Source organism: Ovis aries, chromosome 15, assembly GCF_016772045.2.
Source record: "Ovis aries strain OAR_USU_Benz2616 breed Rambouillet chromosome 15, ARS-UI_Ramb_v3.0, whole genome shotgun sequence".
NCBI classification, from domain to species: Eukaryota; Metazoa; Chordata; class Mammalia; order Artiodactyla; family Bovidae; genus Ovis; species Ovis aries.
The window spans coordinates 1,033,649-1,160,939 of NC_056068.1; the positions used below are offsets into that span (position 1 = coordinate 1,033,649).

At 39.2% G+C, this 127,291-nt stretch overlaps 2 protein-coding genes across 17 annotated transcripts; one reads left to right on the top strand and one right to left on the bottom strand.

The window, feature by feature from the left end:
• Window positions 1-13,494: 13,494 nt before the first annotated feature.
• Window positions 13,495-91,755, bottom strand: MRE11 (MRE11 homolog, double strand break repair nuclease). Of its 5 annotated transcripts, none has more exons than XM_012095282.4 (20): window positions 91,651-91,755; window positions 90,759-90,840; window positions 89,003-89,135; window positions 82,276-82,436; window positions 74,615-74,702; window positions 72,812-72,953; window positions 68,845-68,959; window positions 63,751-63,936; window positions 62,894-63,065; window positions 60,183-60,263; window positions 56,285-56,411; window positions 53,284-53,384; window positions 51,754-51,927; window positions 45,398-45,460; window positions 36,077-36,296; window positions 34,835-34,915; window positions 27,056-27,114; window positions 24,879-24,946; window positions 19,362-19,440; window positions 13,495-17,263 (listed from the first exon to the last, which is right to left on the bottom strand). In XM_012095282.4, the coding sequence occupies exons 2-20, from the start codon at window positions 90,776-90,778 to the stop codon at window positions 17,210-17,212; spliced, it is 2,124 nt and encodes a 707-aa protein (XP_011950672.3). In that variant the 5' UTR covers window positions 90,779-90,840; window positions 91,651-91,755; the 3' UTR covers window positions 13,495-17,209. The 5 variants fall into 5 exon arrangements, 4 of the variants coding, with proteins under 4 accessions (XP_011950672.3, XP_011950671.3, XP_011950673.3 ...); XM_012095281.3 differs by having other exon boundaries at window positions 90,759-90,876; XR_009596573.1 differs by lacking the exon at window positions 13,495-17,263 and adding an exon at window positions 20,050-20,245 and having other exon boundaries at window positions 19,361-19,440; window positions 90,759-90,876.
• Window positions 91,756-91,913: 158 nt separating this feature from the next.
• Window positions 91,914-109,900, top strand: ANKRD49 (ankyrin repeat domain 49). Of its 12 annotated transcripts, XM_060399619.1 has the most exons (7): window positions 91,914-91,945; window positions 92,777-92,937; window positions 93,133-93,366; window positions 98,555-98,679; window positions 104,237-104,491; window positions 107,349-107,699; window positions 108,398-109,900. In XM_060399619.1, the coding sequence occupies exons 6-7, from the start codon at window positions 107,445-107,447 to the stop codon at window positions 108,857-108,859; spliced, it is 717 nt and encodes a 238-aa protein (XP_060255602.1). In that variant the 5' UTR covers window positions 91,914-91,945; window positions 92,777-92,937; window positions 93,133-93,366; window positions 98,555-98,679; window positions 104,237-104,491; window positions 107,349-107,444; the 3' UTR covers window positions 108,860-109,900. The 12 variants fall into 12 exon arrangements, with proteins under 12 accessions (XP_060255602.1, XP_060255600.1, XP_060255603.1 ...); XM_060399617.1 differs by lacking the exon at window positions 104,237-104,491; XM_060399620.1 differs by lacking the exons at window positions 98,555-98,679; window positions 104,237-104,491.
• Window positions 109,901-127,291: the final 17,391 nt, after the last annotated feature.

Sequence of the window (127,291 nt, forward strand, 5' to 3'; positions counted from 1 at the left end):
ATTGATCAGTCAGCAGCCACCAACATCAAGGCAAGACCCTCCACCAAAAAAAGAGATTAATAACTTGTTAAAGGCTCAGATGACAGTTAGCATTTTTTAGCAATAAAGTATTTTTAAATTAAGGAATGTACTTTTTAAAGACATAATTCAGTTGCATACTTAATAGACTACAGTATAGTATAAACATAACTTTTACATGCACTGGGAAACCAAAAAATTCATGTGAGTCACTTTATTATGATATGCATTTTATTTCAGTGGTCTGAAACTGAATCCACAATATTTCTGAGGTATGTCTGTTGATTCCCAGGTGGTACTATGGTAAAGAACCCACTTGCCAATACAGGAGTCAAGAGACAGGGGTTTGACCCCTGGGTTACAAAGATCCCCTGGAGGAGGATATGGCAACCCACTACAGGATCCTTGCCTGGAGAATCCTCATGGACAGAAGAGCCTGGCAGGCTTCAGTCCATGAGGTTGCAAAGAGTCAGACACTACTGAAGTGGCTTAGCACACATGCTCACATGTCTGCACATAAATCTTTGATCACATTTCTGATTCTGTCCATGGGATAGAATGTTAAAAAATGGAATTCTGGGTAAAGATGAAAGCTCTTGATGGCTTATGATATCTTGCCAGATTGCTTTGCTGAAAACATTCATCCATTTTCACTCCCATGAGTAACAGGAGAGCCCCATTTTCCTTCACCCTAACCAACAACCAGTCATTGAACTGATAGTTTGAAATGCATTCTGAAAGAATCCTCTTCACCCAGAAGCTAATGGTGAGGTCTTTGGAGTCAGTCAAGGCTGAGATTCAATCCTTAGCCTATGTAGCCCCACGATATGTGAGTCAGTCTCTGAACATCTGCTTCCTCATTCAGTAGATAAAAATATATAACACATAGAGTTTTGTGATGATTAGATGTTATAATATCTATAAAGTGCTTAGCATGGTCCTGGCAAACAGTTCAAAAAATGCCTGTTTTAGACTAAAAGTCCCATGAGGGCATGTCTATTGTGGGTGGTTTCTTGTATTGCTCTTGTTTTGCCTTCACTTAGTGTCCAGTGAGGAGCTAGCACTCAATAACCAATGCCTGAGGGCTCAGATGAGGAAGGGTGAGGAGTACAGCCCTGATGGGTCTCCAGTCAGTCTCTCTGACAGCAGGAGGGAGGTGACCCTTGTCTTGCGGAGCCTCAGGCCCTCCAGCTCACTCTGGCCCTGACTAAGCCTGCAGCTGCTTGTCACTGATTCTGGAGGCTCTTCATCTGCAGATTCAGAGCAGCAAGGTCCTCACTGTATGAATGAGAGAAGCTCTGTAGAGAAAGGGATATTGCCAGAAGTTTTACCAAGAACACAAAGGGCGTTTTCTCTGTCAATGGCTGGGGGAGTTTATGGCCAGTGAGCCTATATCCTCGCCCTCAAGGATACCACTCAGCTCGGGGGGACAGTGCGGGGACCCACCAGAATGTTTCAAGCATGCTGCCTGGCCCCAGATTCACTTCATGGGAGTTTTGACCTCACCAACATCTGCAATACAACCCCTGACTTGGATGCTGTGGCTTCAGCTAGTAGGGAGAGTGTAGCTTCTTTGCTGATGCTGGTGAACAGGCTGGTGTGAGGAAGAGAAGCCCCAGTTGCTCCATGCCCCTGTGTACTGCATCCCAGAGGGAGGCATCCTCTATATAGCTGGAACAGGCACAGGGCCAGCTGGATGCAGGCCGGTCAGTCTGTGAGGACCAGAGGTGTGGCTTGGCCTTTTTCACAGACCTCTGGTCCAGAGCATTCTCCTAGGACCAGGGAGGCCTGGGGCTCCTGTGGCATCTCTGCTGAACATCACCACCTATGTGAAGGCCTAGCTCCTGCCTACCATCCATTCTAGAATCTAACTCTCTCTCTACCTCATCTTTGGAATGCTCATTGGTGGTTCAGAGAAATGATGGCTCCTCTTTTTTCTGAGAACTACTTATCTTTTTTCAAGGAGGAGCTTATCTAATTGACTTGCCTGAAAAATGCAGTGACTCTGTATTAGCAATACTTGGTCTGTTTTCTTAGTGAAAAGTCAATATCTCCTTCCTAACATCATACATAAAAATAAACTCAAAATGGATTAAAGACTTAAAGGTCAGAAACTATAAATCTCTTAGAGGAAAACATAGGCAGTACATTCTTTGACATACATCACAGCAAGATCCTCTGTGACCCACCTCCTAGAGTAATGGAAATAAAAACAAACAAATGGGATATAATTAAACTTCAAAGCTTTTGCACAGCAGAGGAAACTATAAGATTAAAACACAATGCTCAGAAGAGAGATAATAACTGCAAATAAAACAACAGACAAAGGATTAATCTCCAGAATATATAAGCAGTTCATACAGCTCAGTATTAGGAAAAAAACCAGCCTAATCAAAAAATGGGCAGAAGACTCTAAATAGACATTTCTCCAAAGAAGATATACAGATGGCCAATAAATGCATGAAGTGTTCAACATCACTCATTATTAGAGACATGCAAATCAAAACTAGAATGAGGTATCATCTCACACCAGTCAGAATGGTCATCATCAAAAAATATACAAACAATAAATGCTGGAGAGGATGTGGAAAAAAGGGAGCCCTCCTACATTGCTGGTAGGAATGTAAATTGATATAGCCATAATGGAAAACAGTATGGAGAATCCTTTAAAAATAGGCATAAATCTACCATTATGACCCAGCAACCCCACTACTGGCATATATCCCGAGGAAGCCATGACAGAAAAAGACACATGTACCCTCAGTATTCATAGCAGCATGGTTTACAATAGCCAGGACATGGAAGCAGCCTAGATGTCCATCAACAGATGTATGGATGAAGAAGATGCGGTATATATATACAAAGGAATATTACTCAACCATAAAAAAGAACGAATTTGAGTCAGTTCTGGTGAGGTAGGTGAATCTAGAGCCTGTTATATAGAGAAGAAAGGCAGAAAGAGAAAAACAAATACAGTATATTAACACATATATATGAAATCTAGAAAAGTGATACTGATGAACCTATTTACAGGGAAGGAATGGAGATGAAGATGAAGAGAATGGACTTGTGGATATAGTCGGGGAGGGAGAGAGTGAGACGAATGGAGAAAGCAGCACTTACATGTATACACTATTAGGTGGAAGACGGACCGCTGGTGAGAAGTTGCTGTGTAGCACAGGGAGCCAGCCTGGTGCTCTGTGATGACCTGGAGCAATGAGATTTGGCGAGGGGAGAGAGGCTAAGGAGGGAGGGGATGTATTACATAATTATGGCTGATATGTGCTGTTGTATGGCAGGAACCAACAGAACATTGTAAAAATTCAAAAATATATTTGAAAAAAAGTCTGTGTTCCACTGAATCCTCAAGGCTAGGGCAGTAGCCTCAGTGCTATCTATCTGTAACTGGAGTAATTAAACATGTCCTGAAGCCAAATATAAATATAAATATAAAAATATACACACACACACACACATATGTGTGTGTGTATTAAATGAATAAAAAAATTCATGTCCCTTAAGGTTAATTTAATGACTAGTAATGTCCTGGGCTTATTAACTATTTGCATTTCCTATCTATCACTTTAAAATTCATGTCCTCTGGCCATTGAACAAGGGAATTTGTTAGCTTTTACCAAGTCTTTAAAATGTAACTACACTTTATATTCAAAAAGTTCACCTCTAAGAATTTATCTTAAGGAAACAAAGCAACTATATTCACAAATACATATATATTTATTATATTAATTATATACTTCCAATTTTTTTATAATCAGAAAAAATAATGTTATTTGGGGAGAAAACCAAAAAATAGAAAAATTTCCATAGGAAATTATTAAATAATTTTAGTTGCTGGACACATTAAACCTAGCTGAATTAATCCTGAGAATCCCAGTGATCAACCGTTCTATTATCTATTATCTAGTCTATTATCTATTATAGATTTTATCTGGACCAACTGGACACCATTTACTTTTCAATTGTCACAAGAACTTGGTCAATGAGTCACCCATATTTACTGCTTATTGTTTAATATGAATCCTTGTAACCATTTGAAAAGTCTCCAAGGGAAAGCTCTCCTCTGGGTGTTTACTCTGTCTGGGCCAGTCATCAACATGAGGTCCAGCTCACAGTTTCCTTTGCACTTTGTCCTTTTTTATATAATCTCTGTTCAAAGATGCACCAGGATTCGAGACTACTGTTTTAGGTTGTTAAGTCAGGACATGCCTCAGTTTCATGAGAGGCAGTGTGGTCATGCAGAAAGAACAAGATATGGATTCAGATTTAAATCTCAGCTCTACATTTATTAGCTGTGTGATCTTGTTGTTCAGTTGCTACATCACGCCTGACTCCATGTGTGACACCCATGGATTGCAGCACTCCAGTCTTCCCTGTCCATCACCATCTTCCAGAGTTTGCTCAAACTCATGTGCATTGACTCGATGATGCCTTCCTGTTGTCCTTTCCTCCTGCTACCTTTTCCCAGCATCAGGATCTTTTCCAATGAGTCAGATCTTCACATCAGGTGGCCAAAGTATTGGAGGTTCAGCTTCAGCATCAGTCCTTTCAAGGAATATTCAGGACTGATTTCCTTTAGGATTGACAGGTTTGATCTCCTTGCTGTCCAAGGGACTCTCAAGAGTCTTCTCCAACACTACAGTTCAAAAACATCAATTCTTCGTTGCTCAGTTTTCCTTATACTCTAACTCTCACATCTATACATGACTACTGGAAAAATCATAGCTTTGACTATTCAGACCTCTGAAAGTGATGCCTCTGCTTTTTAATATGCTGTTTAGGTTTTTCATAGCTTTTCTTCCAAGGAGTAAGTGTCTTTTAATTTCATGGCTGCAGTCAATGTCTGCAGTGATTTTGGAGCTCAAGAAAATAAAATCACTGTCACTGTTTCCATTGTTATTTGCCATTGAAATGACGGGACTGGGTGTCATTATCTTAGTTTTTGAATGCTGAATTTTGTCAGCTTTTTCACTCTCCTCTTTCAACTTTATCAGAACTCTTTAGTTCCTCTTGGCTTTTTGCCATTATGGTGGTATCATCTGCATATCTGAGATTGCTTATATTTCTCCTGGCAATCTTGATTCTAGCTTGTTTGATTCATCCATCCCAGCATTTCACATGATATACTCTGCATATACATTAAATAAGCAGGGTGACAATATACAGCCTTGATGTACTCCTTTCCTGATTTTGAGCCAGTCTGTTGTTCCATGTCCAGTTCTAACTGTTGCTTCTTGACCTGGATCTAGGTAAGGTGGTCTGGTATTTTCAACTCTTTAAGGATTTTCCAGTTTGTTATGATCTTATGTGCCGGGGTCCAGCCCCGGTGGATCCAGGGAATTCAAAGGGTGGACGGCGTTGGCGTGGAAAGACTTGTTTATTTATTAATATAAGATTAGATTAAGAAACTATACTGTAGTAAGAAGATTAAGTGGAGGAAGAGGGCTGAATAGCTTGGTTTACACAGAAGGCCAATAAAATTCCAGACAAGGAATTTGCACCATCTACATTGGGCCACCGGCGCCCGCTTGAATATCTAAGGGTGCCTCGCCTTAAGCTCCCTTTCGCGCGGGTCTTAACAGCCAGGGCAAGTAAGTAGACCTGGCGAGCCTTCGCGCCCCAGGTGGAGATCCAGCCTGAAGTTAAAGTAAAGAGCAGAGAGAGGGAAAGGGAGAGAAGAAGAAAGAGAGAGAAAGACACGGGGGAGCCAGAGTCCCAAGAAACCAGGCCGAGAGACTAGTTCGCGAAACTGGTCCTGTCCTTTATTGCTCAGAAGGCCTTTTATACTTTTGATAAAACATGGAGATCAATGGGTAACACAAAATTATGTAGCGTTCACAACCCAGACTCTTTCTGTATATCATTTTGTATACAAAAGGTCTCAGGTGATTTACATTATCTTCTGGCCAAGAGGCTTGTTAACACTTTTTGGCTCTCTTCCTTAATGAATGTTAATTTTGTTTCCCCTGTTTTTCTTTAATCTGCATCTCCTTAAAGCATTAAAGTTACATCTCTATAGAACAAAGGTGCAGTGGGTTATAACAAAGAAGGTACTTAACTCAAAGATCTAATGTTGCTAATACCAGGTCTACTACTTGTTTTTCTGTATACCAACTATATCTACAAATAAAGGATATGAAAATTTGGCAGCAAGTATTGACTCAACAAATGAAACTTTTAATCAGTCCTATTCTAAAGATTTTGACTCCTCGGAAGCTCCTACATTCCTAGGATGTTTTAAGCTTCCTGTGCCTCCTGCGGTCAGGAGGCCTCAAACAATCACATGCGCAGCTGTACCAGTCCTGCAGGCAGGCTAGAAAGCCATCAGAGGAGTATTTGGATTGAAACACTCTTTCAAATGCAGAAGACTAAAGGCCTGAATTGACTTTTTCCAGAAAATGTCAGAAGAGTGGAAAAGCAGAGCACAAAAACTGGCAGATTTTTGTTGGGGTACATGCTTAGGAATTTCCAGAGGGGCCCCTGAAGTCTGAGCACGCCTTGCGTATGTCAGCTTCCTTCCTCATGACCTTGTCACGGGTGGGATTCCTCACACTGGCTCCTGGCACTTATGCTTTTTAAAAAGGTTAATAATGCCTACTTTTTAGTGTTATGAGAATAATGAGAGCGCATATACACACCTGGAAGCCTGGTGGCTCAGACGATACAGTTTGCCTGTAGTTCAGGAGACTGGGGTTTGATCCCTGGGTTGGGAAGATCCCCTGGAGAAAGGAATGGCTACCTACTCAAGTATTCTTGCCTGGAGAATTCCATGGACAGAGAAGCCTGGGAGGTTACAATCCATGGGGTTAAAGAGTTGGACACAACTGAGCAACTAACACTTTCATACACAGTTGGGCCTGGAAGGGAAGCACAACTCAGTGAACATCACTCTCCTTCATCGTCCACCTCTCCTCATTCCCTGGTGCGAGCACTGGGGAGAAGGGACTCCTGCAGAATACAAGGGGATGTCATGTAGGGAGTGGACATGAAGACGGAAGGAAACCAGTGGCTGGAGAGACAGAGGGGGTTTGATAGTGAGGGTCAGAACTGCCAGAAAGCCTGGACTGGCTGTTTTGTAAATGTACGAAGGGTCTCAGGAGAGGAGGGTAATCCACCTGGCTTACACAGATTGGCAGAAAGGAAGGTGGGTGAGGTAGGGGCATGGGAATCATTACTACTCTCTCCTGACAGGCTAGGCCACCAATGGGCAAAGGAACATTAGGCCAGGTAAACAAGGTTGGTAACATTTCAGGTAAGAAACAGAAACATAACAGCAAGAATAGGATATTTTCTTAATATCACAAACATTAGCTAGCTCTTAGCAGCCCTGGGATTTCTTTGGAGGTAATGATGCTGAAGCTGAAACTCCAGTACTTTGGCCACCTCATGAGAAGGGTTGACTCATTGGAAAAGACTCTGATGCTGGAAGGGATTGGGGGCAGGAGGAAAAGGGGACTACAGAGGATGAGATGGCTGGATGGCATCACTGACTCGATGGCTGTGAGTCTGAGTGAACTCCGGGAGTTGGTGATGGACAGGGAGGCCTTGCGTGCTGTGATTCATGGGGTTGCAAAGAGTCGGACACGACTGAGTGACTGAACTGAAATGAACTGAACTGAACAACCCAAATTGGTTTCTTTGACTATCAAAGGAAATGTCAAGTCTGGGAATAAGATTAAGGTTTGAATTAAATCAACTACAGGGACTTCCCTGGTGGCCCAGTGGCTTAGACTCTGCACTCCCAATGCAGGGGGCCCGGGTTCAATCCCGGGTCAGGAAACTAGATCCCACATGCTGCAACTAAGACCCAGAGCAGCCAAATAAATAAATAAACATAAATATATAAATATAAAAAAAGAAAAAATAATAAATCAACTACAATTAATAACAGTTAAGAATTATAACCAACCATATAATACAGGGAACTATATTCAATGTCCTAAGATAAACCATAATGCAAAAGAATGAAGAATGTATATGTGTATATATATATACACACACACATATATATACACACACACACATATATACACACACATATATATATTCAAATATATATACATATATATAAAATATATATTAAAATATACACATATATATTAGAATATAATTCTTATATATATAAGAATGTGTGTACATATATATAACTGAATCACTTTACTGTACAGGAGAAGTTAACATTGTAAATCAACTATATTTCAATTTTTGCCAAAAACTTATATTAACTCACAAGCAGTATATATGACTATAAAATTTACTTGAAAATTTATGGAGCCAAGAATTACCAAGATACTTTTGGGGAGATAACAAAGATGGAAGGCATGTTCTAGTAGATGAAAAGCTCATTATAAAAGTATAGTAATGAATTTGAAACAGAGTAATGGAACCGAATAAAAAGGTCAGAAATAAATCCACATATGTATATGTGGTCTGTTAATTAATGACTAAGAGAGCTCTGCACTGCAGGGGAAAATGACAAGTGATTTCAACAAATGTTGTTGGGGCAAGGGCATCTCCATGTGGAGCAGAATGAAATGATTCCTATCTCAGACCACACATAAAAATAAATGCCCAGCTGGACTGTAGAGTTACATGTAAAAGACAAATTAGATAAGCTTTTGGTAGATAACACAGAAGAACCTCCAGATCCTAAGATCTTAGGATAGAGAAACAGGACATGAAACATTAATCACCGATAAACTGAACTTTGTTGAAATGAAGAACTTCTGTTCAACAAAACATCATTTACAGAATGAAAGGGTAACCCATTGGAGAGAATTTTCAATACATATACACAATAAAGAAATTATTTAAAACATACATCTCAGAAATCAGTTTTTAAAAAACCAGACTACTCACTCAAAAATGGGCAAAATATCTGAATACACATATTACAAAAGACATCAAAATTGTGAAAAGCAATATGCATGTTTTTTAACATCATTAGTTATCAGACAAATGAAAATAAACACAGAAGACAGTACTACATATCCATCAGAATGACTAAAATGAGAAAGGGTGAAAATACCAAATATTTTATAAGGACATGGACCATGCTATGTGGCTGGTGGGAGCTGGAACTGCTATAAGCAATGAAAAAGTAGGGACATGCTGCAACATGGTTGCAGTTCAGATATCACATTGTGAAAGAAAAGTTATACACAAAAAAAGGTACACACTGTATGAGTCCATTTGAATGAAGTTATCATTTGCTAAATTTATAAAATTTGGAGAAAAAGCTAAAATTTTATGTTCCTTGTCTGCACTTTGCCAGGTTTTTGATATATTTACACTGGAGGCCAGTGCACTTAGATAAGACAAAAAACATTAAAGGCATAAGAATTAAAACAAGATGTAAAAATATCTTCATTGATAGATCACATAAAATTACACCTGGAAAAGCCAAATGTATCAAAGATAAAACAAATTTAAGTGATAGGATTCATCAAGTTAGCAGGATACAAAATTATTATACAAAAACAAAGATTTCATATATAAAAATAATACCCAGTTATAAGATATAATGGAGGAGAAAAACGATAATCACAATAGCAGCATGACAAGATGAAATAATACTGATGATTAAATTTTTAGTGTTCAAAACCTCTATGAAGAACATTTTAAACATTTTTAAGATGCATAAAATAAACTTGAATAAATGTGAAATATTCTTTGTTCTTAGATAGGATATCCTTAAAAGATCCGTTCTTCCTAATTTATAAATTAGGAAGGTCAGTTCTTCCTAATTTATAAATTTAATGAAATCCTAAAAAAAACCCCACCAAAACAGTTTTTGTTGCTGTTGAAGCTAAAACAGTGATACTTAAGTTAATTTGGAAAAACATACACAAAAGAATACCTAGGAAAACATTGAAAGTGAAAAGCTATGAGGGGTAATGAGCCCTATTGCATTCAGCTCAGTTCAGTTTGGTCACTCAGTTGTGTCTGACTCTCTGCAATCCCATGGACTGCAGCACGCCAGGCCTCCCTGTCCATCAGCAACTCCGGGAGCCTGCTCAAACTTGTGTCCATTGAGTCAGTGATGCCATCCAACCATTTCATCCTCTGTCATCCCCTTCTCCTCCTGCCCTCAATCTTTCCCAGCATCAGGGTCTTTTCCAATGAGTCAGCTCTTCGCATGAGATGGCCAAAGAATTGGAGTTTCAGCTTCAACATCAGTCTTTCCAATGAACACCAAGGACTGGTCTCCTTTAGGATGGACTGGTTGGATCTCCTTGCAGTCCAAGGGACTTTCAAGAGTCTTCTCCAACACCACAGTTCAAAAACATCAATTCGTCGGCACTCAGCTTTCTTCACAGTCCAACTCTCACATCCATACACGACTATTGGAAAAACCACAGCTTTGACTATATGGACCTTTGTGGGAAAAGCAATGTCTCTATTTTTTAATATGCTGTCTGGGTAGGTCATAGTTTTTCTTCCAAGAAGCAAGCATCTTTTAATTTCATGGCCGCGGTCATTTTGGAGCCCAAGAAAACAAGTCTGTCACTGTTTCCATTGTTTCCCAATCTATTGCCATGAAGTGATGGGACTGGATGTCATGATCTTAGTTTTTTGAATACTGAGTTTTAAGCCAGGTTTTCACTCTCCTCTTTCACGTTAATCAAGAGACTCTTTAGTTTCTCTTCACTTTCTGCCATAAGGTTAGTGTCATCTGCATATTTGAGGTTATTGATATTTCTCCCAGCAATCTTGATTCCAGCTTATTCTTCATCCAGTCCAGCATTTCATGTGATGTACTCTGCATATAAGTTAAATAGGCAGAGTGACAAAATACAATTTTGATATACTCCCTTCCCAATTTGGAACTAGTCTGTTGTTCCATGTTTGGTTCTAACTCTTGCTTCTTGACCTGCATACAGATTTCTCAGTAGGCAGGTAAGGTGGTGGTCTCGTATTCCCATCTCTTGAAGAATTTTCCACGCTTTGTTGTGATCTACACAGTCAAAGGCTTTGGCATAATAAGGCAAAAGTAAATGTTTTCCTGGAATTCTCTTGCTTTTTCAATGATCCACAGATGTTGGCAATTTGATCTCTGATTCCTCTGCCTTTTCTAAATCCAGCTTGAATATCAGGAAGTTCGCAGTTCACATACTGTTAAAGCCTGGCTTGGAGAATTTTGAACATTACTTTGCTAGCATGTGAGATGAATGCAATTGTGCAGTAGTTTGAATAGTCTGGCCTTGCCTTTCTTTGGGATTGGAATGAAAACTGACCTTTTCCAGTCCTGTGGCCACTGCTGTTTTCCAAATTTGCTGGCATACTGAGTGTAGCACCTTAACAGCATCATCTTTTAGGATTTGAAATAGCTCAGCTAGAATTTCATCACCTCCACTAGCTTTGTTTATAGTGATGCTTCCTAAGGCCCACTTAACTCCTCACTCCAGGATGTCTGGCTCTAGGTGAGTGATCGATCACACCATCATGGTTATCTTGGTCATCTTTCTTGTATAGTTCTATTCTTGCCACCTCTTCTTAACATTTTCTGCTTCTATTAGTCCATATGATTTCTGTCCAATTTACTGTGCCCATCTTTGCATGAAATGTTTGGTATCTCTAGTTTTCTTGAAGAGATCTCTAGTCTTTAATACTACACATTAAAACATACTATACAGCCTTCATTTTTAAACTTTGTGCTATTGGTGCATGAAGAGCACCAATGGAATGGAACAAAGTTGAGAAATAGACAACACAACATATGGAAACCTAGCACATCACTAGGGCAAAGAGGCGGCTTTAATAAATGATGGACAGACAACTGGATAGTCATTTGTAAAAGAGAAAATTAAATCTATTCTTCACAACTTTACACAAGAGTAAACTCTAAGTGGATCAGAGATCTAAATGTGGACAAATGAAACTATAAGAGCACAAAAAGAAAGTAATGCATTATAGACAAAGGGCGAATATCCTTAACATAAAAGTATTTTTATTAATTGGTGGGGGTGGAAGAACTAAAGATCTTAGGAAAAGGGGTTAAATACATGAACAAGCAATATACCAAAAATGGCCCTGAAATATATATTTACAGGTTCAATTTCATTCATAACAGAAATACAAACTAAAACTACATGGAGATGCTCATCCACTAGATTGCCAAAAAATCAAAAGCTTGACAATAGATTCTAATGGTGAGGCTATGGAGAAATAGGCTGTCTCACATATCTTCGGCAGAAATACAAAACAGAGTAACCTCTATGGAGGGAATTTGGCGGTATTTAGCAAAACTACACAAACATTTACTGTTTTACCCAGCAATTCCACCTTCCAGGAATTTACTCTGAAAATACACATCCATAAATATGAAAATGTTAACACTGCAGAAATGTTTATATAATTGTAAATATTGGAGCTACTTAAATATCCAAATACAGGAAAATGATAGAATAAACCATTGTATTTAAACTCAAGGGAGTACTATGCAGCTATAAAAACAGAAAAATCTATATAAATTGTTTGGTGTAATTTTCAGGAGACATTGTTTGGTGGGGGGTAGGGAGACAGTATATATAGCATACAACTTTTTGCATAAGAAAAATGGAGAAATTAAAATACACAAATTCATTTCTGGCAAAAAGAAATACAGAAAAGATAAACAAGAATGAAACTGTTTACTTACAATAGAGCAGAGGGAGGGATATGGGAGGGAAGAGAATAAGATTTAAAGGCACAAGAATATACACTGAAGTATTACGGGGTAAAGAAGCATTTCCCCTTGCAACCTACTCTCCAAAGGCTGAAAAAAAATTACACATAAGTATACATGTTCATGTTTGTATATGAATATATATATGGATGGGCTTCCCTGGTGGCTCAAAGGTTAAAACCTCTGCCTGCAATGCGGGAGACCTGGGTTTGATCCCTGAGTTGGGAAGATCCCCTGGAGAAGGAAATGGCATGGAACATACACACAGAGATCAGTTTTTTTAATGATGAAAAGTTAAAAATTGGTGAATCTGAGTAAAAGGTAAAAAGTTCTCTATTATCCCTGCACATTTTCCAAATTTGATATTATTTCAAAATTAAAAGTTTAAAAAATGTAATCTGGTTTCAAAGCACTACTGAAAAGCTCAAAAATCAAGACTGGGATGATCAGCTGCTGTGTGCTTTCATGTATGTCTATGACAGATGGTTAGATGTCATTTCACAAGTCCTATTTCTAGACTATCAAGACCTACAGACAAAACAAAAGACCATCAGATATGCAACTGCGCCTCTCATTCAACAAGGCAATGCCTTTTCACCTCTAGCAACACTTTCTCCAAGTCCAGAGACATCCCACAATCAGTTCAAATGCAATCATAGGTAGACTGAAGTTAGTTTTATAAGCTTACAGCTGAGAAAAAACTGACTTTAAACATAACAAATCAACTATTATGCACAATCACTGGTCAAGAGCCCTTTGAATCTTGCTTTACCACTTACAACATCAAGGCACACAGATTAAATATTCTTTTATTTGACCCAAATTATTAGAGTGATAACATTTAAATTACACATTGGAAAGCACTGCAATTATCTCTCAAAAAAACAGACAATGGTGGCTTAATTAAAAGAGCTTGATAAACAAGATACGGAAAACTCAAGATGTCAAAATAAGTAAAAGGTGAACATATACCTCGACACACAGACTGAAATATTTGACTACACACTTTGATTGAACCATTTTTGTTAGTAATCATCTCAAAAGCAATTAGAGAAATACGTACCTAAACTGTTGAGAGGTTGTCTGGGGAGAAGATTATGGGGAAATACATGTTTTGATAAAGATTTCAATGTCTGAATTTTGAAGAATATGCACTGCATTTATGATTTAAATAGCTAAAATCAGATTTAGCTACCAGTCACAGAACAGATATACAAACGTGCTTGGCAAAGGAAAGCTATATGAACTGACTTTAGAGACCGATCTATACTGCTAGTATTTTGAGACCTAGTTATTAAACATTAAGTTCAGAAATATTAAAAGGGAATAAGATAAGCAAATGATGAAATGTAGACATTTTTCATTCAAGAATATGGAAGCTCTTTGGATTCAAAAAAAAACAAATCTTTATTCTATAATGAGCTTAAAAAAAAATTAGCTTTAAAAAGCCATAAAACACTGTGAGAAATGTATAAGGAATACAAAAAAGGACAACAGATTACACTGGGCAAAAGTTATTTTTAAATATAGTATATTTCAAGAGAAAAATTTTACAATGGGAAATTTTTAAATTCCATTTTTCTAATAAAGATTTTTCTCTTTATTAAAACATAAAACATTTTCTTCTTGAACCTTTATATGTAAAATTTATCGAACTGACAATTTCCTTAGTAACACAGGTGAAATATACCAAGCAATTTACATATAAAATTAGAAAGCTAATTTTGGTTTTAACTGCATAGGTTAAGTATTATTATTGCATAGGTTCCAAAATTACTGCAAAACTACACTGAGTAAATTTTCAATTTGGAAGCACCACCTTGTGGACAAAGAATGAACTTCTCAATGGCAGGAGTCAAGGTGGGGTTTCCCAGAGAGGAAACCAGTGCTCCTGAGGCACTGGTGAAATTCTATTTTCTGACCTGTACAGAGTGCCATGAGGCTCACTTTATCATTATTTTTTAAACTACATGACTTCTGTTACTGTATTTCATAATTTTAAACATTTATGGAAACCATATCCAATATGTACCCAAATTGAAAGTCTGAATGCCTGAATTTCCTAAGTACCACTTTTATTTCCTAGAATTATAAATGTACTATTATATTTTTGATACAGAACGCCAGAAAAAGATATTCTTTGGTAAATGATGAAAGTTTTCCCCTCAGAATGTTTTCACTGAGGCTTTCTCTCAGCCTCTGAAGAAACTGCAGGGGTTCTGCAGTCATCACCTCCACACATCTATCTCAACTCGAAAAATCATTCAAAAAGCCCTAGATTTTACTGCATCAATGTACAATATAAAGGATATGTGGCATATTTAACTATGCAGCAATATTCATCAAAAATGTCTTTCTTTCCTACTTTAATTACTATAGCTGCTGCAGCTGCAGCTAAGTCGCTTCAGTCGTGTCCAACTCTGTGTGACCCCATGGACAGCAGCCTACCAGGCTCTTCTGTCCACAGGGTTCTTCAAGCAATACTGGAGTGGGGTGCCACTTCCTTCTCCATACTTACTATAGGGTTGGCCCCAAATTTCATTTGGGTTTTCTGTAACATTTCATGGAAAAACCCCAACAAACTTTTGGGCCAACCAATATATTTCCAGGAAGTGACATGCTATTCACAAAATGACCTGAATTAGCTGGGGAGAAGTCACCTTCTCTCACTGCCAGAGTTACTTTTCACAGGAGCTAAATGCATCCCATTTAGTACCTCTTTCATACCATAGAGCAGTTTGCAGAAAGGAAGTCCTTACTCTTTTTCTCAGGAATCTGTCAGGTTGCATTAGTGACCATGTCCCTTACTATGGCTCCCATCTGAACACATCCGACTGGCAGGTGAGAAGAGTCATTGGCTGAGTTCCTAGAGACTGCCTCCCAAACCAGCTTCCATCCCACCGTGGAAAGCATCTCATCTTTGCTTCATTCAAATACTGTGAATATTAAAGATAGGAGTAGATGTGCTGGAGAATATTTCACAGGACAAGGCCTTCTGCTGAGGCCTTGATGCTACCTACTAAAATAATCCTATACTCAAATGAAGTACAGAAAATATTTTTAAGGAAACCAGGGCTACATTGCAATTCTTGACTAGGGCCCTTTCAAAGGGCTATGATATAGAGGCCAGCCACTAAGCTAATGCTGTCTTTTGGAGTTTGACACATTCTAGGTTTGAATATACCAAAGATCAGGACTATTGCTCCATCTAGTGTTTGTTTCTACCTATGAAGAAATGTCAGGCTGTTGTACCACCAAGATCTGTAACTTCCTTCAGGAGTTCTGAATAAATAGCTGCATTGTAAGATGAAAAGAACACTCTCACGGGGTCTTTTAACAGTCTTAAAAAGGAAAATGGGATTACTGAACTTAAATCTGAAGAGGTCAAATTCTTCGGTGCCCCTAAGAAGGAGCAAGAGCCATTTTCTCCTTTCTTACCTACAAGTAAGAAAAAAGTAACAGAAGCTGCTTCTCTTAAGATTTTGGAATTGCCCATGCCCAATGTTACGATAAAATATTAATAGTGAAGAATCTTGGCACTGATATTCCACAGAAGTGATACTGCATTGTTAATCTAATATAACCATAAGGGTCAATTGGCCAGTCTATCTTTAAAAAAAAAAAAAAAAAGATTCAATATTTCTAAGAAAATATGGTTAAACTATTTTAACCCTTTTCTCTTAGATAAGGAAGAGAGAGAAACTTTAATAATGGAAAATAATGCAGGAAATTACTACCATTCAATGGAAGCACAATATTTTAGAATCTTTGCTACAACTAGAATAAGAAATGATAATTCTGGCAGACTTTATTTTTTTACATCAACTTTTATCGAGTTGTTCAAAGTACAGGCTATATGTAATCATTCAAAGTCTCTGGCTGATACCTTCAGAAGCATTAGAAAAAGAACATATATTGAAAAAGAACACATATTGAGTAACAAACAGTGAGCTTAGGCACTGTTTCATATAAACTGTTTTACGTGCAGGAAATCCAGGATGTCTAGAAATTACTAAAATTATAAAAAGGGGTAAAGCTCTTTTCCTCAACTCTTGCTAAATGTCATCACCTTAAAATACTGACACAGTGTTTGATTATAAAGCAGAAATGTACAATGGTAGATTTATTTTAGTCCTTACTCAAGAATGATATTTACACAAAGCTCTCACTCAGTATAAACAAACTATTGTATGTCAGATAACCTTCTAAGTTTTATAGAGCATTTATAATACAGGTAACATTAACACCAGATTAAAAAATAAGGAGAACCAATGCTACTCTATATGCCCTTGATATGGGAAGTTTCTCAGACAGTGGGGTCATGGTCAGGAAATGATATTAAAAAACATAAATTTTTATACATTAGTTTCTCCATCTCTGTGTAAGCAGAGATTCAAATTCTTTAGTTAACAGCAATACTCAAAAAATCTTCAACTGATAAACTCTTAGTCTGCAATGTTTCCATTTTTCCCGAATCTTAAAAACTTCCAACAGCCATTAAATATATTATCTTCTGTTTCTTCTTAAACAACTAAGGTTCATAAAAGGATCGTCATCATCCTAAAACGACATCCAAATGTAAAATTAGTGACTGTTCCATGCTTCACTGAGATAAAACAGAAATGCTTACGGGCAAACAATGCCAGTAAAAGCTATCTTCTCCTTTCACATTGGGTAGGCTTTCGTGTTTCTATTTCCTTCATAAATACAAATTGTCAGGTTTTTTTCTCTTTCTCTCTTCCTTAGTAGCCTTTTCACTGTTAAAACAAATAAGCTCAACTGAATTTTTAGCAAGAATTAAAAATAAAATTTATCCTGTTCTATATGAGTGTGTATATATATACCCATAATATATCTCAATATATTTTCTCAGTTATTCATCCTACAAAAAGCAAATAAGGTACAGGAAAGCCAAAAAATAAATATTATTCAAGTCATTTCTATTAGGTTTTTAAACAGGTGTTTTTTTTTTCAATTTACATTTTATAACTGGTATATCTGATGTTCCAGAAACTGAAAGCCAAAAAATTAATGAAGCCACATGATCCAATTTAGAAATAACTGTAATTTTTATTCCCACTACCCATATAATGCCAGAAATAGATCCACTACTCTCAGAATGATGCAAGAAACAATCTAGCAAGCAATCTTTCAAATATTTTTTGGAAAAAGTAGACGGGCTATTTCAGTTTCAATGAGTTCCTATGCTCCTAGGTTGTTTATTACATGTACAGTATAAATAGGCAAGAATATCAGATGTTTGCTAAGAATTTAGAGAGAATGAAAAGTAGCAAACCTAAAATAAGCCCCAAACACAGGATCTAATGCAGATAACATAAATCAATGATTATATATTTTATAACTATATATTCAAAAGAGAAAGCCAAACTGTACAGTTTTGGTTTATGTTTCTTTTAAGATATTACTAAAAAGGAATAACTCTTTGGTGTTAGGCTCTGTTGGCAATGTTAACACATTCAAATGTTCACCAAGTTAGCTATCTCTAGTGATATACGGATGTCTTGAGAAATACAAATTTGCTCTCACTTGTTGCTTCATTTTCTGCTACCATAAAAGGCAGAACTGATTTGTAAATGAGAGTTAAATCCAAATTACAGTAGAGAATTTGCTAATAGTTCTCCTTTGCAGTTAACTTGAAGTATACAAAGTTTTTAAAGTAACATATAACCATATGTATATCTAGATGCTCTGGAATTAACAAATACATCAACAATTGCTCACTTTTCTCCTGGAGGCAACATGTTAGTATTTAATAGACAGACTGTATGAGTTCATGTTGCCATTTTTCTCTGTAGCCCGAGTTCTGGGGAGTCTCTCCAAGCTGTTTCAAAACTACATATGGGACACAGGGAACATGACAGCAGCAGGTGAAGCTCAAAATCATAGGCATTATTCACATGCTACAATGGGGATAAACCTGGAGAACACTGTGCTCAGTGAAATAAACCAGGCGGAAAAAGACGAATACTGTATAATCCCACTGATCTGAAGTGTCAGAGCAGTCAAAATCATAAGGACACTAGAGTGGTTGCCAGGGGCTGAGGAGAGGGGCAATGGAAAGACATGGTTCAATGGGTATAGATTTTTGGTTCTGGAAGATGCACAGGTTCTGGAGGCTGTTGCACAACAATGTGAATACACTTAACACTAGTGAACTACTGATAATTGTACACTTAAAACTGGTTGAGATGGTAAGTTTTATGTTCATGTTTCTACCACAGTTGAAAACTACCACCATGCACCCTTATATAGGAAATGTGTAGAGCATATAATGAGGATTTAATAAACATTCTATTAAAAAGTAACATTAAAAACTTCTATGATATTATCACCGCTATTTCTCCAAACATAAACAACAAAAGTTAAAAAAACTATTCTGATCCTACTGTTAACTGGGCAGGTTAAATAAGAGCTGAGTGAATATTAGATGTTAAATTTCAGGCCTTTCACGTCTGAGACATTTCCACTGACAGGCCCTCAACAGAGGCCGCTCACTGATTCCACATTAACTATGGTTCCAAGGAAGGTGATCAATGAAACTATATTAAGAAATAATTTTCAGCAACTAGCTTAGCAGTTCCTATTCAGATTTTATAAACACTTAAATTATTTAAGATTTAACATAGTATTTTATTACCTCATCTGATTCAAAGTCGACCCCTTTGGCGATCTGGCTCTGGGACATGGGTTTGCTTGATGATGAAGTCCTCGAGCCTCTGAGGCAAAATAGGAGAAAAACAGAGAAGATGAACCAAAAATTCATCACAGGAGCCTTTCTTGCCAAACTTTTCATTTTAGTAGCAGCCATAAATAAAAACAGCTAGTACATTCTCTTCGAGCTACATTAGAGGCAGTAAAAGCTCAGAGATGTGTGAGGAAAAGCACTCTGAGGTCAAGGTCTGAATTCCAGTTCTGCCCTTTATGAGTTACACGGTTTCCAGCAAGGTACTCAGCCTCTGTGCCGCAATCTCCTCAGATATGAAATGAGGATAATAATACTTTTTTTAGGGATTAAATGTGTTAGCCATAAAAAGGAATGAAACTGGGTCATTTGTAGAGATGTGGATGGACCTAGAGAACTGTCATACAGGGTGAAGTAAGTCAGAGAAAGAAAAACAATTATCTTGCATTAATGCACACATGTGGCATATAGAAAAATGGGAGAGATGAATCTATTTGCAAAGCAAGAATGGAGACAGACGCAGAGAACAAACATACAAACACCAAGGGGGGAGGGGGAGGAGTGGGAGGAACTGAGAGACTGCGTTGATGTATATGTACTCTTTATGTTGTTGTTGCTGATTAGTCACCAAGTCGTGTCTCACCCTCTGTGACCCCATGGAATGAAGCCCGCCAGGCTCCTCTGTCCATAGGATTTTCCAGGCAAGAATACTGGAGTGCGTTGCCGTTTCTTTCTCCAGGGGATCTTCCCAACCCAGAGATCAAACTTGCATCTCCTGCATTGGCAGGTGGATTCCTTCCTGTTGAGCCACCAGGGAACCCATATACTATTGACACTATCTGTAAAACAGATAACTAGTGAGACCATACTATGTAGCACAGGGAACTCCACTTACTGCAGTGACCTGAATGGGAAGAAAATCCCAAAGTGAGGGAATCTATGTATAGGTATGGCTGATTCATTCTGCTCTACAGTAGAACCTAGCACAGCAATGTAATTATACTCCAATAAAAATCACAAAAATAAAAATAAAAAGCAATAGCCACTTAAAAAAAGATTAACTGTGTTAATATACCTAAACACTTTGATCAGTGCCTGACACGTATGAAGCGTTTCACAGATGTTTGCTTGTATTATCATAGTTCTTAGCATATATTAACACGTATCTACTACTATCCTCTACTCCTCAAAATTATGGGAACATTGAAATATTTTAATTCAACTATCAGCTATATTTCCATAAAAGGGTAAAAGGATCTTGGAAAAGCCTCACTGCTTTCTGGGGTTGCCTCAGTTAATATCATTCATGTTCTGTCCAAATTGAATAGCAAACATTTATTTAGTACTTGATCCCTGCCAAGTACCAAATGATAGGCCCTGGGAAGTATCGGTAACCAAGATAATCAGGAATCTGCTTTTTTGAAGCTTAACTTGTAGTAATGGAATTCATATTCCTGTCTTTCTACTAACAAAAATTTTAAGTAATCTTTGAACAGGGGCCAGCAATCTTGGTTAGCAAGCCAAATCCAGCCTACCTGTTGCCCACAGATCTGAGCTAAGAATGGTCTTCAGCTTTTGAAATGGGTACATTTAAACGGTTGTTTAAGTACCTACATAGTATCCCTAATATTGTCTCCTGGCCCACAAACCCTAAAATATTTACTGCTGCTGCTAAGTCGCTTCAGTCATGTCTGACTCTCTGCAACCCCATAGACGGCAGCCACCAGGCTCCCCCGTCCCTGGGATTCTCCAGGCAAGAACACTGGAGTGGGTTGCCATTTCCTTCTCCAATGCATGAAAGTGAAAAGTGAAAGTGAAGTCGCTCAGTCTTGTCCAACTCTGTGCGACCCCATGGACTGCAGCCCACCAGGCTCCTCCATCAATGGGATTTCCCAGGCAAGAGTACTGAAGTGGGGTACTATTGCCTTCTCCCAAAATATTTACTACCTAATCCTTTACGAAAAAGGTGGCCGGCTCCTGTCACAAATGAAAGCAGCGTTTGTGAATTCCTAGCCAACGATTTATTACCACGCTTTGGAATGTTACTACAGCAAAAGAACTGAAGGTCTTGTCTGGACAAACTATTTGAAACAAGAGGTCTTATGTCAGAAGGAAACAGAAAAACGCACAGGTTCTCAGGCACAAAGGTAAAGGAGGATATGACGAGCAAACTCGAAGGCAACACAGCTTCAGAGACAGCAGATCAAGGAATTTATCAACTGATCCAACTGGGACACCCCTACCTCTCTGTATCTGACCTAAGCTGGAACTGGTCATTGTTGACTGGTTTCCATCTGTGACACAAAAACAGAGCATCAAGAGCATAAAGCCGAAGCCCACCATGGCAGGCAAGGCATTGTGGATGCGGGGGCTGGGCAAAGTGGAAAGTTAAGAAAGAAGCACCCACTGAGACCTGACTCTGCCTGCTGCTGTCTCCCCAGACAAATAACCAGTGGTGCCCAGACATCTACACCAGACGCTGGCTCATGTGATCATAGCAGGGGTCCTTAAATCTACATCAGAGGACCCCACAGACCGACAGATCTAGTCTATAAAAGGTATCCTATCCTTAGAAATCAGTGCTGGAAGGAAAGAATGGCTATATTGCTTTGACTGCTAGGCCAAATAAATAAATGGCTTTTGTCCTAAATGACCAAAAAAAAAAAAAAGTTTAATTTGATGAGCTTTAAGGCAGAGAGGGTGTATTAAATTGTGTGCAGGAGCTCTAAGTCGTCTTCATTTTTGCACAGATATATTTTGGAGCCACAGGTCAGAATTCCTGTCTAGAGATGTTCGGCCAATTATGTCAGTTGTAGCACTGTCACAAGCATAAGATAACATGTTAAATTGGCCTTGGCACATAAAAGGTGCCCCTGAAATGTCAGTTCCCCTCACTGCGAGGTTTAACAGGATCCCCTCCATCTCTCCTCTTCCCCCTGGCCTGATGGGACCAGGTCTTCTCTTGCTCGTGGCTTTAAGATGAGGGTGGGTACCACCAGCTCTATCAAATCTGGAAGGGTCCTCTTATTCCCAGCGTTAGTCATTCAGTTGTGTCTGATTCTTTGCGACCCCATGGACTGTAGCCTCCCAAGCTCCTTTGTCCTTGGACTTCTCTGGACAAGAATACTGGAGTGGGTTGCCATTCCCTTCTCCAAGTGATCTTCCAGACACAGGAATCAAACCCAGGTCCCCCACATTGCAGGCAGATTCTTTACTGCCTGAACCACCATGGAAGCCGGCAACAAAGTAGAGTTTGCTGCAATTTATCCAAGGAAAAGTGGATAGACCACCATTGCCTATTCAGCAGAAGGGAGTTTTACAGCTGAAAGCTCTTTCCTTTTTCAAGTTAACCACCAGAATATCAGTGCTTTCACTGCCTACCATTCTTCCTATCACTCTCATTCTATTTCCCTGTTCTTCCTTATAGAGGTGTTACTTTGTGCCAGGTACTGAGAAAGTTAACTTAAGCAAGTTGACAGGAAGTCCAAGGCCCCTTTAAGGAAGTGAACAGTCTATCTTTTTCACATTCTTTTGCCTTAGCCACGTAGGCCTTATAAGCCTCAAGGACATGTATTTTTTAAGCTCAAGATGTATGCTGTGGGAAAAGAGGTCTGACAAAACTTTAACAGCCTTGAGGCATTCTTTTTATCTATTCTCAACAGCCAGTTGAAAAGTATATAATGCTTTTATATAAATATTTTAGTGCTTAAATATATTTAATGCTCTGCTTAAACTAGCAAGGCAGATACTCTTCTACCCCCTTCCTGTGCCTTTTGCTAGAATACTTTTCTATCACTTTCACTTTAATAAAATCTCAGCTACACAAAGCTCTGAGTGACTGAGACTGCATCTTTGGTCCCAGAGTTAAATTTTCTCCTTTAGAGACCACAAATCCTGCACCATTCACCATAAGCTATCAGTACTGTACTTAGCACTTCACTAACATTAACTCACTTCTAAGCCTCATAATAACCCTTGGAAATGAATATTCTTGTCTTCATTAAGACACTGAGGCACAGGAGAAACTTGTACAAGGCCCATACTCAATAAGTGGTAGAGCTTAATACTTCCAATTATGACTGAAACAAATATATCAACCATGTTATTACTAAATAATTTCCACCAAACAATCTAAATCGTGTCACCCAGTCACTGTCATTTGGAAAACAAATCTGCCAAGGCTGACTTCAGATTTCTTGCCAAAATGTTAGTTTATAAATTGTCTCTTGTCATTTAAATGACTCATTACATGCACAGAGGTCTGAGAGTTTAATCTATTATGTTAAGAGGCAACAGCAGAGGATGAACCTAGAGATTACTATAATAAGCAAAGCAAGTCTGAACGAGGAAGACAAACACCATATGATATCACTTATACGTGGAATCTAAAATACAACTCAAATGAACTTATCTACAAAACAAAAACAGAGTTAGAGACACAGAGAACAGACTTGTGCTAGTCAAGCGGGAGAAGGGTGTGAATGGGATAGACTGGGAATCTGGAATTAACACATGCAAACTATTATATATAGAATGGACAAACAACATGGTCTTTCTGTATAGCACAGGCAACAGTATTCTATATCCTGGGATAAACCATAATGGCAAAGAATGTGAACAAGAATGTATATATATGTATAACTACTCTACTGTACAGCAGAAAATAACATAACACTGTAAACCAACTAATACTTCAATAAAATTAAATAAAAGCAGCAGCAATGGCAGAGGTGAGTCCTGGAGCAGAATGCCTGGTCCGTGACTGGCTGGTGACCTCAGGTAAGTTATTTAAACGACCACGCTTCACTTTCTCCAAAGGGAAAAGGGAGGAAAACAGAGTTATAAATACATTTACCTCCTGGAGTGACTGTAAGCAGCAAACAAGCTAATTCATATGCAAAGACTTAGAATGGTTGTCTCACATACAGGAAGTGCTAAAAGCTGAAACTGAATATTAACAAAATACAAAGCTATTTTCTGTTAATTGGAGAGAACACAGTACTCTAAGAAGAAAATCACTGGGTAATAAAGGCAAAAGGAAATGAACGACAAGTTGTTCAAACTGTCATTGAAAATACTTGTAATAATGATGCATCGACTATGAACTAGCCCCTGGTCTATTTTTCACTTCTGTATATACATGACTGCTTCCCAGGTGGCTCAGTGGTGAAGAATCTGCCTGCAATGCAGGAGATGATGGTTTGATCCCTGGGTCGGGAAGATCCCCTGGAGGAGGGCATGGCAACCCCACTCCAGTATTCTTGTCTGGAGAGTTCCATGGACAGAGGACCTTAGTCCATGGGGTCACAAAGAGTCAGACATGACTTAGTGACTAAATAGCAACAACAAATACATGACTTGTTGAAAATGAATCTGTTAGACTTCCATGACTTAGAAAAATGTATAAGGAGAATTCTGGATAATTTTTAATTTTTTCAGATGTTTCTTTTTGCAGGAAGTGATTATACCTACCTTTGATCAGTTTTGAAAGTAGTCAGGAAAATGTTTTCTTCGGTATCTGACTCATCCACCTCAATCACCTAAGAGGGAGAAACAGCAAATAGTCTTTGTGGGGATGGAAAATTTGAATAAAAATGCATTAAATAGTCTAAAAATACATTTTTAATAAAAATTTACAAAATAGGAGTCAGAAACCATGTGAGCAGCACCCATAAAACCTAAAGCTCTGCCTGACCTCCTCCCTAAGACCTCTTCATTTTATGTATGGTTTTCTGTATAATATGTGTGAGCTCACTTCTATCCTATACTATGGCAGCCTGTGTACCTACAGGAACATGTACCTAGACTGGTGAAAGACTCACATAGGGTCACATGCAGACAGTGCCCTGTGATTCTCTTGGGTTTGAAATGAAAGACCATTGTTGTTTCATCTCTAATTAAAAATGAGTATATAAGACTGTGTGGGAAGTACGGGATATCTGTTTTTCTGTTCCATTTATTCCTGTTAAATACCACTTGTTGCCTTTAAGCCTCACTAAAGATATATATGATTGTTGATTCTATAATCCAAAATACTACCTATTCTATATTTCTGTTAAAGTGAAAGTGAAGTTGCTTAGTCGTGTCCGACTCTTTGCGACCCCGTGGACTGTAGCCCACTACGCTCCTCTGTCCATGGGATTCTCCAGGCAAGAATACTGGAGTGGGTTGCCATTTCCTTCTCCAGGGGATCTTCCCAACCCAGGGATCGAACCCAGGTCTCCTGCATTGCAGGCAGACGCTTTAACCTCTGAGCCACCAGGGAAGCCCTTTCTGTTATCTTGACACTTAATACACACATTTGCTATGTCTTCATCTAACTGATAAAGCCAAAGACAAAACAGTGAAAAAAATAGCACTTGCGATCCATTTCTTCAACAGGTTAACACTGAACTATTAGTCAAAAACCATTAAATGAAGCTGTCTAATCAGCTATGAATCCAGACAATATTTTTGTCCATGAAACTATAAGAAGATTGTCTTATGTACCCTGAAGGAATCTAACGCCTTCAGCATTCCCCTAAACCACCACTATGTATCCCCAATTTAAATAAAAAAAAATGAAAGAAAAAGTTTGCCATGACTTAACTCTTTTTGAACTCATATTCTTCCATTATAAAAGAAAAATCTAGAAGGGAAGCTTCCTTGTCAACATGATGAAAATTTTGTTTGTTTTCACATTTGAAGCAATAGAGGGCAACAGCTGACAGAATAATGAAATGGAGGTCAGGATAAAAGGACCAGTACACTCAGAGACAGTTGTATAATAGGAAGAGGTAAAAAAAAAAAAAGATGAAATTAAGAGAAATAAAAGAACAATAGTAGGAGCAGGACAGAGAAGCTTTCTGGAAGAAGAGAAGGTCAGCCACATCATGAGCTCAAAGAGACCAGGAAGGGATGAATTTAACGTTGCTAGGGCAGTGTGATACAGGGCAGTGACTCTCAGCTAGGTGTGATTTTTAACCCCTATTCCCATTCCAGAAACGTCTGGCATGTCTGGAGGCATTTTTGATTATTATATCTGGCAGCGGGCGGCGGTGGTGGTGGTGGTGTGCGGGTATGGACCACAGCTGCCACTCGGAGGCAGAAGCCAGGAATGGTGCTTGAAAAGTGAGACACAGGGGTTTTGAAAATTAGGGAAGAGGAGACTCAAGCCAATTTTGGACTCTCTTTGGAATCCAAAGGAACAGCAGAAGTTTCATGTTAAATCTAGAGTCACACAGAAGTCCATAAACTCAGAGCTTATAATCTGTCTGGAGTCTAGCTTCAGCCATTAAGACACAGCCAGAGTATGAAAGTAACGAAAAGACGCCAACAAGAAACAAGACCTCTCTGTGCACTGAATGCCCATCTTCTGTAATGGTTTTCCACACACGGACTCTTCTGGTTCAACATTATTATTCTTAAAACTATTACAGGGGACACATATTTATGGATGTACAATCAAGGTGATTCACTCTTTTGTTGCTTTTTTTAAAAGAGAGAAAACAAAATAAAAACTCCTAGAAGCCCTCAGCCTATAATCAGTAAAGTTCAGTTTTAAAATTTTACATTTTTTTCTTCTTTTATTTACTCTGTAGAGCAAAGAATTGACAATCACAATGTACAAAATATAAAGTAGCCCACAACTATGAACCTTTTTTCCTTACCTCGGTATAATTTTTAGTAGCAACATTTCGGGAGGGCTGCTGTCTTGTAGATTTAAAGGCTACAATGAAAAAGATGATACATCCATTATGTTTTTCTTAAAATAGTTTAGAAAAATCTGCATGCTTCTTTAGCTGAATATTTCCTAAGTTTTATCTGTAAAAGCTCATGATGACTAATTATAAAATCATTTACATTTCTTAAAATCTGAAGGTAGATGGAATTATATGTCTAATTGTCAGTCTCAAATGATTTTTCTGATTTACTCAAATAAAGTAATAAGCAATGTTCATAAAGACACCTATAGTAAAAAAGTATTTTATAACAAAATACCTGAAGGATAAAATCTGATCACCAAACATACTGAAATCCAAATAAGTGAAAAGTAACCTCCTCAGGTCTTCTCTTACAGTTGGCAATCTCTTTCCTCGTGGCTCTACTGTGTTAGGAGCCATTTGTTTCAGTAAGAGCTTCCTTCCTCTCCTCTATGGTGTTAAAAATATTCAGTTATCTAATTAATTGTCCAGAGGGAATTCTAGAAAACAGTGTATCCATTGTTTCACAATAACTTAACCTATAAATCCTTACATTTTCACCTTTGTAAACCTGGTTAGAATCATGAAGTTTATTCTTCCCAAGACTATGATATTATGATTTTACAATAAGAAATATAATTTGGTCTTCACCCACATTTCTGGCAGAGAGCCGCTAGCGAGTCAGTTAGTGTTAGTCACTCAGTTGTGTCTGACTCTTTGCAACCTCACGGACTGTAGCCTGCCAGGTTCCTCCGTCCATGGAATTCTCCAGGCAAGAATACCGGAATGGGTTGCCACTCCCTTCTCCAGGGGATCTTCCCAACCCAGGAATCGAACCTGGGTCTCCTGCATTGTAGGCGGATTCTTTACTATCTGAGCCACCAGGGAACCCCTAAAACGCTGATTTCCTGAAATGGTGAGAGCCATCAAGGTGTTCTTTACTATGTTAACAAGGCAACTTTGGGACCACAACTGAGGGAGGCTGGGTACCAGGGAACCAACTAGGAAGAGACGGTTGGAACTTTCAGTCCCCAACCTGATTTCTGGGGAGGGTAGAGAAGCTGGAGGTTGAATCAATCACCAATAGCCAATAACGTCATTAATAATGCCTATGTAACGGGGCCTAGATAAAAACCCCAAAGGAGGGGGTTCAGAGAGCTTCCAGGGAATGAATCAGGATGTTTCCACATGCCACCATGCCTAGACCGCAAACTTGATACAGACACTTGATCCTCCTTTGTTCTGGACCTTGCCCTAAGTATCTCTTCAACTAGCTATTGATTCATATCTTTAATATCTTTGGTAATAAGCCAGTAATCCAGAAAGTAAACTAGTTTCCTGTGTTCTGTGAGTCACTCTAGCAACTAAATTGAATCAATGAAGGAGTCATGGGAACCTCTGATTTATGGCCAATTGGTCAGAAGTATGAGAACAACCATATTCCAGCATGCGACTGGCATCTGAAGAGAAGCAAGCAGTCTTGTGGAGCTGGGTCTCTCCCCTGTGGAATTTTATGCTCTCTCTGGGTAGTCAGTGTCAGAATTGAGTTGACTTGTAGGACATCCAGCAGGTATCTGAGAACTGCATGGTGATATGGGGAATCACCCCCCAATATACTGGAATTAAGAGCAGAATATTAAAAACCTAGAATAAAATGTAAACAGCCCATCAGAGGTTTAAGTTTCTCCTAAGCCTTACCAGTTTCCTAACATAAAAAAAAAGGTCTCCCCCAAGATAACCCCAAAGCCAAACAACACGGCAAGAGGAGATAAAAAGACAGAGGATTTAAAGAAGTCAAATGCTCAAACAACCCCACAAAGTCCAAAATTCTCCTAGTAAGAAAACTCAGGAATCTTTCCACCTAGCCCTAAGCTACCATTTACTCCTTTTTTCCACCCCCAGTCTTGGCATGTCTAGCTAAGAGGGGAGAGGAAAGACAAAAGCAGAGTTCTTACCCACCTACTCTATTACTGGCCTCACATCCTACTCTACTCAAAGGCTGGACAGGGCAACTGAATGAAAGAGCTAGTGACTGCAACTCTTCCAAAAAAATATTTCTGCTCAACTACTATTCACTAATGGACTTGTCAAACTCTCAGCTCCTTGAAGAAGAAACAAGAGCCTTCCTTTCTTTCTATCCCCAATAAATGTTTGCGTGATAAATGAACATTATCAGAAGATTAAGCACTGGGTTCTATTAGGAAGGCAATGCATACTGTACTAGGGGCTAAAAGCTCTGGTTTTGGAGTTAGACCTAGGTGGACTCTCTAGCTGGGTGACTGTGGCCAAGTTCTTGGCTTCTTCAAGTCTCAGTTTCCCCACCTATAAAACAGTGTTAATAATACTTCATGCTGAAAATTGTCGAAAGGATAAATAGAGGTAGTTAATGTAATTGTTTTGGCAAGTGACTACAGGAGTAGGTATTCAAATGATGTTGCTAGTAACAGTAGATGGAGTAGCACCAATGGTAGCCATGGTAAATTAAATGCAAAGACAGAGGCTCTTTTATTTACTTAGTCACTACCCTTTGCAGACAAACTTCTGTGGAAAAAATGTGGGCTATCAACTCTTATTCACAACTGCTGCTGGCTATAAATGTAATATCTAATAATACATGTCCCAATAAAACTCCAATGCAGTAACAAACCTCTACATTCCATGTACTTTGTTATAATAGAATTGAACCTTTATTTCTTCATTCCTCCATTCAGAATACAAACACAGAAGCTATAGTTTTAAAGTTGCTTTTGTCCCAAAGTTACAGCAACTATAGTACTCCATGGCTATTATGTCACAGACTGTATTAAAAAGTCAGTTTTATTTTTCAAAAAAAGGCCCAATGTTGGATGTAACCAGTTAAATGTAAAACCACTGAGCCAAATCAACTGTATAAAAGACAAATTTAGACTAATTTATGGAAGATCCATTTTCATAAGTTTATTGTAAACACTGCCACAAATACTATTAATAACAAGAGCAATCACTGACTGGATTCTTATCAAGTGCTATGCTCAGTAATGGATATGCATAGTTCAGTTAACCCTTTTAATTACTCTGGGAAGTTAGTACTACTCTTCAGTGGGAGGACAGAGTGAATAGGTTATATTTACTTAACTGAAATCTTAGAAGAATAAGAACAGAATAGAGGTAGTATCTGAAGGGACAACGGCAAAGGATTACTAGAATTGATAAAACACACCAATTCACAGTTTCATGAAGCTGAATAAATTCTAAGCAGGATAAAAAAAGAATTGAACATCTAAATTCATCATAGTGAAAGTGGGGACCACCAAAGACAGCTAGCTGGAGGAAAAATGTACTACTTTAAAAGAAAAGCAACAAGATACACTAACAGCTGATTTCTTAACAAGACCAGTAGAAACATGAAGACTCAGTTTGAGTGATTAATTCTGTCCACTGGTGTCAGGGAAATCTTCACATAAAACAATAAAGCCTGGACTTTTTGGATGGTCCAGTAGTTAAGAATTTGCCTGCCAATGCAGGGGATGCGGGTTTCATCCCTGATCCAGGAAGATCCCACATGCCATGAAGCAACTAAACCCATGCACCACAATTACTGAGCCTACAGGCCCTAGAGCCTGTCCTCTGCAACAAGAAAAGCCACCTCAAGAAGTCTGCTCACTGCAACTGAAAAAGCTGGTGCATGGCAATGAAGCCCCAGTGCAGCCAAAAGTAAAAAATTAATTTAAAAAACAAGCAAACAAACAAAAAACTGAACAAAGTCATGATAAAAAAACTCAGTTTGGGCTCAGATAAAGGCAGGTAATTTACAATGTCCATGCCTCTGTGTTGCACATTAACCAAATTTTGGTGGCTTAACAAGGAAGTGGTCATATTTTATTCTTGTTCCTTTCCTGACTCCCTCTTTTTTTCAATAGCTCTCTCTTTTTTAACATTAACATTTCACAAAAGCCTACTATGTGCCAGCCTTTGGGGAGTTGGGGGGACACCCTATCATCTGGCTTGCAGGATCGTACTTCCCCAACCATGGACTGAACCTGGGCCAGTGGACCGCCAGCAAATTCCCAGGTTTTTTGCTTTTAATCTTCAGAATAATCCAATTTGGCAAGATTAGTCCCAATTTACCTGTGAACAGACTAGGAGAGTGACTTATCTAAAGTTACAGAACTTTTCATATGTTGAACTCAGCCCAGATTCTTTATAGTGCTTTTTTTTTTTTCACTTCCTTTCCCCTTCTCTGCTTTTTAGACCTGCTAAGAATGTCTCAATATCTTTCTAGATGCCATTTTCTAAATGGCAACAGAGACAATATACTTATGAAGTCAAATGGATTTCAGCTGGCTCTATGAAAATATTGAATAATTCTTGAATAAAAATATAGCAGCAGAACTTCTGATAAGAAGGTTCTTTAAGAATCATTTAATAGATCTGATGTCATTATCTTTTCTCCAAAGTCATCCGTCATCCAAAAAATACTGAAAAACTTCCTCTGATGGACTCACAGGTCATTTCCTTCTGAGGTGGCTTACTCCATGTTTGGGTTGATTAACAGGCTATTTTGTATAATGCAAAGACTACCGAGAACCAATTAGCTAAATCAACCAATTAGCTCAAGCTCTAATTTTATCTCACTCTGGAAACTAGTATACTGCTTAACTACTTATCCTGAAGGCCAGAGAATGTGGGGGATCAATTCAAGCTCCAGAATTTACCAGCTGTGAGACCTTAGATAAACTGCCTATCTTTTCAAAGCCTTGGTTATCTTTTCTATAAAACAGAGAAAATGTAAGTACCAACCCTACTGAGCAGATGCTAAAGAGTCTGCCTGCAAAGCAGGAGACCCGGGTTTGATCACTAAGCCCGGAAGATCCCCTGGAGAAATGGCTACCCACTCCAGTATCCTTGCCTGGGAAATCTCATGGACAGAAGAATCTGGTGAGCTATATAAATAGGCCATGGGGTAGCAAACAGTCAGACATGACTGAGCAACTAAAACTTCCACTTTCCACTGAGCTGTTGACAGGCATCCAGTAATTGTCTCATAAATATCAGTAATTATAGTTGCAAACAATTAGCAATTGTCTCATAAATTAGTACTATCAGTGGTTTTATCAACCTAAAGCAAAATATTTAGTTCAATTCCCTCGTCTATAAAAGAGGGAGTACGTGAAACTGTTTTTAAGTCTTCCAGTCTCAAGCAGAGACATTACTTTGCCGACTAAGGTCCGTCTAGTCAAGGCTATGGTTTTTCCTGTGGTCATGTATAGAGGTGAGAGTTGGACTGTGAAGAAGGCTGAGAGGTGAAGAATTGATGCTTTTGAGGTGTGATGTTACAGAAGACTCTTGAGAGTCCCTTGGACTGCAAGGAGATCCAACCAGTCCATTCTGAAGGAGATCAGCCCGGGGATTTCTTTGGAAGGAATGACGCTAAAGCTGAAACTCCAGTACTTTGGCCACCTCATGTGAAGAGTTGACTCACTGGAAAAGACTCTGATGCTGGGAGGGATTGGGGGCAGGAGGAGAAGGGGACGACAGAGGATGAGATGGCTGGATGGCATCATTGACTCGATGGGAGTTGGTGATGGACAGGGAGGCCTGGCATGCTGCGATTCATGGGGTCGCAAAGAGTCGGACACGACTGAGCGACTGAACTGAACTGAAACTTAAATCTGTGTGTGATTAGCTTTTCCCATCTGTCATCACTGGGGAGCAGTCCTTAACCTAGAGCCCATGGATGGGCTTCTAGGGGATCCTTGAACCCTATGAAATGGAATATAATTGTATGAGTACTTATTTAAAGACAGGATATGTAGCTTGCAGAATCTATAACTTAAAACAGATTTAAAACCACTGTCTTTAGGACTGTGCAAATCACATCTATTCGATCTTTGACATGATAGAACTTCATTAATGTGAAGATTTCAATTTTTCCCAGGTTAGCTATCCTAAGTTCCTTCTAAGAGATTTTTTTATATTATATGGTTTCTCTTCTGAATGATCATATAAAGCTGATATCCTTCTTGAAATATGGTTCCAAAGATGAGCACAGTATTCTTGACATGATACATCCAATCAGCTCAGAGAGAGAACATCCTTGCTGTAGAGAGGCACTGCTTTTATAAACACTGCTTTAGGCACTGAGAGGGTAACAGACGGGAAGGCTAGGGGTCTCCAAATGGAGGAAATAGGCTGCAAGTGTCAGACGATTTTCTCTCTCTTAAGCGGCAGGAGGAAACAAACTACAAGTATCAGATTTTTTTCCTTCTCTATACAAAATTAAAAGGTTTCTTTTAAAATTCTGTGTTTCCATGATGACACTTGGTTCCACCCGAACTTAACTTTTCTCAAACCTTGAGCTAACCAATGTGTTTTCCTTATGGAAATACTTTTCTTAAGCTATGTTAATGAACTATGTCTTTCTTCAAGTCAGTTCCTTAAGAGACTCAGAACTGATAATGGCCCAACGAACCAGTATGTTTTACTCATACAATTGTTCTCCTAATCTATGTTAATGAAACTATGTATTTGCTTGGAAACCTGCCTTTCTTCAAGATTCATGTCAATGGCTTTATGGCCCAGGATGACTCACCTTGTGCCAATGTTATGTCAAAATGCATGCTGTGAGTTTTGAGATATTTCCTTTCTCCAACTAGCAGCTTGCTAGTAGCTATACAACATCCAGCTAAAGGCTAGCAGGGAGGCACTCTTTCCTCCCACTTCTGATGGCTATGTCCATAAGCCTTCTCTATCTCTTTTATACTTTAATAAAACTTTATCACACAAAATCTCTGAGTGACTGAGCCTTGTCACTGGCCCCAGATTGAATTTCTCTCCTCTGAAGAGCAAGAATCCTGGTGGTCTTTCATGGCTCAGCAACAGCATTTCAGGCACCATCAGACTGAAACAGTTAGATTAACCTTTGCACAACCGTAGTGACCTAAGTCTTTCTTACTTGGTTTCCTGCTAATATCACATACTTCTCAGAACTCTCTCTGTGTAGCCATCCTCTTGGACATATACACAGCATGTATTTACCCTTTATAAATTTCATCTTGTAGATTTAATCCAACTCTCCAATCTGTCAAAAATTAATCTCTAATAATAAGATAATATAAATACAATACATATACTCTCAATTGAAAGGAGAAAAAAAATCACCTATTTTAACATATATTTTCACAAATCTGACTTATAATTTCTGCTGATCTCATAAACTATAATATTAAAAATAGGTTATTAAATTTTTATACATTATTATCTAAACAGTTCATAAAAAATTGGTTCCGTTAGTTTGAGGCTAGCTTTCAGACACAACACATACACAAAATCAATGCATAGAATTCTGACTGTAGTTTCCCTTGAATGCAGCTCACATGACTATATTAACAGTAGAGATGGACAAAAGCAGCATGAGAAAAGCAAGTTAACAGTATGTTAAGAAGCAGTTCCTTGTCTCAATCACTGTTGATACACTGACCAACTGCCTTTTCTATGTCTCAGTGATCCCTCTATTAAAGGGAAATCATCAGATCTAATATCAGATATTATAAAAAATTACATGTTAGAGCTCACCTTCTTCAACAGCTCCCCTGAATGGCAAAGGTCTTTTAAATTAATATAATTTATCCTGTGATTCCAATAACTCTTTTGACTCCCCAGTGACGACAACACAAACCAGTAAGACTTATTCATGGGGTTTCCTGGGTCTTCTTGCATTGGAATTTGTAAATAACTGCAAGATGATCACTTGTAGTCTATACTCACCATCTATAATAGACATATTTCTAGACGTTGATGTAGTGGCCTTTGAACCTCTGCCTTGAGTAGAAATCTCCAGACTAGTGCCTGCAGTTAGAATATTGAGCAGTTAATATACAGTCTATCAGTAGCTAAAAAAATAAAATCAAAATGAAATCTTAAAAAAGTTATCTCAAAACAGTTTATGTGTAAAATGCCAAATATATACATATATATATATATAAGAAGAAACATCTAGAGTCTGATCAGTCAATTTTCTAAGACCATACTTAGGCCACATCTAGTTCATATTATTCCATTTAAAATATAAGGAAAATATTTATAAATGCAAGGGTAATAAAATAATCATCAATAGAATATGGAGACTTTTCTCCTTGGAGATTTTTAACTAAAGTACTACCCATTTTAACCAGTTTAAAATTCCTATAGGTAAATATTTAATAAAAATAATTTTTAAATATTCCTAGGGATTTTTATACTTCATCAGGAAGTCACTGGGTGAAAGCTTTTATTATTTGGACTATTCAATGACAAAAGTGTCACATTAAACACAATGATGGTAATTAATGTTAACTAACATTAAGAAATCAAACTGTTTGAGGGCAGTTTTTCTTTGTAAACAAATTTTATAAAGCCATTTCATGATAATGTGGGCATTTGTATCTTATGACACTAACAAAAATAATTTTTATCATCTGGAGTTTTATTCCTACTGTCAGTGGGCCTTAGCTAATCATTTTCCTTAAGTGTTTCATTCACTATTACTCTGTATATGTGACAGTAAATGTATTGATTAAATACACCCAATGTGTAAGAAAAACTGTGAAACTTTTTTCTTTTCTTTTTTTTTGGCTCTCACTACACAGTGAGACTTGAGGGATCTTAATTCCCTGACTAGGGATTCAACCCACACCCTCAGCAGTGAAAGCTCAAGTCCTAACCACGGGATCTTCAGGAAAATCCCCAAACACAGTGAAATTCTTTTAAAAAATAGGAGAGTAGGTATTAAACTCTTTTATTATGTAAAAAAAAATATATATATATATATTAAAAACTTTATGTCATGTGGCTATTCAATATTTAAGTGAAATGTGTATGTCAGAACTACATTAAAGCCTGTCTCAGCACATTATAAAGATAAATTTTTGAAGGACTGTGTAACTCAATTCTGCCAATGGGAACACAATCCTGAATTTTCTGAACAACTGCCAAGTGTGAATGTGTAGGGAAGACAGTACTCTTCCTAACCTCTTCCTCTCTGTGACCCCCTTCTCGACACTGAACTCTGCCCTCTTCCTCCTCTTTGGCCTCTTCCTCGGCCTCTTCCTTTGTTGGCTGCCGCTATGTTGCTATCGTCAGAGTCATCAGCCATCTGTTCTGCCAAATCTATACTCATAAGGTCTTCAGCAGTCAAGGCGGAAGCAGCATCCTCTGACTGAGATCTGAGGGCTCTGGCCCTACTCATGGCCTGACAGGGATGATAAGAGGAAAGCACATGTTACTGGACAATGCAGCATCCTCCCAACTCATTAATCTGGTCACTCTGGTGAACATCTCATATTGCCAAACTGTCTAAACTATTATTTTTCACTAATTATGCTGTTATTGTTGTTGTTCAATCACTCAGTTGTGTCCAACTCTGCAACCCCATGGGCTGCAACGTGCCAGGCTTCTCTGTCCTTCACTATCTCCCGGAGTTCACTCAAACTCAGGTTGATTGAATCAGTGATGCCATCCAACCATCTCATCCTCTGCCGCCCCCTTTTCCTCAGTCACACTAAAAAATGCAATACAAGAGAAGCCTTCTCCACCAGCAATCAAATTCAATGCCTGTGATTTGCCAGATCGATTTGCAATACTACCTATTAAAGGAGACCTTTTAAAAGGTATACTAAGGAGAACAAAATTTCACAAAATCAGAAGTTTCAGAACTGGGAGGAATGGCAATTCTGGCAGGAGTTAGCAATCAACCCTAATTCAATAGGCTTCCCAGGTGGTGCCAGTGGTAAAGAACCTGCCTGCCAATGCAGGAGACAGAAGAGACGAGTTCAATCCCTGGGTTGGGATGATCCCCTGGAGGAGGGCCTGACAACCTCCTCTTGTCAGGAAAACAAGAGGAGAAAATCCCAAGGACAGAGGTACCTGGTGGGTTACAGTCCATAGAGTTGCAAAGAGTTGGACACGATGGAACCGACTTAGTACATGTGCATGCATACCTAATTCAACACCACCATTTGTAAGAGACTGTCATCATTTGAACTTCTCTATACAATGGGCTATTGATAAATAATAACAAGAAAAAACCTCACAAAAAATAGCTTCTATTTCTGAGTGATGACATTTTAGGGTGCTTTTCTTTTCTTCATTATTACTGAATATTACAAATTTGCTACAATATACATTTTTTAACATATGACTTTTATAATCAGAAAGACAAAAGCAATAATTCCTTACAAATATATATAAAAAGAGTTAAGTAGAACAAAACAACTGAAAGCCTGGAAAAGGATAAAAACCTTTAGGATCAAGATTTTAATTTCATAAATTTTAACTTAGAAAGAAACTGTCTAAAAAAAACCAGTTTGAGACTTAATCAACTATCCTGAATAACTCTGAAGTGACTATAGATTTCCTGATTAAAAACAAAAAGAGAAATGCTGCTCTGATCTCTTCCTTTAATCTATCAAAATGTAACAAGAAGAACAAAAATTTTTTTAAATGTTTTCAATGAAATTAGAAAAATGTTCTACCCACAAAACACAAAGCCTAGGAGGAAGAGTTAATGGGTAGGAGAGTGAATATCTGGCCTGGCTAAGGGAGAAGGTTGAAGAGTTTCAGACAGTGTAGAGAGCTCCAAAATTGATCTATCCCTCCCAAGAGACCATGACAACAGTCTCTCTTGCTTAGAATGACAAGTTCTGGGTCTAAAAACAGGCAGCTATGGACAGACAGGGCTAACTGAGGAGATGAGAACAAAGCAGGCAGGGCAGAAGCAGGAGTGAAGTGGTGGTGGGAGGGAACCAAGCTTTACGATGAGGCACTTGCTGGAGTGGAACAGCTAACTCACTACCAGCACTCAACATGGCATGACAACTCAAAAAGAAAAAACTTCAGGGAATACAACAAAAAACATAAAGAAAAAAACTGTAAAGATTTCAATTCATCTTTCTTGTCCCAGATAAAGTATGGCCAATCCTCATAATTTTCACATCCCATATATGCAAATTCACCTACTTGCCAAAATGTTTTTATAAGCCCCAAACAATACTCCTGATGTTTTTGTGGTCATTGATGGGCATGTGCAGAGTGGTGAAAATTTTTAATTGCCCGAAGCACACATTCCCAGATGATGTCAAACAATGTGACACTCAGCCTTCTGGTTTCAGCTCTCATACTTGTAAATGAGTGTCCTTTTTGGAACACATGTAATGCCATGTTGTTCACAATTTTGTGCTTTTGGATGGTGATTTTACTTTTAAAATGCTCCCCCCCCCCCGCCCCCGTTGTACTGCTGAAGTATTGTTTACTGTCCCTAAGTGCAGGAAGCTAAGACATGCCTTGTGTAGGAAATACACTTGTCAGATAAGCGTCATTCAGGCATGAGTTATAGGGCTATTGGCCACAAGTTCAATGTTAACGAATCAATGACATATACTGAATAAGGTGTCCTCAAACAGAAACACACACGGAAAAGGTACTGCATTAATCAATTAGCAAAGATTTTGTAACCAGTGGCTGGCAAGAGCCTATTCTTGTATATCTTCTTGAAGCAGTAAGTTAAATACTCACTCAGTGTTTGTACCGATTTTATAGAATAAAACTACCATAAATAACAGTACATTAAAAAATGTACTAAAGACCTAAATTACATACTAAGGTAGATGTAACTGATACATGTTGAACACTGTACTCTGAAAATAAATAATATACTTCTTTTCAAGACCCCATGAAATGGTTCAACTAATATACAATGGGATGCTAAAAAAAAGATCAATTCTAAATAGAAAAAAAGAATATCATACTTTCTCATCACAGTGCAATAAAATTAAAAAATAAAATACCCTGACTTCATATTGCAAAATAAAACAAAAAGTACAGAATATCTAGAAAATTATAATAAAAATACTGAATATCAGAACAGATGAAACTACTTTAAAAATGAATTGTTAAATTAAAGCAAAGAAATGAGAATGGAGGGGGAAAAAAGATCTAAGGAAAATTAAAAGAATTATGACAAAGCACTCTGCTCAATTCTAAGTAATTTGGAAAATAAATGACCTCAACTAAACCAAGACAGTCTCAACAGACTAATTAACAAACAACATTTTGAGAAAATTATTAAAAGATCTACACTCCAGAAAATGACCACAACCAGAGAGTTTCACAGGTAAATTCTACCAAAACTTCAAAGAACAGATGATTCCATGGCTATTTCAATAGCATTAAGAAAGAAAGCTGGCCAATTTCTTTTTATACAGCCAGCATAACATGGTACCGAAAACTGACAAAAGACTGCATGCACAGGAGAAAAATTACAGTATCTTACTCATGAATATCAAAGCAAACAAAAGGAATCCAGGGGCACACTGAAAGACCAGTACACCCATTACCAGGGGGTTCCTAAACTGATTCTAAGGACGTTTCAATAATAGAATAGAAAATAATATAATTCACCATATTAACAGAACACAGGAGGAAGAACCCCACAAGCGAATCTTCACAGATGCCAAAAAAGCTTTTGATTCATTACCTATTCCAGACTTAAACAAACAAAAAACCCTCAGGAACAAAAGGAGACCTCTCTTACATGGCAAAAACGCCTAACTCTGCTACACAAACACTCGCTTTCACCTGAGTGCTCTTATAAATCAATTAGAGAAAGGCCAATGACCTAGGCAAAAAAAAAAAAAATACTCTATGTAAAGAACAAGACAAAGTGTTTCGTATAATGTAACTTATAAAAACTGTTCAGACTTACTAGTAATAAAAAAAAGTATGAATTAAAAACAACAGTAAGAAATAATTTTTCACCACTTAGATTTGTAAAGCTCATACAGCAATTCCATGTTTAACCTTCTGAGGAATCATCATACTGTACTCCAGTACTCTTGCCTGGAAAATCCCATGGATGGAGGAGTCTGGTGGGCTGCAGTCCATGGGGTTGCTAAGAGTCGGACATGACTGAGCGACTTCTTTCACTTTTCACTTTCATGCATTGGAGAAGGAAATAGCAACCTACTCCAGTGTTCTTGCCTGGAGAATCCCAGGGACAGGGGAGCCTGGTGGGCTGCCATCTATGGGGTCACACAGAGTCGGACACGACTGAAGTGACTTAGCAGCAGCAGCAGCAGCAATGCACAGGGGTTCCCATTTCTCCATTTTCTTGCCATTATTTGTTACCTTCTAATTTCTTGGAGAACAGCCATTCAAAGGGATACAAAGTGTATCTAATGGTTTTGATCACAATTCCCTAGTGTTTACTGATATTGAGCATATTTTCTGTGCTTAGTGGTTAAATGTATCTCTTCTTTAAAGAAATATCTAGGCAAGCCCTCTGTCCATTTTTAAAACAGGTTGTTTTGTTTAATTTTAGAGCTCTATATATTCTGGTTATTAATCCTTTATCAGATATATGATTTGCAAATATTTTTTCTCATCCTACTGGCTGCCTCTTCACTCCATTAATAGCACTTGGTATTACAGCTTAAAAAAAGATATCAACCCTGAATCAAATTCAGATAGAACATAAGAAAGATATCAGAGGCCAGTCCAACTATGAACTTTGGATAAGACTAAGAACAGTTTCAACATTTTTAAAGGGCTGTTAAAAAAAAAAAAGTGACATATACCACAGATGGCCAGCAAAGCCTAAAATATTTACTACTGATATTTGGCTTTTTATTTAAATAGGAACCTAAATTAAAGAAAATACTTGAGAGTTTTTCTATGTGAACAAGACATTAAAGCATGTTTTTTAATCTCTAAAGGAAAAACTAATGCTTCTGTTTGTCTGTTTAAGTAATTTAAGTATGATACTGGGATTCATGTTCTGAGCTAAATAATTCTACAAAGCTGTGAATTACACCTTGGGAAAGCCTCGAACTTCATTAGTCAAGTTCTAGATAGTATCAGTTCAGTTCAGTTTGGTATCATTCAGTCGTGTCCAACTCTTTGTGACCCCATGGATTACAGCACACCAGACTTTACTGTCCATCACCAACTCCCAGAGTTTACTCAAATTCATGTCGACTGAGTCAGTGATGCCATCCAACCATCTCATCCTCTGTCGTCCCCTTCTCCTTCCACCTTCAATTTTTCCCAGCATCAGGGTCTTTTCAAATGAACCAGTTCTTCACATCAGGTGGCCAAATATTGGAGTTTCACCTTTTGCATCAGTCCTTCCAATCAATATTCAGGACTGATTTCCTTTGAAATAGACTGGTTGAATCTTCTTGCAGTCCATGGGACTCTCTCTCAAGAGTCTTCTCCAACACCACAGTTCAAAAGCATCAATTCTTTGGTGCTCAGTTTTCTTTATATTCCAACTCTCATGTCCATACACGACTACTGGAAAAACTATTGCTTTGATGAGACAGATCTTTCTTGGCAAAGTAATGTCTGCTTTTTAATATGCTGTCTAGGTTGGTCATAGCTTTTAATGACCAAGCATCTTTTTAATTCCATGGCTGCAGTCACCATCTGCAGTGATTCTGGAGCACCCCCAAAATAAAGTCTGTCACTGTTTCTATTGCTTCTCCATCTATTTGCGATGAAGTGATGGAACCAGATGCCATGATCTTAGTTTTCTGGATATTGAGTTTTAAGCCAACTTTTTTACTCTCCTCTTTCACTTTCATCAAGAGGCTCTTTAGTTCTTCTTCGCTTTCTGCCATAAGGGTGGTGTCATCTGCATATCTGAGGTTATTGATATTTCTCCCGGCAATCTTGATTCCAGCTTGTGTTTTATCCAGTCTAGCATTTCTCATGATGTACTCTGCATAGAAGTTAAATAAGCAGGTGACAGTATACAGCCTTGATGTACTCCTTTCCCGATTTAGAACTAGTCTGTTGTTTCATGTCCAGTTCTGTTGGTCCTTGACCTGCATACAGATTTCTCAGGAGTCAGGTAAGGTGGTCTGGTATTCCCATCTCTTTAAGAATTTTCCACAGTTTGTTGTGATCCACACAGTCAAAGGTATTGGCGTTGTGAATAAAGCAAAAGTAGATGTTTTGCTGGAACTCTCTTGCTTTTTCGATGATCCAACGGATGTTGGCAATTTGATCTTTGGTTCCTCTGCCTTTCCTAAATCCAGCTTGCATATCTCAAAGTTCACAGTTCACATACTGTTGAAGTCCAGCTTGGAGAACTTTGAGCACTACTTTGAAGCGTGTCAGATGAGTGCAATTGTGCAGCAGTTATAACATTCTTTGGCATTTCCTTTCTCTGGGAATGGAATGAACTGACCTTTTCGAGTCCTGTGGCCACCGCTAGTTTTCCAAATTTGCTGGCATATTGAGTGCAGCACTTTCACAGCATCAACTTTTAGGATTTAAATTAGCTCAGCTGGAATTCCATCACCTCCACTAGCTTTGTTCATAGTGATGCTTCCTAAGGCCCAGTTGACTTCACATTCCAGGATGTCCGGCTCTTGGTGAGTGATCACACCATCGTGGTTGTCTTGGTCATGAAGATATTTTTTATACAGTGCTTCTGTGTATTCTTGCCACCTTTTCTTAATATCTTCTGCTTCTGTTAGGTCCATACCATTTCCGTCCTTAATTGTGCCCATCTTTGCACAACATGTTCCCTTGGTATCTCTATTTTCCTGAAGTGATCTCTAGTCTTTCCCATTCTATTGTTTTCCTATATTTCTTTGCAGTGATCACTGAGGAAGGCTTTCTTATCTCTTCTTGCTATTCTTTGGAACTCTGCACTCAAATGGGTATATCTTTCCTTTTTTCCTTGGCTTTTGGCCTCTCTTCTTTTCTCAGCTATTTGTAAGACCTCCTCAGACAGCCATTTTGCCTTTTTGCATTTCTTTTTCTTGGGGATGGTCTTGATTACTGCCTCCTGTACAATGTCACAAACCATCCACAGTTCTTCAGCCACTCTGTCTATGAGATCTAATCCTTTGAATCTTTGTCACTTCCACTGTATAATCCTAAGGGATTTAATTTAGGTCATACCTCAATGGTCTAGTACTTTCTTCAATTTAAGTCTGAATTTGGCAATAAGGAGTTCATAATCTGAGCCACAATCAGATCCTGGTCTTGTTTTTGCTGACTGTATAGAGCTTCTACATCTTTGGCTGCAAAGAATATACTCAATCTGATTTTGGTATTGACCATCTGGTGAAGTTCATGTGTAGAGACATCTCCTATGTTGTTGGAAGTGGGTGTTTGCTATGACAAGTGAGTTCTTGTGGCCAAACTCTGTTAGCCTTTGACCTGCTTCATTCTGTACTCCAAGGCTAAACTTGCCTGTTTCTCCAGGTATCTCTTGACTTCCTACTTTTGCATTCCAGTCCCTTAAAATGAAAAGGACATCTTTTTTGGGTGTTAGATATTACAGGTCTTGTATATTTTCATAGAACCAGTCAACTTCAGCTTCTTCAGTATTACTGATCAGGGCACAGACTTGGATTACTGTGTTATTGAATGGCTTAGCTTGGAAACAAACAGATATCATTCTGTCATTTTTGAGACTGCACCCAAGTACTTCATTTCAGACTCTTATGGACTATAAGGGATACTCCATTTCTTCTAACAGATTCTTGCCCACAGTAGTAGATATAACGGTCACCTGAATTAAATTCACCCATTCCAGTCCATTTTAGTGCACCGATTCCTAAAATGCTGATGTTCACTCTTGTCATCTCGTTTGACCACTTCTAGTTTACCTTGATTCATGAACCTAACATTCCAGGTTCCCATGCAATATTCTTCTTTACAGCATCAGAGTTTATTTCCATCACCAGTCACATCCACAACTGGGTGCTGTTTTTGCTTTGGCTCCGTCTCTTCATTCTTTTTGGAGTTACTTCTCCACTCTTTTCCAATAACATATTGGGCACCTGCGGACCTGGGGAGTACATCTTTCAGTGTCAGATCTTTGTTCCTTTCGTACTTTTCATAGGATTCTCAAGGGAAGAATGCTGAAGTGGTTTGCCATGCCATTCTCCAGTGGACCACGTTTTGTCAGAACTCTCCACCATAACCCATCTATCTTGAGTGGCCCTATACAGAGTGGCTTATAGTTTCATTGAGTTAGACAAGGCTGTGGTCCTTGTGAGCAATTCCAGCTCTTTCCAATTCACCACCTGTCAGCTGCTGCTGCTTCTGCTAAGTCACTTCAGTTGTGTCCGACTCTGTGTGACCCCATAGATGGCAGCCCACCAGGCTCCCCTGTCCCTGGGATTCTACAGGCAAGAGTACACCTGTCAGCTACAGTTCTGAAATATTTAGGGAACGAAAATGGACTAATGGGACAGTTGTATGAATTCACTGAGGATGAAACTTCTGGTCATAAGGATTAAATTTTTCTTTCTGCATATCTCCGTCTCATGTACTAAACTGAGACTCTGTGGGGGACCCAGGCCATCTTTTTCATGTTTATATCCCTAATAAAAAACACAATGGCTACCCATAACAGGTACTATAGAAAATGCTGAAGGAAAGCAATTAAAAGTCCAAAATAAATAATTGATAAAATAACTTTTAAGTACTAGACAGCAATCATCCAACACTTACAGCAATTAAAAAATAGGAAAATATATTTTAATTTGAATTTCAATCATGAATTCACCAAGTACCAGACAGAGGCCCAAAGTTTAAGTTAACAGTTGCTAACCTCAAATTCCTAATCTACAAAGAGATGGAAAAGACAGTGATGAGGGCAATCAAGCAAATTTCAACAGTTTAGAAAGACCAGTGGACACTGTGTATTTACCTTTAATGATACTGCTAACCAAAACACTAAATTTCTTCTTTTTTTGCTGCAAACAATATCAGCTGGGGTAAAGTTTTACCTTATATTGATAAGAAGCTCTAATAGCAGTTGGGAATTATTTTGACTAATAAGAACTCTTCAAACTATTATTTCTGCCCCCTGCTCTCCCACTTCATACACGTATCAACAATTAGTTAAGTTTTCAACAATAGCAGAAGGTTAAAAAGAGAGTATCAGCAACCAGAATATTTGTAGGTTGAACTGGAATAAGTCAAAGGCAGCTGTCATCAGCAACCCCTACTCAGTCCCACCCACCAAACCAAGATCCTGTAGACTGACTAAGTAAAGTAAAGTCGCTCAGTCATGTCCGACTCTTTGCAACCCCATGGACACCAGGCTCCTCCGTCCATGGGATTTTCTAGGCAAGAGTACTGGAGTGGGTTGCCTTTTCCTTCTCCAGGGAACTTCCCGACCCAGGGATCGAACCTAGGTCTACCCGCATCGTAGACAGACGCTTTACCGTCTGAGCCACCAGGGATGTCTGCCTGACTAAGTAAACCTACTAGTTATTCTGATTTAACACGCTGACACATATGCAAAGGAATTAACAGCAAAATTACCTCTCGAACTTCATCATCTTCTTCATTCGTATTCTTTTGTCGGCTTTCTCTGAAACGACGTACCTGGATTGTAACAGAAAAATTCACAAATATGTCACAAACATGTCTGTTATGTAAATACAAAACTGCTTAACAGATGCTTTTCATTTCAACATAAAACTTGGAAATTCAAGTATAGTTTTGTTTCACAAAAGATTAAAGAAGTCATATTTTCCCAGTGCTGCTGCTAAGTCGCTTCAGTCGTGTCCGACTCTATGTGACCCCATAGACGGCAGCCCACCAGGCTCCAGGTATGCCTGGGATTCTCCAAGCAAGAACACTGGAGTGGGTTGCCATTTCCTTCTCCAATGCATTAAAGTGAAAAGTGAAAGCGAAGTCACTCAGTCGTGTCCGACTCCATGGGCTGCAGCCTACCAGGCTCCTCCATCCATGGGATTTTCCAGGCAAGAGAACTGGAGTGGGCTGCCATTGCCTCCTCCAGTGACTTACATTAAAAATTCAGAAATGTACTCTAAGAAAAATTGGCCATAAACAAAATTACATTACCTGTTGCCAAAATGGCCCGTCATTGAAAAACAGCCAGTCAGACTACAGAGGAAGAACCTGCAATGTCCTATGGGTGTTATACTTCAGTAAAATAGCTAAGAACAAAAACCTCTCTTTTAACAGGTTTGAGTTATTACACTACACAAATTATCCTTAGGCTCCTGGCTACAATCATCCAGGAGGCTCTCTAAATAGTGTCCCAAATGGGTGGGCCCTTGAAGATCTATTTTGTTAACAGTCAACCACTGAAAGTTTAATGATTGCAAATCCTGGTCCTGGTGCCACAAAGGATACAGAGCTTCCTTTGTTACCAGTCGCTGCTCACAAGGCTCTTACAATTTAGTTATGCAGCTGGAGACATGCTCCATTTATTTAATAATTTACTCGGCACATATTTACAAGCCACTAAGTACCAGGTACTACTGTAGGAGTGGAGAATACAACAATGAACAAGAGTCAGAAAGTCTGCCCTTAAGGAGATTATAATCACCGTGTGCGTGTGTCTGTGTTAGAAAATCAGAAACAAAATAAGCTATATTGTATTTTAGAAAGTGTATGGGATGGTGTAGTTGGAATCAGCTATGGCACCCCACTCCAGTACTCTTGCCTGGAAAATCCCATGGATGGAGGAGCTTGGTAGGCTGCAGTCCATGGGGTCGCGAAGAGTTGGACATGACTGAGTGACTTCACTTTCATGCACTGGAGAAGGAAATGGCAACCCACTACAGTGTTCTTGCCTGGAGAATCCCAGGGATGGGGGAGCCTGGTGGGCTGCTGTCTATGGGGTCACAGAGAGTCAGACACGACTGAAGTGACTTAGCAGCAGACTGGGAAAACTCTGTCCTTACCTCTGAGGAGCCTTTGGCATTCCCAGTGTCAATTTACTGATGGTTTCCTACCTGGATAAGCAGTTAGCATGGCTTATGTGACCAGAGGGGCATAAAAAAAACCCTGTCAACTTCTGCACATATCTTGCTATGCATCCAGTCCTGGGTGCACGGTGTGCATGTAAGGAGAGGAGGAGTGGATGCCTGGCATTTTCCAGACCCCTAATGCCTGCCTATACTCCTCCCTCTTGCCAAACTATACCAGCTGCCTTTAAATAAAAACCTTGAGTATGCTCAGTGGAGTCTTAGGAGTCCTTTCAAGTATGTGAACCTGTGAAATTTTTGCAAAAGGTGTTTATGTGCTCCCAGAGAAATAATGCAGGAAGAGGGACAGGGAGTGCCAAGGAGAGGCTACAGGTGATCATCGAAGGCCTCACTGAGAAGGTAATAAAGTGATAAAGTGGCAAGGATTTTAAAAAGTAGGGAATGAACTTCGCAAGTACCTGGGGGAAATCATTCCAATCAAAAGAATACATGGAAAGGTACCGGGGCAGAAACACTGTATGTTTAAAACAGCAAGGAGGATGCTGGGCTTGAGCAGACAAGTGGCTGAAGAAGTTACAGAAACCAGATCCAGTAAGGCCTTGGGAACAACTGTAAGGGGTTTCTCTTCTCCGGCCGGAGTGACTTCATCTGAATTACTTTAGGACCACCAACAGCGGAACTGAAGATAGAACGGTAGAGGACAAGAAACACTGGCAGAACAGAGAGACCAGTTTGGAGGCAACAGGAGCAAATAAGGTGAGAAACGGTCAAGCTTTAGACCACTGATAGTGACGGAGGTGGTGAGAAACATTCACATTCTGTCACAAACAGTACACATTCTGAAGGTAGAGTTAAAGGATTTCCAGGCAGGATACAGGTGACATGAAGAGAGGAATCAAGGAAGACTTCAAGGTTGATCGCCTGAGCAAACGAAAGAACGGTGCTTCCACTAGAACCTTACAGGTAGACTAGGGGCTAAGGATCAGTGTCTCAGATTGGGAATGCTGGAAGCTGAGAAGGTCTCCTGAACACCTGAGTGGGAACATTCAGCAGGCTCTTGACTACAGAAGACTTGAGCTGACAGAAGAGTTCTGGGCTAGTCTTTTGCAAAGTAATCACCAAACTGATGTTGGTATTTAAAGCCAGGAAGTTGGATGAGAATACAAAAGGAATGTGTAGAAGGGGTCAAAGGACTGAATTCTGGAGACTCCAACGTAAGCGGGTTAGAGAGGCGAGAGGAATCAATAGAGACTGAGACTGAGAAGACACAGATAATGAGGTGGGAAGACAACCAGAAGAGTGTGAAGCCCTAAAAGCCAATGGAAAAAAGGCATTAAGAAGTGGTCAAGTGAGATTTAAGATGGAGAATGGACAGTGAATTTAGCACTGGAGGTCACTGGTACTTTGACCAGAGTAAATTCACTAGAAAGATGGGGTCAAAACCCCAGAATGAATAGGTTTAAGAGAAAAATGAAGGAAAAGATTCTGAGCAGCAAATATAGAAAAAAATTCTGCTGTGAAAAATGAACAAAGAAGCAGAGTAAGAGCTAAAGGGAAATAAGATCTAGGCACCAGAGTTTTGTTAAATAGCAGCATGTATGTTATGATTCAGTAAAAGGGGGAAAATATAGGAAAAATAATTGTTTTTTAAAAGATGCCATAGCATGTAATAGTATTCCAGGTAGCATATGATATACCAAAAGCAATGAGTCATTCACAGATGAGAAATGAGAATCAAGGAAAAAATACAGAGCAGGCATTATGTGCCAGTATACTGAGGACTTACATGTATTCTTTTAATCCTCACAACTTTGATGGTAGTTCTATTATCCCTATTTCATAGATGAGGCAGAGATATTAAAATAGCCCACTGACAGTTCCATAGCAAGTAAGGTCATCCAGTGTGAAGTCCATACGCTTAGCCCCCATGCTATACACACACAGACACACACACACACACTCTCTCTCTCTCTCTGTCAAAAGTCATGATGTCACTCCAGGTGTAGATGGTCCTTTCAGAGGGTAGAGTATGAGGAGGGGGACTTGTTTCATTTATTTATTTTTTTTAGAGTAGCTTGGGTTCACAACAAAATTAAAAGGAAGTTACCTAGATTTCCCATACACCCTATCCCACACATGCACAGCCTCCTCTATTAATATCAACATCCCCCACCAGAACTGTTCAGCTGACACTCCACACTCCATACTCTGTATCACCCAAACTCCAGAATTTAAAGGCTCACTCTTGGTGCTGTGCATTCTATGAGGCTGGACAAATGTATATGTATACATGTATAATCCACCACTTTAGTATGATACAGCATAGTTTCTCTGTTCTAAAAAACCTCTGTGAATCTATTCATCCTCTCACCCCACCCCCACCCAACCACATCTTTTTACCAAGTCCATAGTTTTACCTTTTCCAGAATGTTACACAGTAAGAAGTCATGTTCAGTACATCAAGTTACTTTTTCAGATTGGCTTCATTCACTTGGTAATATTCATTTAAGGTTCCTCCATGTCTTTTAAATGCTTGATAGGTCATTTCATTTTAATACAGAATAACACTTTCTTGTCTAGATGTTTCACAGTTCACTTATTCATTTCCCTACTGAAGTATATCTTGGTTGCTTCCAAATTTTGGCAGTTATGAATAAAACTGCTATAAATACCATGTGCAGGGTTTTATTTGGACATAAGTCTTCACCTCTGTTGGTAAATAAAGACCAAGGAGCATGATTGCTGAAGAGCACGGGAAGAGTGTATTTACTTTTATAAGAAACTGCCCGACTGTCTTCCAAAGTGACTATATCATTCTGCATTCCCACTAGCAACGTAAGAGTCCCTGTTGCCCTATGTCCTCACCAGCATTTGGTGCTGTTGGTGTTCAGGAATTAGGCCATTCTGATAAGTGTGTAGTAGCTTCATTTCCCTAATGACATGAGATGTGGAGCATCTTTTCATATGCTCACTTGCCAGTGGTCTATCTTGGTCTATCTAGGTCTCTGGTTCATTTTTTAATTGGATTTTTAATATTTTCTTATTGTTGAATTTTTAGAGATTTTTGCATATTTTAGATAATAATCCCTCATCAGATGTTTCTTTTGCAACTATTTTCTCCCAGTCTGTGGCTTGTCTTCTCATTCTTTTCAGTCTTTTGTAGAGGAAAAGTTTTAAATTCTAATGCAGTCTAGATTTTCAATTACTTCTTTAATGAATCATGCTTTTGCTGCTGAATCTAAAAGTCATTATCATACACAAGGTCATCTAGGTTCTCCTACATTATCTCCTGGGAGTTTCGTACCTTTGCATTTTACATTTAGTGGGGGATGGTCATATTATATTTACGACACTTAACTGAGAAATCTACCCATGCTAAAAATTTATAAACCTAACACATCCAGAATCACAGAGTAAGGGGTTTTAAAGTGTGAATTATCTGCCTTCCCTGTAAAAGTACCTGGCATTTAATATTACTGGTTGTATACTAGCTGACATCATTAAGCTTTAAAAGAATTATGTTAAATAATTAAAAGCACAAAAATACAAGTCAAGTGGAATGAGTTTTAAAAATAATACTTTGTTCTTCTGCTTAGAGGGAATTTGGAAAACACAGGAAATGATCCCTTATAATCCTACTACTTGAAATAACCACTGATAACATCTGGAATATTTTCTTCCACTTTTTCACATACACACATAGATATACTCACATAGAAAATAAAAATAATTGGGATCACACTGTGTATAATCTTACTTCTTTGGAATTCTTTTCCCACTTAACACTGAAAATACTTTTCCATGTTCTTAAAATATAATTTTTAATAGTTGCATAGTATTCTATGGCCTTCCCAGGTGGCACCAGTGGTAAAGAACCCACCTGCCAATGGGCTCAATTCCTGGATAGGGAAGATCCCCTGGAGGTGAGCATGGTAACACCCACTCCACTACTCTTGCCTGGAGTATCCCATGGACAGAGGAGCCTGGAGAGTCCTAGTCCACAGGGTTGCAAAGAATCGGACACAACTGAAGTAACTTAGCACATACACATAGTATTCTATAGTATCTATGTGCCAACATTTATTTTACCAAAAGATTTCTGATTTCTCCCCTGCAGGTAACACTGAGATAAATTACATCTCATTCAAATCTCTGTCTCATTACTGTCTTAAGGAAATTTCCTAGGGCTGAATTAAAGGGCAAATCTTAAGCCTCTTGACATACACTGCCAAAACGCTTTATAGTACAGCTGTTCAAACTCAATACTCTACCAGCAGGGTACTAAATATCTTTAACAAATCATTGCTACTTTGACAAATAAAAAATTAATTTGAGTTTCTCTGAGTATCATAGGTTAAATACCATTTTCATATGCTTATTAGCCATTTGTATTTCTTCTGTGAACCACCTATTCAGGTCCTCTGTTCATTATTTTATTGAAATGTTTAGTAATCTTCTTAAGATTCATAAGAGCCTTTTAACATTATATTAAGAATATTAACCTCTTATTCTGCCCACATACAAGTATGTTTTCCATGTCAGTACTATGTCAAAAAATTTTGTTTTTTTGACAATCTGACATGCAAACATTCAAAATTTTCATGTAGTCAAATCTAAAGAGTTTTTCCTCTGCTTTTATGCTTACAGGAACTGCATTTTCTAAGTGAAATTCAAAATCTCAATCAAAACTTACTAAAAAATTGAAGTAGACATTTTTGTCCTATGAGGTTCATTTTAAAGCACTTAACATTCACTAGGTATCAATCATTTTTGAGACTGTATTCTAGACACTTATTAGACATTTTATAACGTGATCTCAATTTTAGAGATGAGGAAACTGAACAAATCACAGAAGTAGTGATTTCCAAGAAAGAAATGCAGAGCAACTCTTAAGGAGAGACTATCTAAATATTAGGTTTTTCACCCAACATTATTCACCTCTTCATCGATTTTATCTTCTAGTGCATCAATATGACGTTCTTTAAGAAATCGCTGTGTTTTTTCCAACTGATATTTCACTAATTCCTCTATGGCATCTTTTTCTTCCTTGTCCACAAATTCTTGTACTGCTTCACCCATTCCCCTTTCTGTTAGAAGTGAGAGCTGTACGTTCTGTAAGAGACAGAAAATAGTATTTTCTGATGCAGAAAACAGTATTTCCCCTACAAAACAATTCTATATGAGTAAGGAAAAATACAGAATCAAGGAAAAAGACAAAAAGTTATCTAGTTACTGGAGGAAAAATGAAGCAAAGCAAAAGAAACCAAAGGACAGTAATTAAGCCTAGAAATATTACGGGCCAACAACAGCAAAGTATAAACAAGAAACAGGAGTAGAGTTCAGGGCTTATGAAAACAGAGAGGCCTGAGTGGGACGGAGTGCAGAAATGGGAGCTGACTGATGATCAGATTAGGTTGACCAGCGTGGAAGGCAGAACTGTTTGCTGTTTAGTCATTTAGTTGTGTCTGACTCTTTGTGACCCCATGGACTGTAGCCCATCAGACTCCTCTGTCCATGGGATTTCCCAGGAAAGAATACTGGAGTGGGCTGCCATTTCCTTCTCCAGGGCAGAATAGTGGCCCCCCTAAAGATGTCACATCCTAACCTCTGGGACCCATGAATATGTTACATAGCAAAGGAGAATTAAGGTTACAACCAGAATTAAGATTGCTATCAGCTGGATACAAAACAGAGATGAGCAGGGACTATCTGGGTGGGCTCAGTATAATCACAAGCATCCTTCATAGCAGAAGTGGGACACAGAAGGGAGTCAGAGAGATGTATCTGGGGAAAGACAGCAAGGCAGAAACATCGTTGTTTGCTTTGAAGATGGAAGAAGGGGCCTTGAGTCAAGTAAGGTAGGAACAGTTAGAAGCTGGAGAAGCTGAGAAAATTAATTCTACTCTACAGCTTCCAAAAAGGAACACAGTCCTGCTAATACCTCAATTTTAGTCCACGGAGAAGAGTGAATTTCTGACCTACAAGATTGTTAAAATAATAAATTTACATTGTTTTAAACCACTAAGTTTACATTGTTTTAAACCACTAAATTTATTTCGGCAGCAACAGGAAGATAACATAATCAGAGGATCTCAGAATGGCATATACTTATGATAATAATAGTAGCATCACCATCCTGCGGCTATATAATAAAGCAATTCTGAAATTACATCCTGATGCAAGAAAATTAAATCCCGGATTCAAACTTATGTAGCAGAGGTAAAAAGAAAGGATAACAACAATAATACACAATAATTGCGGTGTTAATATCTAACATTAATTAAGCAGTTATTTTTCTTGATATATAATAGCTATAAATGAGTGTAACTGATTATCACCCTACTTACTTCATGAAAACATTCTGAGGATTCATTTTGTTTAAACTGTCAATTATACATATCCTAAATTGAAATCTGTTATTATAAGATCACCACTAATTCAAATGGAGAACTGTAATTAAGAAATTACCTTCTCTGCAGTTTGAAAATACTGTTTTACAAGGTCTTCAACCCTTAGTGTTGTTCCTTCTGAGGGTTTTGAGATGAATTTGCCAAAGTTGATCTCTTCTCCTAGAAAAAACACATCCATGAGGAGAAAAAATAACAGTTTCTATTTTAATGATGAGGCCTTCCTGGTGACTCAGTGGTAAGGAATCCACCTGCCATTTCAGGAGACGTGGGTCCAATCCCTGGGTCAGGAAGATCCCCTGGAGAAGGAAATGGCAACCCACTCCCTATTCTTACCTGGAAAAATCCCACGGATAGACTGTAATCCATGGCAGACTACAGTCCATAGACACAACTAAGCGCACACAGACACCTTAATGTTAAAGTACCCAAATTCAACGCACATTCCTGTCAGTAGAGGAGATATGCCCAAACTTTATCAACTGTCAGCTTGCTCAACGTAGTAGATTTTGAGACAAAAATATGGCATTTTTGCTAGTTTCAAGAGTCTTTCCCCCCAAGTCTCTACTTCTTTTCCTGATCTCCAAGTAACATGTCTCTTGGCTCCATCCTCAAGAGTGGTCCACAGATCTCTGGGAGTCCCCCATACTGCTTCAGGGGGCTCAATAGTAACACGAAGACGTTATTTACGTTTTCCACAGTATTGCCACTTACACTGATGATACAAAAGCAGCCCTGGGTAAAACTGCCAGTGCCTTAGGATGAGTGGTTCTGAGCTCTACTAATAATCATCACCTCATATTTACAGTTCAAAACAAGACAAAGCAAACAGCCAGTTTCACTAAATAATATCCTTGATGAAACAGCAAAAATTAATTAAATCTGAACTCATAAGTACATATCTGTTTAATATTCTGAGAGATAAATGGGAAGCATGTATAGTAAAGCAGATTTACTGCATTCTTATGCAGGATGGTTGTCTCAAAAAACAGTAGGTACAGAATAAAAAGAGTACTGGGTAAGAAGTCAAAAAGCATAAGGTCTAGTAATATGCTCTGTTCATAACTTCTGTCAGGGAGAATGAATATTAACTGTCCAGCAGGTGTGCGACATGGTGTGGAAAATACAATAACATGTTAGGAGACAACCCATAATAGCTAATGATTACAATGAAAGGTGGTAAGTGCTACAACAGAGCTGAGAAAAAAAAATATGACACACCAAGAAGAAATGAACTATTTCTTCCCCAAGAAGACTGAAAATAATGTGCAGATAGCAAACGCTATTATCATTTGACTCAAGACTTGCAGAATGAGGAAGACTCAATAAGCAAAAAAAGAGAAAAAAAAATATCTTAGGCAGAGGGAAAAGTTTATGCCATGGCTTACAGGATAGAGGCACAAAGTTCAGCATGCCTCTTGCAAAGCAGTGAGGACAAGTAAATAGAAATCCTTTTTGAATTTCAAGATGGGAGAATCAATATTACTTCATAAATATGATTACTACATTTTACTATGCCAGACACTATGTTAAGACCATTTACATACAGTATATCTTCCAATCCTCAAAATAGTACTATGAGGCAGGTATAGCTATTATCCTAATTTTGATGACAAGAAAACTAAACATCAGAGAGATTAAGCGATTTGCATGATTTCACACATGTAGTTGAAGTAGCAGAGCTGGCCAAAACAAACAATTTCATGCTTTCAATACGATACACGAAAGGGTCATTGTTTCCATTTGGCAATTAATGTTTAAGCAAAAAAGGGATCATCAGAACAAAACTGACTATGGATGAAACACAAATAAATAAGGAACCAGTTCTAAACTCCATATTCTCACAAATGCTATACCAATAAAACTCCAAGGAATTGATAAGAATGAATGATTAGAGTAAATCATCATCAATAACTAGCTAAAGTTAACAGCATAAAAACCATTCTCTGATATGGATTGTTTTCCCCTAAAACAGTATTCTATGAGCTCTATTTAAATATCCAAATGACTATTTCAGGCTGAATTAACAGTATACACCATTTTGATCACAATTTAACTATGAAAATAGAAGCTCATTAAATCAGGGTTAATAAAAACCAATGCGGTGTACATGTAAACAAGGGACATATTAATTCTGACTCAATAGTTCTAAGGAGAAGAGCCACTGTATTTCAATATTTATTATGAAGAAGCACTATTTCAGTCAGGTAACCTGTTTTTGATAAATGTTAAAATAAAGGCAATTAGTTTTCACAAAACTTAATTAGCCCTTAAGTATATATCTTTTTAATATTCTGGGACATCTCTTAGGACTAGAATCTTAAATCACATATGCTGTGAAGTTGAAATATTTAGCTGTAAAATTTAAGAGTATATTCTCTAAACATTTAGAATATATAGTAATAATATATATGTAAACACTAAATCTATAAAATATGTGTTACTAATCAGCAGCATGTTTAAAAAAAAACTACGAAAGCCATCATTTCTTCACTGATAACCGCAGGTTTACAAGCGATTGCCATCTAGTTTTTGCCTGCATGCATGTGTGTTTAGTCACTAAGTTGTGTCTGACTCTTTGTGAGCCCATGGATTCCTCTGCCACGCTCCTCTGTCCTTGGGATTTTCCAGGCAAGAATACTGTATTGGGTTACCATTTCCTTCTCCAGGGAAATCCTCCTGACCTGGGATCAAATTTACCACAGGTGGCTCAGTAATGCAGAAGACATGGGTTTGATCTCTGATCCGGGAAGATCCCACATGCCTTAGAGTAACTAAGCTCGTGCACCACAACAATTGAGCCTGTGTTCTAGAGCCCGGGAACTGCAACTACTGAGCCTATTTGCCAAAACTACTGAAATGCAAGCACCCTAGAGCCCTGAGCTCTGCAACAGAGAAGCCACAGCAATGAGAAGTTCCCATACCCCAACTATAGAGTTGGCCCCGCTCGCCAAAACTAGAGGAAAAAACTGCAAAGAAACAAAGACCTTGTATAGCCAAAAATATACCTTAAAAAGAAAGGTGCTAAAAATATCTTAAAAAAAAAAAGATAACCAGCTTACCTGTGTTTTCCTTTTGTTCTCTGTGCCTGAAAAAATGGATAACATCTTTTGGATTAGCTACCCGATCCACAAATTTCTGGCTAAAGCGAAGAACACTGAACGGTTCAAAGCCTCCACTATAGTCCACCTGGAAATAAAGAACAAGTTACAAAGGCTAGCAAACAACAGAGTACCAATTTCAGTATTTATGGATAAAACTTTTAAGTTAGTAGTGTATGTTAATGTTCTACAACTCATTTTAAAGATCATCATGATGTTACACAATTTATTCCATGAAAAAATAAAGATTCAAAGGTTTATGCTTCTTCAAGACATTGTTTGATGGAATCAAGGTACAGCAAGAATTCCCACAATGTCAGAATCACTGTATCTCCCCATGGTAAAAACTAACAGTCTAGGAACCAGGAATATCATCTGTAAAGGATGTGAAATTTCTAAACAAGTTTTCTTAAACTTTTAAAACAGATATCCAAATAGAATGCTGGCACTAGATGTATTTATTAATTGGTTTATCACGTAAGGATAAGCTTTCACATCAGACAAAAATAAACATTGGGAAAATCCATGGAGGAAAAGATGCAAGTCTGTGAGCTTTGAGAAATGATCACCTCCAAAACATGGGACAGTCATCTCTTGGTATTTCAGGGGGATTGATTCCAGGACCTCTGGCTGGGAACACCAAAGTCTGCAGATGCTGAAGTCCCTTGTATAAAATGGCACAATTCAATCAGCCCTCCATATCTGCAGATATGAAACTGCAGGTACAAGAGGGCTCACGATTTCTATTTAGAAGTAATAATGGTTCTCAAGGCAGGCTTTTTTTAAAGATGTCTCTTATGGCACCAAGCCCCTTACAAAGAAAAACACCACATCTCTTCCTAACAGATATAATCATTTTCCTAAACCAGCTGTTCTCAAAGGATGCTCTGGGAACCAGCACTGTACCACATTACCAGCCTCTCCAGACTACACCTAACCTCCACCCAACTTATACTCTCTGTCACACTTAGCACTAGCTAAGATTCTGTCACATATTTGCTATTTGTTTATTGTATCTCTTCTCACACCTCCATCTCCTGAAAGCCTTGTCTATTTTATCATCACTGTCCACCCCCCACTCTCATATATGAAAAGAAGGCACTCAGTAACTCAATAAACATCTGTCCACTGAATTAGTGAATCAGTGAGGGTCATCTAGCCAATACATTTTGGAATACTACCTACAGGAAAATATTTCTTCTTTTTATCATTAATGAGTTAGTAATGTGTTTGGGAAAGGAACACCAATTTTCAATTTAAGTCTGATTAGTTTTAACAGTATCAGGCAGACACAGATGAGAAACATGGTGCTTCTGCCCTGATAGAGAGATCTGTGTGGTTCTCTTGAAGCAGCTAAGTTTCTATTACCCAGATAAACCATCTCTACAGCTGCCATGTTCTAAACCAGAAAATGCCAAATGCTCAAGCTAGGGAGTCTCCCCAAAACATATTTTTAACAACTGAACTCCAGGCTAGTTTTATTTGTAATTTTCTTTTTCTAAACGTTAAAAAATTATTCACTGAAGTGTCCACAATGTCTAAGTACTCTACCAAGGGCCAGATATAACATAAATAAAACAGCATCCTGGTTGGAAAGAAACTAAGAAGCTGGCTAGGAAGACAAACCATGTAAAGAAGTAGCTGCAAGCAGAATCTGAATAGTACTGTAAGAAATATGTACAGAGGAGATTGAGGACACAAAGAAGTAGCGATTCTGAAGGGATGTCAAGAAAAGTTTCTATTGAAGAGGGAAGCTTAAGTGAGTATTAAAGGGGATTACTTCAGAAGAGAAGTACATCCCATGCAGCAGGATCAGCGTGAGCAAATACGCTAAAGAGTGAAATAAACTCCACTAGACTGAGGTGACTTAGCAGCAGCAGCAGGCCTAGGAAACAGCAACTTTCAGTCAGAAACTGGAGTCCAGGAGGTGCTGCCAGGAAACAAGGTAGAAGCAATGAGGTCGGTTTAGACCAGATCATGTCAAGTCTGGAATGCCACATGAGAGCTCAGGCTCGTTCTTGTTAGAGTTGGGATGTCATTAAGTCGTTTTCAGCAGGAAAACCATGCAATATCATATTTTAGAAAGACAGTGTTGGCATTAGTCTGGAGAGGCCAGGAGGAAACTGGAGCAGAGTCAGGTAGGAAGCTGCAGCGGCAGGCCAGCTAAGAGAGCGTCCAGGCTCAGCTACAGCAACGACAACGAGATGGAGAGAATTCACTCAGACCTAGGAAGCACATACCCAGGGACAAGAGACCCAGTGGCTCAAGGCCACATAGCTACTGACAGAGCCAGAATCAAACCAGTCTGACTCTAGACTGTCCTCTTTACCTTCATCCTGTACGGCCCAGGGCTTCTCAAATTGTCATGTGCATATAAATCTTTGGGGGATCCTGTTAAAATGCAGTTCAGTGGGTTTAATATGGAGCCTGAGATTCTGTATTTTTAAGAATTTCCCAGGTGATGCCAGTGCTGCTGCAGTTTAAGGGCCATATCCCTTGGGCACAAGGCTTTAGAAGGACTCTTGTACTCCAACAAGGAGGTCTCAGGGGTAGGTCAAAATTTGGGAACCATCATTCTATAGGTGATCATATGCCTAGACTGGACAGAGAACTAAGTAAAATATAGGAAGGGACAAAGAAAACTTGTAGAAGAGAATGCTGAAGAGTGACTCACTAACTAAGATAAAAAAAAATCTACTGGATTTGACAACTGAAGGTTGCATTTTCCACCTGAGATGGTGGTGTCACAGCCTTGATTATAGTGGACTGAGGAAGAGACTGTTATATGAGCAATATAGACAATGTATTATTTTGGGGGGAAGAAAATCAGAAAAGGGAGGAGCTAGAAGAGAAAGGCACAGGGGCGGGAAAAAAAAGAAGTCTGTTGTTATTTGTGAATATTATGATGCAAAAGATAAGCAGGTTTAGAGTCACAGGAAACACTTTGATTTCTTAGAATTTTCTAACTCTGAAATGTCAGTTCTTGCCACCTATTTATCAACCACGTGCAATTGCCAGGGACTGTTCTGGGATCTTTGGCTACATTAGTTAACAAGATTCACAAAGTTCCATGCTTCCATAGAGCAGATAGTTTGGTAGCTGAGGATAAATAATAACCAAAATAAATAAACAAATAAATTGGATGTCGTAGTTCAGGTGGATGTGTTGTGGGGAAAAAAAGAAGACGCAGAGAAGGGTAAGTGAAATCAGCAGTGCTGGAGAGAGGGCCTGGGGGTTACGATCTTAATCAGGCTGGGGTCCACTGAGGTGACTACCTGGGTGACATGAACAGACCTGGAGGAAGTGAGCAGGTCTGATATGCCCGAGGCACTGCAAGAAGTCTGAGTGCCTGGAAGGAGGGGAGAGTGGAGAACCGCAGGCAATGAAGTCCAAGAGCTCGGCCAACCTAGTCAATACAACACTATTTAGAAATGAGGGAAGCAAGAAAACAAAAACGTCAAACCTATCAGAATGAACTAAAATGGATAGCCAACAAGGACCTACTATATACAGAGTACATGGAACTTTACCAATGTTATGTGACAGCCTGGATGGGAGGGGGATATGGGGGAGAACACATATATGTATGGCTGAGTCCCTTCACTGTTCACTTGAAACTGTCACAACATTTTTATTTATCTATACCTCAATATCAAATAAAAAGTTTATAGAAAGGAATGAAACTACAATTAAATCAAATACTGGCTGCTTTATTATTTTCTTCACCAATGACGACAGCTCTTTTTACTATACGTACTCTCTTTGCTACTTTACCAAAAAAAAAAAAAAAAATCATGTAAACTGTACAAAACTCTCCTTTGAAAATCAATAAAGCTAAATTCATCTAAATAGGACTTACTCGCAGTCGTATAAGAGGCTTCTCTGGCTGTCGAGAATTTCCCAGACGTTCCCGTTCTGCATTTTCAAGCATTTCTTCAACCTCAAAATAAAGATATTGTCATGACTAGGGGGAAGAGGTACCTCTGGCTGGCATCTGGTGGTAGAGGTCAGAGAGGACTTGTAAAAATCCCACTGTGCACAGAACAAGCTCCCACAACAAAGCATTTCCCAGTCTAAACTGTCAGCTGTGCCAAGGCTGAGAGACCCTGAGCTCCCTGAGTAGGCAGGGACAATCCACTCACTCATGCTCCATCTCCCGCGCCTGAGAGATCAGGTTCAGGGACAAGTACATGACCTCAGTCCAGGGAAACTCAATGTTTAAGGGGTTTATCTGGAACCACTAGGAAAAAAATGATTCAGCTGTAAAGGCAATGTAAGTCTGTGGGCCACCGCATGACAGACTTCCTTATAGTGAAGCTTAAGATAAAAACCACAGGACTGGGTGGCACAGGACTAAACATGGAAACAGAGACCGAAGGGCCTGCTATCTTAATTTGAGTTTCTGAATCTGGTCATCTTGAAACCAGCAAACCTAAACCTTTCAGTTATATGAGTTACATGAAGCTAGTAAAGTTGTGACATTGGGTGAGTTACTTTAAGGTTCAGCTCCAGTGGGCGTTTCTGCAGTTTAGTGGTTATCACATTTGCCTCACTTTAAGGTTCAGCTCCTCTTTCTGTAAAATGTGGATGGTAGACTCTACCGTCCTATAGCATTGCTAAGTGGATTAAATGCAAAACGCTGTCAACAGTGTCCGGAATATACAAGCAATGAACAGCAGTGACAATTATCATTATCATAAAAAGCAGAAGAGCATACGCAGAGTAAGAACTGAGTAAGTGTTAGCAATTAATGTTACATATGAACGACTTCTGTTCCAACAGCAAATCTGTAAGTCTAATTTGTTCGTTAAATCCAACAGTTATCCTAGGTACTCAACTAACACAATCGGCTACATAATCCTATACTGTAATAGGGTTCCCAGCTGGTGCTAGTGGTAAAGAACTCGTCTGCCAATGGAGGAGACATAGAGATGCAAGTTTGATCCCTGGGTCAGGAAGATTCCCTGGAGGAGCGCATGGCAACCCACTCTAGTATTCTTGCCTAGAGAATCCCACGGACAGAGGAGCTTGGCGGGTTACAGTCCAAAGGGTTGCAAAGAGTCAGACACAACTGAAGCAACTTGGCACACATGCACAAATAGGTTTATAATACTTTTCATACAAAAATACATAAAAACAAACACAAAAAAATAAAGAAAACATTTTTAATCTTAAATGTGGCACTTTGAAAAGTACAACAATACCAGCTACATCACTGCTGCTTTTACTCTTCCTTCCAGACATTCTTCAGCTTGAAATAAAGATACTGTATTACCATACTCTATACAGTGATTGTGGTGGTTTAGTCGCTAAGTCATGTCGGCCTCTTGCGACCCCATGGACTATAACCCACCATGCTCCTCTTGCCTGGGAGTCTCCAGGCAAGAATACTGGAGTGGCTTGCCAGTTCCTTCTCCAGGGGACCTTCCCAACCCAGTGATCAAACCCATGTCTCCTGCACTGCAGGCAGACGCTTTACTGCTGAGCCATCAGGGAAGCCCTCTGTACAGTGCAGTACACCAGAGTACAGCCACTGCAGAGGATGCATGCATGTGACAATGTACAGCAGACATGTGAACTAATTTAAGTGATGGGACATGCAAACGCATGTCTGCATCTTTCAAAGTTTGCAACTTGAAGGTTCATGTGTAGACTTACTGTATTAAGATGTCAAGTTCCATATTATCAAATGCATTCATCCAACTTCAAAGTAGCTCAAGAAATTCTGCAGAGGTTTAGGGATGGTGATCTGTATGGGAGGAGGTATGGGACTTACACTGAAGTGACATGGTCCCTGTGCTGTGTTTAATCACTCAATCATGTCTGACTCATTGTGACCCCAAGGACTGTAGCCCACCAGATTCCTCAGTCCATGGCATTCTTCAGGCAAGAATACTGGAGTGGGTTGCCATGCCCACCCCCAGGGGATCTTCCCAACCCAGGGATCAAACCGAGGTCTGTTGCATTGTAAGCAGACTCTTTACCATCTAAGCCACCAAGGAAACCCAAGAATACTGGAGTGGGTAGCCTATCCCTTCTCCAGGGGATCTTTCCAACCCAGGACTGAACCAGGATCTCCTGCATTGCAGGATAATCTTTTACCAGCTGAGCGACCAGGGAAGCCCTAGCAGACACATTTTAAGATTTTATCTGGAGGTAGATTTCAGGGTGAGAGGATGTGTGAAGGAGATTACTAGGCTAAGGTTCTCGTCATCTACCATAGTATCCTGCGATTCCCCAATCAAAGTTACTGCTTTCATTAATAAAATGAACAAATTATCAAATGAGGATAAAAAAAGAAAAGCAATTATACATGCAACTCTGAGGAGGAGGAAAGGATCTGGGAGGGGAACTTAAAGTTTCCTCTATATGTAGCATTCTTCCATCTCAAAGACTTAAAAAAAAACCTTCAATACACCTAAACTCATTTACTGAACAGTGGTTCCTTAAAGGTTTCATGAGAATGTAGCAAATGTAATGTCTTCCCTCTAGTCTACTGAAGTATTTAATTCAATGTAAATAACCTCTCAACTAAAATAGATTTCATTGACCTTTATCTAGAAGAATTACCTTCTCCAAGCAGAAGTTCTGTATGACTTGCGTTACTTTAGGATTATCTGGGTTAAAAATGTCTGGATGATCAGCCAGAACAACATCATCCATGAAAAACTGCCTCACTGTTCGGAGAGGAATTTTCTGCATATTCATCTTCCTTCCTTTAATACGCAGCAAACCAATGTGTCTGAAATGAGGAGGGAAATGAAAACCTAATCACATTGTACATTTCCTCATGAAGATGTGCACATCAAAACGATCATATTTGTTAATGTCTACAAAATCCTTAAAACCTCCCCTCCTTAAAAAATGTTTAGTAATTTGATTTTGTTTTTAATATTTATTTGGCTGTGGACTTTCTAGTTGTGGCATGCAACACTTAGTAGTTGTGGTGCCTGGGCTTAGTTGCTTCGTGGCATGTGGGATCTTAGTTCCCTGATCATTGATCAAACCTGTGTCTCGCACATTGCAAGGCAGATTTTTAACCACTGGACCACCAAAGAAGACTTTTAGTAATTTGATCTTAATGTTATATCACAGGAAAAAATGTAAACATTCTTCTTCCCCAGAATAAAATCTACTCATCCATCAACTTTCCTATAGCATTCTAACTTAAAATTTAATTAATAAAAATGTTAGCCTTGAATTGGCCTAATGAACAGCAAAATCATTAATACCACTGGGGTATTTCACTCCTGCTGAAAACAGCTTAAAATCTAGGAAAATAGTAATAGTATATGGAATAATCAGTCTTTATAAATAAATTTATCATATAAGTAACAGCACCATCAGTACTTTTGGCCTATGAGATGATCAGATTATTATAGAAAATATTTTTAAGAATTGATTTGGAAAATATAATCATTACTTACTTCTTTACAGCTTCTCCTGGGGAAAGAGACGTGACCACTGAACTTCCAGGCTGTGACACGTAGAAGAGCTGCTGTTCATTTTTGGTTGGAGCTATTTTACACTCATGTTCATGGCCCCAGATAACAAGATCGATGAAGTCATCCAAAAACTGCTCTGGAATGAAGTTGGTACTTCCATGTTTACTCCTATGCCAAGATTTTTAAAACTAAGTATTACAAATATCTACAGATATAAAACAACTTCATAATAAGTCTTTCTCCAGTCACTAAAGCTTTATTATCCCTTCTATAAGCCAGAAAGTGTTCGAGGGGTTGGGGATACAAAGATAATATCTAATTCCTAATCTCAAAGGGTTTACAAGCTTGCAGGACACAGACAAGTAAAAGCCTCAAAAGAGAAAGCAGTCAATTCTACAGAGGCAGGTCACAAAAGGTAAAGAGGAATAACTCCCCCTGTGGGAAAGCCAGAAAAGCATGAGCTCTAGAAAGAGTAAAAACCTATAAACTGGTCTGAGTGTACACCAAACAAAACACAAAAGATGACAGTGAATTTAACCTAAGCTTATATGTCCCCTCACTTTTAACATGTTTCTTTTACTGATTAAAACAATGAGAATGTCAGTCTTATATAAGAGATAAGAGTTTTCAATATTAAGTAAAATATTGTATGAATGTGATTTCCAAATCCTTATTTTATACCTAGTTTAGCTGCTATTATTAAAAGATATCTGAAAACCCAAAGAGAGGAAAATAAGAAAAAAATTCTCCACAATATTGATTTATATCACTGAGAATTTAAGTACAAGTGTTCAACAACTTCAACCAGCATTCAACTGAGGCAAGCCAACATTCATTCACTCAACAAACATTTACTGAGTGTCTGTATGTGTCAGGTTTCCCAGGTCTCTTCTAGATCCTGAAGACACGAACAAAGTCCTTGCTCAAATGGGGGAAACTAGCAATAACACAATATGCTCATGTATATGCATACACATATACATATATATATCTATGTTTTTTATATAAAGTTTTGTCAGATAGTGATAGGGGCTATACAGAAAAATAAAGGGAAAAGTTACATGTAAAAGGGAGGCTACTATACACAGGGTGGTCCAGAAAAGCCTCTCTGACAGGAGACAAGTAGCAGAGCATGGAGATGAGGGACCAGGAATGCCCGAGACCTAGGCAGAGCGAGGAAATTGATGGCAACGGCACTGACATGGGAATGTTTCCAGTGAGTTCAAGAGCAGCAAGGGGACCAGTGTAGCTGAGCAGAATGAATGCACGGAAGAGCAGGAAGTGAAATCAAAAAAGCTCATGTATCTAGGAATGTTTATGTAAAAAAACACTTTTATGTAAAAAAAAATGTATAATGCTATCACAATGACTGAAGAGAGCAGAATAACTCAAATAAACACGATGTATGTGTGCCTTCCTGGAGCACAGGAAAAGGGAAAATTACGCTGGTGGGTTGACTCTGACTTATGACACAGAAGCCTATTAGAACATCCTTGTGGAAATGTTTTGCATGACAAAATCTGTTTAGGGTTTACCTTCTTTCGCTGCAAGAAAAAGAAAATTGATCAACATATAGAAACAAATAGGAAATAAAGTAAAATGTAAAAGGCTCAAAAATTCTTGCTCTGTATGAGAAAATCAGTTTGTTTTTTTTACAAGGCCCTGAAAACATACTTACCCAGAAAACAATAAGAATGTAAGAATGCTGAAGGTGAAAAATGACCCTAACAGCATTATAATAAAAACCTATTATAATGACAATGAAGGGATAGGGGAAAAGGAACTGACCTAAGTAACTTTAGAAAGTGGTGTTTTTTACTAGATATAGTTTAAGGCTATGGACTAAAATAATACACAAACACTGAATCCTGGCTGGCAAATTTTCTCAATTTTAAAATTACTTTATATGTGAATTAAGATTAAAAAAGTAAGTAAACATAAAGATGATACAATCCAGGTTTCTGTTAGAGAATGAAGCCTCAAATAAGGGAGAAGACAAAAATGAACCCTGTAGGGCTGGATTCAAATCAGTATGAACTTGCACTAGGGTTTTTTGTTTTTTTTTAACACACATATTTGTTGTTCAGTCGCTCAGTCATGTCTGACTCTTTGCGACCCCATGGACTGCAGCACGCCAGGCTTCCCTGTCCTTCACCATATCTGGGAGTTTGCTCAAACACACACATACATACAAATATGTATACATGAATTAGTAAATATACACATATTCCCTTAACTCTAGTCATGAGGGCTATGGAGACCGGCAGTAGCACTAAGCACACTTAGTGGCCATATCTGGGTTTCTAAATACCACTCTCCGATGAAAGCAATTAGGGCTCCTTGGCGAAGTAGTTGATTCCTGGGCTTGGGAGAAAAATACAAGAGGAGCCTGGAGCAATTTGTAGGACTGGAAGGTTAATGACATAGTTCAAAAAAACAAAAAGGAAGAGGGCTTGCTGAAAGAGCACAGAAGCCGATATAAAAATGCTCTCAATGGTCAGAGTTGAAACAAAGTAAGCAACAACAAAAACTGCTAATACTGGATTGTACCTCAAAGAATAAAATAAATATTTGAGTCTAAAGTAACATAAATGAATGGAATGAATAAGTAAATAAATGAGAATGACAAATTTTCCTAACAGAAGACTTTCAGTCAATAATTATAGACAGAATAAGGGAAATTTAAAAAGTTACAAACACCATCACAGCATTAATTACTGGAAACAAGATGCACCTTCAGTTTAGTTCAGTCACTCAGTCGTGTCCGACTCTTTGCAACCCCATGAACCACAGCACACCAGGCCTCCCTGTCCATCACCAACTCCCAGAGTCCACGCAAACCCATGTCCATTGAGTCGGTGATGCCATCCAACCATTTCATCCTCTGTCGTCCCCTTCTCCTCTTGCCCTCAATCTTTCCCAGCATCAGCATCTTTTCCAATGAGTCAGCTTTTCATATCAGGTGGCCAAAGTATTGGAGTTTCAGCTTCAACATCAGTCCTTCCAATGAATACCCAGGATTGATCTCCTTTAGGATGGACTGGTTGGAACTCCTTGCAGTCCAAGGGACTCTCAAAGAGTCTTCTCCAACATCACAGTTTAAAAGCATCAATTCTTCGGCACTTAGCTTTCTTCACAGTCCAACTCTCACATCCATACATGACCACTGGAAAAACCATAGCCTTGACTAGACGGACCTCTGTTGGCAAAGTAATGTCTTTGCTTTTGAATATGTTAGCTAGGTTGGTGATAACTTTCCTTCCAAGGAGTAAGCGTCTTTTAATTTCATGGCTACAATCACCATCTGCAGTGATTTTGGAGCCCAGAAAAATAAAGTCAGCCACTGTTTCCCCATCAAGATGCACCAGTGGATGCTAAAGCCTGTGGGTCAAAGTCTAAGGAGAAACAGGATATTCATAGTCTCAATGTATTTTTCCCAATATATTATTATAAAGTAGAAGATGTGACCTTTCCAGTGGAGAAACGTGGTCTACACCACCTTAATCAAATGATCAAGATTATTAACATCACCCTTAACAGCAACCAGCCATACCATCCATTCCCCTTACCAATGCTGCCACTCCACCTCTCATTCTGGTATGGAATGGCTTCTGACTTATTCCTACTTGGGGAAAGCAGAAAGTGTAGCAGAACTGGGAAGCCTTCAGCAAGAGAAGGAACAAACTCCCTGTCTGTTACATAGAAACCAACATATCAAAACCCTGTCCTGTTTCTCCTTTGAAACTCACCATGTTTATTCAAGAATATACATAAGGCAACATAACACTGCAGCCTAAAACCTTTCTTTCACTGAGTTGTGGTGATGGACAAGTACCAGAGTATTCTACAGTCAATAAATATCTCTTCAATAAATACTATTTAATAATAATAAGAAGAAATTATATAATCAGGCCCCAAATCCCTTCAGATTCTTTTTCAATAACTTTTCAACTTTGTTCCTTATATATCATTTCACTGCCACCATTGTTACCATCTCACACTTTTTTACTATAATTATCACATAATAAATCTTGTTTCTTCAAATCTCTATTTCCTTTCAATCAACCTTATACCCTGCCACTAGATTAAATTTCTTAAAACTACCAACAAAAAAAAGCTGATCTACCTATATTTAATATTCTGGAAAAACACCTGTATATACGTACCAGGAGTAATGTATAAGAATATTCCTGTACCCACTTCAGCAGCACATATACCAAAAAAAAAAAAAAGAATGTTCCTAACAAAAAGATTAAAAAAAAAAAATCTGGAAATAACAAAATACTCATCAACAGGCAAAAAAGTTGAAACGTATACATCAGTGAAAAAGAGTTATGCTGTTAAGCAGCAAAATGAATCATAGTGACATAGGGCTTCCCTTGTGGCTCAGTGGTAAAGAATCCACCTGCAATGCAGGAGACCTGGGTTTGATCCCTGGGTTGGGAAGATTCCCTGGTGAAGGGAATGGCTACCCGTTCCAGTATTCTTGCCTGGAGAATCCCATGGACAGAGGAGCCTGGCAGGTTACAGTCCATGTGGTCACAAGAGTCAGACATGACTAATGACTGACATTTTCATTTTGAAGTAACATACTATTGAACAAAAATAAGCCAACTGCAAAATATAAAGCATGGTTCCAGTTATACCAAAACCAAATAAAGATGACTCATGAGTAAGTGTATAACTGAACAATAAAGCAAGCTATGGACAGATTAAATAAAAAGTGAAGATAATGCTTCCCTATAAAGTATGTAGAAAAAGATAGGGTCAGAAAAGGGCATGGGGTAATGTACTGCTCATGTTCCACTTCCTTCTGAATTTAGGAGCATTCATTTTATGGTTTTTGGTATTTCTTACCCATATGCTAGAAATACTCATTTGCATTAATAAGTATGAATATATACTGAAAATGATTTCAAGATGCAGTCACACAATGCCTATCTAAGTTTGCCTGATCCCGCACTGACAGCTTTCAAGGAATAAGGAACCCTTTACTAAAATATAGGTAAGCTTAGAAACAGAGATTTGGGGAACCTCAATATTTGACTCAAGAATTTTCAGAGACAAAACTTTTACCTGTTCTGATGAATCACAAATAAGTTAAACCAAGAGTTCTCATCTTCTTTGGGTCTCAACATTGTTACTTTTTTGTTGACAAACATTCGATAGAGCCTTTCATCTGGAATGGATCCTGAAATAGACATTATATTATTTTAAAAGTTTTGCTTCTAAATTATGTGCTTCTCTCAGTATCTCATTTTCCTATCAGAGAGATATTTGAAATCTGATATTATTATTCACAAATGAAAACGTTCCAAGTTCGTGCCTGACAGCTGCTGAGCAGTTGTTTTTGTTTAGTCGCTCAGTCGTGTCAGACTCTTTGTGACCCCATGGACTGTAGCCCATCAGGCTCCTCTGTTTTGTGAGATTTCCCAAGCAAGTACTGGAGAGGGTTGCCATTTCCTCCTCCAAGGGGTCTTCTCGACCCAGGGATTGAACTCGAGTCTCCTACAAGTGTCCAGTATTGGCAGAGGAAGTCTTCACTGCTGAGCCATCAGAGAAACCTGCTGAGCAGTCAGTTGCATTCAAAGGATGTTTTCCATGTCAAGCATACATACCTTCAAAATCTAGAAAATGTAGAATAAAAATCTGATTTCTATGCTCATAGTCTTATTAAAATTTTTAATAATATTGTTTCCTACTCTATTTTTTCTATGTGTACTCTTGATCTAACATATACATTACAAAATACACAGGAAATGACATTAAAAGGGGTGAGATTTTAAAATGTACTTAAAAATAATAGTTTTATATATATTATGCTTTTAAATAAAAACAGTGTGCTTTTAAATAATTTAACGATTTTTAAATAACTCTTCCTAACTCCCCAAAGGATAATCTTAGTCTAGTATAGGTCAATAAAAATAAACATGCAAATCGTAATTTTAAATGCTATAAAAGGCAAGTCAGGATGCTAAGAAGGCAATTATCAGTGGGAGGACAAGGTTACCACTTCATGGAGTGATTAAGGAAGAAAAGTCAATGCTGCAGAAGTATAAGAGCTAGAAGAGGTCTAGCTTCTAGAGAGAACTCCTAGTGCTAGCAATTGAAATGATGGTGGAATGTATGACTGGGACAAAAAAGGCAAGACATGAAAATCCAGGGCATTAGAAGGTTGATCTACTTAGCTGCAGAAATACTGAGAACACTGACAAAACTGGAAGGTAAGCAGGTAAGAAAATTGAGGTAATGGAAAGGGCAGTTTACTGGTTGGCAGTTAGCTTCAAGGATATCTGAAAAGGAAGGACAGGGGGTGGCAGCGGGAAGCAAGGAGAGCAGGGACTTGCCCTCCAGCCCTTCCACCCTAGAGCCTGTGAGAGGCCAGGAGAAAACTGCACAGGACACAGGAGCCTCGTAGGCCAGTATCACTCACAGTGACACAGCACAGGGAGCATTCAGGGACTGATGATATGAGGAGTCTGCTAACTAAAAAGGGCTCTAGAATATGAAACCCCACTCCAGTATTCGTGCCTGGAGAGTCCTGTGGATGGAGAAGCCTGGTGGGCTGCTGTCCATGGGGTCGCCCAGAGTCGGATACAACTAAAGCGACTTAGCAACAGCAGCATATACAGAGCTGGGGTGGGAGTAGCCGCTGGAGGGTAGAGACTGAGTCCAGTTAAGGAAAATAGAACAGGATGAGATAAGAGCTTGCAGAGCTGAAATAGTTTCAGCTATTGAAGCTGAAACACCAATACTTTGGCCACCTGATGCAGAACTAACTCACTGCTTCTGGCAGTGACTAAGGCATAACGGGGTTTGTCCTTGGTTTGAAAGTGTAAGGATCAATCATTTTCTTCAGATATGATCCCTAATGTTACAGTGATTAAAATATCAGGAGTGTTTTTATTTTTAAGTGTATTTTACTTCCTGCTCTATCACTTCAAAAATCAGACATAATATTTTGATCTCATCTTCTGTATCTCTGAAATAGAGATTGCCATGATGCTTTTCTACTGGCAAAATTATGTAACCTGGGCAAAGACTCTACACTTCCTACAGAAAGTATTTAAATAAACCATCCATCTTAATTATTCTTTAAAAACATATACAAAGAGAAATGAGTACTAAGGCTTCTATTATACTAAAATCACTCAAAAAATAATGAAAACTATGGGCTTCCCTGATAGCTCAGCTGGTAAAGAATCCGCCTGCAATGTGGGAGACCTGGGTTTGATCCCTGGGTTGGGAAGATTCCCTGGAGAAGGGAAAGGCTACCCACTCCAGTGTTCTGGCCTGGAGAATTCCATGGACTGTATAGTCTACAGGGTCGCAGAGAGTCGGACATGACTGAGCGACTTTCACTCACTTCACTCTTGTTGAGGTTAGTTATAGCATGAGTTTTTTCTCAATTTCCCCTGGGGTACTTTAAAACTGGTTTAACATGAAGCATAAATTTTATAATACTTAGGAAATGGCAACCCACTCCAGTGTTCTTGCCTGGAGAATTCCACGGATGCAAGAGCCTGGTGGGCTACAGTTCATGGAGTCGCAAAGAGTCGGGCACAATTTAGCAACTAAATGATACACATCAAAAACAATAAAACTATTGTATTCATATAACAAATATCAAACTGAACTTAACCAAATGAAGACACAAAAAATACACTCTGAATGCATGCTGAAAATGGTTTTCTCAGTACTCATGTATGGATGTAAGAGCTGGACCATAAAGAAGGCTGAGTGCAAAAGAATTGATGGTTTCAAACTGTGGTGCTGGAGAAGACTCTTGAAGAGTCCCTTGAACTGTAAGGAGATCAAACCAGTCAATCCTAAAGGAAATTAACCCTGAATATCAACTGGAAGGACTGATGCTGAAGCTGAAACTCCAATACTTTGGCCACCTGATGCAGAACCAACTCATTGGAAAAGACCTTGATGCTGGGAAACATTGAAGGCAAAAGAAAGGAGCAGCAGAGGATGAGATGGCTAGATAACATCACCTACTCAATGGACATGAATCTGAGCAAACTCTAGGAGATAGTGAAGGACGAACTCAGTGAGGTCACAAGAGTCAGACACAACTTAGCCACTGAAGAACAACAAACAAAAATAGTCTTCCATTCACATGTAATAAAGCCTAGCAAACAAGCTTTTACCTACTGGAAACTAAATAAATTTCATAAGTTGATAAAGCAAATTTTCAGAGCATTGTAGATGAGAGTTCTAAACAAGCACTAACAAAAATATCATGTGAGCCACCAAAACAGGCCAAATATGTAATTTTAAATTTTCTAGTAGCCACATTAAAATAAGTAAAAGAAATTGGTAAAATTAATTTTAATATATTTTATTTAACCCAATATCTGAGTAAGGTATTTTACATTTTTTTTCTGTCTTTAAAATCTAATATGTATTTTATACTTATAGCATGACTCAGTTTAGACTAGCCACTTTTCTAGTTCCTGATATCCACATGATTACTGTATTGGACAGTGTATAAAAATGCAGTTTTTCTAAATTACTCTACAGTTCTGATGTTCAGGATTCTTGTCTGAGTCTAACAGAAAAAAAAGAAAGAAAAAACATACAATAGCTACTAAGGCAAAAATATTTTTTCATCAAAACTGCTATTAAAAACAAATCTCAAGGACTATTGAAATGAAATGTCAGTCGGTCCTTCATGTCTGACTCTTGAAAACCTGATGGACCGTAGCCTGCCTGGCTCCTCTGTCCGTGGAATTCTCCAGGCAAGAATACTGGAGTGGGTAACCATTCCCTTTTCCAGGGGATCTTCCTGACTCAGAAATCGAATCTGGGTCTCCTGCACTGCAGGCAGATTCTTTACCATATTGGTAAAGAATGAAAAAGAATGAAAAATGTCCATCAAAATGTTGTAAGATTTTTTAAAGTCACCCATAAGGAATAATTAGATTTGCCTCACTACTTTCCAAACAACAACAAAGTGAACTCCAGAATTTGATTTCCTAGTTGCTTAAACAATTAAATGTTTATCAACATAAAGAGTAATATAAAGCCATCTTACCTAAGCCATATAGAGCAATTTTTGTACTTCCTTTCTGAAGCAAAACTGGACTAATGTCTATCTTCTCCACAGACAATGAACGTCCAAAGTGATTGACAAATCCAGCACAACTTAAAATATCCAGGGCGCAGAGTGCATCTGCCTATGCAAAATATTTTCAAAGAATATTACTGTATATCTAAAAATAAATAATCTGCATGTTATCACTTATTAAAAGTATACTCTGTATAGCAGTTATAAAAACCTAGATGAAGATAGTGCCTTGTCAAAACAAGATTACAATAGTAAACTATGTGCTATCCTTTTTTCTATCACTGTGAGTAGAATCACATGCTAAATGCAAAGTTAATATTTCATCAAAATTTATCATGTCTTGTCCACTGGAAAAAAAAACCATCTATATTAAGCAGACCTCTCAAGATGTGAGGAAAAAAAGACTAGCTAAATAGTGATTTATAATACATTAATGACCAGAAAAAATAAAATGATATTTTGAGATTACTTTCGGTTCAGTTCAGTCGCTCAGTTGTGTCCAACTCTTTGCGACCCCATGAATCGCAGCATGCCAGGCCTCCCTGTCCATCACCAACTCCCGGAGTTCACTCAGACTCACGTCCATCGAGTCAGTGATGCCATCCAGCCATCTCATCTACTGTCACCCCCTTCTCCTCCTGCCCCCAATCCCTCCCACCATCAGAGTCTGTTCCAATGAGTCAACTCTTTGCATGAGGCAGCCAAAGTACTGGAGTTTCAGCTTTTGCATCATTCTTTCCAAAGAAATCCCAGGGCTGATCTCCTTCAGAATGGACTGGTTGGATCTCCTTGCAGTCCAAGGGACTCTCAAGAGTCTTCTCCAACAGCACACTTCAAAAGCATCAATTCTTCAGTGCTCAGCCTTCTTCACAGTCCAACTCTCACAACCATACATGACCAGTGGAAAAACCATAGCCTTAACTAGATGGACCTTAGTCGGCAAAGTAATGTCTCTGCTTTTGAATATGCTATCTAGGTTGGTCATAACTTTTCTTCCGAGGAATAAGCGTCTTTTAATTTCATGGCTGCAGTCACCGTCTGCAGTGATTTTGGAGCCCAAAAAAATAAAGTCTGACACTTGTTTCCACTGTTTCCCCATCTATTTCCCATGAAGTGATGGGACCGGATGCCATGATCTTCGTTTTCTGAATGTTGAGCTTTAAGCCAACTTTTTCACTCTCCTGGGCCTTGCTGTCTTTACTTAGCATCACAAGAAGAGTATCTTCCCACAAATCATTAGCCACAAAAAAGATCAAAACTCATAATTCAGTTTCAACTGAACGCATGTCAGTTTTGCACCACTGTAAAGCTGAAAAATCTTAGGTCGAACCATCATAAGCTGAAGATGGTCTGTACTTCCTTATCAAACAAAATAAGATGATCTAATTTAGATTTAAAACTGTTCATGAAACAATTATTTTCTACAGTGAGATTTTTGAGATAAAAGCACCAGGTAATCTGTAAAGCATTATACAAATGTTAGGTTATTCCCAACATTTATTTATTCCTAAATGTTATTCCTTCTACTGGTTACTTATTGCTAACTTTGGCACTCAAGAAATAAAAGCATATCTCATACATCAATTATTATCTCAGATTTTTTAAAGTATCTAAAAAGCAGTATAAAAGCCTATATGAATGATAAAAAGTCAATTTGAATCTCTGAGTCAATCTGACTAAAAGCTGCAGGGAAGCAGTGGAAGAATGCTTCCCCGTAGACAAACGGAAAATTTCTAAAATTTCAACAAACTTTAAGAACACAATAATTACCCCTGTGGGATCATCATGATTGCCGTGAATACTAAACACCGGAATTGAAATGTTGAGATTGCCATCCTGGTAGTTCACCCATGGAAACCTTAAAAAAAGAAAGAAAAAATTTCTGTAAGAGACAAAAGCTCTTTCCTCCATTCTCCTCCTCCAAAAACTTAATACTGTTAGAGGCAAATTGGATTATCTAAGCTGGCAGATGACTACTAGTTTGGAGTTTAAAAAAAAAAATTCAATCATAGGCAATAATTCAAGTTTGAAAAGATCTCAAAGTACTGCACTTGAAAAGAAAACCTTACAGTATATGATGCTTGTTGTACGAACGATTTGATTATCTGAATAGTAAGCTAATAGGCTTTCAAAATTTCAAAGTCTTTGTGTTAGGTCTGTATTTGTATTGTAGAAGCAGAAGGGGAAGAAATACATCTACTCTAGAATACAAAAGACCTTGATTAAAAATTCCAGCTCTATCACTTACTACTTGTATGACAAATTTTCATACTACTCCTGGCCGTAGTCACCAAGCTGCACTTCTCAGAGGAAATGACACTAGCAATTTCTACTTTATCTGTGCAAAAATATCTTATACCTATAAAGCAAATAAATACATATTCCTTCTTCCACAAATGGCAGCACAATATAGACCTCTGGACCCTGCCTTTATCACTTAACATACTTTGTAAATGATTCCATATCAGTATATAAAGAGATTCCTTGTGTCTTTTTTTTAGCCAGACACTGTATGGATTATTACAATGTGTTTAAGTAGATACCTATCAATGGACATTTGGGCCATTTCCAGTCTTTTGTTTCACAAATGGTTGAGTACTCCTGAACAAAGGTGCCCTTGTGAGAGTGTAGGAAATTATCAGGAGGACACTGTCAGGTCAAAAAGTACAGCTACATTTGTAAATTTGATTACTGCCAATTTCCCCTGGTTGAGGTGGTATAACTTACATAATACAATGGCAATGCATGAGACCATTTCCCCTTACTCCACTAGTACAATATATGATCAAACTTCTTGAATTTTATACCAGTGATTCTAAACCCTAGCTGCACAGCAAAATTCTCTAGGGATCTTTGAAGATCCGCCAATGTCTGAGACACAATCAGGGAGATTAACTGACCTAGAGACTGGGCATCAGTATTTTTTAAGATTCTGAGGTAAAGATAATACACACCCAGGACTGAGAATTACTGATGTATATAAATCCTATAGGAAAAACATATCTCAGTGTACTTCATCTTGTATCTTTCATATTCTTTTAGTATGTTTAAATGTCACTTTATTTCCTTTTCAGTGAATGATGTCCATATTCTTTACCTAACTTTTTGTTTATTAACTCATGAATTTCTTTTAACTGACTTGAAAAAATTATTTATCTATTGGGAAAATTAGACCTTAATTTGCCTTGAATTAAAAATGTTCTTTCTGGTTGAACCTGGACTTCTGACTTCCATGGGCAGCTCTTGCCATGCAGAAATTTACAAAGACAAAAATACCAATCTTTTATGGATTCCGGATTTGTGCAATACTTAGAAAAGTCTTTTCCACATCCAGATTTTTTAAAATTCTTAACAGTTTCCTCTAGTTCTTTTATTGAATAAGCTACATTTTCCTGGAGATACGTGACACCACCTTTATCAAATACTAAATTCCCACATGTATTGAGGCTATTTCTGGAACTTCTATACTCTTCCAATTACCTGCCTATCAATTCATGAGTCATATCACATTTTTTATTAATGTAAAGAAGGCAATGGCACCCCACTCCAGTACTCTTGCCTGGAAAATCCCATGACGGAGAAGCCTGGTAGGCTGCAGTCCATGGGGTTGCTGAGGGTCAGATACGACTGAGCAACTTCACTTTCACTTTTCACTTTCATGCACTGGAGAAGGAAATGGCAACATTCCAGTGTTCTTGCCTGGAGAATCCCAGGGATGGGGGAGCCTGGTGGGCTGCCGTCTATGGGGTCGCACAGAGTCGGACATGGCTGAAGTGACTTAGCAGTAGCAGCAGCATTATAATATACTTTTTTCCAGCTATATTGTGATATAACTGACGTGCAACATTGTGTTACTTTAAGGTATACAAATACGTTGGTTTGATATATTCATATACTGCAAAATGATAACCACTGTAACTTACCTACCACTGTAATTAACACACACTCCCTTCAACAGCTGCCAGCATGTCACACAGTTACCATCTCCTTTTCCTAGTAAGAACATTTAAGATCTACTGTCTTAGAAACTTTACTAACTATAACTAATACTATGCTGTACATTAGATCCTATGAATGTAATCATTTCTTAATCAAAATTATACTTTTTGACCAGCATCTCCACTTCCCCCCCACAACACCTGGCCCTGGTAACCACCATTCAAGTCTCCATTTATATGAGTTCAGATTCCCTATACTGTGTAAGTGATATTACACATTATTTGTCTCTTTCTCTGACTTAGTTTACTTAGCATAAAGCATTCAAGGTCCATGCATATTGTCTCACATGAAATGATGTCTCTTCTTACAGTTGAGTAACATGTATGTTTTACATATACACACATATACATATTACATGTTTATCCATTCTTCCACTGATGGACATGTACACTGTTGCCACCACTGCCTTATCTTGGCTACTGTGAATAATGCTGCAATGAACGTGGGAGTGCAGACTATCTCTTCAAGATACTGTTTTCATTCCCTCTGGATATATACCCAGAGGGAGAACCACTGGATCACACGGTGGTTCTGTCTTTGAGGGGGAACCTCCAGTGTTTTCTATCGGCTGTACAAACTGGCATTCCAAATAGCGTGCAAGGGTTTTCTTCTCTCCACATTCTCCCCAATACTTGTTCTCCCTTATTTTTTTGGTGACAGACATCCTAACAGGTATGGGGTAATATCTCATTGTGGTTTTCATATGCATTTCCCCAATGATTAGTGATACTGAGCACCTTTTCCTGTACCTGTTGTTTGTTCTATTTCTGTGAAAGCTACCATTGGAATTTTGATAGGGACTGAACTGAGCTAAACACTACTTAGTAGTCCTCTTTTTCAGAGTTTCCCTATTTTTTTTTTTGGTTCTATTTTTCTACATGAATTAGTAAACTGGAACAGAAAATTATCCAAAATGTAGTACAAAGAAATAAAGTTATAGGGGATACTAAAAAGTGGGTAAGATATAATTTTCAGAAAGAGAACAGGAAAGAAGGTTTGAGAACATTTGCTACTGTTGTTTAGCTGATAAGTCATGTCCAGCTCTCTTGCAACCTCATGGAATGTAGCCCACCAGGCTCCTCTGTCATGGGATTTCTCAGGTAAGAATACTGAAGTGGGATGAAAGAAATCAAAGAGCACACGAATAGATGGAAAAATATACCATGTTCATGGATTGGAACAATCAATATAGTGAAAATAAGTATACTATCCAAAGCAATCTATAGATTCAGTGCAATCCCTATTAAGATACCAATGGTATTTTTCACAGAACTAGCACAAATAATTTCATAATTTGTACGGAAATACAAACAACCTCAAATAGCCAAAGCAAATTTGAGAAACAAGAATGGAACTAGAGGAATCAACCTGCCTGACTTCAAGCTATACTACAAAGCTACAGTCATCAAGACAGTATGGTACTGGCACAAAGACAGAAATATAGATCACTGGAACAAAATAGAAAGCCCAGAGATAAATCCATGCACCTATGGACACCTTATCTTTGATAAAGGAGACAAGAATATACAATGGAGAAAACACAATCTCTTTAACAAGTGATTAGAATTTTTTAAAACAAGGAAACATATGTAAGAATCTTTCGAAATCCAATTCTAAACCCAGCCAAATTATCAATCCAAAGTTAAAAGTACTCATCTTCTTAAATACAAAAATCCCCAAAAATTTACCTCCCAATATAAACTCCTTTTTAAAATATATTTATACACAAATAGGTAAGAAATAAGAATAAAAATAGCTGTGAAAAGCAGAGAAGCTAAAGGCAAAGGAAAAAAGGAAAGATATACCCATTTGAATGCAGAGTTCCAAAGAATAGCAAGGAAAGATAAGAAAGCCTTCCTCAGTAATCAGTGCAAACAAATAGAGGAAAACAACAGAATGGGAAAGACTAGAGATCTCTTCAGGAAAATTAGAGATACCAGGGAACATTTCATGCAAAAATGGGCTCAATAAAGGACAGAAATGGTGTGGACCTAACAGAAACAAAAGATATTAAGAAGAGGTGGCAAGAATACACAGAAGAACTATACAAAAATGATCTTCAAATAATCACAATGGTGTGATCACTCACCTAGAGCCAGACATCCTGGAATATGAAGTCAAGTGGGCCTTAGGAAGCATCACTACAAACAAAGCTAGAGGAGGTGATGGAATTCCAGTCGAGCTATTTCAAATCCTAAAAGATGATGCTGTGAGAGTACTGCACTCAATATGGCCATAGGACTGGAAAAGGTCAGTTTTCATTCCAATCCCAAAGAAAGGCAATGCCAAAGAATCCTTAAACTACCACACAACTGCATTCATCTCACAAGCTAGTAAAGTAATGCTTAAAATTCTCCAAGCTAGCTTTAACAGTACGTGAACCATGAACTTCCAGATGTTCAAGCTGGGTTTAGAAAAGGTAGAGGAACTAGAGATCAAATTCCCAACATCTTTTGGATCATCGAAAAAGCAAGAGAGTTCCAGATAAGCATATACTCTGCTTTACTGACTACATCAAAGCCTTTGAGTGTGTGGATCACAACAAACTGTGGAAAATTCATAAAGTTGGGAATACCAGACCACCTATCCTGTCTCCTGAGAAATCTGTATGAAGGTCAAGAGGCAACAGTTAGAACCAGACATGGAACAACAGAGTGGTCCCAAATTGGGAAAGGAGTTCATCAAGGCTGTATATTGTCACCCTGCTTATTTAAATTCTAGGCAGAGTATGCCACAAGAAATGCTGGACTGGATAAAGCACAAGCTGGAATCAAGATTGCTGGGAGAAATATCACTAACCTCAGACATGCAGATGACACCACACTTATGGCAGAAAGCAAAGAAGAACTAAAGAGCCTCTTGATGAAAGTGAAAAAGCTGGCTTAAAACTTAACATTCAGAAAACTAATAGAGGGGTAAACAGTGGGAACAGTGACAGAATTCATTTTTGGGGGCTCCAAAATCACTCCAGATGGTGACTGTAGCCATGAATTTAAAAGACACTTGCTCCTTGGAAGAAAAGTTATGACCAACCTAGACAGCAGAGACATTACTTTGCCAACAAAGATCCATCTAGTTGAAGCTATGGCTTTTCCAGTAGTCATGTATGGATTTGAGAGTTGGACCATAAGGAAAGCTGAGCACCAAACAATTGATGCTTTGGAACTATGGTGTTGGAGAATACTCTTGAGAATCCCTTGGACTGCAAGGAGATCCAACCAGTCTATCCTAAAGGAAATCAGTCCTGAATATTCATTGGAAGGACTGATGCTGAAGATGAAACTCCAATACTTTGGCCACCTGATGGGAAGAACTGACTCACTGGAAAAGACCGATGCTCGGAAAGATTGAAGGCAGGAGGAGAATGGGATGACAAAGGATGAGATGGTTGGATGGCATCACTAACGTGATGGACATGAGTTTGAGTAGGCTGCAGGAGTTGGTAATGGACAGGGAGGCCTGGCGTGCTGCAGTCCATGGGAACGCAAAGAGTCAGAGACACGACTGAGCAACAGAACTGATGTCTGTTTTCATGGGATACTTTGTTTGTGTGTGTGTGTGTGTGTGTGTGTATACATATAGGTATACATATACATATACCTATATGTATACACACACATATATATACATACACACACACATATATACATATGCCCACATTTTTACATATATATATTTAAGTTCTGTATACTGAGAGAAACCAGAAGCACCACAAGACAATAGCCATGTGCATGCCAAGCATCCAGATTCTAGCTTACAAATACCATTCCAAAAGGAACCAAGACTCCCTGAGTATAAAGCTTGGGAAAATACAGAATTAGCCTGGAGCATCTTCAAATGCCAAAAAGTAAGAAAGATGGGGAAAAAAGATTAGTGTATGTTGACAGGACACAAGAGCCCATCTGAAAGAGTGTCCAATAGCTAAAGCTGGAACAATTTATTTGAGCAACAAAACAGATTATCAAAATAATGTTAAATTACAATTCAAAGGAAAAAAATGAGTTCATACTGATATAAATGATTTAATAAGTTCCTACTAATATAGACAACTGAATAAATAAACAAACAAATGGGGGACAAGGGACAAGTCTTTATGGAACAATTCCAATTAATAAATGGCAGAAAGAATGTGGGAAACAGGAAATCACCATGAGGACACTATAGTTACAATAGCTGCAGGCAAGAACCACTGGCAAATGCTAAAACTACTGGACAAACATTAAAGAGAAAGGAAATAGTTGTAGAGCCTCTCCTAAAATTTTACTGATTTTAGTAAGTGGTAGCTTTAACATGCCCATAAATTCTTTGACACTCTTTTCGCTCTCCAAGAAGCAAAACGTAACTCCCTCTCTTTGAATGTGGGCTGGACGTGGAGACTCACTTCTACAAAACAGTGAATGGAAAGAGAAAAATATTAAGCTGATAGTGGAGAAACCTGTAAGACACTATCTTAACCAAGTGATCAGGGTTAACATCACCAGCTCAGGTCATATTGATGGCATATACTACTAACAAGCTATGAGAAGGGCAATTCACCTATAAGGAATATTCTTTCCCCAAAACCAATAACCCTAGTCTAATAATGAGAAAACCCAAATTGAGAGATATTCTACAAAATATCTGACCAGTAAAATTCAAAACTGTCAGTGTCTTTTAGGAAAAAACTGAGACACTGGCATAGGCAGAAGACAACTTTGAGATCATTTTAACTAAAAGCAGTGTGGTACCTGCTCAATGTATAAGAAAAATGACATACCTTTATGACCTGGGGTTCTAGGTATATATTGTCAATAAGTCCCCAAAGCACAAATCTTAAAGAACAACATATTTGACTGCTGCTGCTGCGTCGCTTCAGTCATGTCCAACTCTGTGCAACCCCATAGATGGCAGCCTACCAGGCTCCCCCGTCCGTGGGATTCTCCAGGCAAGAATACTGGAGTGGTTTGCCATTTCCTTCTCCAATGCATGAGAGTGAAAAGTCAAAGTGAAGTTGCTCAGACGTGTCATATATTTTACTATGAACATTAAAACTAAGTATTTCTATCATCAAAAGGTCCTGTCAACAGTCAAAAGACAATTATTGATTAGGAAAAAAAATATATGTGTAACAAAGGCTTGATATGTAGAATATAAAAATAGCTCCTGCAAATTCAACATGAAAAGCAAAAACAATCCAAATTTTTTAAATGGACAAAGGATATGAACAGAGATCCCAAAAGTACAGTAAAAATCTGAGAAGTTACTCTATTAATGAGGGAAATACAAATTAATACAATAATGTACAGAAAATTCAAAGAACTACAACTGCCAAGGAAATAGCTTACAATGAAGAGAAGATGACTAACTGTTTATGTGTTCATGCATCCTACATAGGAAATGTTATATATCACAGACACAAGGAAACATTCACTGAAGCATTCAAATATACTTACTTACTAAAACCAAAGTTAACTGACTGGTCGCTGAGAATTTCAAACTGTACAGGACGATCCCCCATACAATATTTTCTTAATAACTCGAGGCAGGTATGTAATGTTTTTCTTGAGGGTTTATTTTCATGAAAAAGATCACCACCTAACAAAATAAAATCCACCTAATCAACAGAAAATAGTGTGAAAATTAGTATGTTTTATAGGTAAAAATTTTAAAACTATAGACCAAAGAGAGAAAAAAATTTTATAAAAGATACCATTACATGTGGAGATTTAAACTTTCATATTTTATTCATTTAAAGGCCCTTCCAATCTGGTTACTAATCTGATTCGCACTTAGGTTCCCAGGCCACCTTCAAAAAGCCATCTTCAAATTACTATACCAAGTCTCTAACTCATGCTACCAGAAGTGATTTCTTTTCTTAAAGTTATCCAAATCAAACATAAACTTTGCACTTTAATAAAACCTAGAGTACATCATGAGAAACGCTGGACTGGAAGAAACACAAGCTGGAATCAAGATTGCCAAGAGAAATATCAATAACCTCAGATATGCAGATGACACCACCCTTATGGCAGAAAGTGAAGAGGAACTAAAAGCCTCTTGATGACAGTAAAAGAGGAGAGTGAAAAAGTTGGCTTAAAGCTCAACATTCAGAAAACGAAGATCATGGCATCCGGTCCCATCACTTCATGGGAAATAGATGGGGAAACAGTGGAAACAGTGTCAGACTTTATTTTTGGGGGCTCCAAAATCACTGCAGATGGTGATTGCAGCCATGAAATTAAACGACGCTTACTCCTCGGACCAACCTCGGACTCCTATGACCAACCTAGATAGCATATTCAAAAGCAGAGACATTACTTTGCCAACTAAGGTCCGTCTGGGCAAGGCTATGGTTTTTCCAGTGGTCATATATGGATGTGAGAGTTGGACTGTGAAGAAGGCTGAGCATTGAAGAATTGATGCTTTTGAAGTGTGCTGTTGGAGAAGACTCTTGAGAGTCCCTTGGACTGCAAGGAGATCCAACCAGTCCATTCTGAAGGAGATCAGCCCTGGGATTTCTTTGGAAAGAATGATGCTAAAGCTGAAACTCCAGTACTTTGGCCACCTCATGCGAAGAGTTGACTCATTGGAAAAGACTCTGATGCTGGGAGGGATTGGCAAGAGTTGACTCACTGGAAAAGACTCTGATGCTGGGAGGGATTGGAAGCAGGAGGAGAAGGGGACGACAGAGGATGAGATGGCTGGATGGCATCACTGAATCGATGGATGTGAGTCTGTATGAACTCCCGGAGTTGGCGATGGACAGGGAGGCCTGGCGTGCTGCGATTCATGGGGTCGCAAAGAGCTGGACACGACTGAGCAACTGAACTGAATTGAACTGATAGAAGGAATGGTTCAGTGGTAAAGAATCTGTCTGCCAAGCAGGAGACCCAGCTTTGATACCTGGGTCATGAAGATCTGCTGGAGAAGGAATTGGCAACCCACTCCAGTATTCTTGCTTGGGAAATCCCATGGACAGAGGAGCCTGATGCGCTACAGTCTATGGGGTCACAAAGAGTCAGAGACAACTTTGTAACTAAACGACACCATGCAAGGAAGAGCTGATTCAATCCAAATTACTCACGTGATTCATTCAACAATGATTTTGACTTCCTATAGGCAGTGACAGCTCAGGAAATAGCCATCTACAAAACAGATCACGTCCCTGCTCTCATTGAATACAATGTTCCATACCTCATACTGAGTATGATGAATAAAATATGACCCCTATTCTATTCAAAATCCAGTGGAAGAGAAAAACTGCTATGCATCTAAACATAAGTCAAACTCTGAATTTAGACAGGAGGTATGTACCAGGAGAAGAGCTATTACCAGAGATAATCTCTGGTATCAGAAAGACTCATCACAGGGCATGGCACAGCATACACTTGTTTAACAAACATCTGCTCTTCCCATCTTCCTATGCACTGTCTTCCTCCCCTTTAAAGCCCCAGACTCCCTTTCCCCTTCTCCTTAGATCAGGATGGCAGATAAGCCTCCATTACCTCACTGCTGGGTGTCTCATATTTTTGTGGGGCTCCTGCATGGGAAATATCATGGACAGATGAGCCTGGCGGGCTATAGTCTGTGGGGTCACAAAGAATTGGACGCTACTTGAGTGACTAAACAATAACAACACACATATGCAATTTTTTAGTCTATTAATCTGTCTTGCGTGCATGCTAAATTGCTTCAGTCGTGTTCGACTCTTTGCTACTCTATGGATCATAGCCCACCAGGTTCCTCTGTCCATGGGATTCTCCTGGTAAGAACACTGGAATGGGTTGCTGTGCTCTTCTCCAGGGGAGCTTCCCACATCTCATGTTTCCTGCATTGGCAGGTGAGTTCTTTATCACTAGTGCCACCTGGGAAGCCCTTATCTGTCTTATGTTAACTTAATTATCAGACAAGTCAGAGAACCTAGAAGGGAAGAAGGAAAAGATTTCTGGCCCCTACACTAGTCAGAGAGACTACAATTAAAATTTAACCTAGGTCTTCAAAACTAAACATGATTTGAGCAAAGGAAAAAAATGATCACAATCAAAGCCATAGAAAAGACAACTTAAGTAAACATTTTTATAAGGAAGGGGAAGGGAAAGAGCTGTTTAAAAGAGTTTTGGAGGTTGGTTACTCAAACATACAAATGTGCTTAATACTACTCAACCGAATCCTTAAAAATGGTTAGGGTGGTATGTTTTATGTTATCAAGAGCAAAAAAAAATTTTTTATTATCTTTAAAAACTGGTATGTGACTCTAGTAATCACTGAGAACACAACTTGCTTCTGAGGTATTCCTGCCCTACATGAATCTACTCATGAGGAAATGTCAGACATATCCAATCGAGGAATATTCTGCAAAAATAATTACCTGTGACCCTTCAAAAATGTCAAGGTCATGCTTAGAGAACAAACGTATGGTTGCCAGGGGTTAAGGATGGGGGGAAAGGATAGTTAAGAGAGTTTGGGATGGCATGGACACCCTGTTATATTTAAAATAGATAACCAACAAGGACCTACCACAAAGAATAGGGAACTCTGCTCAAAGTTATATGGCAGCCTAGATGGGAGAGGAGTTTGGGGAGAGCACATGGTGCTCAGTGTCTGACTCTTTGTTACCCCGAGGACTGTAGCCTGCCAGGCTCCTCTGTCCATGGGATTTCTCAGGCAAGAATACTGGAGTGGGCTGCCATTTCCCTCTCCAGGGGATCTTTCTGACCCAGGGATAGAACCCAGGTTTCCTGCATTGCAGGCAAATTCTTTACCATCTGAGCCACCAGAGGACTCTGGGGCAGAGTAGATACATTGAGTCCCTTCACTATTGACCTAAAACTATCACAACTTTATTTAAAAAAAAAAAAAGCCAGAGTCATGAAAGACAAGGCAGACTGAGGAAATGTCCCAGATTATAAGAGACTAAAGAGACATGACAACTAAACGTGAAATGTAATCCTGGGCTGGGATCTAACATCACTGACCTGCCCCCAAACTGCAACGACATCTGTTGTGGGGAAAACTGGCAGCATCTTAGAATTGCATGATAGTACTGGAGAAACATCAGTTTCCCTGGTTTTGACAAGTGCACTCTGGTTACACATGCAATTTACTCTCAAATGGTTCAGAAAAAGTGTGTCTGTCTATGTGTTTACGTATGGAGAGAAAGAGGATAAATTAAATGTAAAAGTATAGGAAGGGCATCCCTGGTGGCTCAGATGGTAAAGTTTCTCCCTGCAATGCAGGAGACCCTGGTTTGATCCCTGGGTCAGGAAGATGCTCTGGAGAAGGGAATGGCAGCCCACTCCAGTATTCTTGCCTGGAGAACCCCATAGACAGAGGAGCCTGGGACTACAGTCCATGGGGTCAAAATAGTTGGATCCAACTGAGCGATTAAGACACAAATACATATTCACACACACACACACACACACACACACACACACACACACACACACTCAGTGTAGGAAAATCTCAGTGAAGGGTAAGAAGTTATTTGTACTATTCTTGCAATGTCTCTTAAGACTGATATTGTTCCAAAATTAAAAGTTTAAAAAAAGAAGACTCTGAAGAACTAGAGAGTACAGATTAGGCTGATAGAACTAAAAAGTAGAGATAAGGCTGGTTAGAAGGCTGCTGCTACTGCTGCTGCTAAGTTGCTTCAGTTGTGTCCAACTCTGCGCGACCCCATAGATGGCAGCCCACCAGGCTCCCCCGTCCCTGGGATTCTCCAGGCAAGAACACTGGAGTGGGTTGCCATTTCCTTCTCCAATGCATGAAAGTGAAAGTGAAGTCACTCAGTTGTGTCCAACTCTTAGAGACTCCATGGACTGCAGCCTACCAGGCTCCTCTGTCCATGGGATTTTCCACGCAAGAGTACTGGAGGGGGGTGTCATTGCCCACAATATAGAGGACTTAATAATCAGGAAGAATTTAGGCTTCAGTAAGAAGAAGTAGACACAAAAGATGGGGGAAAGTAAATATAACATGCATTTGGAGGTACCAGCTTGGGCTTGTGGGCAGAAGAGGACAGTTAGGATTAAAGAGTGCAGGCAGAGGAAGCAGAAGGAAAGGAAATGACACAGTGAAGGAAAAAAAAAAGCTTGCGCTCAGGGAAAGACATAGTTCTTTAGCACCTAAGCATAGAAAAGGACACAAACAAACCTCCTTTGACTGTTAATTTCTCTGCCTTCAGGGTAAAATAAGACGATACTAGACATTCCCTCATTCATGAACACATTTATGAGAGTGCCTCCTGCTCGGCAGATCCTTTCGCCGTACTAGGATACACATGAGCAAACAGAAAAGAATCTTCATTCTCATGTAATTTATCTTCCAGTGGAGAAGAAAATAAACAAGTAGACAATCCAATAAATTATTTCAGATGGTGCTATGAAAAAATGAATGAGTACTGTGGTAAGACTGTTTGGAGTTATCAGGGAAGACCTCTCCAAAAAGATAAAACCTGAACTGAGAAGTAAACCTGACTAAATCAAGATGCTCGGAGCAGGAAGAGAACCAGACACACAGAGGTCCCAGAGTAGAACACACACTCCGGTGTAGATGGAGCACAAGCCAAGCACGGAGAGTCAAAGGAAATGAAGTCTAGTAGGGGCCAGATTATATTGAACTTTGCAGTTTAATTTTTACTCTAGATTTAATGGAAGGCCACTTAGATTTTGAAGCAGCAGAGTGCCATGATCTGATTTATGATTTTAGAAGTTCACTCTGTCTGCTATACTGTAAAAAAGAAAAAAAAAAAAAACACCTAAGGTGACCTACTAATGTGACTTCCTTGGTGGCTCAGATGGTAAAGCATCTGCCTACAATGCGGGAGACACGGGTTCGATCCCTGGGTCGGGAAGATCCCCTGGAGAAGGAAATGGCAATCCACTCCAGTATTCTTGCCTGGAAAATCCCATGGATGGAGGAGCCTGGTTGGCTCCTGCATTGCTGGTGGATTCTTTACGACTGAGTGACTTCACTATCTAAGGTGAGCTACTGTAGTTCAGCAAAATAAGGTAGAAGTTTTGAATTAAGTTTATAGACTCAAAGGCAGAAAATAGTGGGAAGGATCCACTCATAAATATTTAGAAATATGAACTAAAGGACTTGCAGAAAAACTGAACAGAACTCTGAGGAAAAGTTGAAGATAACAGTTGGCAAGTCACTCGAATTTATGTTTATTCCCCAGCTGTCTTCTGGGCTCTAAATGGACATTTTATCTGTCTGCCAAAAGGTTTCCTTGAATATCCTATTGGAACCTCCAACTCAAATGGCCTAAATCAAAATCCATCACCTTCCCATATAATGAAGTATGTAATAAGGAAGTGTGAAAATAAGAAAGAAATCTTCCTTATTTAAAACCTACTTCTATTACCGGTACCACCATTCACCCAAACTTAACACACTTCAGAGATACTGTCATCCCTTCTCCCTCATCTGCATCTCCTAATCAAAGTATGCAAACCCTATTTTTGTTAATAGTTCTTGTATTCACTTCCTTGTTTCCATTGCAAACCACCACTGTAAAAAAGCCTCAAACTTATTTTGACTTCATGCTAGACTTTGTTGCCAGAAGACTTTCTATTAATTGGGTACAAACTCCTCAATCTGGCATTTGAAGCTCTCACTGAAGCTCAAACCACATTTCTAGTTTTTCAGCCCTCTTTCTCAAACAAGACCCACCAGTGAGCCAACACAGCTGCTATATCTCTTCCAAGCCCAAGTTAAATGCCACTTAATTTATCTCATCTTACTGTCCTATTCTAAATGTGATCTCTTCTACCTCTAATCTCCCAGGAAATACTATTTATAATTTTCTTATGGCTCTTATCCCATATGACCTTGCATCTGAGCATTTAGACATTTATCCTATCTTACATACTGATTTGCCTGCTGTATGTTCTTTGAAAGCAGAAACTATGACAGTCATCTTTACAGTTCAAATAGAAACATGCTGCACTCAGTAAACACTTCATCAATTTTCATAAATTTTACAGACTATTTTCAAAAATCACTCCTACTTGAATTCAGGGAATAAGGCACATGAAATCTGATCTGGACTTTTAGCATACTTATATTTAAGCAGACAATCTGAGCACAAGAACATACAAAACAAAACTCTAAGAGGAAAAACAGTAAGTACAGGAACTTGGTAGAAATTGCAAAAATGCAAACCAAACTCACATCATTTTCCTGGGCAAGTCTTAAAATTTCATCAAATGTTACAAATGTATCATTTCCTCTCACGGCATCTTTTTCCATAAATCCCAGATGAATGTCCGTTGCAACCAAGATTTTAAATGTGTTTTCATCATCGCTGTATTTAAAAAGAAGAAACACTTCAATATAATTCACTGAAAGAATGTTCAAGTAAACTGAACATCTAAACTAAACTAAATTTTAAAAAAATCTAAACTAAATCTCTAAATAGCAATTATGAACTAAAATCATTTTTCCAGCTCGAAACAAGATCTGAAAATTTGAAGCATTCACTAGTTTATTAACATCACAATCTTCCTACCACTAATACAATGTAGAATACATACACACTTTTTAAAAGGCTCTGTAACTGCTTCAATATATAACCGTGTAACAAGCAGTTTTATACACTCATATGTAACTTGGATTTGAAAGTTTATTTTCCTAATCTGTTTCACAGCAAAAAATCTAAGAGAATTTGATCCCAGTATCTAAATTTGCTATTTATTTATTTTGTACTTTTCCAGGGAAATTAGAATTAACTAGTTAATTTAAAAAGCACTCCTCTTATTTTATAAGCAGATTTCTATTCTAATAAGCTAGTAACTTACATCCAGGTCCTGCTTGACTACTCTCTACACAAAGTTAGCTTCCCATTAACAAATCTGGCCAAGTTTATAATGCCATTTAAATTTGGTAGTACCCCAAAGATTCAATACTGTCATGTGATGCAGCAATATGATAAGTTATTAACACTCTCTTAAACATGTGACTTTTTAACTGTCTTTAAAATAATTTGGTATCTCTGATCTCATCTCAACTCACATGTAAAGAGGTTAAGTATTATTGTTTCTGAAAAACCAGAAGGCTAAATACCTTTATCATGAAACAGAATGGCAGAAATGGTACTAAAAGCCAAGATTAAAATTCAGGCTGTTTTCACTAAAACATACGAACTTAAAAACAAACTTTTATATATCTCTAAAATTCAAATCTTTATACACAGGAGAATTCTCCAGAAAAGATGTCTCTTCAGAAACTTCAAAATGATAAGCACAGTTCTGACTACTATATACATACAGATTAAGTCAGAATACTTTCAAATCACATTACTATCCAGACTTCCACAATTTCTAAAGTATTTTCACTTCAGATTTTTCATTTAAATATGAAAATTTATCTGAGAGTCATTTTAACTTGATGATACAAATGAAGAAATTGGGGTGAAGTTTAAAGGCTTGCTAAGTTGCTCAGCATCTAACAATACTACTCAAGAAATTAAAACCAGGATGAAAGACTCCAAGTTGGAAGCTTTTCCCACATTACTTTTCCTAGTTCTTTTATTTATTTTCATTTTAGTCAGATTCATTTGCAATTTATTCAGTACTAGGGCAATTTATCCCTCTAAAAATGTGCTCTAAAAGACTTGCATTAGCTAGTAAGACTTAGTTCAAGAATATTTATAGCTTCAATAGTTTAAGACAAAAACCTAAGAACATATATTTATACAGCAATATGCCAATCTACTGCAAAACCCCAATCTACAGCTGCACATTATCTTTAATTAATAAACATACAGTATGAATTGTTAACCATTCCAAATACTTTTTGTAACGACCAACACTTGTGTTCATGCAAGCTCTTTATTTACTAAACAAGTTTTCTTTTATGGTGATCATAGACGATAAGGCTATTTGATAGAAACCCAAACCAACAAATATTTCGAAAGAAAGGCGCTTACAGGGCATCCGCAGGACTCATTTCTATGGTCAGTCCACCTCCTCTGAGACCAGTTCCCTCTCCAAGTACCCTTGGGTCCGGTGCTGAAATAGGTCAGAAAACTCACTCGATTCCAAATTCTAAAACAAAATTTTATTTAAAACATATTTTTTAAATGCAGACTGGCAATTTTGGAAGAGTCTCATTTTCACTTAAGCACCTACTATACATATTTATTTTTAATGTTAACAACAACAAAAAAATAGCGTGTCTCCAGTGCCACTCCTTTTTTACCACTATAATTAAACTCTCCTAGCTCCTTTTGCGTGCGCTGTGGGAAGCTAATGTTTGTTAAATGAATGGGCAAAAGACTCACACAATACTTCCGGTTTAGCACACAAATAACTGAACAGAAATGTTTTAAGTTGCATGTTAAGGGCTACTCTGGAGCCTACGGAGATCCTGTATTTCCTGCTTAAACAGAATTATTTTAAAGACACGGGCTACTTTTGAAAGGATAAGAGGTCCACGTTTGAATAAACAAAACACGTCGTTGAAGGAAAATAGCCGGAGGAGCCTAGTGGGCTGCAGTACACGGGGTCGCAGAGTCGGACACTACTGAGCGAGTTTACTTTCACTTTCACTTTTGAGGAGGAGAGGCTGCCACCGTGGAACGACCCCTCCCACGCCAAGATCGCCGGTTCGGTGAGGATCCCAAACCTCAGCGCGCCCGCACCACAGAACTCCGCGGAACCTCCAAGCTCCTCCCGAGCCCACTCGGCCCATTCTTCCCACAAAGTCAGTCCTCTCTGGGCTTCCGCCCGCGACGCCACAGACAGAGGAAGCAACTCGCAAATTATCCCACACCTGGACTCTCCACAGCCCCACCCTGGGGACCCGAGGCTGACTTTTACCCGGGAAGAAGGAGGGACAATCGCGACAAGAAGAGCAACAGCACCCCACGGGATGGCGTCTCAGAACCGGCTTGTTGGTAAACCTGAATTAGGCGGGAGAGTAACAGCTTCTCCTTCTCTCGCGATACTTCATTGATGACGAAAGCGCTTCAACCCCTCTCAATGGCTGTCGAGTGCCGCGAGGTTGCAAGAAAAGTTGCAGCGAGGCCCCGCCCTCGTACAAGAGCCAATCCTGAGTAGCCGACGAGACAGAACCCGGAAGCGAGGTTCCCGGCGGCGATTTTCCGACTCTGAGGTGGGTAGCTCTTTCTCGTCTGGGGTCACACTTCCTGGACGCTTGGCGCCACCTTTGAGCGCCTGAACAGAAAGGGGCGGGCCCCTGTGGACCCCTGGGGAGCTCTGCAAATCCGGCCGCGAAGTAGGTCCTCGGTAGGGCTGGAGCAGTTTCTTCGGGCTTAGTGGTTTGGAAGGCCGCAGATGCGCCTCCTGGGCCTGTGAAGTGACAGGCCAGTGCCGAGGTCGGGACTGGTGGCCTTCTCTCTCACTGCCCTCCTCAGAGAGTGAACATTCGGCCTCTAGTTTACAAGCCTTTCCCTGCGTCTCATTGTCTCCGTGGACCCCAAGTTCAGCACATCTGTATTGCTTTGTGCTGACAGTGCATTAAAAAAATAATGATGTGAAACTTTTGAATTAGAAAATCTGGGCCTTTAGTTCCATTGAAAGTTGTTTTAATCTTTATAAACTTCAGCGCCTTCGCCTGCCTAATGGGGCTTATGGCTCCACCTGTCGCTGAGCTGTTTAAGAGTTGACATAGTTTGTGGAATGTGATCTTTAAAAAACATAACCTAGTTCCTTCTGTTGCAATATCATCAAGTAGAAATCTTGATCGACTGTTTAAATCTTGAATCAGGGAGATGCACCAGAGTTTGACTTTTAAATTAATTAAGAAATTTCTGTATGTAATTTATTTTACCTGGAACAGTAAATTCAAATTTTAAAAAGTTTTTATAAAAAGGAGAGGAGGGGCACAAGATCTGTGCTATAATGTTGCTGTGCTGTACCTACACTCTCAGTAGCTTAAGTCCTGTTCGACTTTTGTGACTGTGGCTTGCCTGGTATTCTCTAGGCACGAATCCTGGAGTGGATTTGCCATGCCCTTCTCCAGGAGATCCTGACCCAGGGATCAAGCCCACCTCTCCTGAGTCTCCTGCATTGCTGGTGGATTCTTTACTGCTGAGCCACCAGGGGAAGCCCCAATAATGTTGCTATGGATGCTGTAATTAATATGTAAACTTTACATTATTTACTGGTATTTATTGTTTAATGAATAGATGTATATTGCATTGTAAGCTTCAGAGAGTAGGTTGAGAAAAAAGTGAAAATATTAGAATATAAAAACCTTTCTGATAGGGTCTCCTGATTGATCTGAAAAACTGAACTATCTTAGAAAATTCTTTACTGCAGTCCTTTTTTTGTGCATAGGGTCTTCCCTGGTGACTCATGGTAAAGAATCTGCCTTCAGTGCAGGAGACTCAGATGCTATTCCTGCGTGGGAAAGATCCTCTGGAGAAAGGAAAGGCAACCCATTTCAGTATTCTTGCCTGGAGAATTCCACGGACAAAGGTGTCTTGTGGGCTACAGTCAATGGGGTCACAAAGAGTTGGCCATGACTCAGCGACTAACACTGCATTGTGCAAAGTAACACGTCCAGAGAAGGTATTGGTCATGAATGATAGATTTAAACTGGACTTTAATGCTCTTGGCACTATTATTAAAATATAGTGATGCATTGAGTTCAGTTCAGTGGCTCTGTCGTGTCTAACTCTTTGTGACCAAATGAACCGCAGCATGCCAGGCCTCCCTGTCCATCACCAACTCCTGGAGTTTACCAAAACTCATGTCCATTGAGTCGGTGATGCCATCTAAACATCCCATCCTCTGTCATCCCTTTCTCCTCTTGCCCTCAATCTTTCTCAGCATCAGGGTCTTTTCAAATAAGTGAGCTTCTTGCATCAGATGGCCAAAGTATTGAAGTTTCAGCTTCAACATCAGTCCTTCCAATGAACACCCAGGACTGATCTCCTTTAGGATGGACTGGTTGGATCTGCTTGCAGTCCAAGGGACTCTCAAGAGTCTTCTGCAACACCACACTTCAAAAGCATCAATTCTTCTGCACTCAACATTCCTTATAGTCCAACTCTCACATCCATACATGACTACTGGAAAAACCATGACCTTGACTAGATGGACCTTTGTTGGCAAAGTAATGTCTCTGCTTTGTAATATGCTGTCTAGGTTGGTCATAACTTTTCTTCCAAGGAGTAAGCATCTTTTAATTTCATGGCTGTAATCACCATCTGCAGTGATTTTGGAGCCCCCAAAAATAAAGTCAGCCACAGTTTCCACCGTTTCCCTATCTATTTACCATGAATTGATGGGACCAGATGCCATGATCTTAGTTTTCTGAATGTTGAGCTTAAAGCCAGCTTTTTCACTCTCCTCTTTCACTTTCATCAAGAGGCTGTCTATTTCTTCTTTCTGCCATAAGGGTGGTATCATCTGCATATCTGAGCTTAGTGATATTTCTCCCGGCAATCTTGATTCCATCTTGTGCTTCTTCCAGCCCTGTGTTTCTCATGATGTACTCTGCATATAAGTTAAATAAGCAGGGTGACAATATACAGCCTTGACATACTCCTTTTCCTATTTGGAACCAGTCTGTTGTTCCATGTCCAGTTCTAAGTGTTGCTTCCTGAACCTGCATACAGATTTCTCAAGAGGCAGGTAAGGTGGTCTGGTATGCCCATCTCTTTCAGAATTTTCCACAGTTTATTGTGATCCACACAGTCAAAGGCTTTGGCATAGTCAATAAAGTAGAAATAGATGTTTTTCTGGGACTCTCTTGCTTTTTCAGTGATCAGCAGATGTTGGCAATTTGATCTGTGGTTCCTCTGCCTTTTCTAAAACCAGCTTGAACATCTGGGAGTTCACGGTTCACGTATTGCTGAAGCCTGGCTTGGAGAACTTTAAGCATTACTTTACTAGCATGTGAGATGAGTGCAATTGTGCGGTAGTTTGAGCATTCTTTGGCCTTGCCTTTCTTTGGGATTGCAATGAAAACTAACCATTTCCAGTCCTGTGATCGCTGCTGAGTTTTCCAAATGTGCTGGCATATAGAGTGCGGCACTTTTACAGCATCATCCTTTAGCATTTGAAATAGCTCAACTGGAATTCCATCACCTCCAGTAGCTTTGTTTATAGTGATGTTTCCTAAGGCCCGCTTGACTTCACATTCTTGGATGTTTGGCTCTCGGTGAGTGATCACACCATTGTGATTATCTGGGTCACTAAGATCTTTTTTGTACAGCCACCTCTTCTTAATATCTTCTACTTCCGTTAGGTCCCTACTATTTCTGTCTTTTATTGAGCCCATCTTTGTATCTTTTTCCACTGGTCATGTATGGATGTGAGAGTTGGACTATAAAGAAAGCTGAGCACCAAAGAGTTGATGCTTTTGAAGTGTGGTGTTGCAGAAGACTCTTGAAAGTCCCTTGGACTGCAAGCAGATCCAACCAGTCCATCCTAAAGGAGATCAGTCCTGGGTGTTCATTGGAAGGACTGATGTTGAAGCTGAAAATCCAATACTTTGGCCACCTGATGCAAAGAACTGACTCATTTGAAAAGACCCTGATGCTGAGAAAGATTGAGGGCAGGAGGAGAAGGGGATGACAGAGAATGAGTTGCTTGGATGGCATCATCAACTTGATGGACATGGTTTTGGGTGGACTCCGGGAGTTGGTGATGGACAGAGAGGCCTGGTGTGCTGGGGTTCCTGGGGTTGCAAAGAGTCAGACATGACTGAGTGACTGAACTGACCTTGCATGAAATGTTCCCTTGCTATCTCTGATTTTCTTGAAGAAATTTCTCGTCTTTCCCATTCTATTGTTTTCTTATATTTCTTTGCATTGATGCATTAGGATTCATTCAATTAAAACTCATAAAAATTAGGTATAAAGAAATCCATATCTTAGGAGTTATGAGTAACTCTTAAGATTTCTCAGAATCCAATCCAAGCAAAATCAAGTGATAGCACTTTAATCATGTTAATTATGCAAATATTTTTAATGCTTGTGTATATAAGTCGGACATAAATGTAAGTCAAATACAGTCCCTATCCTTATGCTAACCATCTTTTTAGAGGCTGAAACAAGAATAAAATTAGTGATAAGACAGTATATATCACCAACAAATAGGAGAAACTAGAGAGAGATCTAATATGCAGGCTCAAGAAAGACTTAAGAGAGAGGCAACTTCTGGGAAGAGTCTTAAATGACTAAAAATATTTCAACAAATATAATTAGGAAGCTGAGAAATATTTTTTAAATATCTATTATACTCATTTTCTTTAAGTGGTTAAACTTTGATATGCTGTACAACTTTTTTATAATTAATGAATTTATTTTAATTGGAGGCTAATTACTTTACAATATTGTGGTGGTTTTTGCCATACATTGACCTGAATCAGCACAGATGTACATGTTTCCCCAATCCCAAACCCCCATCCCACCACCCTCCCCATCCCATCGGGTTGTCCCAGTGCACCGGCTTTCAGTGCCTTGTTTCATGCTTCGAACTTGGACTGCTCTTCTATTTCACATATGGTAATATACATGTTTTAATGCTATTCCCTCAAATCATCCCACCCTCGCCTTCTCCCACAGAATCCAAAAGTCTGTTCTTTACATCTGTGTCTCTTTTGCTGTCTCGCATATGGGGTCATTGTTACCATCTTTCTAAATTCCACATATATGCATTAATATACTGTATTGTTGTTTTTCTTTCTGTCTTACTTCACTCTGTATAATAGGCTCCAGTTTCATCTACCTCATTAGAACAGATTCAAATGCATTCTTTTCAATAGCTGAGTAAAATTCCATTACGTATATGTACCACAACTTTCTTATCCATTCATCTGCCAATGGATATCTAGGTTGCTTCCCTGACCTGGCTGTTGTAAACAGTGCTACAGTGAACATTGGAGTACATATGTCTCTTTCAATTCTGGTTTCCTCGGTGTGTATGCCCAGCAGTGGGATTGCTGGGTTGTATGGCAATCCTATTTTCTGTTTTTGAAGGAATCTCCACCCTGTTCTCCATAGTGGCTGTACTAGTTTGCATTCCCACCGACAGCATAAGAGGGTTCCCTTTTCTCCACACCCTTTCCAGCATTTATTATTTGTAGACTTTTTGATACCAGCCATTCAGACCAGGGTGAGATGGTACCTCATTGTGATTTTGATTTGCATTTCTCTAATAATGAGTGGTATTGAACAATTTTTCATGTGTTTCTTAGCCACCTGTATGTCTTCTTTGGAGAAATGTCTATTTAATTCTTTGGCCCAGTTTTTGTTTGGGTCATTTATTTTTCTGGTATTGAGCTGCATGAGCTAGTTCTTTATTTTTGAGATTAATTCTTTGTCAGTTGATTCGTTTGCTATTATTTTCTCCCACTCTGAAGCCTGTCTTTTCACCTTGCTTATAGTTTCCTTCGTTGTTCAAAAGCTTTTAAGTTTAATTAAGTTCCATTTGTTTATTTTTGCTTTTATTTCCATTACTCTGGGAGGTGGGTCATAGAGGATCTTGCTCTGATTTATGTTAGTGTTTTGCCTATGTTTTCTGCTAGGAGTTTTATAGTTTCTGGTCTTACATTTAGATCTTTAATCCGTTTTGAGTTTATTTTTGTGTATGGTGTTAGAGTGTTCTAGTTTCATTCTTTTACAGGTGGTTGACCAGTTTTCCCAGCACCACTAAACTATGCTGAATAGTAGTGGTGAGAGTGGGCACCGTTGTCTTGTTCCTGACTTTAGCGAAAATGCTTTCAGTATTTCACCATTGAGGATAATGTTTGCTATGGGTTAATCATATATGGCTTTTATTATGTTGCGATATGTTCCTTCTATGCCTGTTTTCTGGGGAGTCTTTATCATAAATGGTGGTTGAATTTTGTCAAAGGCTTTCTCTGCATGAGATAATCATATTATTTTTATCCTTCAATTTGTTAATGTGTTATATCACATTAAATGATTTGCGGATATTGATCAATCCTTGCATCGCTAGGATAAAGCCCACTTGGTCACGATGTATGATCTTTTTAATATGTTGTTGGATTCTGTTTGCTAGAATTTTGTTGAGGATATTTGCATCTATGTTTATCAGTGATATTGGCCTATAGTTTTCTTTTTTGTGTGTCATGTTTTTTGGTTTTCGTATTAGGGTGATGGTGGCCTCATAGAATGTGTTTGGGAGATTACCTTCCTCTGCAATTTTCTGGAAGAGTTTGAATAGGATAGGTGTTAGCTCTTCTCTAAATTTTTGGTAGAATTTACTTGTGCTTTTGTTTGTTGAAAGATTTTTTACTTCCCTGGTGGCTCAGAGGTTAAAAAGCGTTTGTCTGCAAGGCGGAAGACCCAGGTTCAATCCCTGGGTTGGGAAGATGCCCTGGAGAAGGAAATGGCAACCCACTCCAGTATTCTTGCCTGGAAAATCCCGTGGACGGAGGAGCCTGGTAGGCTACAGTCCATGGGGTCCCAAAGAGTCAGACGTGACTAAGCAACTTCACTTTACTTCCATTTCTGTGCTTGTGATGGATCTGTTAAGATTTTCTATTTCTTCCTGGTTCAGTTCTTGAAGGTAATACTTTTCTAAGAATTCATCCATTTCTTTCAAGTTGTCCTATTCATTGTCATATAGTTACTGATAGTAGTCTCTTAAAATCCTTTGTATTTCTGTGTTATCTGTTGTGATTTCTCCATTTTCAGTTCTAATTTTGTTGATTTGATTCTTTTCCCTTTTTTACTTGATGAGTCTGGCTAATGGTTTGTCTATTTTATTTATCATCTCAAAGAACCAGCTTTTAGTTTTGCTGATTTTTGCTATCCTGCTGCTGCTAAGTCACTTCAGTGGTGTCTGACTCTGTGCGACCCCATAGATGGCAGCCCACCAGACTATCCTTTCCCTGGGATTCTCCAGGTAAGAACACTGGAGTGGGTTGCCATTTCCTTCTCCAATGCATGAAAGTGAAAAGTGAAAGTGAAGTCGCTCAGTTGTGTCCAACTCCTAGTGACCCATGGACTGCAGCCTACCAGGCTCCTCCATCCATGGGATTTGCCAGGCAAGAGTACTGCAGTGGGATTTTTGCTATCAGTTCAGTTCAGTCGCTCAATCATGTCCGACTCTTTGCGACCCCATGAATCGCAGCACGCCAGGCCTCCCTGTCCATCGCCAACTCCGGGAGTTCATACAGACTCACATCCATCGATTCAGTGATGCCATCCAGCCATCTCATCCTCTGTCGTCCCCTTCTCCTCCTGCCCCGAATCCCTCCCACCATCAGAGTCTTTTCCAATGAGTCAACTCTTCGCATGAGGCGGCCAAAGTACTGGAGTATCAGCTTTAGCATCATTCCTTCCAAAGAAATCCCAGGGTTGATCTCCTTCACAATGGACTGGTTGGATCTCCTTGCAGTCCAAGGGACTCTCAAGAGTCTTCTCCAACACCCATACTTCAAAAGCATCAATTCTTCGGTGCTCAGCCTTCTTCACAGTCCAACTCTCGCATTCATACATGACCACAGGAAAAACCATAGCCTTGACTAGACGGACCTTAGTCGGCAAAGTAATGTCTCTGCTTTTGAATATGCTATCTAGGTTGGTCATAACTTTTCTTCCAAGGAGTAAGCATCTTTTAATTTCATGGCTGCAGTCACTGTCTGCGGTGATTTTGTAGCCCCCAAAAATAAAGTCTGACACTGTTTCCACTGTTTCCGCATCTGTTTCCCATGAAGTGATGGAAGCAAATGCCATGATCTTAGTTTTCTGAATGCTGAGCTTTAAGCCAACTTTTTCACTCTCCTCTTTCACTTTCATCAAGAGGCTTTTTAGTTCCTCTTCACATTCTGCCATAAGGGTGGTGTCATCTGCATATCCGAGGTTAGTGATATTTCTCCCGGCAATCTTGATTCCAGCTTGTGTTTCTTCCAGCCCTGTGTTTCTCATGATGTACTCTGCATATAAGTTAAATAAGCAGGGTGACAATATACAGCCTTGACATACTCCTTTTCCTACTTGGAACCAGTCTGTTGTTCCATGTCCAGTTCTAACTGCTGCTTCCTGACCTGCATACAGACTTCTCAAGAGGCAGATCAGGTGGTCTGGTATGCCCATCTCTTTCAGAATTTTCCACGGTTTATAGTGATCCACACAGTCAAAGGCTTTGGCATAGTCAATAAAGCAGAAATAAATGTTTTTCTGGAACTCTCTCACTTTTTCCATGATCCAGCGGATGTTGGCAATTTGCTCTCTGGTTCCTCTGCCTTTTCTAAAACCAGCTTGAACATCAGGAAGTTCACAGTTCATGTATTGCTGAAGCCTGGCTTGGAGAATTTTGAGCATTACTTTACTAGCATGTGAGATGAGTGCAATTGTGCAGTAGTTTGAGCATTCTTTGGCACTGCCTTTCTTTGGGGTTGGAATGAAAACTGAGCTTTTCCAGTCCTGTGGCCACTGCTGAGTTTTCCCAATTTGCTGGCATATTGAGTGCAGCACTTTCACAGCATCATCTTTCAGGATTTGAAACAGCTCAACTAGAATTCCGTCACCTCCACTAGCTTTGTTCATAGTGATGCTTTCTAAGGCCCACTTGACTTCACATTCCAGGATGTCTGGCTCTAGATTAGTGATCACACCATCATGGTTATCTGGGTCATTAAGATCTTTTTTGTACAGTTCTTCAGTGTATTCTTGCCACCTCTTCTGAATATCTTTTGCTTCTTTTAGGTCCAGACCATTTCTTTCTTTATCAAGCCCATCTTTGCATGAAATGTTCCCTTGGTATCTCTAATTTTCTTGAAGAGATCTCTAGTCTTTCCCATTCTGTTCTTTTCCTCTATGCATTGATCGCTGAAGAAGGCTTTCTTATCTCTTCTTGCTATTCTTTGGAACTCTGCATTCAGATGCTTATATCTTTCCTTTTCTCCTTTACTTTTTGCTTCTCTTCTTTTCACAGCTATTTGTAAGGCCTCCCCAGACAGCCATTTTGCTTTTTTGCATTTCTTTTCCATGGGGATGGTCTTGATCCCTGTCTCCTGTACAGTGTCACGAACCTCATCCCATAGTTCATCAGGCACTCTATCTATCAGATCTAGGCCCTGAAATCTATTTCTCACTTCCACTGTATAATCATAATGGATTTGATTTAGGTCATACCTGAATGGTCTAGCAGTTTTCCCTACTTTCTTCAATTTGAGTCTGAATTTGGTAATAAGAAGTTCATGATCTGAGCCACAGTCAGCTCCTGGTCTTGTTTTTGTTGACTGTATAGAGCTTCTCCATCTTTGGCTGCAACAAATATAATGAATCTGATTTCAGTGTTGACCATCTGGTGATATCCATGTGTAGAGTCTTCTCTTGTGTTGTTGGAAAATGGTGTTTGCTCTAACCACCGCATTTTCTTGGCAAAACTCTATTAGTCTTTGCCCTGCTTCATTCCGCATTCCAAGGCCAAATTTGCCTGTTACTCCAGGTGTTTCTTGACTTCCTACTTTTGCATTCCAGTCCCCTATAATGAAAAGGACATCTTTTTCGGATGTTAGTTCTAAAAGGTCTTGTTGATCTGCATAGATCCATTCAACTTCAGCTTCTTCAGCATTACTGGATGGGGCATAGACTTGGATAACTGTGATATTGAATGGTTTGTCTTGGAGATGAACAGACTGTCGTATTTGAGATTGCATGCAGGTACTGCATTTCAGACTCTTTTGTTGACCGTGATGGCTACTCCATTTCTTCTGAAGGATTCCTGCCCACGGTAGTAGATATAATGGTCATCTGAGTAAAATTAATTAGGGCTAACTGCTCCATTGTATTATTTAAAGTTTGTGTTTCCTTGCTAATTTTCTCTTGGTTGATCATAGGTATGAGTGGGGTATTAAAGCCTTCCACTATTGTTGTGTTACTCTTAATTTACCCTTTCATACCCGTTAGCATTTGCCTTATGTATTGAGTTACTCCTATGTTGCGTGCATATATATTTAGAGTCTTTGTATCTTCTTCTTGGATCGATCCTTTGATCATTATGTAGTGTCCTTCTTTGTCTCTTTTCATGGCTTTTATTTCAAAGACTTTTTTTATCTGATATAAGATTGCTGCTCCTGCTCTATTTTGTTCTCATTTGCATGAAATATCTTTTTCCAGCCTCTCACTTTTAGTATGTATGTGTCGCTTGTTTTGAAGTGGGTCTCTCTTAGACAGTGTATATAGGGATGTTATTTTTGTATCCATTCAGCCAGTCTTTGTCTATTGGTTGGGGCATTCAACCCATTTACATTTAAGGTAATTATTGATAAGTATGATCCTGTTGCCATTTACTTTGTTGTTTTGGGTTCGAGTTTATATACCTTTTCTGTTTCCTGTCTAGAGAAGATCCTTTAGCATTTATTGAAGAGCGGGGTTGGTGGTACTGAATTCTCTGTTTTTGCTTGTCTGTAAAGCTTTTGATTTCCCCTTCATGTTTGAATGAGATCCTTACTGGATATAGACATCTGGGGTCTAGGTTTTTCTCTTTCATCACTTTAAATATGTGCTGCCATTCCCTTCTGGCCTGAAGAGTTTCTATTGAAAGATCAGCTGTTATCCTTATTGGGATCCCATTGTGTGTTATTTGTTGTTTTTCCCTTGCTGCTTTTAATATTTGTTCTTTTTATTTGATCTTCATTAATTTGATTAATTTGTGTCTTGGGGTGTTTCGCCTTGGGTTTATCCTGTGTGGGACTATCCAGGTTTCTTGGACTTGAGTGAATATTTCCTTCCCCATTTTAGGGACGTTTTCAACTGTTATCTTCTCAAGTATTTTCTCATGCCCTTTCTTTTTGTCGTCTTCTGGAACTCATATGATTCAAATGTTGGGGTGTTTAACATTGCCTCAGAGGCCTTTAAGGTTGTCCTCATTTCTTTAATTCTGTTTTCTTTTCTCTTCTCTGCTTCATTTATTTCCACCATTCTATTTTCCACCTTCCACTTATCCTGTCTTCTGCCTCAGTTATTCTACTACTGGTTCCCTCCAGAGTGCTTTTGGTCTCAGTTATTGCATTATTCATTATTGATTGACTCTTCTTTATTTCTTCTAGGTCCTTGTTGAACATTTCTTACATCTTCCTAATCCTTGTCTCTAGTCTATTTATTTTATTTTCAAAATTTTGTTTTCAAGATTTTGGAGCATCTTGACTAACATTATTCTGAATTCTTTTTCAGATAGACTCCCTATCTCCTCATTTTTTGTTTGGTTTAGTGGATGTTTATCATGTTGCTTTACCTGCTAAATATTTATCTGACTTTTCATTTTGTTTAGATTGCTGTGTTTGGGGTGTCCTTTTTGTAGGCTGGAAGTTTGTGGTTCCTCTTTATTGTGGATCCTGCTCCCTGTCAGTGGGGTTGTACTAGTGGCTTGTCAAGGTTTTCTGGTTAGGGGAGGTTGTGTGTGTGTTCTGGTGGGTGAAGCTGGATGTCTTCTATCTGGAGTGCAATGAAGTGTACAGTAGTGAGTTTTGGGGTGTCTTTGGGTTTAGTGTGACTTTGGGCAGTCTATCTTTTAATGCCCAGGGCTGTGTTCCTGCATTGCTGGAGAATTAGCATGGTATGTCTTGCTCTGGAACTTGTTGGCTCTTGGGTGGTGCTTAGTTTCAGTGTAGGTATGGAGGGTTTTGATGAGCTCTTGTCTGTTAATGGTCCCTGGAATCAGGAGTTTTCTGATGTTCTCACGTTTTGGAGTTAAGCCTCCTGCCTCTGGCTTTCAGTCTTATTCTTACAGTAAGTAGCCTCAAGACTTCTCCATCCATACAGCACTGATGATAAAACATTAAGGTTAATGGTGAAAAGATTCTCCACAGTGAAGGACACCCAGAGAGGTACACAGAGTTACTTAGAGAAGAGAAGAGGGAAGAGGGAGATAGAGGTGACCAGGAGGAGAAGACGGGGAGTCAAAAGAGGAGAAAGCAGTCTAGCCAGTAATCAAATCCCTAAGTGCTCTCCACAATCTGGAACACTCAGAGAGGTTCATGGAGTTCCATAGAGAAGAGAAGAGGAGGAAGGAGATAGAGGTGACCAGAACGAGAAGAAGGGGAGTCAAAACGGGAGAGAGCAATCAAGCCAGCAATCACAACCCTCAGTGAACATGGGTACTGAAGATTAGATTCTTAAAGGTACAGAGTTGATTTAAAAAAAATACCAAGAAACAAAGATTAAACATATAGAGTAGAGGTTAGACTCAAAAATACAATGTTAAAAATACAAAACAAAATGAATCACAAAAATTATGAAAAATATATGTATATGAAATTTGTTTTTAAAATAGGATCTTTTTTTTGCAAGGTAATAGTAGGTTATAAAAGTGAAAATTAAAGTAGTAAAGAACTTAAAAAATTAAAAAGTGACCATATAAAATATATTTAGGGATTTCTCTGGAGTTGTTGTGGGCAGTGTAGGGTGAGTTCAGTTTCCCATAGTTCCTTATTCCAGCTTGTACTTGTTCTCAGGGTCTATGCTGCTGCTGCTGCTGCTGCTGCTAAGTCACTTCAGTCGTGTCCAACTCTATGCAACCCCATAGATGGCAGCCCACCAGGCTCCCCCATCCCTGGGATTCTCAAGGCAAGAACACTGGAGTGGGTCGCCATTTCCTTCTCCAATGCATGAAAGTGAAAAGTGAAAGTGAAGTCGCTCAGTCATGTCCGACTCCTAGCGACCCCATGGACTGCAGCCTACCAAGCTCTTCCATCCATGGGATTTTCCAGGCAAGAGGACTGGAGTGGGTTGCCATTGCCTTCTCTGTCTCAAGGTCTATAGGCCCCCTCTAATGCTTAGTCAGTGTTAACTACAGGGTTTTAATCTGTTGCACCTGTCATTTCCAGAGCCAGTCCCTATTCTTTGTTTATTTTGGCTTCCTCTGTTTGAAAGTCTCTTCAGTGTCTAATTTCTGCCCTGACACAAGGGGGCAAAGGTGGTCACTTATTTACACTCACTTGTTCAGTTGTGTTTTGGGGAGGGAGTAGCCCTGCAAACAAACATCACTGGCATGTGTGGGGAGTGTTTGCAGTGTATGGGCCACAGTGGGTTTGCCCAAGCTCACGGCTTGTACTTTCTGGTTCTATACTGCTCAGGCTGCAGGGTGCTCTGTAGGGCACTGTCCAAAGCAGGCCCTGGGTTTCATGCACTTTCCAGGTCTAAGCTACCCAGGTTCAGGTTCTCAGGCACTCCACAGGGCACAGACTCTGTTGGGCATGCGTTTTGTGCCCTTTCCAGGTCTGAGCAGCTCAGGCAACCAGGTGCTTGAGGAGCACACTGTCCCAGGTGCGCCATGCATGTTAATCACCTCTCTGGTCTTGGGTGTGCCATGTGTCTCCTCTGGGAAGCTGATCTCAGGCTATGACCCTCCTGGCAGATGTCAACCATCCAGGATCCCAGGAAGACGTGGTTAGCAACTGGGGGCCTGCTCACAGTTTGGTGGAAGATGCCCGTCTCTGAGGCTGAGATTGGAGCAGCCCGTTGCCTTCTGGCTCTGGCTGTTGCCCACCTGCCTCTCTGCCTCTGGCAGGGAGGGGACTGTATGCAGCTGGCTAGCTCTCCTTTGGTGATCACTCAGTCCTTTGCTCTGTGAGCAGGCCAGGCTGCACATTAAGTTAGAGAATTTCGCAGGAAAGTTCTCTCTCTCTCTCTCTGGGTATCCCAGAGTTTGGGGTGCTGTCTGACATTAGCTCCCTCAGATTGTCCTCAGGGCATTCAGGCCCAGTCCTTACCTTAAGCATGCAGCTCACGCCTTCCTCTCCAGCCTCCAGTGGCTGATGCGAGCATCTGGGCTACTTCTCTGCCAGGAGTTGTGGTTAGGCACCTATTCTGTGTGTTTTGGTTTATTTTTTCCTCCTGGTTATCTTGCCCTCTGAGATTCTAAAACTCCCCCATAGACCTACTGGTGAGGAGGTTTCCTGGTGTTTGGAAACTTCTCCTTCATGACTCCCTCCCCAGGACGGTCTCCATCCCTAACTCTTTTGTCTCTCTTTTTGTCTTTTATATTTTTTCCTACCTCCTTTTGAAGAGAATGGGTTGCCTTTCTAGGTGCCTGGTATCCTCCACCAGCATTCAGAAGTTGTTTTGTGGAAGTTTTTCAGTGTTCAGATGATCTTTTGATGAATTTGTAGAGGAGAAGGTGCTCTTCCTATCCTATTCCTCCTCCATCTTGGGACTGCCCCCCTGCATAACTCTTTAAGCTGATATTGTTTATAAATTATTATGGCAACCTAGCAGAATAAATGTCATTTACTTCAGGAAGCCTTCTGTAATCCCTTGGTGGTAGTATTTTAGTCACTAAATTGCCTCCAACTCTGCGAACCCATGGACTTGCAGCCCACAAGACTTCTCTGTCCATGGGATTCTCTAGGCAAGAATGCTAGAGTGTGTTGCCATTCCTTCTCCAGGGCATCTTCCCAACCCAGGGGTTGAACCCATGTCTCCTGCATTGGCAGATAAATTCTTTACCACTGAGCTACCAGGGAGGCCCTCGGTAATCCCGTGAGACTGGGTTAATTATGGTCCTCCTGTATATTCATTGTATCTGGTTACAGTCTTATCTATAGTACTTAATGCTTTTTTGCCAGTCTTCCTGACTAGATGGTAAACTTCATGAGGTTAAGACATGGATCTTGTCCATTATTGAATCCCAGTACCAAGAGACTGGCGGGCTTCCAAAGTGGTGCAGTGGTAAAGAACCTGCCTGCCAGTGTAGGAGACAAGAGAAATGGGTTTGATCCCTGCATCGGAAAGATCCCCTGGAGAAGAAAATGGCAACCCACTCCAGGAATTTCTAGCCTGGAAAATCCCTTAAACAAAGGAGCCTGCCAGGCTACAGTTCAGGGGTACAAAGAGTTGGACACGATTGAGTCAGTAAGAACAAGCATATAACACCAAGAGACTGGCACATGCCAGGTGTTTTTTTCATCTTTGTTGAATGAAGGAGTGAATGACAGCCAAAATCCTGTTTCATAACAAGAACCCAACTAAGAACAATAGTTGTCTGTCAGTGAATAGGACTACTTTTTAAAGCCGTGAATTTTCCTAAACCAGAAAGTGTTCAAGTAGAAAGAGGATGATTATTATAGATGTCATGGTAAAGATATCTGCATTGATGAGAGATTGGGACATGTGTCCTCTGGGGACTATTCCATCTCTAAGAATCTCTGATTCTTGGAAGTAGTTTTTAGGAAAAACAAATTTTTGTTTCTTTTCTATAGCATCTATGTGTCTCATTTATAAAAATGGTGAATGTTCTCATTTTTATTGTATTAGTTATGATTTAAAAACTTCAAGCATTAATCAGCTGTTAGTATAATACAACATAGTATCTAAACCAATAGATTCAAAATAAGTCAGAGTCATAACTACTGACTTAGAAGAAAACAATAAAAAATGACTATTAGGCCATTAAAAATAAAGGTAACTGAAATCTGTCAGCTCCAATATTTGATGAATGTAAAGAGTATTAATAAACACCAAAAAGTTTAGACAGAGTATATTTGTATATGTTTGCAAGACTTATTTATGCTATTAATAAAGCCTCAATTACTGGTTTGCTCCTGTTTTTTGTGTTTGTGTTTTCAGATCTTGATGAATAAAATAAAGCAGACATAATCATCTCTGGAGAGATTATTTATATCCTGGTGTTTGAAATGATTTATATTTAAAATAGTAGTAAAAATGGAAAAAGAGAAAGTAAATGATGAAAAACCAGACCCAGAGAACTCCTTGGACTTTTCTGAACACTTCAACCAACTTGAACTGTTGGAAACACATGGACACCTTATTCCCACTGGTACCCAAAGTCTCTGGATAGGGAATTCTGATGACGATGAAGAGCAAGATGAAAAAACTGAAGAGTGGTATCAACTGCAAGAAAAAAAAATGGAAAAAGATCCAAGCAAATTGCTTCTTTGGGCTGCTGAAAAAAATCGGGTAAAAAAAAAAAAAAAAAAAAAAAGAACAGAACAGAACAGTTAAAAAAGAAACCTTAATTTAGTAGAAAAACTACTAGATTGGAAGCCAGAGGACCTGTCCCTGAAGCTCGCTTTGTCCTCAGACCAAACTGAAAAAATATCACTTCATGAAAACAGGTGTCTGAGGTTATTTTAGTTAGAAGGAATTGAGCTTCTTAATTTCTAGATTTCCTTGTTAGCATTGTTTTCTACTGATAAAAGTTTATGTTTTAAAGTTTTATACACCATGCATATTGGTGTGATAATCCTACTACTGAAAGATCAGAACATAATGTTCCATTATTATGTTTTCTTCACAGATGAAACATAACATATCAAACATGATTCTAGCCTGTATTGTTCATCTAACTGTAGCTTTAGTGCAGTAAGCCTTAATTGGACCAGGAATAAACATATGGATTGGTTTTCAGAGAATCACGTTCATAAAATCAAGTTTATGAGGGAAAAAAAAAAAAGAATTTATAATTAACACTGACTTGTTCATTGTTAAATAAGTTGTCCTCCTCCCCAAAGAAATCTTACATTTATTTTACAGTCATCTACTAACAAGGAAGTTTTCATTTAACTTAATTAAATCTAACACCACTAGACCGTTTCATGTTGTTTACTGTTTTGTTTCATGTTGGGTTTGTGAAAGATCTCCTGTTTTATTCTCAGCTGACCACAGTGCAGAGACTGCTTTCAGAAAGGGCTACCCATGTGAACACTCGAGATGAAGACAAGTACACACCGCTCCACCGAGCAGCCTACAATGGGCACTTAGATGTGGTCCGGGAGCTGATTGCACACGGGGCGGATGTCCATGCAGTGACAGTGGATGGCTGGACACCCCTGCACAGTGCCTGTAAGTGGAATAATGCCAGAGTGGCTTCTTTCTTACTGCAGCATGATGCAGATATCAACGCCCAAACGAAAGGCCTCCTGACCCCCCTACACCTTGCCGCTGGGAACAGAGACAGCAAAGACACCCTGGAGCTCCTCCTGATGAACCGCTACATCAAGCCAGGTCTGAAGAACAGCCTGGAGGAAACAGCATTTGACATCGCCAGGAGGACTGGTATCTATCACTACCTCTTTGAAATTGTGGAAGGTTGCACAAATTGTTCACCTCAGTCTTAATAACGGTTCTAATAATTTTCTTAAGTTTCTAAGTCCGAGTGCCTGCTTTGTGTGAGATGTGAAATATCCCCATTGTACAAAGTTGACATCAAAAGTCTTAGGACAGTAATTCAGTGGTACTCACGATACTATCCCTCCAAGTGAATTGCCCGACCTTGATGTCAAAATGTATTTGAAAGTTGTTTGGATTTATCTTTAATGATTTCCATGGCGTTTGTGATTTTTACCAAATCATTTTAACTTGTCTATATTGAAAAACTTGTCAGAGGTTGTGCAGAAAACTAACGATATTTTTGGTGCTGATCCAAGAGAAATGTATTTTTACATTTACAATATCCCCCATCCTAGAGCTTTGTGGAGTATTTAGTATATCAACATGTATTTTTATAAGGTCAAGTAACTCAGAATTTTATTTAAAAATCTTAAATATACCGGTGCAGTTCAGCTGTCTTCTCTGCATCACCATAGCCATTTACTTTCACTGTAAACCGTAAGAATGAACATATTAGTGACTTGAATCTTCATAAGTTTAAAAAAAATTGAGAAACCTAGGTCTTTGTTTTTTATTAATAGAACCATAGATGTTTAATCTACACATATTATATACTGCCTCTCCTTCCACAATCCACACAATCCTGTGGACCCTCCTACCTCACCCACCCTGGTCAACCTACATAATCCTTATTCTCCTGGTGAGTCAGCACGACCCTTAAGACATGCGCACCACTATACCTTGGTCCAGGTGATCATAGCCTATTTGCCATCCAGCTAGTTTTACCTGTCCGGTCCTGCTGAGCCGGGACCTGCTCACCTCATCTCCCAGGGTCACAGGAAGGGTTCTTTTCCAGGATCCTCATTTTATAGAAGCCACACAAAGTCAAAGTGACAAGGGAAAAGGAATTCTAAGATGATTATACTGGGGCAAGAACGACAAAGTGGCTCAGGCATTTTTTAAAAGCCACGTTGTAGATAACAACAAAAGCGTAAGTATAAATATTCTTAAAAAAAATAAAAATAAAGGTTTTAAACAACCAAGAAAAAGCGTGAATAATTCTTATACCTGTGTGTATCTTATCTATCTGGCATACATTTGTTTAGCTTTGACTCTGTCCATCTCTCCAGCAGCAGCTTCTTGTTCCTTTGCCCTTCTGTGACTAAAACAAAAGAGTTATCTTTCAACTTCTCAGCACCAGAACTGACACACTGGGGACAAGCAGCTGAACTAATGGGCTTTTTCTTTGGCTATATATATGTATACGTGTGTTTATGTGTGTATATAAAAGTGAAAGCAGTGAAAGCTCAGAGTCCTAACCGCTAGACCACCAGGGAATTCCCTCTATGGTTATATTTTTTAAATGTCCACCAAAATATTTGTCTCTTTTGACCCTGTCCATGTGACCCAGTTACCTTAAACTAAGTAACAACGTTATTTAATCAAATATATGTGGCAGTTTTTAGGTTAAAACAAGATTGGATCATCTCAGAAAAGTTAAAAATGACATATGAACTGAATCATTATGACAGTGTTTTTAAGACTTAGGAGAGCTTTGGTTATTTTGTGAACTCTGGCTAGGACATAACTCTATTTCAGGGTATCAGTACCTTTGATATAAGGGTTTTGGCAAAAGTGAGAGGTTGATTTCTGTTTAATCTGACCTAATGTAGTGATACCAAATGACAAGGTATAGCTGATAGAAATGACAGTAGAATAAGACCGAACTACCCCATTAGACTGCTAAACGAGGCTACTTGATTACCTGAAAGTCACAGAGCCTATGGCACCTTTCTTACTTGGGAATGAGTTGCATTCTTGATTATATATATATAAGCTTTCCCTATGAGTATGACTCCAAAGGATCTGCTTTATTTCTAAGAAAATGAGATGTGACTTCTCCCTTTTTTTCAGTCTTCAATCACTCAACCAGTCCTAGGGAGCAAATTTCTACATATTAGAGAAATCCCTTCCATCCTTGAGGGTGGGACTTGTATTATTTGCTTCCTTTATACCTTCCTTGGTGGTTTTTTAATTTCATTTTTTATTATTTTTTTCTTTTTTAATTGAAGTATACTTGACATAAAATATTATATATTTCAGGTATATAACAAAGTGATTTTTTTTTTTCTTTTTGGCTGTGCTTCATGGCCTGTGGGCCTTGGTTCCCCAATCAGGGATCCAGCCCACATCCTTCACATTGGAAGTGCACAGTCTTAACCAGTGGACCGCCAAGAAGTCCCAACAAAGTGATTTGATACTCTCCTTAGTATTTTCTGACTCCTCAGTCCACAGAAGATGTGCACTAATCATGATTTTCACTGCTCAGTGGACCTTTGAATACACATTTGTATCATGCAGGTCTGTTTATAAGCAGTACTACACAACCCGTGCTGAAGAAGGAAATGCCAGCCCACTCCAGTGTTCTTACCTGGAAAATTCCATGGACAGAGGAGCCTGGTGGACTGTAGTGCAGGGGGTGGCAAAGAGTTGGGCACAGTTGAGCACACATGCCTATGTGCACACAACCTGTGCAGCTGGTTAAATCTGTGGATGCAGAACCACAGGTACAGTTCTGATGAGAAAGTTCAATTTTCGGTTATGCAGAGGGTCAGCACCCCAATCTTTGTGTTTAAGGGTCAACTCCATATTACCTGTGTTTACCAGTTGCCTTTAAGAAGACTAAATCATTTGCAAACAAAATTCTCACTAGTCTCACAGAGTTTATCTCAAGAACTTTTTAAAAAATAAAATCTGTTTTGCAGAACAAGGCTTAACTAACTGTGTGCTTGAGGAAGAGGTGACTTTGTCATTGTTCAAGGGACAGTGGCCTACAATGAAATTAGTTGACTTTGCTTTTATAAATCTTAAATGTGCTTCTCCAGGGCCCAAACATTTGTTCCGGCTCACAGCTTACAATAGTGAAAGGATTTAGCATTTTTATACTATGGATGTGAAAGCATCCATTTGTTTCTATTTATTGGCATCTATTATTGCATTTACCACTATGCTAGAAGATCATGATCAAAAGAGTCCCAGGTGGGGGTGGGGCGGGGGGGAGAAAGAGGCTCAGAGAAGTAAAAATTGGTCTAAGACCTATGTCCCATACCAAAATGAAATTGTATCAGTTCTCCATTCCTAATGAAAACATGTGCCATCTTCACCCTACCTGAAATGACTCAAGGAATTTACAGCACTGCTTTGACTCGGGGAGCTACGAAACATGATCACAAAATCATTGATAATGGCTTACTTCATTAGTTACCATGGGATGCTCCAGTCCTTCTGTAGGTTCATAGGATGACCATTCAACTTGTGTAAGACAGAGTGCTTTCTCCAGAGGGAATTAAAGATCCATGTTTATTAAGTTCAGAAGACAGTAAGAAGGATTGAGTGTAGCATATTGATGTTTTAAATCCCTAAAAATTTCCCTTGGAAATCCTACAATTTTAGTCTGGGAACCTAAGTGGAAATTATTAAAATCATTGCTACTACATAAAACATTCTGAGCCACGTAGGTAATTTTAAGGTTTTTTTTTTTTTTCTAGTGGCTGCATTAAAACACAAAAGGGTGAAATTAATTTTAATAATCCACATCCAAAGCACTCATTCCAATATGATACAAATATTTTTAAATTATTGAGATATTTTACTTTTTTATATTACATCTTAAAATGCAATGTGTATTTTATGTTTTTGTTCAGTCAGTAAGTCATGTCTGACTTTTCGTGAGCCCATGGACTGCAGCATTCCAGGCTCCTCTGTCCTCCACTATCTCCCTGAGTTTGCCTAAATTTGTGTCCACTGAGTCAGTGAGGCTATCTAATCATCTCATCCTCTGCCCAAGAAAATATCAGTCATTGCTTCTAGTGTATTTTATGGCACATCTTATTTCAGATGAGCCCCATTTGACTAGTGGCTACTTTGGTCAGCACAGGTCAAGATGCTTGAAACTTTCCCTGGAGGCAAAGCAGAAGGCTAAGAGGAGGAGCAGGAAGTTTTGAGCCAGATAAATCTGTGTCCAAACCATGACTGCCTTTTGGCAAATGTTTTTTCACATGTAATATGCAGATACTATCTACCTTGTTACAGTTTTGTGAGGAATAAATGAAATATAATACAGATAAGGTATTTCCTTTCCTCAACATTTCAAGCAGAATGCCCTTTCTATTAGGTATTTGGATCCTTGAAGATCCCAAAGTTCTCCCTTGATATTCCTATAGTTTTCTCATGACTTTAGTAGGATATGCAACAAAGAGTTTCTTTCAAGAATCCAAACACCCTGGAGAAGGAAATAGCAACCCACTCCAGTACCCTTGCCTGGTAGGCTTCCATGGGGTCACAAAGAGTTGGACATGACTGAGCGTGCATACATACACACACACACACACACACACACACACACACACAAAGGAAAAAAAAAAAATCCAAACAAAATGCCTTCCCGTCTTCAAAGGCCCTTGCCAGGTGTCAAGGTCTCCAACAGAAGAAAAACTTCAAGGAATAAGAAAAGGCGAAAGAATTTCAGCAGCTAATTCAATTTTTGGTTATGCAGAGGGTCAGCACCCCAGTCCTTGTGTTTAAGGGTCAACTCCGTATTACCTAGCTAATTACAGCTAATTACAAGGACTTGAAGGAAATGAGATTCTAAGAGAAAATCCGTTTCCATTGTGGACCCAGAGCCTTGAAACTCAGAATACGTTACTGCTCATTTCATATGTGGAACTTTTTGGTACTTACCAAATGAGTGGTTCTAAATTGATGCCATTTTTCCTTTTCATGATGGGTCTTATTAATGCTGAGCAAATGGAATAAAAGCACTCATATTTGGTTTATCAGTTTAATTATTCAATCAAGCCTCAGGAACATCTAATAGTCCTCACCATGAATTGAATGACATAGCCCCATCTGCCAGTGGATCTCAGAAAAGCAGAAATTTGTAGGCCAGAAACTGTGTTTAATGAAAGAAATGGCTTATGAAATCTAAAAGCAAACTACTACCTAATTTGTTTTCTTGCTTCCCTTTCTATTATAACATGTTCAGCATTTTGTCTCTGCTAGACAGTGCTTGGAAGTTAGGAGAACATCACTGGAGAATTAATGTTTGTTCATGAGCACTGACTCCTGAGTGATCATTGGAATTCTTTTTTTCAGACACAGCTGTCTTAAGGCAGTTTTTAGCAATAAAAACGTGAGAATGTGATCCTGCCTTTATTAAAAAATCAGGTGTCTCTCAGATTTTTCTAAACCCAGACACAATAACTCATGAAGAAGATGTATCCTGATTGAAGGGACCAAATCTAGGAGCAAGAAATAGTCCTTCATTGACATATACTAGAAAAAGCACTAGAGTTCAGATTTGCTTCTCTGTTCTTTGCATATTTCTTATTTGAAGATATGCATGGCTTTCAAGAAGAATCAAAAGGAAGAAAAGGGTATTAAGATGGATCCTTTCATCCATGCTTTTGATCTTAGTCTGCACCTTGAACAATGAGGTTTTGGAGGCCATACAGAAAGATAATCATGTGTCATGGTTCTTCACTCTGTTGACACTGGGGCCAAATAATTCTTTGTATTCAAATTCTGTGTATTCTGTGTATTCAAATAATACACAGGGGCATCCTGTGTATTAGTTGATGTTTATCAGCATTCCTGGCCTCTACTCTCTAGATATACCTCCCACCCTGCCAGTTGTGACCACCAAAACTGTCTCCAGACATTGCCAAGTGTTTCCTGCTGTATGTCATCAGAAGTGCTTAAGGCAGGAGATTTCCAAATTTGGCTGGCCACAGAGTTGTTTTATTATAATTCAGGTAAGTTTTATTTAAAGTCATGTTTTTCTTAGATTTTGCTAGGCATTCCAAATATTCATCAGTGAATGAACACTCAAAAATTATACAATTGTTGATTCTCCTTAAAATCTTTGATATTTTGTTGAGATCATTCAAACATATTCAAAAATTGGGCTAAAATATACAGTTAGAAAAAGAACTCTTCAATACTGAGTTTCATACATCAGAAAAACACTCCTGTTCACAGATTTAGTCTCAAGGAAACTTTTTTTTTTTTTTACTCTTTTTTTTCTACACTTTACTTTCTTTTTCTTTTTTATCCTTTTTTTTTTCTTTCTTTGGGGAGAGCCTAACTGCCCAGCATGTAGAATCTCCGTTCCCTGACCAAGGATCAAACCCACAGACCCAGCAGTGGAAGGAAGCACAGTCTTAAACACTGGATCACCAGGGAAGTCTCTTACCTCTAGGAAATTTATCTCTTAAGTCAGATGAGAAATTCTAGAAAATTTAGAAAAAGTCTAACTTCTGGTATCAAGGGAAATAAACAAATCCTGATTTTTAATAGGTTGTACAATTATAAATGTAAAATTTTATTGCACTGCTGGATAAAAAACAATGAAATTGATGCACAGTCTTTTCTTTAGAAAAGGTCTTAGAAGAAATGGGGTAAGAGAAGCCAACCACTTCTGTAGAGAAGAAGGAAATGGAGAGAGAGTTGGCATCTTCCAAGTGTCAACAACTGCAGAAATAGAAGATAATCTTGTAATGTCATTGCCATTCTAGAACCCTTAGTTATTAAAAAGAAAAATAACATGGTGTGATTTATTTTGGCGATTGTTGGAGACCTTTTAGCAAAGGTCACTGAGAGCATGTGGACCAACCAAGGCAGTGGAGGCTGCCTCACCCCCTCCCCTGTCCGTGGAATGTATGTTCTTCCTACTGTTTCCACTATGGGAACCCTTTCAAGGATGCGACCTTGGGAGAGCAAGATGTGTTGAAACTTTCTTGAACTCAATACATGACTGAACCCAGTTAAGGCCTCTATACAAATTTTTAAGATTCTGGAGGACAGGAGGGGAGTTCAGCTCATCATGCAGTCACCCTGGACAAGCTCCCTTACTTATTAAACTTGCCACCTATCAAGCTGGAGTGGTCTGCTGCTTTCTTCAGTCTCTCCTCATCCTGCCTGTGTGGGGGCCAATCTCAGATTTCACCCAGGAAACTCGAGGTTGCAAGCCAACAGAGATGACTTTTGCTTTAAAAATGAATCCCAAGATAAAATGTATTAAAGTCATAATGTATAAAAAAAATTTACATCTGTTTATCAGCCTTACCTAATCATTTTTAATGTAATGCATAGTAGAATAACCTCAAATGGTCTTCTTTATGAAAGTTTCTGTATATCCAGTCGTGCTACACCGAGCTGCTGTGATAATAACAACTTTGACTGGGTGCAGGCTGTACTGTAGGACTCACATACATTGCTTCATGTGAGCCTCACAGTAACTCAGAGAGAGGATGCCATTGTATATACGGGGAAGTGGGCTTATGGAGGTTAAGTAAATTGTCATGCAGTTAGTGAGAGATGGAGATAAGTTTCAAGCATGTCTTTGTGATTCTACCACCTTTTATCTTTGTAGAGTTGATTAAAGAAGATATCCTTTGGTGCACATTGAGTTTATTTTCTTTGAACTGTTTACAGAAACATTATCGCTTTTCACATATGAGTGTTACTATCTCGGTATCACCAGTTTATCAAATAATCATAACAAAAATTCAGTTTTCTTTTTCCATTTTCTTTAAGATTATTTTTATGTAGTCAATTTACAGTAGTGTTTGAGTATATAAAAATTTACTATTATTAGGAGAAAGGGCTTCCCTGGTAGGTCAGCTGGTAAAGCATCTGCCTTAGTGCAGGAGACCCTGGTTTGATTCCCTAGGTCAGGAAGATCCCCTGGAGAAGGGAGTGTCTACCCACTCCAGTATTCTTGCCTGGAGAATCCCATGGACAGAGAAGCCTGGCCGGCTAGACTGTTTCACTCTCAACCCCACCTGGAAGAACACTCTGGAGAACACGCTGAAGAATTCCTAGTATGAAACACTCTTTCTTCACTACTATCAGTTCCTGATGCAGCATGTGAATTTTCTGGCTGAAGCACAGTGGGTGCTTGGATCTCCTTCGCAAGAGCTCATCTGCTAGAACCCCTAAGTTCATAATTCCTTGTATGGTTATTTCAACTCAACACACAGAGAACAACCAGGTCACTCCACTTCCATCATCCAAGGTTGTTTAACTCAAGTGTATATTTTCAGTGCTGAGACACTACAAGGAAACATGCTGGGTGTCAAACTGGCATTGCGCTCTGCTAGCAAGAAGTCTGCTCTCATCCTGTGAAAGCAAGAATGTGTCATTCTTAAACCCACCTAGGGAAACATTTTGGGTGTTTTGAGAAAACCCTTTGGGTGGTAGTGATGATCCCTCACTACCATAAATATTGGTCACCTGGCCGTGACTTTTCTGAAGAAATGCTGTGCTTTCATCTCCTTACTAGGAGCTCTACCCACAGAACACCTAGGTTCACAACCCATTGTAGGGTTATGCCACTCACGACACAAAAATGAACCAGTGCACACCACTGTCTTTGTGGAAAGGTTCAGTGTGTTCCAAGTGAGTACTTTCGTTTGGGACAGTGCGAGGAAATACGCTGGTTTTGTGAACTTGCCATTTATGGACTGCTGGCATAAACAGTGTGCTCACCCTGTAAATGCAATAACGTTTCACTCTGAAGCCTCTTACAAAAACACTTTGATTCTCAGTTCACAACCATCAATGTTTAGTGCAAGCAAGTAGTATTTCTAAAGTAAAATTTGCCTGACTGGCCTTACTACCAGCTTTGCTTATTGAACACCTAGGCTCCTACTGTGTCGTATGGGTTGGCCACTTACCACATAGAGAAGAGTTCACATAATTTTCTAAACGCAAAGGTTCGGTTTGTACTAACTGTTCATTTCCAGTGGTTCAAGACAGCAGAGGAGTATGCGGGGTATGCCTCAGCCACTTAGGTTCAGCAGGCAAACGCTGTTTTCTCACACTTTGCAAGCTAATACTGTTTCACTCTCAAACCCCCCTGGGGAAGGAACTTGGGTGCTGACTTTCTCTTCACTACAGGCAGTTAATGCAAGGAGGTGACACTACTAAAGGTCACAATGTGCTTCAATCTCCATAGTAGGAATTCATCTCATAGAACTCTGACATTCATAATGCGTTTATTTTTCTGCCATGCCCGACACAGAGAACATCAGTTGGGCTGCTTGTTTTGTAGAAAGGTTCAGTTTGCCCAAAGTTTGTATTTTCAAGGCTGAGACATTGTTGGGCAGTATGATGGGTGTGAATCTGCCATTTGAGTTCTGCTGGCCAAAACACTGCTCTCACCCTGTGAATGCTGGACTGTGTTGTCAAAACCACCTAGGAAAACACTTTGGGTGCTGATTTCATCTCCGGTCAATTTTTATCACCTGCAAGTTGCTTTTCTGAAGAAACACTGTGCTTGGATCTCCTTACTGAATTCTCATCACCAAGAACAAGCTAGATTCAAAGTGTAATATATGGTTAAGGCTGTCACTGCACAGAGAACAATCAGTTGATACCACTTCCTTCGTGGAAATGTTCAATTTGCTCTGAATGAGTCCTTTCAACTCTGGGACACTTTCAGGAAATATTCTGGGTATAAACTTGCCAGTAGTGGACTGCTGGCAAAACAGTGTGTTCACCCTACAAATAATAGAAGGTTTCACCCTGAGTCCACTTACAAAAACACCTTGGGTGCTGATTTTCACTTCACTATCATCAATTTTTAATGCATGCAAGTTACTTCAACAAGTTTTGTTGAAGGAAAAACTGTGCCTGCATCTCCTTACTATAAGCTCTGCTTATAGAACACTTGTATAAAGGTTATGCCACTAAACATCCAGTGAAAAACCAGTTCACACCAGTTCATTTGTGGGAAAGTTTTGGTTTGACCCAAGTGTATATTTTCTGTGATGGGACATTGCAGGTATTTATTCTCAGTGTGAACCTGCCAAATGGGTCTGCTAGCAAAAACACTGATCGAATTCTGTGAAAGCTCATGTGGCATTCTCAAAACCCACTGATGAAAACACTTTGGGTACTGATTCTCCCTTCATTCAAGTCAATTTTTCTTTGCCATCAAGTGACTCCTATGAAGAAATACCATGCTTTGATTGCTTTAATATAGGGTCTTCTCATAGAAGACCCAGGTTCATAATGCCTAGTATGGTTAGGAAGCTCATCACATAGATATCAGCCAGTACACCCCACTTCCATATCAAAAGGTTGTTTGACTCAAGTATGTATTCTCAGTGCTGAGACACTGCAAAGAAACATGCAGGATGTGAACCTGGCAATTGGGGTTTGCTAGCAAAAACTCTGCTCTCATCCTATGAAAGCAAGATGTGTCATTCTCAAACCCACTGAGGAAAACAATTTGGGTGTTTGAGAAGAACACTTTGGGTGCTGATTCTGTCTTCACAACCATCAACTTTTCTGGCCAATGCATGCCTTTTCTGAAGAAACGCTGTACTTGGATCGCCTTACTAGGAGGTCTGCCCATAGAACACCTAGGTTCATATGCGTTGTAGGCATATGCGAATCACGACACGGAGATCAACCACTTCACACCACTTCCCTCTTGGAACGGTTCAGTTTGTTCAGAGTGAGTACTTCCAACTCTGGGACACTTTCAGGAAATAGGCTGGGTGTGTGCTTACCATGTGGACTGCTGGCAAAATAGTATGTTCACTCTATAAATTCTAGAAGGTTTCACCCTGAAGCCACTTACAAAAACACTTTGTGTGCTGATTTTCACTTCACTACTGTCAATTTTTGGTGCAAGCAAGTTAAGTTGCTGAAGGAAAAACTGCCTGTGTCTCCTTACTACAAACTCTGCTTATAGAACATCTTGTATGGTTATGCCACTAGATACCCAGTGAAGAACCAGTTCACACCACTTCCTTCATGGAATGGTTGGGTTTGACACAAGTGTCTGTTTTCAGTGCTGGGACATTGCTTGGATTTATTCTTGGTGTGAACCTGCCAATTCGAGTCTGCTAGCAAAAACACTGCTTGAATACAGTGAAAACTCGAATGTAACATTTTAAAAACCCACCGAGGAAAACACTTTGCATGCTGATTCTCCCTTCACTCTGGTCGATTTTTTGTCACTATCAAGAGACTATTCTGACGAAACACCTTACTAAGAGCTCATCTCATAGAACACCTAGGTTCATAATGGCTTGTTTGGTTACACAACTTCACACACAGAGAACAATCAGTTCACACCATTTCCACTATCAGAAGGTTTTTTGACTCAAGTGTGTATTTTCAGTGCTGAGAGACTGTAAGGAAACATGATGTGTGTGGACATGACAATTGGGGTCTACTAGCCAAAACTGCTCTCATCCTGTGAAAGCAAGAATATGTCATTCTCAAATCCACCTGAGAAAAAGCTTTCAGTGCTTGAATAAACACTTTCACTACCATCAATTTTGGTCGTTAGCTCTTGACTTTTCTGAACACTCTATATGGATCTCCTTACTAGGACCTCTTCCCATGGAACACCAAGGTTGATAGAATATTCTAGGGCTATGCCACACATGACACAGAGATCAGCCAGTTCACACCACTTCCTTTGTGGAAAGGTTCAGTTTGTTCCGGGTGAGTAGTTTCAGATTTGGGACACTGCAAGGAAATATGCCAGTGTGAACTTGCCAGTTGTAGAAGCCTAAGCATAAACAGTGTACTTACCCTGTAAATCCTAGAATGTTTCACTATGAAGCCACTTACAAAAACACTTTGATTCTCATTTCATTACTGTCAATTCTTAGTAACTTTTTGAAAGGAAAATCTACCTGACTCTCCTTACTACCAGCTCTTCTTATAGAACACGTAGGTTCCTACTCTGTCATATGGGTTTGCCACTCACTACATAGAGAACATTTCACATAGCTTTCTAAATGTAAAGTTTCAGTCTGTACCAAATGTATATTTCTAGTGCTGTGAGACTGCAGAGCATGAGGGGTCTGACTCAGCCATTTATAGTCAGCAGGCAAAAACTGTTTTCTCCCCCTTTGAAAGCCAGAGTGTTTCACTCTCAAACCCTCCTAGGAAAACAGCTTGAGTGCTTGTTTTCCTTGGGTAATTGACTTCACTACAGTCCATAAGTGCAAGGAAGTAACTCTACTAAAAGAAACAATGCTCTTGGATATCCACACTAGGAGCTCAATCATAGAACATCAACATTGTTAATGTGTTTATGTTTATACCACGCACCACACAGAGAGAAATCAGTTTAACCATTATGGAAAGCTTCAGTTAGTGCTAAGTGTGTATTTTCAGGGCTGGGACACAGCAGGGAGGTATGATGGGTGTGAACATGCCATTTGAGTTCTGCTGACAAAAGCATTGCTCTCACCCTGTGAAATCTAGACTGTTTCACTCTCAAACCCACCTGGGAAAGCATTTAGGATTCTGATTCTTTCTTCACTACAGTCAATTCCTGGTGCAAGCAAGTGAATTTTCTGACTGAAACACGGTGCTCAGATCTCCTTCCTAAGAGCTCATCTTCTAGAACGACTAGGCATAATTCCTTGTATGGTTATGCAGCTCAACCCACAGAGAACAACCAGGTCACTCCACTTCCATTGTCAACAGGTTGTTTGACTCAAGTGAGTATTTTCAGTGCAAAGACACTGCAGGGAAATATGCTGAGTGTGAAACTGGCAATTATGCTCTGCTAGGAGAAGGCAAGGGCACCCCACTTCAGTACTCTTGCCTGGAAAATCCTGTGGAGAGAGGAGCCTGGAAGGCTGCAGTCCATGGGGTCGCTGAGGGTCAGATACGACTGAGCTACTTCAGTTTCACTTTTCACTTTCATGAATTGGAGAAGGAAATGGCAACCCACTCCAGTGTTCTTGCCTGGAGAATCCCAGGGACGGAGGAGCCTGGTGTGCTGCTGTCTATGGGGTCGCACAGAGTTGGACATGAGTGAAGTGACTTAGCAGCAGCAGCAGCAAAAACTCTGCTCTTGGCCTGTGAAAGCAAGAATGTGTCATTCTCAAACCCACCTAGGAAAATACTTTCAGTGTTTGAGAAAACACTGAAACTAGCAAAAACTAGTTTGGGTGCTGATTCTCTCTTCACTACCATCAATGTTGGTAGCTTACTTATGACTTTTCTGAAATAACACTGTGCTTGGATCTCCTTATCTGGAGCTCTGCCCATAGAACACCTAGGTTCATAATATCTTCTAGGTGTAGGCCACTCACAATAAGAGATCAACCAGTTCACACCACTTCCTTCATGGAAATGTTTCAGTTAGTTCCGAGTAAGTACTTCCAACTCTGGTACAGTGTCAGGTTTTAATATGCTGGGTGTGAACTTGCCAGTTGTGGACTGCTGGCCAAACCGTTTGCTCACCCTTTAAATCCTAGGATGTTTCACTCTGGAGCCACCTACAAAAACACTTTTGGTTCTGATTTTCACTTCACTACCATCCATTTTTAAGGCAAGCAAGTTACTTTTCTGAAGGAAAACCTGTGCCTGCCTCTCCTTCCTAAGAGCTCTGCTTATAGAATGCCTAGGTTCACACTGTGTCATATGGGTTCGCCACTCACCCCCAGAGAACAGTGCACACATCATTCTACATGCAAAGGTTTGGTTTGTCCCAATTGTGCATTTCTAGTGCTAGGAAACAGCAGAGAAACATGCTGTGTGTGCATCAACACTCAGTTGATGGGCAAAAACATTTTTCTCACCCTTTGAAAGCTAGAATGTTTCACTCTCAAAGCCAGCTAGGAAAACACCTTGGGTGCTGATTTTCTCTTCACTACAGTCAGTTGATGCAAGGAAGTGACACTACTAAAGGAAACAATGTGCTTGGATCTCCATCTTAGTGCTCATTTCATAGAACACCAACATTCATAATGCATTGATTTTTCTGCCAAAGCACACAGAGAACAGCCAGTTCAACCACTTTCTTCATGGAAAGGTTCAGTTTGTCCCAAGTGTGTATTTTCAAGGCTGGGACACTGCAAGGAAATAGGACAGGTGTGAACCTGACATTTGAGTTCTGCTGGCAAAAACATTGCTCTCACCTCATGAAAGTTAGAGTGTGTCACTGTCAAACCCACCTAGGAAAATAGGAAAACACTTTGGGTGCTGATTCCGTCCTCACTCCAGTCATTTTTTTATCGCCAGGTAGTGGCTTTTCTGAAGAAACACTCTGCTTGGATCTCCTGACTGGGATCTTATCTCCTAGAACAACCTGGGATCAAGATGCATTGTATGGTTATGGCAGTCACCACACAGAGAACAAGGAGATCACACCACTTCCTTCATGGAAAGGTTCTGTTAGTTCCTAGTGCGTAATCTCAGTTCTGGGACCCTGCAAGGAAATGTGCTGAGGATGAATTTGCCAAATGGGGACAGATAGCAAAACAGTGTGTTCAACTCATGAAAGCGAAAATGTTTCACTTTCAAACCAAGCTAGGAAGAGTCTTTGGTGCCTATTCTCTGTTCACTACAGTCAGTTCTTGGATCAAGCAATTGAGTTTTCTGAATGAAACACTGTCCTTGGATCTCCTTCCTAAGAGCTCATCTCCTAGAACACCTAGGCTTATAATGCCTTGTACGGTTATGCTACTCCACACACAGCAAACAACCAGCTCACACCACTTCCTTCGTGGAATGTTTTGCTTTGACCCAAGTGTGTATTTTCAGTTCTGGAATATTGCAGGGAATTACTCTCGATGTGAACCTGCCAATTGGGGTCTGCTAACAAAATCACTTCTCAAATCTGACATTCTCAAAACCCACCGAAGAAAACACGTTGGGTGCTGATTCTCCCATCACTCCAGTCAATTTTTGTCACTATCAAGTAACTATTCTGAAGAAACACCATGCTTGGATCACCTTACTAGGATCATCTCATAGAACACCTCGGGTCATAATGCCTTGTTTGGTTATGCAATTCAACATGCTTAGAAAAACCACTTCACTCCAGTTCCATCGTCAAAAAGTTGTTTAACTCAAATGTGTATTTTCAGTGTTGAGACACTCCAAGGAAACATATTGGGTGTGAACCTGGCAATTGGGGTCTGCTAGCACAAACTCAGCTCTCATCCTGTGAAAGCAAGAATGTGTCATTCTCAAACCCACCTGGAATAACAATTTGGGTGTTTGGGAAAACACTTTGGATGCTGATTCTCTCTTCACTATCGTCAATTTTTGTCACCAGCTTGAGACTCTTCTAAAGAAACATTGTGCTTGGATCTCCTTACTAGGAGCTCTGCCCATAGGTTCATAATGTGTTCTAGGGCTAGGCCACTCACAACACAGAGATCAACCAGTTGACACCACTTCCTTCGCGGAAAGGTTCAATTTGTTCAGAGTGAGTTCTTTCAGTTTTGGTACACTGCAAGGAAATATGCTGGGTGTGAATTTGCTAGTTGTGGACTCCTGTGCTCACCTTGTAAAACCAAGAATGTTTCACTCTGAAGCCACTTACCAAAGCAGTTTGATTCCCACTTCACTAGTGTCAATTTTTAGTGCAAGCAAGTTACTTTTCTGAAGGAAAATCTGCCTAACTTGCTTTACTAAGAGCTCTGCTTACACAACACCTAGATTCATACTGTGTCATATAGGTTTGCCACTTTCCACATAGAGAACAGTTCACACAATTTTTTAAATGCAAAGTTTTGATTTGTCCCAACTGTGCATTTCTAGTGCCGAGACACAGCAGAGATATATGCTGGGTGTGAATTGGCCATTTACATTCAGCAGGTAAAAACACTTTTCTCACCTTTTGAAAGCCTAGGATGTTTCATTCTCAAAGCAACCTAGGAAAACAGCTTGGGTGCTGACTTTCTCTTCACTACAGTCAATTGGTGCAAGGAAGTGACACTATGAAAGAACACAATGTGCTTGGATCTCCATCCTAGGAGCTCATCTCATAGAACACCAACTTTTATAATGTGTTTATTTTTATGTCAGGCACACACAGAGAACAGTCAGTTCAACTGCTTCCTTGTGGAAATGTCCAGCTTGTCCCAAGTCTGTATTTTCAAGGTTGGGACGCTGCACGGAAGTAGGAATCTGCCGTCTGAGTTCTGCTGGCAGGAACACTGCTCTCACCCTGTGAAAGCTAGGCTGTTCCACTCTCTAATCCATATAGGAAAACAGTTTGGGTGCTGATTCTATCTTGGCTACAGTCAATTTTTGTCACCAGCAAGTGGCTTTTCTGAAGAATCACTGTGCTTGGATCCCCTTCCTAAGAGCTCATCTCCTAGAACACTGAGTCTCATGATGCTTTGTATGGTTATACAGCTCAACAGAGAACAACCAGTTCACCCCACTTGCTGTGTCAAAAGGTTATTGACTCAAGTGGGTAATTTCAGTACTGAGACACTGCAAGGAAACATGCTACATATGAACCTGGGAATTGGGGTCTTCTAGCAAATCCTGTTCTCATCCTATGAAAGCAAGAATATGTCTTTCTCAAACCCACCTAGGAAAGCACTTTGGGTGTTTGGAAAACATTTTGCGTGCTGATTCTCTCTTCATTGCCATCAATTTTGGCAGTAGCTCATGACTTTTCTGAAGAAACTCTGTGCTTGCATCTCCTTACTGTTATCTCATGACCTAGAGAAACCAAGGTTCAAAATGCATTGTATGGTTATGGCAGTACCACGCAGAGAACAACCAGTTTGCACCACTTCCTTCATGGAAAGCTTCTGTCCTCCATGGAACGCTTTGTTCTAAGCTTCTGTCCTTCATGGAAAGGTTCAGTTTGTCCCAAGTGTGTAGTTTCAGGGCTGGACACTGCAAGGAAATATGCTGGTTGTGATCCTGCTAACTGGGGACTTATGGCAAAGAGTATGCTCATCCTTTAAAGGTAGTATGTTTCATTGTCACATTCACCTAGGACCCATTTAGGAAAACACTAGTTTTGAACTGGCCATTTTTGGCCGAGGGCTAAAACAGTTTTCTCCCCTTTGAATGGTAGGAAGTTTCACTCTCAAACCCACCCTGGAAAACATTTTGGGTGATGATTCTCTCTTCATTACACTCCATTTTTGACACAAGCAAGTGGGTTTTCTAAAGGAAACACTGTGCATGGATCTCAATAATAGGAGCTCATCTCCTTGAACAGCTAGGTTCACATTACATTGCATGGATATGCCACTCAACACAGAGAACAACCAGTTCCCACCACTTCCTTCATGGAAATGTTCAGTTTGTCTCAAGTGTGTATTTTCAGTTCTGACACACTGCAGGGAAATATCCTGTGTGTGAACCAGCCAGTTGGGTCTGCTTACAAAAACAGTGTTCTCACCCTCTGATAGCTAGAATGTTTCACCCTCAAACCCACCTAGAAAAACACTTTGGGTACTGGTTCTCTCCTCACCAGTTAATTGTTGGCACAAGCAAGTGACACTTCTGATGGAAACACTGTGCTGGGATCTCCTTACTAGGAGCTCATCTCCTAGAACACCTATGTTCATAATGTATTGCATGGGTATGCCAGTCAACACACACAGAACAAGCCCATCATACCACTTCCTTGTAGAAAGTTCAGTTTGTTCCAAGTGTGTATTTTCATTTCTGGGATACTGCAGAGAAATATGCTGGTTGTCAACTTGCCAACTGGGGACTGTTTACAAAAACAGTGTGCTCACCCTGTGAAAGCTATAATGTTTCATTTGCAAACCCACCTATGAAGATGCTTTGGGTGCTGATTTTCCGTTCATGACAGTCAATTCTTTGCACAAGCAGGGAACTTTTCTTAAGGAAACACTGTGCTTGGAGCTCAACACTAACAGCTCATCTCCTACAACACCTAGGTTCATAAGGCCACTCACCACAGAGAGAACAACCAGTTCACACCACTTCTTTCATGGAAAGTTTTGTTCCAAATGTGTATTTTCAGTTCTGGGACACTGCAGGAAACATGGTGGATGTGAACCTGCCAATTGGGGTCTGCTAACAAAAACACTGGAAATTTCTGGTTCTTGGGTGGAGCTTGGCTTCAGTGTAGCTATGGAGACTTGGGTGGACTATTGTCTATTAATGTGTCCTGTGGTCAGGAGCTCTATGATGATCCAAAATCCTGAAGTTGAGTCCCTTGGCTCTGGGTTTCGGTCACAACCTCTTACAATAGTATCAACACATCTCCATCCACACAGCACAGAATATAGAATCCCTAGGTCAATAATGAAACAACTCTTCACAGCCAGGAATACCCAAAGAGATTCACAAAGTTATATAGAGAATAGAAGAGGAAGGAAGGAGAAAGAGATGACCAAGAGGAGAGAAGAGAGAGTCAAAAATGAAGAGAGCAATCAAGCCAGTAATCAAATCCATAAGTAAAAATGGGTACTAAAAATTAGCCTCTTAAAGATACAAAATCAATAACAACAGATCAAAAAACAAAAATTAAAAACCTAGAAAAAATTAGACTCTCAAAATGACAATGTTAAAAAAGACAAAATAGAGCACACAAATTTAAAAATATGGAACTTATTCAAAAAATAACTTTTTTTCTTTTTTTTTAGAAAGGTAAAAGTAGGGTA

Bases quoted from the DNA above. Each gene is read 5' to 3' on its own strand.
- MRE11 (XM_012095282.4), bottom strand. From the start codon at position 90,778: ATGAGTCCTGCGGATGCCCT. The intron at 74,703-82,275 runs GTAAGTATATTT...TCTTTTTTTAAG, and splicing joins GTTAACTTTGGTTTTAGTAA to GTTTCCATGGGTGAACTACC. The intron at 36,297-45,397 runs GTAATTTTGCTG...CATCCCTGTCAG, and splicing joins AAGATGATGAAGTTCGAGAG to GCCATGAGTAGGGCCAGAGC.
- ANKRD49 (XM_060399626.1), top strand. From the start codon at position 107,445: ATGGAAAAAGAGAAAGTAAATGATGAAAAACCAGACCCAGAGAACTCC. The intron at 107,700-108,397 runs GTAAAAAAAAAA...TTTTATTCTCAG, and splicing joins GGGCTGCTGAAAAAAATCGG to CTGACCACAGTGCAGAGACT.